Source organism: Falco biarmicus, chromosome 6, assembly GCF_023638135.1.
Source record: "Falco biarmicus isolate bFalBia1 chromosome 6, bFalBia1.pri, whole genome shotgun sequence".
Taxonomy (NCBI): Eukaryota; Metazoa; Chordata; class Aves; order Falconiformes; family Falconidae; genus Falco; species Falco biarmicus.
Window position 1 is genome coordinate 57,229,653 of NC_079293.1, and position 144,179 is coordinate 57,373,831.

Below are 144,179 nucleotides of genomic sequence, written 5' to 3' on the forward strand. Positions count from 1 at the left end.
CTTGGAGCTATCAGTCTGTACAGCAAATAACTCTGCTTCTCCCCTTTTATCCTCAGTTTAATGCCAGATCCCTGCATCAATATGCACTTGAGGTTTTTTAGGTTCATGATGAAAAAGAAACCAGACTTCCTGGAGAGGGGAGGGAATGCTCTTGGGTCATGTCACAGAAATTCCTGTTTGAAGCTCTGGTTTTTACTTCAGCCCCAGCACATCTTTGAGCCCTGTGAGCGGCATTCAGCCTCTCTTGCAGACTTTCTTCTGTCAGTGTGTAGCTGTCAGAGTAACTACCAGGGGTTACAGATGAGTCATAGTGGTAATTTAACAGCAGAAAAACACTCCTCCCATCGAAGTCTTTGCAACACCTTTAACAAAGGCAGAGCTGGGCTTCACTGAATAGCATCTGTACATTTAACTTCTTTCATTCCATACTGCAGGCAAGGCAAGGGGCACGTTTCCACTACAATTTTTCCTCCTTGGAAAATCAGAGCCTAAGTCTGCTTTTGACATGAAAAATGTGTGTTTCAACAGCCTGGTCTGGAGACTCCCTGTAAATTCACGCTGCTGCAACAAACCAGCACTTTTATTTTTCATTTCGAGTCTTGAAATAGTAGCAGTTTCCTCTTTAATTTACCTGCTAACTGTATGGAAGAGAATAGACCATTCCCTGGCATAGATCTGCAGAGCAATAGCCGAACTTCATGATGAGCAATTTCAAAATATCATCAGTGTTTGCCACTGCAGAGTATTTTTTCCTCAATTCTCCCACAAAACTCTGGCTACAGTCAATTGTTTTTACACTATTCCATTTGCTCCCACACAGTTTCACAAGTATTTGATTACTGTGTTGGTCAGATCCATCAGTCTGCTGCAGCTGTTTTGTAGCACCACAGGTACACAGTGGCCATAATCCTGAAATGTGCTTTGTAGCCGCTGTGTGTTAGTGGAAGTCTCTCAGGTCACTAACTGAATACAGCTGCAGACACAGAGGCACTGGGATGTGGTCCTAATGTGGCAGCTTGGAAAATCCAGGCTTAAAATGACAGATATGTGTGTTCTGCATAAAATGTTAGAAAATTGGCTCTTTGGTCAGCCTCTCTGGTCAAATCACTTAGGCACCATGAGGAGCTGGATCACTAAGGAAAAAGCCAAGGCTGGGCTGAGGTAGCTCCATCTAGGATGGTAGAACCAGCTGCTCAAACCACGGTCATTTTGCAAATCCCTAATAAAAGCTAACTTCAGCAGGGTTATGCAGCACCAGCTTCCCTGTGCTATCGGCCAGAGCTGGTCACCTCTTCTATATATATATATGTAGTACCTTGGAAAAGCAGCTTGTGGCCAGCAGGCAGCTGATTCCTTCCCACAACAGGGCTGGGAAACAGTCTCCTGCAAGACAGCTGAAAACACATTTACGGAGTATGTGTTAGATTATATCACAGTGAGACGGACACATATCTGCCTCTCCCTGATGAGTGTGTCCAGGCCGTTTTATAATGACGGTGATGTAATTTCTGCTGCCTGCCTGTGATGGCAGGAGTGGAGGCAGGCCAGCTGCAGGGTGTGATACTAGATTGTTGGATTATAAAGAAACAGCTGGCAGTTCCCACTCTGTCAGCTGCAGCTGTACGTAGGCTTCGTGGGACAGTTACACTTTGTAGTTCGGGATGCCATTGACTGAAGATTAGGTTATGTCATCACATATTCCCCAGCCCACACTGATATTTTTTAAAATGCTTGGGTTTATCCCCAGGGAGCATTTACTCTTCTGTAACACAGTGTACTCAAGATGGCACTTTGTACTGGACACTGATTTATAAACTCCGAGACCAGGACAAACTGGGAACCATCTCACTCGATTGCCTGAACAAAACAGGGTATTGCATTTCATCCATTTATTCCTACACTGAGAGTAGGTATTTGGGTATTTGATGGGAGGCCATTTGAGCCAAATGAACACCCAGAGCTAAAAACCTGCTGGTTCTCTTAGAATTTATTCCCATAGTTAATTCCCCGTTCCATCCCTGCACTTAAAAAATGGGCGTCTATTTTCTCGCTTGAAAGCATGAAAGATTTCTCCCCTGGTATTAACTCGTTCACATCATGACTTCTTCTCCGCTGGTACAAAGGGCCGTGTAGATGCTGGTACCTCCTCCTGGCGCAGGCATAAGGATGACAAAATCGAGCCAAGGCATAGGTGATGCACTCACCTGCCTCCCCTCGTGCAGACAAGTGCTGCAGGCATGAACTGCCTGCCTTGCCTGCTCACCCTCACCCGGCACACACGTGAGGGCCTGCCTGTCTGTACAATTACACTGGCATCTCCACCGCAGGAAGCATGGCCACCCCTCACAGGTAGGTGAGGGCAGCAGTAAACAAGGAGCTGAAGTGCTTTCCTACCAAGAAGCTGCAACCCCTGAAGTCTCCTCTCTGAGGTAAGCCTCAGGTGTAAGGCTTCATGTTAGTTGCTTCTTGAAGTCGAGCCCGTCTTGTGAATACCAGGCCAAACTAAAATGCATATTGATTCCCCAGAGTTGTATCATTAATATCATTGAAGTGCCAGCTATGTTGCCCTATGTTCCTCTGTCCTGCTGTAAACATCGGGTTTCCTCATTTGTCTAATCCTACAGGCAATTTGAATTGGCTTATTATTGTAAGAAAACATCCATTTTGTTTTATTGCAGTATTGCTCAGTTACTTCAGGAATATATATAACTACTAGTAATGTTTAATAGCACTGTTTAATCTGGAAGAGATTCTGAGACAACCAGCAGCTCCTCCATTACTTGTTTTAAAGTAAACCCAGTGGCTGTCCCAGACCCAGGTCCCAGGTTGTCCCAGGTAGCAGCAGAGGCACCACAGCTTGCAGCCTCTGCTTGTGGCCTCCAGGTGCTGCAGGCCACCATGCTGCAAGCTCGCCTCCCATCTGCCATGGCTGCAGCAACTCTTGCTGGGAAAAGAAGGAACAATTCCACCCCTGTGCTGGGACAAATGTAGGCTGAGTCTGGGACCAGTCTGCATGGTGTATGTTGCCATGAATCACACTGTTTCTATGACTTTTGAGTCCCTGGGACTAAATGGAGCCCCTCATTGCATTTTCCTCTAGAAACTGAGTGCAGAACCTGAACCTGAGGCTGAAGGATATCCTTGGACAATAATTCTGTGTCTGGTCTCAGCATCCACCCTTAACTCAAAAGACGTCTCTTCAGAGTAGGGTAGTCTTGCTGCTAAAACTATAATTCTTGTTTTATGCTGAGGCACGTAGTCAAAGATTATCAAAATACACCATTATTTCAAACAGCACGGTGAGGTCAAACTGGACCAGTATCATTTGTATACACACACATCTATCTATCTATCTATCTATCTATCTATCTATCTATCTATCTATCTATCTATCTATCTATTTATCTATCTATCTATCTATCTGTCTGCCTACCTATAACACGGATCGCTTCCTGGTTTCTTCTCCAGCTGGGTCACCATGAAACGTTACAGGCTAGAGAAATTAATTTTGGTTTTCTCACCCAAGCCTCAGTAAATGGTTTATGACCTGTGTGATACAGCCACCCCAGGCAGGATGGCACCTGAGCTTTGATATACAACACAGTCAGTGTCTACCTATCAGCACAAGCCCTGCAGCTGCAAAGCTCAAAAAGCATGGCCACACCAAGGGATCCTTCTGCTTCATGTCAAAAGCATTGACCACCCAATACTGTCTTTGCTAAGAGATTTGGTTGTCTCCTGTCTTGGTGAGGCCAAGTAAGCTCTCTGTGTACAACACCTTACCCGCCTGCCTTCCCTCCTCCTTCTTCTTGTTACTCTTCTGACACTTACCTTCTGCCTTCACTGTATAAACTTGCCATTGTTATTAATGCCTTGCTCCTTCTTCCTTCCTGTCTTGACTTTATATGGCAAGAAGAGAGGAGCAGCCCCCTTGGAAAGAAATAAATGTTATTACAATGAGGGGATGAAAACTCCACTGCTCCTGGTTTGTAGGCTCCCCCATTGCCATTGTGTTCCTGGAAGAGCCAGAAAAGGTAGCTAAACTCCTTAAACTACCCATATCACATGAGCTGTAAATCCTGGGAAAGTGTGCCAGGGAGCCCTGAACATCTTGGGCCGATGATCCTGTTACAACATTAAATTTCATCTCTGAGTTCATCCTGCTTGCAGGTGACAGGTATGTGTGCAGTCCCATGATTTAGTGCAGGCCATATGTGTGTAAGTCTGATGTCAGAGGAAAGCTGTATTTACCAAAAATGGTGTTAGTATCTGGTGTATCTGGTTGCCAGTGTAGGAAAAAGCAGAGGTTTCCTGATGTGAACTGCTGTAAGGTACACGCAGCCTCATGTGTCTGACTGGATCTGGAAAGGGAACTCAGAGCACAGGGCAATACAGATGAAATGTCAAAAAGACATTAACGTACTAGGGAATGGAGAAAACAGGAAATTTTATTTTTCTTCTGTTACGACAGCTCAGATGTATACCCTGGCTATGTTGTGTCATTGTACAGACATTACTGTTGAAACATTTTATTTTTAAAAAGACAGAAAAGCTGCCAAGAAGGGCTAGTGTGTCTATACCTTATTGAAGCAGGAGATAATACTTGGTGTAGGAATGATCACAATTATAGTTTCTGCTAAAGCAGCCTGGGTTATAGCTCCACGGACCTTTACTACCTTGCTGAAGTGGCTTCTTCTTCCTTGTCACCTTGGCATCTTGTTTCTATACTGCACTTCCTTCCTTCATTTGCCTAGCATTGTATGCTCAGTCACACAATGAACTAGATCAGAGAACTTACCTGCCTGAAAGTGAACTTGCATTTCCTTGGCCATGCTACTTTTCAGCCAAATCAAAACATCATTTTGGTTCGTGATCTGGATGCACAAGCCCTTGTGCCAGCATGATGGAAGAGGCTTGGGTTAGGAATGAGCTCCTAGAGGAAGGTAGGGTACTACAGAAACTGCAGCAGCACTGCTATCAAGTGTGGGGAAACTACTATTGTGATGTCTCTAGTTCCTCAGCCACAGTTAGTGGTCACTTCAGGCCAACACATCAAGGACACAAGTCTGTAGCCCAAGCCAACATGTACTGAGAGGTGTTAATGGCCCCCATTCTTTGGCCTTGCTTCTTTCGCTGCGTCGTGATTAGCTCTGAAGTTATTATGCTGTAAACAAGTAATGTATTCAAATCCATGTATGTTCAGAGAGTAGTGTAATCAGGTAGTCTGACAATTTGTGTTTGCTTGCTGAAGCGCTAAGACTAGCAGCAGCCATTTGGACAGGTGGGGTCATACAAAACCTTCTTTATGCTTAAAAATGGAAGCAAAGACAGACAAACCTCCTTTACTGCAGGAGCCAGGAGAAAAACTAATGCCATAATTAGATCAGTTATCAAGAAGAGAAGGGTAGAAGTGGGGCAAAACCACATAAAGAAAATTTCTACTCCATGTGATCTGGCTCACTTCAAGGCTTCCCCTTCTTTTACAGGTTACTGGTCCACCCTTGCAGCTGACCTACTCTCACAGCACCAAATATTGCATCAGGAAGTCCTCGAAGTCATGAACATTTGTCACTCTACCAGACTGCAGGACAGCAGCCTCAGGGACTGCCAGCAAGGTTGTCAGCCCAAAAGAAACATCCTTACCTGTAAAATGGGGTGGTGCTTGGCCACCAGGATTTCCCTGAACCTACAGCATCTGTTAGAGGTAGGCAAACTTTAATGTGCACTTACCCTTACCTACCCAAGGATTTTATTTCAAAGGAATTTTGCCAGTTAAAATTTCCAAACATAAGTAAAATAATTATGTGAGAATATCCATTTTTTAATTTTAAGTTTGTTTTTAGTCCTTCTTCAGCAGTCTCAAAACTGTGATCCAAATTATCATAATGACTCCAAAGAATCCAGATAAGAAATACAATTTATGTGTGAACATCACACTTATTGCTATGATTTTTAGCCTGAAAATTAGTTCTGTGGGATTATGTGATCTGTACATCAGTCATGTCCCTTACAGTTTCTGAATCCTTTGCTCTACGTCAGCCAAGTCTGACCAAGGTCTCCAGGTCTCTAAAGGTGATGAGATTCCTGACAGTTTCATTTAAATCAGGTCAGTGGACTCAAATGAATTTCCCTTCAAGGGAAAGTTAAGCAAAACAACCACTACTCCCTCTTTCTGGCAGTGGTCACCCACTGCACTGGCAGCTTGCCAGCCAGCACACATACTGGGGTGTGCTGCCTCTGCCTTGGGGTGCCCTATGGGAAACACTGGGCTGTTGCAGAGGAGCTAGACGAGCCACCAGGCAGGCACAAATCCATAGGAAAGTACATCTCCTTGTTTTTCTCACTCACAGAAAAAACTTTTCAGTCAGTCCCAGGACTAAGTCTCCTGGGCTTGGAGTGTGGACGGTAATGAATGCTGGTCTTGCTGTGGTCTGCTGTCTTCTCTCACCCTACAGCCTTAGATACACATTAGAATTTAGTAAACTAAGACGGAATTTCAGTGCTGTTTGAAACAGTATTGATTTCACTTCAAACGCAATGTACAGAGTAGAGGCACGGTAGTATATAAGGGACCTGAGAAGTTCCAGGCTGTTATGTGGTGACAGGGCACGGCAGGAAAAGGAATGAGCTCACATGACAGCTAATGCAGAGAAAATTTTGTTGAAACACTTACAGTGTTTTCTACATTTTATTTGTCATATTTGACAAAAAATAATCCTGAAAAAAAGGTCTTTTGAAATAAATGTTCCTAGGCCAATAAACCCTCCCTCCATCTTCCTGTATTGAAGAGCTTATTTGCATCAGTAACTTGTATTGACAAAGGCTTTACAAGTTATAGCAGGACAGATCTTATTATAGCATGGAAAAAGCCTTTATCTCTTCAGAAAAACCTTTGTAAGAAGCAGTGACTCAGCTTCTGGTTCTGAATCAGTCAGGACCCATAGCAGGAGCTGGGCACCACTGCAAGGACCCACCAGTCAGCTGCACTGGAGCCCACCAAGAGATGGGATCAGCCAGCTGCCACTGCATTTTTGGTGTAACACTTTTCCCACCTTCCTCTCAAAGACCTGTATCCCATTCATTTCAGGCAGTACTTTGGTCTCTCTTCTACTTGGTAAGGATGTGTTGTAGCTGTTTGACAAATGCCTGTGATGCACCAGAGAGCAACAGAGGAAGAGACTGAAGTGCTGGGGGAGTGGCACAAGTACATGTGAGTGCTGATGCTACTTAAGGAGGTCTTTGCTGTGTGACCTGGCACATGATAGACAGAGCATGTCTCATGCACTGGATCCTGAAAGAAATTTCTGGGTCTCCTGTCCTCCCTCAGTAACACTTAGAGCACAGCAGCTGCTCTGAGGCTCCCAAACAGTTGCAGACAGGTTGGATACCAGGTTCCCAGGAGGATTTTAACCTAGGGCTTGAGATGAGGTTAATTCCTTATGCGGCATCTCTGTGTCAAGTCTGTAGAAAGATTCATTACTGTTATTTTTGTTTGCAGTTGTTTTGTTTGTTTTGGGTTTTTTTTAAAGATGTGATTATGCTCCCTACCCATGTCTTCCTGTCTGGATGAGGAAACAGCAAATGGAATACTGCACAGCATGCCAGATTAGACGCTGCTAAAATATACATGGCCACAAGCATCTGATCACATTTGATGAATAATATCAATACCTAGTGTTACAAAGCATTCTATAAAGGATGTGTGTCTAGCCATCCATCATTCTGTAGAAGCAGAGGTAAATGGAAAGGTAGGATGCTCCCCTTGCCAGTGTCCATTGTCTTTATCGATGACGAATATTTGCTTCCTCTCAGCAGAGGTGTTCACCCAACCCCATGGGCAGAGCGTCCCCCACCACCAGCTCATGTAGCTCCTCTGCCTTCCTGTGAAAGTGCACCGAGGTCTGCGCTCAACACTGCGCCATTGTGCACACATGCACGCGTGTGGGCCATCTACCCTCTGAGCTGGCCAACCCAGCCTTCCAGTAATGCCTGGCTAACAAGTGCAGAGGGAAAACCAACAGAAATGCTAAACACGTATTCAAATGATGACATGGTACCTCATCACCAGCTTTATAGGAACAGAAAAATAAATTTGTCTGCACTAAATAAATTATTGTGATTTATTCACTTGATTCAGCAGCTAAAAGCTTGTAAAATTGGTTTTCTTGGTATATTACTGGGAAGTACATGTTGTTTAAACACTAGAAAGACAGAAAGGCATTCTGTGAAGATTCAGGTTTTTGTTGATATTTTAGATACTATTTTATTCCCATGTATATGAAAGGTGATCGAGAGAATGATAAAATCGATGAAGTGTTATTTTCATTTCTTTATGTTATTTCTTGTTGAGGTAGGCTGGTGATATTTTCAGATGTATTCCACAGCAGCATCCTGAAATAAATATGTCTGAATGTACAACCAGATTATGCACAACCAATGCAAGCAGGAGCAGCCCTGCCTCAGGGACACAGATCACATAAATTTACTCTCAGGCTGACTCCAGCCTGCCGTCCCCTGGTTACCTTTGATAGTCCAGGGATTTTGCATCCCTGTTACTTTAGGCCATCTGGCAATATGCACCTATCTAGATCAACTTAAATAAAATAAGGTCTGACTGTGTTGCTAGTGAAAACACAGCAAGAATGATAAGCTAACTCACAGATGTTCATGTTCAAGTGTTATCCATTAGGTGTTATTTTAGGCTGAAATTATTTATTTTAAAAAACCATACAGTTAATTGAGATTTTGTACATTGTTTGCCCAGTTGTCATCTGTTGATGGGGGGAAATGGGTCAGCACAGGAAGGATGAGTGACATAACAGGAAGCTTAAGGGTTTTATTTTGCTTCCAAATCTCCCTGCATTTGCTTTTAGCTTTGAATTAAACCACAAAAGCAGTACATTTTGATACTGTAATAAGGGTGATGAGTTAGAACATTAGACCTGCACAGGATTATGCTTTCAATGGAGGAAAAGTGTAGAGTCTGGTTAAACTTTAAAGGCTTTAAGAACAGTAGATATTCAAGAATTTTAATGTGAAAACCAAAAAAATATACAAAATCAGCGTTTTACAATATTAAATAAATAATAACATTTAGGTACAAATGAATTTATTCCTAAATTAACTACTTCAGAGACATGATCACAACCGTTAACGGTTCTTCAGTACTGTTAAAATATCTAGATTTAGTACCATGAAATCTCTGATGGCAGAAGAGTCTTTTTATTAATTATCCCTTTTACCATTACAGTATTTTTATATGCTTGGTATTTCTATTTAATGTGGTCTACAACAAGATAAGCTCTAACCTTGGTCTGCTTTCCCTTGTCAAGCCCAGTAGCCCCAGTGAAACTGGCGCCACAGGATTCAGCCAGCTGCTCTGCCCTGACCCAGCTGAGAACCTCATTATCCATCTTTTGGAATATTTCAGCTGTGGAAGTGATACACTTACGTAATGCGTACTTCAGACAAATAAAACCATCCCTGCTTTTAAAATGGAACACTCTGCAGCTCCTGCTACCACTAAATTCTCACAATTTCCTTTTTCTGTGTGAAGTGTGAACTAGAAAAATATCATAAGCAAAAAGTAGTGATGACCAGAAAAGATGGAAGAGAAACGATGAAAAGACAGATGAAAGCAGGGAATAAAGCTACCTGAAAAAAAGGTACCTGAAAATATTCCCATTCTTCTCATTCAGCAACAACCTTCATGTCGCATCACAGCATTTTCCATCTCACCTGGAACTACTTAATATCTCCTCGCATCTGAAGGGGAACTGGACCCACGTATTGAACAAAACCGACATGGATTCTGTGTTTCTGCAGCCAGTGACCACAGGAGCCGGGGCCGAGGGGCTGGCAGGCAGAGTGCCGGCCCGATGGGTGCCCAAGCCAGCATCTGGGCCCGCTCCCTGCCTGCCCGGCTGGTCCCAGTGGCTGTGCGCACCCACGCACCGCGCAGGCCCCTCTGGCACGGCCGATACTGGGCCTTCTCCTCAATCAACAGCCAGGTTTCCAAAGATCCATCCCGAATCACGCACTTGGCTCCGCTTTAGCTACAGAGCCACGGCTGCTCTGTAGAGGAAGGCCTTGCCCTTGCTGCAGACGCGGTGGTTGGAGCCTGCTGCCTGTGCTCAGCGTCGCTCCACCGAAATGCAGCAACACGGCTGGGAGAGGCTGGCATCTTGAGCCAGACCTCTGCAGAGTTTCTCATAGATGGATCTCCTGCACAGGCACCAGGCATGAAAGTGCCAACACCTACCGTGATTTCACGTTACAGCTACTGACACCAACTGGAACTGTTCTTCCAAAACCTGCAGTACACTGTGAGGCCAGAAGGAATGTGGCTTGGCAGGCAGAGCGAGCCTGATTCAGCCAACTGCTTTATGTGTCACCGAAATCTATGGGACTGTTTAGGGGCTTAATTGCTTTGCTGAATCCAGGCCAAAGAGATGAAAAGCAAGACAGTTGAGTTGCAAGGCTCATATATATATCTCTTTAGTCTGGAACACTTAGATACTTTATCAATACTATGATTCTCCCTAATAATTCATGGTGGTTTAGAAAAGTTTCAAAGGAAACACATGCCTTATTTTCTGGCCCTGATTTAGCAAACACTTTTGTGTCTGTGTAACATTATTCATGCAGACAGTGCCATTTTCTGAAGAACAGAAAGACACAAGTGAAGTACCACAACAGGCTGTTTTCGCAGGTCAGAGCTGTATTTTAATATCTACAGCATTTAAGCATTCCTACCAAGGTTATACAACTGCTAGAGACATCTGGACCTAATATTCAAATGTTCCCTGTTGCAATCTGTGTACGTGTGAATATTCTTGTGCCAGAATATTTATTTTAATCTGTCTTTAAAAGAAAGAACAATAAGTTCAGGGAGTTATAATTTTTTTCAGTTGTTTTTCTTTCAATAGTAAACACACCTCAGAAAATGAAAATTAACAATTCCAGTACTAATGTTGAAATAATGCTTCTACTCACTGGTTAGTTGCCCTAATTAATGGCCCATTTTCAGGAGAGGCTTTAATTAACAGCTGACATTTAAGCAGCACTACAATGTGCTGTGCAATTATCACCTGGCCTACTTCTGTGTGATTCAAATGCTCTTGGAGAAAAAGGCACGATGCCTTTTTTTCCTGAAAGTTTTATAGAACAGGGTGGGGACAGATACTAGGAGGGAGGAGACACAGCTGGATCTTCAAAGGGATTTAGGTTTGGGTTTTCCAGTACAATTTCCTGACCCAGTGACCGCCCCCTCAAAAGAGGGGCACCCACTCACACATCTCTCAACTTTGCCCTGGGATGCATAATTCTCACCCACTCCCTCTCCTCAACTGGCAATGCCCTGAGCGCCATGGGGAGAGTCAGGAAGAATAATAATACAGCTGAGCCCATTTGATAGCTCAATGCTGCTAAAATGGAATGGCCTTCCCTCCTGTGGTTTCCTCCATCTTCTTTCTCCTGTTTTGTATCCCTGAGGCTCACCTGGTAGCAAGGCAGGTTGATTCAGTTCCTTAGCCCTGGAATCAAAACAACCAGCAGCTGCTGTACTAAAGCAGTTTCCTGCCAGTTCGGTGAGCTCAGCCAGCTCACTGTGCCATCACCCAGCTCACTGTGCGATCACCCTTGGTCCTCGCTCCCAGGAAGGAGGAGGTAGAAGTGTGGGACCACCACCCCTCAGTGGAGATGAGCTGGTATTTTAAGCTGTACTGTAAATCGAGCAGTCTTGTGAAATCAGATCTTATCTTGTGTAGGAAAGTAAACCACCCACAAGCGTATTTTTGTACTGTATACATCTCCTGCCAGAAAATTAATGTCTAGCCAAATGTAAAGGTGGGAGCACTTGGCAGGGGCCTGCCAGGCCTTTTGGCTGGACTGAGCCCGTTCTTCCAGTGGCAAGCTGTAACCAAAGGACTTTGCAGAGCAAGAACATGCTTTACCCTATGTGTTCAAACTGCTCTATGTAGCATGCAACAACTCAAGTAGCCACTAACGTTTAAATACATCAGTATTTGCTGGGTCACTGAAAGTATGAGCAAACACCAAGCTGTGGTTATGCCGAACCTCTTTCCTGCTCTCTAGCCTGATGAATATTTCATTATGCTATACCCAGTGAAACAGTTTTTGGTATGGGGGCCAGGGCTCCTTTCCCTCAGCTTCCCCAGAATACAACCACACAGCCTGCTGGTCAGAGCACCTTCCCCAGAGAAATGAGCTGGTCTGCTTGGGCAGAAGAGGGCATTCAGCCCATCTGGGTGACATTTCCCATGCTGTGCTAGAGAGGCGGGTGTTTCTTTGCCTCCTCTTCCAGCCATGTGTTGGTGGAGCCCGGGGTCAGCTGTGTTGGTTCTCACTGGGCCTGCAGGAAGAGACCTCTAAACAACATGGGCAGAGAACATAAAATCAACACATGGTGGTGGGATGGGTATGGAGCTACCTGGGAAGAGCAGACCCCTTTGCAGACATGTCCAGTGACTGAATATTGTGTAGGAAATAACCCCAGTCTTGCATACTGGCAGCTTCAATTCATGGGCTGACGTACGAGTGCCTGATAAGGTTGCAGTCCTGAGGCATGCACAGTGACTGTCTGTCCCCAGCCAGCCCCTGCCTAACAAAATCAAATTTATCTTGACATGCAGGGCTGTGTTTAGAAAGCTGCGGCAGCTCAGGGGTATTTCAGATATCTGCAGTGGGGACAGGAGAGACAGCTGTGGTGGTAGTCTTGTTAGCTAGCCTGATATAAATTGTCTCTTCCCATGAATCACCGCTGCCAGGCAGCAATGGGATTTGGGAACCTCGAGGGTTAGACTGTGAGGAGAAACTGAATATCATGATTTTGGGTCCAGAAATCTAAATTTTAGAAAGACGTCAGAAATTTAGAAATAGAATGCAGGTATCTGTGTTTTGGGGGGCTTTTTTTATAGACCTAGTCTTTGGAGCATGCATTAGGCCATCCTTTAGCCTGTTACACTTCCACACAGAATTGATGATATTTGCCTCCTAAAAATTGCAGTCAAGTGACCCTTTATGAACTGACTGTGGAGTTATGTGTTGGTTAGTATCGAGTAATTTCTGAGATCTAAGCCTGGATCGGTCATCAGTTTGTTCCATGGCTCTGAAAGGAGTTTGTAAAAATAGCACCAGGGAGCTCTATATCTATCGGAATTCAATATTTCAGTCTGGCAGCCTTGGATCTGAGAGTGAAGCATTGCTCTTTTAGCCAGTACACCGTCACCAGCTTCTGGGTCAATGATAGGGAATGGGAACATACTAAATAATTCAGGTGGTGACCTGACTGTCCTAGGGCAGCAGTGCTTTAGCAGTGCAAGGAGGAAGTGTTACTGAAATCAGTGGGATGATTTTAATGAATAAGAAACTTTCAAGGATAGTGCTTTTTTTTTTTTTTTTTTGTTATTATTGTAGTGAAATATGCAGGGACTAGCATTACCATCTTGCTGAAGGTTACTACCCATAAGGGAAATTTAGTGTCTGTTTTTAGAGAGAATCCCATTTGTCTGTTCATTTTCCTGCAGTTCTCATTCTGCAATCTGAGTATATCTTATTCTAATCATCACATCGTATACGATACAATGCAATGAAACCAAAAGTGAGGCAAGCTGCGGTTCATGGAAGTGGTCAGGTTTGTGCTACTCCTGCTAAGTGCTGCTAGGTGGCAATATGTTACCTAGAAAACTACGAGCTTCCAGCCACCACCAATCTCCTCAGCTTCAGACCTAGCTGGGATGTGTCCGGGCATTGCTTGGCTCAAAAAGGCAGGGAGGCCTTGGAGCAGGACCTGGTGGAGAGCTGCTTCACTCACACAGATTTCTAACTCGGTACTGAGGTTTTCCAGAAACAAATGCAGGACTGAATCCTACCGGAAAAAATGTCTCCTCTGTGAACCCGAGAGAAAAAATAAGAGGCAAGCCTGCCTGTTGCAATACTTCTGTTTATACTGGGGGCATTTTGTAAGGGAATGAATCTTTCCGTTGTATAAAGATATTGCCATCTGGACTAGAATATTTCGTATAATCACAGGTTTCTCTTAAGAATACAAAATAGAAAATATCTTTTCAGAGTGCAAAGATATTTTATTTCCAAATGTATGACTAATTGCAATCCTCTACATGTTCAATCAAAATGTTTAATCAGCTCAACCAACATCAGGACATATGTATTGACAGCTGGGTTGAAAACCAGCTTTAATAAAGGTGGAGAAGATGTATTTCCAGTTACGTCTTTCAGCCATGCTACAAACACTTAGAACTGAGTCATCTTATGTATGTGTATTAACAATGACATAGTAATAATGACTGGCGCATATTTGCATATTGCTTTGAATACAGAAAGTGATCTGGATTGAAACAAGCATTTATTTCCCTTGGCCTGACTCCTGGCATGGCAGCGTATGTTCCTTCAAGGAGGAAAACCAAGGGCTGGGGAAGGGCAGAGAGGGCAGGGCTCTGTGTGTTGATGCCATTTTATGCCAGCTGTAAGTTTACAAAAAATTACAGCTTAAGAATTACTCCCTTTTGATGCCGGGGTAGTTTGCAGCTGGCTCAGCACTTTATCTCAGCTGCCAGAGCGTGGGCACAGGTGAGCAGCACCTGGAGCTGGGGAGGCAGTGGCCGGGAGCACGCCTGCGGGAAAGGGCTTGCGCTTGGGCTGGCAGGTAACGTGGATACATGTGAACATGGGGGGCCCGCGTCTGTCCTTGTGGTGGCACGGGTAGGCCATTAATGTCTCTCCTGGCAGCGCAACACCAGGGAGAGCAAGTGGGGCCGGAGCAGCTGCTCTGTTCCAGGCTGGATCCTCCCGGCAGCGGTGCCTACCCCTTCTCAACCTGAGGCGAGACGTTGTTCTGGCATGGCAGATGAATTAGCATCTTTAATTACACTGGCTTGGATAGAAACACAGGGCTTGCTTCGTAGGCTGCCGGTGCAGGAAACAAAATTCATAATGAACTGTTCACGTGGTGTTTAGCAACCTTGGATCTAACAAGCACCTTCTGCGGCAAAACTGCTTCAATTTAGACCGAGTTTCTGGTGCCTGGGGTCACCCGTAAGCAGACGTGGCACGGAGCAACGGGCACGGCTGCCCCACCGCGGCGGAGGCCACCCGGCTGTCGGCCCCACGGCTCCCTCGAGCTCGCAGCGGCTCAATATGCTCTTTACTCGCCGTAGTCTCGCTCCGGGTGCTGCCCCGGCACCCGCTGCCCCGCACGGCCGGCCGGCTGTAGGCCCGGCACCGCGGCCTGCCCCACCCCGGCCCGGCCCGGCGCGGCGGCGGTTCCCGGCGGGGCCGTTTTCCCCGCGGCACCACCCGCCTGCCGTGCCCGATCGGCGACGGGAAGGGGAGCGGCGGAGCCAGGTCAGTGCCCGGCCGCGGGCCTCTGCCGGGCCCTGGGGCGTGCGGTGGCGAAGAGGAGGGGCAGGGTCTGGCCGGGGCTCGGGGCCGAGGAGCGGGCCCGGTGGCGGCAGCTGCCGCGGTGGCAGGTGGGCGGCGCGGTGTGGCCCGGGCCCCGGGGCGGGCGGAGGCGGGGCGGCCTCGCCGCTGCTGGGGCGGCCGGGGGTGTTTCTGCCTGAACGTGTTAGGCGCTATGAGCGCCCATCGCTTGCTCGGCCTCGGCCCGGAGACCTCGGGTCTTACTTTGGGAACAGCCGGTTACCGCCCCCTTCGGCCCTGTTTGGCATAGGGCCCTCCCTTGCCGGTTGATGTAAAATAAATGATTTTTTTAAAAGAATAGGCCATGCCAGAAATGTTTGCCTAGGTCAGACCGAGTGCTGTGGTGCACTTGTTGGGATTTTGGCGTTGCAGAAGGTCAGCAGCAAGGAACCTCTGCTGGGGAAGGAGTTTCTCCTGCCCTCTTGTAATCATGGTCTTCCCAAGGTGATACCATGCAGGATGCCTTTGCTTCCTGAAATTTAGTTTGTAGAGACAAGGAGCCAGGTGAGGTGCTGTCCTGGTGCGCTGCTGCTAGTTCCCAGTGCTGTTACATGGGAACACTAGGTGCACCCCTGAGAACCGTGCTACGGCCAGTTCTGACATTGGGTGAGGTTTTGCTGTGTTGTCAGCAAGAGCATTTGCTGGTGGTGGTAAGGAGAGCAATAGTAAGGAACAGAGTACTAAATGGACTTCTGAGCACTGCTCGACTGCAAAACTTTTTACAGTTTTCAAGGCAAATTGATCTGTGGGAAAGTATCAAGCTCTGCAGTTAACAGCTAGAACAAATTCATCCTTGCACTTTTTATGGCTTAGGATTTGGTGACTAAAAAGCAAACAGTGAGTTGGTCGCACTATTTCACAGGAATGGGAGTGACCACATCTATTTGTTTTGAAGTGGTCTAAAATACACCTAGCAGGCAGTGAGCTTTATGTGAACTTAAAAGTGTTTTCTGTCACTGTTACAGAGGGTCTTTTGTAACAAAGGCAAAAAGAACCTCTTCAGATCAAAGCATTAAAAAATAAAGGGCATGCGTCCATTTGGGGAAGATAACGGATTCTTGCTCTCACCCTCTGCTGTGAAACTCAAGATCTTGTACTCGCCATCTGACCAGAATCAGGTGGTTTTAGGTAGTGTCACGTATTTGTGGCAAGTCTTCTTTTGTCAGCTGTTTTGCATCCTTGAATGCCGTTATTTTTCACTGAACTTGGATATGCTTCTGTGTGATTTGTTTACTAAGTCTTCAAAATAATTAAAATGTGATTAAAAGAGAATATAATTGGTTAGGAACAGAGAGACAGCTCGCATCTAAACCTTAGCCTGCAGGGACCATTAAAAAATGCAAAACTAAACAAAGGACAAATAATTTGGAAAACACATAGCTTGCTATCTCCGGAGCTGAGCTGCTGAGAAACAAGGGAAAAAAGAGAGATAGAAGCAGAATATAGATGTAAAGTGTAAGCCAGCTTAAAACTGGAACCAAAGACAAGAGGGTTTTTACTTAACACTTCCTTCCCGCCCCCCCCCCCCCCCCCCCCCCCCCCGTTTTTATTTCTGTTTCACATGTACATGATTTGAAGCCATTTCTGTTAGTTAATTTGGACATCTTCTCACTTCTTGTTCTCTCAGCTTCTGGACAGGTAACTAGGAGGCCAAAACTTTTTGTTCTTTTCTCAACAGTAACATAGTGGCTAAAGAACGTGTCCTTTATCATACCAGCTACTTCTAAAGCCCATTTTTAGAGGAGACACAAAACTCTTAGGTATCTTTGCACTGAACTGGAGGACTGTTGACCCCACCTACTTTGTCTACCATGCAGGTACCAGAGACAATGTACTAAAAATTTGAACAGTGTTCAGCAAGTTTGAGAGCCATGACATCTTGAGAAAGGCATGAACTTGAGGTGGCTCCTGCTGAACTTGGTAAGTGTTACTGCTGTGTAGAGATGGCATAGAGGAGGTGCATTTTCCTTCTTGGGGAGGTAGAATTTCCCAAGCTTTGTTTAGTTTCTGTATTTTGAAGTTATGTTTTGTTAGTAGGTTTTCTGCTGCCAATCCCTTAGCACCCTTAAGATCTGCTCGCTGCTTTCTTCCAGCTGAAGGAAAGGCAGCTGGAGAGGGGACTGCCCTCAGCTTACTTCAGCTGATAACTATTAGAGTGGGAAGAACCTGTCAGGTAAGGTGTTTAAGTTAACCTAACCCACGCATTGCTGAATGAAAGAGATGCGTAAGTGGATGAGGTAGATGGAGGGCTCAGTAATCTTTAGCTGAATGGTGGTGACAAGCAGCTGGCCACAGTGGCCTATTCAGCCAGTGCTGGGAACCCTGCAGGTGAGACCTCCCTCCTAGACCTTTCATGTATTTGAAGGCAGGGTCCAAATGACTTCTCTGCACTGAGACCCATGCTCTTGTCTTGTTTTGCATCCAGGCGCTGACCCCCTTTGATCTTGCTGTTTCTGAATTCCTTCTGTCTGTCAACACTGGAATTTCTTTTCTCCTCTACCGCCCCACCCCCCTCCCCCCCGCCAGTCACCCACCAGCCCTCTGTTTCAGGTTCCAGTCAGTTGGTGTTAATGATTTGCACTCATTTTCAACCTACTTTTTTTTTTTTTTTTTTAAATAGATGGACTATTTTCATGCTTTGGTTATATTTCTCTTTCACTCTCTGCTTTTTCATGTGTTTTAGTGTTACAGGGTCAGTTGTGCCAATCCTCAGCATTGGGTTACTACTTGCTTTCCATTCATTAGTCAGGTGCTGCAGGAACCCAGTGAAGCATCCAGCAGTCATGGTCACTGCTCTCTAGTACAGATGAATGCCTTCTACAGTGAATGGTAAGACGCCCACACAGAGTTGAATGTGAATCATATCATCAGCATCTTCAGTTCACATCTTCTACCCTTTGTTCCACCCTGTCTTCATACTTTGATGCTTGTCACTGCAATTGCAGTGGCTGGAGGTCTTCATCAGGTTAAGTTCTCCTATGCTTCTTGACCTGTCAGCTGCCCTTGATGCCTTTGTCAGTGTCGCAGAAGTGTCTGTCTTACTGGTTTTTTGTTATGTCATTTGAATATTTTCTCCTTCTTGAGATTTCATTTGTGGATTTTGTATATTGGATCCCTTTATTTCTGCTTCACTTTATCTCAGGATACCTTCATCCAAAAGCAGAAAATCAGCTGATTTTTTTTTGCAGGTGACTCACAAGTCTGTATCTGCACATCACAACTGTCACTTCCTGCCCTACGTGAAAGGGCACACTTATTTCTCTGATTTATTGGAAACACATCCCTGCATCTTTTCTCCCCATTTCATTTTTCCCTGACTTGTGTCAATAATTCAGGCACCATCTTTGAGTCAGAATTTTCTCAGCTCATGTATTTTAACTTGCTGATTATTTCTGTGTAGCTGCTCTGTAGTGCAGTGTTTCTTATTTGTGCATGCAGCTCTAATGCTTGTTTGGGCTCCCAAGATCTAGTTCTCTGGTTTGTCTTAGTTCTTCTACCCATCCAAGAAGTTGCTACCTATATCCCTTACCCATTGCTCTGGCCAGCTGTGTCTGTGCTCTCTGGCAATAGCAACTGTCAATGCTGTTGATGATTGCTGTTTGATACAGCATGTTTTAAGAGAAAAAAACGGGTTGCAGCAGAATAGTGGTGAACGGCAAGGGCAAATATGCTTGTTCAAGAGCTGGGATTTATTAGTTTCCCAAAGAATCTGCTCAGTTAGGGAATGTTGATGCTGGTGTAATCCCAATTACTGATTTTTTTATTAACACCGTGAGAACTGAATTTTAACTAGGCAGTTACTAGAGGCTTTCGGAAGGCCTCTGATACATGTGCAAACACAAAAATACGTAAGTGTGTGAGTGTCTGCATGTAGATGCATATATTGCTCTTGCATAATGTGTGTCATTCCTTTGATACTGAAGTGTTGACATTTGATAAGTGTTCATATTAACCCGCTGTCTGCTAGCCCCACAGGCAAGGCTGTTATAAAATCACTTGAATGCCAAATGGGATTTGAACTGTTGTTTTATGTAAGAGGTATAGTAACTGTGGAATGAACAGCTATTGATGTCCATACTATTGGCTTATCTCTTAGTTGTCACCAGTGGTAAGTAAAGCTGTAGCACTTAAAACATTTGAAAGATGCTGATTGCCCATAGTGTCCGTTATCCCTATACTGTCAGATTTTTTTTTCACTGTAGAAATTGTGCATAAACTGTCTGTGCTACAGATGTTAATGGGTATAGCAGGTCTGACTTTAAAATTAGAATGAGACTTTATTTCTGTAAGTGTATCTAAATAGACGTAATTATGTTAAGCTGTAAATTTTAGTGTAATAAGTATGTCTTGGCTTGTGATACAACTTTGTGCAGGTTACTGCAACATCTCTCTCTTGCACTGCTTTTACTTACAGTACAAAAAAATCAATCTCAGTCGTGCAAGTCTTCTGTACTGATTGAAATTTTGGATGTTGTTTGTCAGAGATCAGCAGAAATCCCTTTAGTCCGAGAGAGCTGTAGCTTAAATATCATGCTTTTCCTGAGTGGTTAGCTTTCTCAGACTGAGCTGTTAAAATAATCTTGTTTTTATTAAAAAAACTACTGGGTACTGACCAGTGCTGTAAGAGATGGTTTTAAAGATAATAATTCAAAGATAATACCTTGCATGAGTCATTAATCATGAGTCATGATCAGCAGGCAGTGATATCCAATTTGTTTTCTAATCCCACACTTGCTGATGCTCTTTATTACCATAGTGATAATATTAAAGAGCTGTTAATGCATATAACCACGCAGCTGAAAATGGCAGACTTTTTTTTTTTTTTAGAATAAAATTTCCATATCTTAAATCTGTTTTGCTCTGTACATTTTTTGACATGAAAAATCTCTGTACTATCGAAGTGATCAAACAAGTATAATTTGGCAGTGAGTTAGGTTAACAGAACAGACTTCCCCCTTCCTCCTTTACTTTCAGGCCAATCACTGTTGCTTCCTAGAGAACTAAATCCAGTCTGTCTTCTTACAAGGACTGGGGGGGGCTTTGTAGCCATTAAAAATTGGGAGCTAACTGTTCAAGCTATGCTTTGCAACAAGAGCCTGCACTATCCGCTTTTAATGTTGGCTCTCTTCTGAGCGAAAACTAGGAGCTGGGTGGGAAGTTTTGTTGCATGAATGTATGTTAGGGAATGACTGCTGAGGTTTAAGAGAAAATGGAAGGCCATTTCTCTTCTGAGAGCCTGAATATAAAAAGAATAATTTAGCTGAGAAATGAGCTTTGGAAACCTGTTTTCACTCTTAAATGAAATTTCACAAAGAAAAGTGATTTTAAAAACTCTGGAAGGTGATGGCTGAACTGTTACAGATGATATTAGAATGTGCATAGATGGGAGAGTGTTGGGGTGCACTTTATGAAGTAATAAAATCCAATTGGAAACAAGATTTAACTTGATTAAATTTTAATTAGTTTTATCGGTTTGTGCTTTAGTGTAGAAAAGTTGATCGTGACAGATTAGAACCTTAAATTTAGTTAGGAGCTCAGAAGACCCTTCAAAGTGTCTCGCCAGATGTTAAAAAATGATCCCTTTACCTATTCCAGTGAATATGTCCTTATAATGCATAATTTGTTACTTCGTTACTACTTACTAGTTTCTTTGTATTGAACTTGTGAGATAGTGCTGTATTGATGGATGCAATGTGGCAGGACAGGTGTGAATCTACTGGCATAGGTGGCTCTTCAAAATTGCCTGGTACGATGCATACTCCTCCACATCCCATAATGTCATTGCTGTGCAGGCGACTTCTCCATTTCGATGGGGATTACACCTGCCCCAAGAGAAGCATTTTCCACTTCAGTGTAGGATGGTACAGCCAGAGACATGATAAGTAAGAGTTCACCTGACAGGATAGTTCACTTCTTTCGTTATAAACTAATTCAGTGTGGGTTTTTTTAATGTGTGTTTGCTTGTTTGTGTGTGTATAATAAAAGTTTTAAAAATTTTGAGTCTGTAAACTGTAAGATGCCCTGAACACAGCATAAAATATGGCTGTTACCAAATTCTATCTTCGTGAATATGTTTCTGTTCTGGGTTCACCTTAGAAAAACTTCCCAGGACTTTCATGCCAATTTTGAAAGAATCTTGGTTTTGCCAAATACGATTAAGAAACAAAGATGGTCTTTTCCCAGTTCTCAAAAAAAAAAAAAAAGCATCTACTGTGTCTTCTGAACAGCTGTATCCATTAAAAAGTGGGTTGGAACAAAGCTTGGAGTACTCTAGCAAACTGCAAGATTTAAATACAGCAAACCTTTTCCTGTGTCCTGTGGGGGTTCTTTTGATTCCCACTCTGAGTGGCTTCTAAGATAACTTCTTTTTCAGTTCAGCTGTCTCCAGTTCAGGCTGTACCCTGTTTCTTTCAAATCACATGTAAACCACTTTCTCCAGGAGACCCTTTTCCAAAGTAAATAAAATAAGGCAGAACCACAGATTAAGAATAGTATTTGATAATTACTTTCTTGTCATTTCCTGATATATAGCATGCAGTGTAGAGTGGAAATAGCAGAGGAATAAGCCATGGGTATGCTGGTACATAGAAATAGTTTACCAATATTATGTACCTGTATAAAAGGCAAGTGTGATGCTCAATATATAATACTGTTGTACACTTTTCATCCTTTGGAGTACTGCACAGGTCCTGGTGCTTTGTGTCCAAGTGAGATGAATTCAAAGGGCTACTGGAATGACTGACAAAAGCGTATAGCTACCAGGGGCTAGGCAGACTAACTAGTTTTAAGATGGGTTGTGATAAACGTGTGGTAATGTGAGGAAACAGACCTCAATACAGGAATGGTCTTCAGTTTTTAATTTTTGAGTTCCTCAGGTATTTATCTCAGGGAGGTCTTGCTGTAATAGTTGCTTACAGAAAAGCAGGAGATCCAGATCCTGAAAACTGTGGAGTTTCCTCCAACATACGTGTGGGGTTTGGGAGTTTCGGTATTTTATTTTAGGGGGGAGGATGAGGGAGTGTTTGGAAGACTAGTACAGAGTAAGGTGGCTCAATGGAACATGCAGGAGTCTTACTGTAGTTCTTGAGCCTTTTTCATGTTCTGCGTGCAAATGCTTTTGGGTAATTTTTACAAGAAAAGATTTTAAAAGATGCTGATTTCTGGCTTAACTACTAAAATAACTTCATAAAACTCCTGATAACTTTGTGTGGGAGTAGGTTCAAACTAAGAATTTTGCAAATCCAGTCTGCAATGATTTCTGTAGACTTTTATGATTGCATCACCTTTATTTTAGTTTCTGCTGTTACGCTTCCCTCTCGGTCAGAGGACTGAGGTAGATTTTAGTGGAAATTTCCTGATTACTATACCCCCACCCCATTTGTTTCCAGAAATGGCCATTTCTCTGTGGAAGAACTTACTTCAGACTACAAGGGAAAGGATACTTCAGCGGAGAAGGGTGTCACTGTATAATGGTGCTCATGGCTATGAGGAAGAATTGATAAAGAAGAAACTCCAGCAGTTTGCTGGTGGATCCATCAACCTTTCCAAAGAAGACAATGGCATTGGAATACTTACTTTGAACAACCCAAAGCTAATGAATGCCTTTACAGGTATTTGTTGATGGGATTGCTGGGGGTTTTTTTCTTCTTTTTTCCTTCAGTTACCCATTTTAGTGTTTTGCTTAAACAAAATTGCCTTACCATTCCTTAGTTAAAAGAAGAAATGTTTAAGTTTTATTCAGATGTGCAGCAAATGCCCAGTATTCTACATAGTAACTTTGCCATAAACATTGTAAGAATGTAAGAAATTCTCCGTGATACAGGGACTGTCTGGTAGAACATACTTCTCCCCCTCTTTTTTTTCAGTCAGCACAGTTCTGCTACTGTGCTCTTGTATCTCCTTTCATTTTGTCACTATTGCTCTAGAAACATATAGAGTGTTTTTATGGGGGTGGGAAGACTCCATCTTTGTTTTGTAAGTGGTGTAGGAAGGGTGATTTTACTTCTTTGTTCTTTACCTAAAGCCCTTCCTGTAACTTAAGCTTCTGTAATTTGGTCTTTTCCAGTCACCCAGACTGGCTTCCATTTTTTCTTCATTTGCCTTGTGTCTGAAATACCATTGACTGGTTAATTAAAGGTCAGATTAGCTGGGTGTTCTCAGCTGTTGCAGATCAGGGATCAATTTGATATGCTTTCACACTGGACAATGCTTTGCTATCAAAACCAAGTACCCTATTTTATTAATCTTGTATTATGAGAGCTTTTCATCTCCAAGATGGGTATATTTGCTGTCTGTTCTTAACTGTTTAGAATATTTCAGTTTATGCTGTTCTCTTCAGACAGAAGTGGCACGGGTTCAGGGTGTGCATCTGCCTGAGCTGGAGTTGTGCATAAGCCTTTAAGAAAGCCTTTATCTCCTAATATTTTGAAATGGATACATTTGTGTCACCTTCTTAATTTCTTTTTTGCTGTTCTATTTTCCTGCCCAGTTCTCACTGTTCCTTTGCTGTCAGCAAGCATGTTTGCAACACGCTAGCAAAATGTAGAGTTGTTTGTGTGAAGAATCTAAGTCTACTCCTTCCGCTAACGATTATTACCTGAAAGGAAGAGAACCTAACAGAACAACAGAATTAGTGGTAATGCACATAGGTGTGTCTGTGGTTACTCTTTTGCTTCTCTTTAAAAACTGACGTATAAAATCATTACCTAACTTGAGAAGTTGTGGCTAAAACATGTTGGCATAGGCATTGTCCATCTGAACGCCTCACTGTCAGCATACCTGCTATTATGCAATCGTAATTACATTGTTTCCTCTTTTTGTACATATTGATTTTTATTTTTGGCTCAAAACAGAGCTGTGCAATGTACAGCTTGTAGACTGTGTGCTTTTAGCTTATTTGTTGTGGAAGTTGAAAGGAGCATGAGAAATGAGATATAATGGCAAAAGGAGGACGGACAGATAAGCCCAGTCTGCTATGGAGATCAGATGTAATACAAATCAAATTGCTTGAACGAAACTTTTATAAAAACTTGCAATTATGTTCTCTGTTTTCTAGGTGCTTGACAGAAGAGGCTCGGAACTGATTTGTTGAAGTACTGAGCTGTTGCAGCTGCTATTTAGGCCACTGGTAGCTGTGCTTTGACTATATGAAGCACTATATAATGTTAGTGTCATGAAATCATACCACTATCTCAAGTTGAGCACCCAAAAGTAGCAAATATTTTTTCTCTGGCTCAGTTAGTGGTCTGTAAAATAATCTCTCCTCTCCTTATAGGACTACTGTGAAAATAACTTACTGGTGTATGTGGATTAGATACTGTAGTAGCAAAGAGGAGCTACAAAAACCTGTGAGGAAATTAGTAGTTCTGTCTTTGTTGCAGACCCTGATTAGCATATAGCAAATGAGCCGTGGGATCAGGCAGTTCTGTTTTATGGTAGTGTGTAGAGCCCTGTAGAGAGCAGTACTCCATTTTGCTAGGTAATAGCCACAAAAACTTGTTCTGGAAAATCTTACTATGGCAGTTCAAGAGATTACTGCTTCTTTCTACTGTGCACCTCTGCTAGAGACTTTTGTTGTTAGAGGAGGGAGAGCAGAAGTGGTTGTGCTGGCTGGTGCGGTAGATGATATGGCATATTAATTTACACTGCTCTTCCTTTCACTTTAACATCACTGTCTGTAAACTGCAGTTGCTGAGGAACTAGCAAGCCTTTGATCCTTTTCCTTTTGTCGTGTATCAAAAAGTATCCTTCAGGAGCAGTATTAAAAGGCATGGGATATGCAACCCTTATATTGCCCCAGCAGGACCTGGTTGACTTCATCAGCCAGAGCTTGTAGATACACCCCCTTGCCCCAAATAAATTCTATTGATTCTGTGTCTCAGAGCTTCTGGATAGTGGCAGATGTGAATTTATATATTCATGTACACTGCCTTTAGAAAGCTGCAAAACATCATTAAACTGTTAAGAGAGATCCTATTTGCCAGGCATTTACTTTACACAGCAGCTTTTTCTCTCAAAGGAATTATGTTTATTCTGAGCTTGAGCAACTTGTGGAACTAAAAGCAGAAAAAAATTGTTGGCAAATTGCTAATAGGCAATGTGGAGATTGTTATGCCTTTTTTCTCTTCTTAACTGGAATCTGATAGCCACCTGTTTAAAATGGTCTCTTTGGAAACAAATGCTAATAATGTCCATTTAAGCCTGGTGGAACCAATTTCAGCAGCCCAACCTCTCACTGAACTGAAGTTGAACTTAATTTGAAAGAAGGAAGCCAGCCTGCAGAAATTAGATAATAATGGTGATAATTTTATTTTCTAGAATTGACTTTGAAGCATTTATTCTCAGATTATAATTAAGATTAAAGCAAATTAGTATTCCAAGTAGATTTAGTTCTGTGAAGAGCACAAACTTACTGGTATCAAATACTGAAGGACCAAGACCGATGGAGTGAGGATTTGCTTTAGTATTGTGTGCTTATAATTATATCAAACATCATGGACAATCTTGGTTGGTAAAATAATAGTTCAGTGTTGTTATTAATGGAAGGGATTCTCTCTAGGAGGATGGGACAGGATCTGGCTAGTGTCTCTTGTCCCCTGATATTGCATGTAACTGGCTCATATGGTTGGTTTTTTTTTTTGTAAACTCATTTGTAAACTCAAATTGTCTAGATTTTTGGCTCATAATATACTCTGTGGAAAGACTCTTCAATACCTCACTGCTTTGACTGTTAAAAGTACCACAAACAGTGGTTGTGCTCTTGACTCTGGCATAGATTGGATGCCAGCTGAAATACCTTTCTTGTAAGAAAACTTGACAAACATGCAAAAAGTGAAATCCACAGGGTTGATGTACATCTGTTTAAACAGCATCATTTGCAGAGAAGTCGTTGTTGAGTGTGCAGTCAGGCTGGGAAAGCATTTCAAGTGAAGACCACAAAAATCTTACCTAGTCCTCGTTCTGCTCAATATTTTCATTCATGGCTTGGATGATGAAATAGAAGGTGAACTGCTGAAATTTTCAGATGACCTAAAATTGGAGAGCTGTCAAGAAGATCATTATTTGGAGCAGAGGAGTGGGATTCAAAGTGATCTTGATTAACAAAGAGCTCAAGATCAACAAGGTGTTGTTATTCCTTATTCTATTAGTGATGTGTGATGCCCAGAAAGTATGACCAAATTATAAATACAGAAGGAAAAGGAACCAGTAAAAGTGCTAGGATTTGTTAGAGGATTATAGTCTGGACCTGACAGTGGGAAAAATCAACCCAATGTCATTCTTAGATATATAATATGAAATGTCCATTTGATTATTGGCCTCCTCAGGAACATTGTCAAAATGTGCTATTTCACTGGCTGAGACCAAGCTGAAGGATGAAGTGCTTGAGTGAGCATTCACTTTTGGCCTGGTGCTGGGAAGCTTATGTCATAAGAAACTTCAAGGAAAAAAAGCAGGAAGGGTAAAAAAAAATCACCCATGTGAGCACGGCTGCTAACAGGCAGTTTCTCTACAGGATGCATTCTGTGCATGCAGGCATAGGGTCAAAAGAACAACACTCTTGGCAGAAGAGGAAAGAGCCCATGAGGGTTTTGGGGGATATTTTTGAATGTAACATAAATATTCTTCACAGAGAATATCCTTCAGAATTTTGGGAAGTGCGTCCTTCAGGAAAAAATGTATTGTCAGTGCTTGTGTGCAGCATCTAAAGTGATGCTTTTCCTTGTGTTTTTAAGCTCATCACTTGTTAATGATAACTTCGTTTTGGTGGTGAAAAATGTAATGTAAAACATGATGGTGGTGATAATTTCCTGTTAAAAATTTTGCTTCTCCCCTCTTGTGACAGGGACTATGATGCTAGAACTCCAGGAGAGGGTAACTGAACTGGAAAACTGGAAGGATGGGAAAGGCCTTATCATCTATGGTGCAGGAAACACCTTCTGCTCAGGATCTGATTTGAATGCCGTCAAAGCAATATCTAACTCCCAGGCAAGTAGTGATACAAATCAAGGCGTTGGAGAATAACGGGCTTACTGATAGTCTGAGTTTTGAGCTTTTCAGACAGAGGTGTTGCACTATGCTTCTGCTACAATTTTACGTGCAAGTCACAGAATGGAGCTTTTAATGGTTGAAAAAATGCTGGCAGCCCCTTTAAACCGTGGCTCAGGTGTTACTGTAATTGATTCGTAACTCTGAATTCTACATTACATATTCTTTCAGCCTTTTCTTTTAAAAACGTCATTTCAGTTTCTCAGCAGTATATGGTGAATTTATACATCAAATAAGCTGTGCTTCAGTAGTTTGACCTTTAGAAACAGATACAAGTAATAATTTCTCATATATTCTAAAGTCAGAAACAAATTTAAGTAGCATGACTGCTATTCCAGAAAGGTTTCGGTTTTGTCAAAGCTGTGTTTGGAGCTACATAAAATGGAAGGACAGGTGCAGTTTTTGTGCTGTGGTCCAGTCAGGTGCGTATTGTGTAACTATGGGCAAGAAGTCAGGGTTTGATGGCAATTTCTCACTCATGCCACACTTCTTGACAACTTTCACATGTGCTGCAATTCTATTTATGGATTAACATGTGTTCCTTGGCCATGTGTGAAATAGGGCTTTGTTAACTGCAGAGGAAGAGGGTCTTCCTATGCTGCTCCTGCATCCTGGGTTGCAGTTGTGGTAACTGGCATCCTTTTTTGTTGTCAGTTCAAGTTTCAGGATTTAACCACACAAATTAAACATTTCATTGAGCTTTCCAGTAAGAATGCCAACTCAAAAACTGGTGAATCTGTTACTAGTGGTAATTTCTTTCTGTTGATGAAACTGAATTTCATTAAAAACATAATCTTAAGTATTTCTGGGCTGATAAACAAATACGATGGTCCAGTTTTCAAAAGGTATGAGAGGCTTTGTTTCCTATGTGGAACGCCATGAGAGGTATGCTTTCCTTAACGTGCAGACAGCATGCTTTATGGATATAAGTTTTTGGGGGGAGTTTTCATTTGGACGCTTTATAAGCACTGGTTACTTAAAAAATATAGATGTATCTGATTTTGGGGGCGTGGGTATTTGATTGTTGTTATTTTTAAATCTGAAATTTTAAGCGTATTTTAGCATGGTAGGAACAGAAGAGGAGCTGAAACCAAGCATGGGCCAGTTCTTATCTGCAGTCTAAGCTTTCCTTCAGAGTTCTGCATTCAATAATTCTCAGTGATTCTGCTTCCATACTTTGTTTGACATTTAGTATTCTGTATGTTTATGCAAATTACTTGGAGCCACTGCAGTGGCAGAGAGGGCTCTTGTAAACATTAGGGTCCATAACAGATATACTGAGCAGAATTAAATTTGTAGGTATTAATTATAATTTTGCCAAAAATTCTCTGCAAAGAATCTAGATCTTATGCTAGTACTGAAATGTAAGTCTAAAAGTCACCAGAAATGCTCCAAGAATAGTTAAATATGGTTGCTTTCTATTTCCTTGGGAGACTTCAAACTATTTATCCTGAACTGAGAGTTTCTTTACAATAGCCACTCCTAAACCATCTGTTTGGTGGGATTTAATAGTCTTTATTAAATAAAACTTTAATAGAATAAGGAATAACATTTGTTGTTCTTTAGTCTTGCAGAACTCTGTGCTCTAACACACTGCAGATGAGAGAGTTTTGTTTGGTTTCAGGTTAAAAGAGCGTTAGGTTAAGTTTTCTGTCCACAGGCATGCCTAAGGCAAAAAAAAGTGAATAGCCTCATGCCTGAACTGATGTGGTTTTCCTTTATTTTTTGCAAGGCTGCTTTAGCCCATAGCTTTTAGTAATTACAGTAAACACTTTTATCTTATTCAACCAGTTGGTTGAGGGAAGATTGTTTTTTTCATAATCTAGCATACACTTTGGCTTTCCCTGTGGTGTAGGAAAAGCAGAATAATGGCCAAGGTGCTGAAGGTTTTTCATGCCCTCTAGTGGCTCCTCTTCCTCCTCCTCCTCTTCCTCTCTCATGTTCAGTTGTTCCTAATGCTGAAACAAACCCAGGTCCCTTGCCTGTTCTCCTTTGGCAAGTGCTAACATTACATGACCAAATCACAGAAGGCAAATAGTGAAACTAGAAAAAAAAAAAAAAAAGTGTTTTTCTTTCTGTCGTTGTAAGCCTGGTTCCCAAAAGCAATAACCCCAGTCTGGAGCGAGACTTGAGAAGCTGACTAGCTGAAAAGCAGGAGAGGCTGTTGAAAGGGCAGCTGAGAGGAAGGAGAGACACAGAAGAATTTCACTTTCTTTGGTTCCTTTCTAGAAGCCCTAGGACAGAGGTTTCAGAAGCCCTAGGACAGACTGCAGCAGTAAGCTGCAGAGGGAGGACTTCTGAGCAGTTGGAGGTGGTCTGGAAATACTGTTCTGTCTGTAGTGAATGTGGAGTCTAAGCTCTTGCAGCCAAAAGAGCCAGTGGTGCAGTTTTCCACTTTATGAAGGTGACTTTCTTCTTCCCTGCACCCCTAGCCTCATGGCAAACTATTAATCCTTTCCTTCCATACGTAATGCATACTGTATTTTACCTTACTTTCTGTTTGTTAGACTTCTTCTTACTCCAAGGACAGTATTAGAGCTGAAAATGTGATTATTCCACTAGACTCCGGTGAACACCTCTTTTATTCAGATAAAATACTCTGACTAGTAGCCTTATTTTGCTTGTTGGGAAGGTTTGAATGGTATGTTGGCCAAGACACACGTAATTGTGATTTTATTTTTTTTTTCAGAATGTTTTCTGTGCAGCCATTTTTTCCATGTGAAACACAGTAATGTCTCTACCACCTGAGAATATATACACCTTTTTTTTTTTTTTTTTTTTTGGTCTGCTTAGTCATAACTGTATTTGTCAAGCTGGTCTGTTCTGGCATTAATCTTTAATTACCATTTTGGATTTTGTTGTGAATTGAGAGACAGTCTGTTTGAATGCAAGGACTCTGCTGTGATGAAGTGAAAAATTACTTTCTCTGAAGAGCTTTTTTGCAGCTTCATCCTGATGATCATAGTGTGGGAATTGTGCAAGTCCAGGTCTGAGAACTGATACCTTGTATGTTTGTGTGGGTTTTGAACTTAGCTGCTAAGACAGCTATCATGGAGGATCTGAATGTTCTTTAATTTGGGATGGAAATATTGCTGTTGGTCTAAACAGATGTCGGAAGGGGCTACAGTGATTACTAAAAGCCTCATTGTAAATCAAGATGTACTGAAATTTTCAAGCAGGCCTTTAATGTAATGAAACTGAGTTCACTGGTTCCTGTGTAGTGATTGTCATGGCAGTTTATATCTGCCTGGGCAGAGCAGGTCTTAGGAATGCATGAGTAAATAGACAATAAATTAGCTGAAGTTGACCTACCATTATTTCAAGGTCCTATTCCAAGCTTCTAATTAAGGCAGATTCTTTATCTTGCCAACCCCTGCAAAACTGTGCTTTAGAAATCAGTAAATGCTAATAAAGAGGTATTTGTTCTTTTTCTTCCTACCATTTGTTTGGGAGGGTTTTTTTGTTTGTTCGGTTTGGTTTGGTTTTTGGTGTGGTTTTGTTTTGGGTTTTTTTTTTGAACTTGCTCAAATTGTTACCTATTGGGTTTTTATTTCTGTGGTGTCCAAACATTTAATTTGTTTTTTGATCAGGATTAAACATCACATGTAGTTCAGTGTATGCAGTTCAGTATGCATATGAACATGGTCGTGCTGGGTCATTTAGACCAAGAACTCGACAAATAACTGGGCAATACTAGATGTCTGAGAAAGAGAATGATTTTGCTTTAAAATATTCTCTTAGTCCTCGTGTCGATTTTTCTCATGTCATGAGTTTATCTAGTTGTTCTTGAATTTGTGTAGGGGTTGCAATGCCCTGCTGCAAAGCATTCCAGAGCTTAACGACATGTAGGAAGAAATACTTGTTTTGAACCTAGCAGCAACAGATGTTATTTGGAGCCCCTTAGTTCTTGTACTGGAAGAGAAGGGAACAATTGTACCCTATTCACTATTGTTTGCAAGCTGATGTAAAACATGGAGGAGAGAAATAAAAATATTCTTTCTTTTTTTTATGGAGGGGAGGAGGTTTTGGTCGTTTGTTGTTGTTGCTCTTGCTGTGGTTTTTGGCTGAAATGCTTTTGGCCCAAACAATAAAATATGCAGTTGATAAATTGTATCTTGTCTAAGACTTTATGGATTTGGAACAGCAAAAGTTCCAGCAGCACTCTATGGTCCTGCACAGACTCTTAAAACTCAGCTTTATGGGTGTTTTAACTGGGAGTGAGAAGAGGAAATTAGGAGGAATCTATGTAAATTCACATCATAGAAATTCAATATGGCGATTACTTTAACAGTGGCTTAATTATAACTGAAATGAATATAAATTGATTGAGTTCTGTGTTTTGGTTTGTTTGTTGTTTTTTATTTTAATCTGATTTATACTAGGTTTTCTGTTTGTGCATAGTGGGGTTGGGCTGGAAGTCAGGCAAGATTAACCAAAGAGAAAAACCCCAGCTAGAGTAAATACAATGAATACTTCTGTGTACTCCATCTGTGTGTTTAATTGCTTCTCATTAGGATCAATTAACATTTTTTAATTTCCTATTCTTTGTAGGATGGGATGAATATGTGCATGTTTATGCAAAACACCCTAACCAGACTTATGAGGTAATATATTTTATTTATCCTTCTTTATGAAGTAATTATAAGTATTGGAATATGTTTTGGCTAACTCTTTAACAAGATGTTTAAAGTTAAATGCATAGTTTTAAGTATGTAATTTTAAATCCCAGACCTTGTGTTTGCACATGTTAATTAGGTATTTATGGATTTAAGTTAGGTAGGCCTTGACATTTTGCAACTATTAGACTTTCCAGAAACTAGAACAGAAAAAAAATGTAAAGGCTTATATGTGGAGGTCCAGGAGGTACCTATACAGTTAAGGAAATCTAGGCCTTTGAAATGTCTGAAGCTGGCTTCTGTTACTCAGTGGAAATCGGTAGCTCTTAAAAAACAAGCAGGGCCAGCTTTTGCAGCCTACGCAGGTAACATTGATTTAATATATTTATTTAATCTTCCCACTTCATAAGAGGAATGTATTCAGTTTTACCATCTGGTACTTCTGAAAAACATTTTTTCTGTTCCTTTAGATTTAGCTTCCCTTAAGAAATCACATTTCTATTAAATCCATGTGTGGTAGAGTCTGTCTTTGTTTTTTTTCCTGCTCATAGCTCTTTGAAGATAAATAGCCTTTGTTTTCATATAATCTATATGAGAAAGTATTATGAATTAATATTATTCTGTAAAACTGCTCATGAGATTGGAGACCGAAATAGTAGTAATACTGTAAGGAATCCTTAGGATGGGTATCCATTTGTAGGAGTTGGTTTCCATATGATCAAAATTGATGGGGCAAAGCAAAGACAAGGAGGATGTATGAAAATTAAGCCATCACCTCAGCTGTCTTAAGAGTATGTTGAAGCTATGGTTCAGGGGGAGCACTGAACTTCTGTCAGGGAACGTCTACTGCAGATGGGATCAGCCTCCCTCAGAGGGAAGGTGACTGTGATTCTGAAGGAGATGCCTCAAATGGATCAGAGCGTGGGTGTGTGGGTCTTGTACCCTTATCTTTTAGATCCCCGTGGACCACAGGAAAAATAAGGTTACCTTCTTCCAGCGGGTTCAGTTGTGCTATGTGTTGTGTGTAGTGTGCTGCAGCTGGTAAGTGAAGTTGGGCCATAAGCAATTGTTGGTGCTTCTGTTGAAGTTAAACCAAGCATGTGGTCCTGATTGGGAAGCTGACTTCTGAATGCGGTTTCAAAACTGCTCAATGAGTTAAATGTCTCTTTGTAGTAAAAGACAAAACAGCTGTTATCAGCCTGCAGATTCTGGGACAAACCAATTGTCTTAATTTCTTAGGGAACTTGGTTTATCCTGAGTCAGTCACTATTCGTGAGTATTTATTTCACAGTGGCTGTGGTGAAAGAGATTCTCCCTACATACTCTTCCTTCCCTCTGTCCTTTGAATTACCTTGAACATGATTAAATACCTTGAGCATGATTAAATACAACACCATCAAAGGTAATGGATTGTTGCTATCCTCAAAGGATGTTTTTGTCCTGAAAAAGAAAAGAAGTTCTGTTGATGACTGACATGGTAGCAAAGCTGCTGAAGGTGTCTTGCTAAATCTCATTATTTTTAGATAACCCAGCCCTTCAGTTCTTTGTGTCCCTTTCCACTGCTTTCTGTAGTGTACTGGCTTAAGGTAGAGTCTTGTGTTGCTGTCCTGTCACTCCTTGCAGATAGTCTTTTTTAAGGTATAATCTATAGCAGGTATTTTTCATAACACAGTACATGACCTTCTTTACTTTGATTCTGTTTGACATATCTGTCTTGCTGTTTCATTTTGGCATTCCATTTCAATTATGGAATAATCATTTTGGCATAAGTAAAATTGGTTTTGTGCTGGTTACCCACAAAGATGTGGTTATTTGAATGAATTGGAACAGTATATTTTTCTGAACTTTTACTGTAGAGGTGGTTTACTTGAATTCTTTTGTCATTTCTAAAAGACTAAAAGCATGAATTTTGCTTACAAAACTCACTTGTGTAGGTTGCCTCTGATCAGTGTTGCACTAGTACAAGGAAAAGCTATTGGAGGAGGAGCAGAGCTTACCACAGCATGTGATTTCAGGTAAGATCAATGATTTGAGTAGCTGTCATGCTGGGTTGGTGATTTAATGACTTTACCTATGAAATGTGGGAAGCTAGAGGAACCACTTCTACCAGGAGTCATGTCCCTGAATTCCAAGGCATTTAGAAGTGAGTTTTGTCAGCAGACTTCACAGGAAAATAAGTTTGGGTTTCCTGAAAGTACAGAGGAAAGATTATTTACTGCCAGTTATACAGTTTGAATCACTGTGTAAAACAAGAGCAGTAAGGAGCTTTAGCAACCTTGTTATATACTAGGTGGGTCCAATTTCTCACCCCTAAGTGAGAAGTAGGAGGACTGCAAAATTGTGTATTCCCTTATGTCTATTTATGTGGCCATCGTAAGTAAAAACAAATAAATAAAACTCTCTATTAGTCTCGTATTTCATGTTCTGGGTTTATTATTTGTGATATAACTTCATGCTGTACAGTTTTTGAAACAAAAGTTTGAGATGCAGAGGAAAGCAAATGGGGTTCTTCCCTGTTTTTTTCCATGCAGGTGCAGGGATTTGCCAGCATGAAACAACTAGCAAAAACCAGAGGGCTTTAATTAAGGAGGCTGAATGCAGAACAGGAACTGGAAGAAACTAAAATAATAAAATATCACTTTATTTAAACAGTTGCTAATGTGCCAACAGCTTACAGATGTTAACAGGATAAGCACTGTGCGCAGCCTCTCTGGAAATGTGGAGTTTTCAGTGAAGTTTTTCTCTAAGAGAAGAAAATGGGCTCTTTAAGAGGGCCTTAACATCTGAAGTGAGAAGGGAATTGTCCAGAGCAGGCTGGAAGTACTTGCATTGAAAAGTAATACTAAGCAAAGTAAACTAGGCTATTACAGTGCTGTTCCAGGTATCAGGAACAGGGTTTGGATAGAGGAGAGGGTATCTGCATTGTCTGAGCCACTCAGAAGCAGTCCTCCTTTGCTTCAAAACTAGATGTGGCCAGATCTTTCTTCGTATCTACACAGCACCTGGTGAGCTGAAACCTCAGCCCTGACTATGGCCTCCGAATACAGGCTGTACTATTAAGTGCCTAGTAAACATGCGGAGAGGTGCCCTGTTTGACAGCTGCAGTGCTGACAGGGGAATGCACCTGGGAGACATAGCAGACCTTTCTGTATCTGCAGGTCCGTTGACAGAAAGTGAATCTTGTTATCCCTAAACAGGAGTGTAGGGAATGTGAACAAAATGAAACGGAAATCTTTCGGCTTCCTAAAATATGTAGTCTCTACTTTTACTTCAGCTATGCTGTTTGACATACTGTGTAATTATAGTCATTGTCAAGTAGCTCTTATTTGCATGAATTGAGCAGCTGCAATTCCTCTGATGTACTGCCATAATTTTCATAATAACTACAGCTGTTGATCCATCTTCCATTACTTTCGAACACACCCATCCAGTGCAACTAAATAATTGCAATTCAGGAGCAGCAAATGGGACTTAATTAATAACAACAACAAGATACAGAAACATACTCTGTGCTGCTATTGCTCTTGAATTTGATGATTTTAATACTGGGGGACAAAATCTGGGCTTTTTTGAAGTCTGCGAGTCGATATTAGTGGAACAGGTATTCTGTCCGGAGTCATTAGATGCTAAAAAAGGAATGTGAGAACAGAAATCAAAGAGGTTTGTTTTCTTCCTTGAATAAACTGTTTGTTTATTGAAAAATTTTATTTTATTTTATTTTTTAAGAACAAAATGAGTGAGTTGTGGCTGCTTTCAATTCTAGATTTTCAAATCCACTTCTGTTTTTCACAGTTACTGTGTAAACTACCAAACTGCTTGGTATTGCCACAAAAGATTCTCTTATTTTTCTCTCTGCCTGTTTGTACTGCATTAACTATATTGATATTCTTGAAGTGATTCACTTAAACCAAAATGGCTTACGTACTTTTTTTGAAATGTGCTCTGGCAGCATGATGCATCTTTACTAAAGCAGAGGTGTGGAGAAATCCGATTTTAAAATAGCACAGGTGATTTAAGACAATACTGATGTATTTATTCTTCCAATAGCAGTTCTTGTGGCTAATTGTCCCTTACTTTGTTTTAAGCCAGTTTATTTAAAATTGGATTAGGGAGGGCTTGCATGAACTCTTGCACATTTATTGCTGACGTAAGGGCAGTGGTGAAAAGTGAAAGCATCTTAGGTCACTCGACCTTGGATCTGGAGGAGGAGGTCTTAAAACATCTTCAATCTTAGCTGCTTTATGGATTGTTGGATTGTTGCAGTATTAGTCTCTATAGGAGCAACATCCTTATAATGATCATAAACATCTGAGTGGAAACAGAATAAATCATTGTCCAGACAAGTGCAAGGTGATTAAAATCCTTTCAGACTTTTTCTGACATGAAAATTGGGAAGATAAGGCTTCTGACACTGTAATTATTTATCTCAGTTATTTCTGTAAAACTGAGTAATGTAAAACCATGTGGGTATGAAACTTGTTTGGACAACTGCACTTTTTAGTACAGTTTCAGGAAAACTAGATTTTTTTTTCAGTGTGCTGCAGATGAATATTCTCTCTGTGCCTGTGAAGATGGCTCGTGGGTTCTGCTGCCAAATGTTAGTGCATGTTGTGGTTTTGCATGACACTGCAGCCATTTCAATGAAGTGCACAAATGAGTGTGATGTTGGATTCAGTGATGCAATTTTACAAATAATTGAGGTACCTGTTCTCAGTTTCCTGTATGCAGAATCTTGAAGTGTATCTTGTACTTGCACAATGCATAAAGTTAAGTAGAATTGAGTTGGCAGGGTTGGTTAAGGATTTTGGATAAGAATTGTAGTGGGTTGTTGGGCAGTAAGCTAACAGTTAGATATGGGGCAGAGATGGTTTGGTAATTAATCTGTTTGTGCAATTAGTAGATCACAGTAACCTCTGAGTGCAGTATCTGCAGTGTGCCACCAGCCAATAGCCAGAATAACTAACTTTGAATTCTGAGCTGTCTTTTCTTCTATTTCATGTTGATACCTTTGAGAAATCTCACTGGAGCAGCGTCTATGTAGGTCCTTTAGACACATCTACAACTTTGCTGCTGCAGTCAAAAAACAGGTGTGTGTTGCTGCGATGTGAATCCAGTTTAAAAGGTGGTGTTTCCAGGCAAAGGATGAGACTGCAAAGATGGAAAGCTACCTGTTTCTCTTACCACTGACCTCAAAATGGGCTTATAGGTAAAGGCAGCAGCTCCTTTTCTTTTTCAGAAAATGAATTAACTATAATTTCTTCAGCTGTAGTTGATGTCGCAGAGTTAAAATGCAAAGGGCCAGTTTCATTACTCTTGTTGCTGCTGAGCAGTATCCTACCTCATAAAAAGCACCATTGATTTAGAGGTACTTGCTTTCTGAGGAGACTTCTACCCTGTATCTGTAGGAATGGCAGAATCAAGCTTTTAACAAGGGAAAAAGCTTGTACTGCTAATACTGCATTCATCAGATTGGCCTTGCTGCATTTTATTTGGATGTTTTCTATATTTTTGTGAAATATGTAGGCATGCTTAGTGTTCCATTTTAAGGTGTTAGGCATGTTCCATAAAATGCCTAATAAGAGATACAATGAAATACACTGCTATTCAAGAGCTTATTGTGTGTGTTCTTGTAATGACTTGTCTTTATTTACTTTTACAAGTATGTGTCTAGTGCATTAAATGTAATTTATATAAAATGAAATGAGCAGAAGATAATATAACCACTACATAGGTGTAGGCCCACTGTGACCAACTTTTTGGTTGCTCCTTTCAAAAAGAAAGGGGGGGGGGGGGGGGCGAAGCTGTAAAGATATTAGTATTCTACAGTAAGCTTTCCAAGAATAGGTTTCAGAACATAGAGCACAACATGCTAGCTTCTTTAGAAATATTTCACTGTACGCAAGGATTTGGGCTTTTAGTTTTATCAGGAGGAGCTTTTTGGTACATGAGCTGCTGCTGTTTGAAGTAAGGGTGCCTCAGTACATAGTAGCTCCTTTCACTGGGCAAAGCATGATATGAATGTAACAGGATGGGATTCACATATTTGTGAGTTCGTGTAATGTCCAGGCTGACAAAGCACTTTTCATTAGATGCAACTCCGTAACGTTGCTACACATCATCAGGAGAAGTATCAGCAGCCAGATCTGAGAGTGGGTTCTCACAGCTTCAGGTGCTTGCTATATGCCACAGATCACTTTTTTTTTAAGTATATAAAATTTTCCTCTCTAAAATATGTATGTGTGTGTGTGTCTGTATGTATATACCTGTATATAAAACCTTCAAATCAGCTGGCAATTTTAGAATTTCATTGCAGTCATGCATCACTTCACATTTTTAGAGCCTGGGAGGTTTGTTAGTACAATTTTCTGACAGCTTTTCAGGGAGATGGATTATGGTTTTTAAAGTTTCCCATTGCCTGCCTTTGAGAAGGCTGTTCTCATTTTTGACCTAGCACACTTGACATCTGGTTAAGTAATTGCAGCACTACTAGAAATGGACTTGAGAGCTTGTATTTTGGGGCTTGTATTTATGGACTAGTATTGTTTCCTTTCTGAATTACCAGTTTTCATTTGGGTTTGAATTTCATGTGTTTACAGCCTTCCAAGCAGAGGATTTTTTATATGGTTCAAATTTATTACTGTTTGATTTTACTGGAAATATAAATAACAGCAGCAAAGCATGAATTTAAGTTGATGTTTTCCTTCTGAGGTTGTCTTTTTGTAGGAATTTACTTAATTCCAAATTTTTTTTTTTTCTTTGAGAGGCCAAACCATCTTATCTTGGATGAATGAGATTTTTGTTATCAGCATTTGTCTACATTTCGGACAACTTCTACCATGTAGTCTTACATCCTTTCTGTTGAACAATCCTGTCTGCAGCTGATTCTGTACCACACAGTAACAATAAACAGAGATAGCCCAGATAATGGAAAACTTAGATAAGACAGATTTTAGGGAACGCAAAGCTGGACCCACATCGATTCTTGCAGAGACAGTGGGCTGTTGATACACTGTAGGGAAACATTCAAGGTTCCAGGAGAATTTGTTTACGAAGAGTACAAATGTACTGAAAATATCCCTTATGCTTGCATCTGTAAAGTGACTAATCCCCAGTTTAGGTAACCTGCCTGCAGGTATTTGAGTTTGACATGCCATTGCTGATCTTTGCTACCAAAATAATATTTTTTAAAATGTATGTCTGTATAGTCAGCTAGCTCCACAAGCTGGTGTGTGTATTCCAGTCTGCTGATTCTGAGGTGGGATTATGTTGTGCTGTGGCTTCATGAGAAGGACAGACTGGCTGGCTGTCCTGCGTACAGCTCACCTTTATGTGGGAGAAGGGTGTCTCTGCTGCCCATTCCCATCTCACTGCTTACCCCTGGTTTGCCAAGCACCAGTGAAGGTGCCTGTATGAGTTAATTACCTCACTAAAAAGCAACAGCAAGCCCAGATACTTCTTGTTCGTACAGCGGGTTAGAGTGTTTTGTAAAGGGATATAGTATTGGCTAGAGCTAGAGTAAAGGAGGAAGATGATAACAGGAGGGGATGGGAATACAGTCTTCTCGTTTTGGCTCTAGGGAGCTGTTTGATAGCATCAGTTTCCCCTGAAGCCACAGCTTTCAACTGCCTGACTTTGCATTGGCTCAGCTTCTGGAGAACGTCTTCCAGAGTCCCTGTTAACCATCTCCTTTTTCAGTCCTGTCACGTGCTATTGAAGACTACGAAAAGAACTTTTCCTCTCTTTATCACTCCAGGTAGCAATGTAGTTAACATTGTAGATACCTGAAGGGTAGGTAATCTTCCATGTCGGTTACTGTTCACTGAAGTGACTGAATGTTGCCCAAAGAACTTAATTCTCCTGCATTTTTGCAAGTGTGAGCAGACATTGCTCTGTGGATCTCAACCTACTTTCATTGTAAGCATTGCCTTCACAATTGCAACTTCCAGTCTTCTCCTTCACCCACTGTATCATTTTTGCCGTCTAATCCAAAGCAACTCAATGTCTTAGTGAGTATTTGGAGCCCTGCAGGCTGGATCTTTGTGTTCCTTTTCCTTCCAGACTTGGCCATAATTGTGTGAAACAAGACTGCAGACTTTGAACCTGTAAACCCTGGTGGCTTCAACTTCCTACTTCCTCCTGGATTCTGTAGTTAGTAAGAAATGAATTGCTACTGCTGTAACTCTGCAGTCACAGTAAGAATAAATCAAATTATGAATTCTTGCATTAAATTCCTACTGTGCTTAAACTGTTGTATGTGTAAGAACTTCCACTGTATCTATGGTCTGTTACTAGGTGTTATTCTCCAGTTCTGTTTTGTGTGCTGATGCATTCATATTCATAAACAAAAAGCAAATGTATAGACTGAGGAAAAAACAATAACTTCAAATAGTGTGGAATTGTGTCTGTGTGTGAAAGAGAAAGATTGTAAATAAAAAGATACCAGGGAAAATTATATTTTTGGTGATAACTGGTCACACTCTTAGGCATATTTATGGAGAATCTGTTACAGTTTGATGAAAATGTTCCTATTTCTTGTCCAGCTTGTCTGAACATACTATCAGTTAGTGATTTGAAGCTGGCTTTAGTTCCCTGTCAACATAATGTGCTGTATTAAAAAGTAAAGCGGTGAAGAAGCTAACTTACGATTTAAATGTTGAATTTCAATGTTAAATTCTCTATCCTATTTATGTCTTTTTTTGAGATATTTCATTGTGCTCCCCCCTCCCCCCCAAAACCAACAACAAACCCCCCCCAAAACACCAAATCAACAAAAAGCTCTGAGTTCTGAAATCTTGTATCGTATCTGGAAAACTTAAACCTTAGGTCACAGCCACTGTGATAATTTACAAAAAAACCCCCACAACCCTCAGCATGTTTTGTTTGAAACTATTAACCTGGTATCCTGACAAAATGGCAACATTTCATTATAATTTAATCACCAGTGATTTCAAATAAGTGTATGATCTCACTTTGCTTTAGTCAGAAGTTATGTAGGATGTGCAAATGCAGCATCAGTAGCACTGCGTGCGGAGACAGCTGAATTTCAAAGTGTGTCTTGTTACCCTAGGTCTTGTGAAGGGTTGTTAGGTAGTGTGATGTTATGATGTATTTAAAATCCTTTAATGCTGTGGGTTGCAGAAATATGATATATCAAATCCATCATAAAGTATTAGAGCAACTCGAACCTTCCATCTCTTAGGGTTGATGTTGGGAAAGGCAGTTCCTTTCCAGTTGGCTGAGTTCAGATGATTGAGGCAATCTTTGCCTTTTTGACATTTTAGATGCCAAGCTCTGAGACAGTGTTGGGAAGCTTCCCTTCCCTTTTCGGTATCAGCAGCAGAGATGAGCAGAGAACATGACTGAAATGTTGCTGCTTTAAGAGACTCTTGAATTTGGTCCAGAATTTTGTTGTTTTCTTTGGTCTTGATAAGCATATGTGATGGAAATAAAGATATGGGAAATTGAAGTTATAAACATGGGTGTATATGCGGCATGCAAGTGTGCACATAATTTAAAAAACACATTATTTTCCATTTGAAAGAAGCTCCAGTGTACTTTTTGATTTCCAGATAAATACTGGCATTCAGATTTGACTGAAGATTTCAATTATCAAACAGCTTTACCTCCAAGGTAAAAAACCTCTACCTTTTTTCATTGAATAATCTGGTAAAATATCACTGATCTTTTCTAATGGAAATTTTTGCTTTAGTCTAAAAGTGATATCTGTTGTTGAAACTGTTTGCTTGAATGAAATCCAAATAGCTGTAGTTCCTTTTTTGGAAGGAAGGACTCATGTAACATTTTAGATTTCCAGCATGAGTAATTTTTATGTGAGCATTATTTTGGCGTTCACTCACTCGTGTATGGAGAATCTGGCAGTCTGTAAAGAATAGCTAAAACCTGCTTTATGGGTAAGACCCAAGTGCTATGTCAAGAGGAGAACTACTCTGAAAATAAGTGTATGGTAATGGAGGTTGCAGTGTGCGTGGGACCCATTGGTGCTAGGGTAATACAAAATAAAGTCATGGCTGGGAGTCAGAAGAGGAGGAGGATGTAAGAAAGACACCGGTCATTGGCAGGGGAAGAGAAATGGAGTGGTACCCTGTGGGTTGCTGTCGTACAACTGCGGGGAGAAAGGAGGATCCAAGCACTATATTTTGAACAATGGGGCTTTAGTCCCGCTTTATGGCTCTGGTGATTCATGCCGTTTTCAGAGTTTATACTACACACTTCAGGGGAATTACAGCTCCCTGGTGTAGCTGTCTGCTTTATTCTCTTGGTTCTGTACTCTTAAATTGTGATATGAGCCCTGTGTGCATTCATTAGCCTTTGTAAAGCCATACTGTTCCTTCCTTGTGTGTGCACAGTGGGTGTTGTCAGATGGATCCAAGGCAGCATCCATAGACTGGGGACTGTTGCAAACTGTGTAATTGTAAAAAGTCCATGTCTCTCCCACTTGGGAAAGGCCTTTAATTTACTTTTTCTGCTGTTCTCTGGGTCTTCTCAGCTCACTGGAATGCTTAGGCACAGGAATGGGGACAAGGGAACGTGTGTGGCTCACATAGCTTTTATGTTGCTTGGCAGCTTGCAAAGGGGCTGTGCAGTGTGTGCATGCCTTATGTGCCAGCAGTGGGGGTCTGCATGAGCCCCCCGGCCAATCCTGTCCCCATCTCTGCAGTCCCCCTGTGCTGTGCTGCCCACCCCCACGCACCCCCAGCCCACTGTGGGGCAGATAGTACCCCTGGCTGCGGGAACTCCTGTGAGCATCACATGTGGACCTCGGGATGCATCATCCTGGGAACGGACAGATTTGCTTTGCGGTTTGGCCAAATAATTTTCTTTCCTGTCAGTCTGTTGAAAAATAACCAGGAAAAAAAAACCAGGCTCATCTTACTTCCATTTAATACTGCTTGTGGAGTTTTAAGCAGTCATGCGTTTTTGGGCCCCTGTTTCTTTCCCTGTGTTCTGTTGTCTAATTCAATTTTTCATTCCTGCTACAGAAAAAGTCTTTTTGTAATTTCCAATATTCAGCTTTGTTTATCCCTTTTAGAAGAAATGTAGCTTTTTATAGCATGCTTTTCTCTCTCCAGCTTCTGTGAAGCCACCAGTGGGAAAGTGTCGAGCCTGAGGTAAAAAATTAGATTTAAAACCCTTAATCCAGGTCTGCTGGGTGCACCTCCATCTGTAGCTGACTTCTGGGAGATTCTGGTCCAGAATGAGATTGGAAGAGCCATCTGCATGGATGGCAGTCAGTATGACAGCGAGCATCACCTGCAGGAGCCTTTTGGGGGGCCTTACCTACCTTGTCTTGTCTGAGACTGCCCTGCTCCCCTTGCAGGGTACTAGCAACAGCTTCTTTCCCTGTGTTTCTTTCCTTCCATAATCCCTCTCTCAAACTAACAGTCTTTCTGGCCCTCTTTTAGCTCCTATCCTTTGATCAGGGAAGTGCTTAAGAAAGAAACCTTTTTTCACTTCTCTGGTTATTCTTACACAGTCATGCCTGGACCAGTTTTAGTCTGGGCCTGGCCAGATCACAGAGGGTGTGCTCTGCTGCTTTACCGTGCTCCTGCTTGCTGCTGACAGGCCTTTTCTTAATTTTTCTCAGTGCAGACTTTGCTGATGGTGAGGTGCTGTTTCTTGGGGCATGCAGATTTCTGTACCTATTATAATTCAATTCCTGTTATCCAAAGGATCTTCTAGTAACAGTATTGTTTCTGTTCTTCTTCCCTGGAGTGGCTTCTTTTGAAACTGATAATCTTGCAGCTTGTTTGAACTGACACTGTCGCTTTTGGAGGCTCATCTTCCACTGAATGTCCTGGTGTTTGGGCAACACACGGTGAAGTTATCCACACTTGAAGCTCCTGTTTATTTTTGGAGACCATATTTCTCCTTAAACGGCTCATGTCTGTTCAGCGGTTTCTGCTCCAATGTCCCTGCATTCCATCTCTGCCTCCAACTCTTCTCTTTTTACTACATCTTCCCTTTTTGATTCAGGGCTCCACTTCTCAGAATTTTAGCATCAGCCAAATGTTTTGTGTCTTTAGATGAAAATAAGAGTTTGTCGTTCTTTCTTCTGCATTTCATTTGACTCTGGGTGATATGAGAAAGCATGATGGAGTTGTGTTATAAGTGATTATTTTAAGGTTTCCTTTGAAGAGATCATCTCTCACTGTTTAGGTCCATCTGTTCCCCTCTGGAAGGGGCCCTGGAGCTTCCCAGCCAACCCAGAAGAACATTTAACTCCAGCTAAAGAAAATACATCTGTACTTAGGAGTCTATTTCTTGGATCTGCTTTTGACCCTGATCTTTAGGGTTCCACAAAATGCGTTGGTAAATCGGGCTGGAGGGCAGCGAACACAGGTGGTAAAGGCAAGACGTGCAAGGGAGACTTGAGATATTTGTCCATGCTATTTTATGTAGAGTTTGATTCTTAGCTTTTTGGGGGAATGGGGGGGGGGATGGATTCACTAAGAGTATTATAAAATAATTAAGTAACTGTGAATAAAAATCCATATGATCTGTAAGGCAGTTTGAAAAGAGCTGTGAGAAAAGTGAGCTCTTGGTGGGATTTTTTAAGGCTGGCATCAAGCCTACTCCTTTGACACAGAGTTATAGAGTGTGCCTAGAACACTCTGTACTTGGGAGGCTTGGTAGGATGATTTTATTATTATTTTTAGTTCTTGAGTATAATTTTGATTAATTTAAACCTCAAGTAAAGAAGGTATGTTGTTTTGGCTTGTTTGGTATTTTTTTAATCGCTGAAAAGATTTGAAAGGAGTGAATTTCTGATGGGCTTATTAAGATAGTAACTGGACTTTCTTTGCATTACGTTCCTGTCACAAAGGTTACAAATTAAAGATCATGAATAGGAAAGAACATTAATGTGCAGAGTCTTCTCTTACCCTATTGGAATTTGGGATTGCAGAGCAGCTTTGTGCAATGCGTCTAGGATATTTTAAGACAAGGGACGTAGTTTCCCCAGGAAACTTAAACCATTTTGTCTTCATTTTTATATTCTTTAGTGGTTACCATTTAAGCATCTGTCAAGTGAATATCTTTGACTAAAAGGTTTTCAGGAAGAGAAAAGATTTGGGGGTTTGTTTTTATGATGCCAGTCTGCACAGACTATCACCAAAAGTATGTAGGACAAATCCTTAGTGTTACTGGTTTTACAGTATTTTCTATTTGGAGGTCTCATTTCATGGTGCCACAGCTCTGAAGCAGCAATTGCTGTGATGTCTAAAGGTCTTACTCTTTCTCTGCATAGATCAGAAACATGAGCAGCTCTCCATGAGAGAGAAGATACGGGAGAGGATCAGGGGGAATCAACACTAGCAAGATGTGCTGGGAAAGCGCAGAACAGTTGTGGCTGGCCAATATTCGCTGCATTGCTACAGTTCAAAAATCTGCTAAATATAATTAGCAAGGAGTTATTAATTAAATGTTTAATTCGGGTTTTTTGATCCTTTAAGGCCTATACAATTAATCTGAGATTGAAAGATAAGTGAAATGATGACTAACTCTTCTCTGGATGAAGCTACTTGTTAATATTTTCAGAGAATTGGGGGAGGGGGAGAGAGTTCAGCAACAGAGGATATAGTAACATAGCTGAACTTCAGAAAAATCTTTAGCTGTTTTGTCTAGATAATCCCTTTATGGATTACAGAGTTAATTATTTGATGGTATAGCAATAAAAAGAGACTGATGAGACACTGCACTGGATAGCCAGAGATGGATTAATTAATCCCAACTTGCTTTTTGGAGGATGCTGTCTTATTTTTGAGGGTCTAATTCCAACAGTGTCTGTCACGAAAATTGAAGTAAGGACTGGGAACTGCTCATCAGCAGCTTTGTTGACTAGCTAAATTGTTTTTGTGTAGTACCGCATATTTCTTCTGCAGAACGTTCTTCCCACAGTACCTTGCTGCTTCAAAATTCATTTTTATTGCAAAAATGACTGGTTAATGCAGTTGTTTCAAGATGAATTTCTGTAATAACCATGGAAGGCTTGTGTACTGGAATATTGAACAAGGCTAGAACTGGGGTTTTTTTTAATTAAAATAAACCCCTGTACACTTTGCAGTTAAAGACTAATGAAAGTATTCCTAGCCTTTCCAATAAGATTTATGGTCCTAAGAATATTTTGAGAGACTAAATACTTGCACAAGACAAGTTGTCACTATTAGAACACAATTTTGTCATGTAATTAAATATCAGTATTTAGGTTTCCAGGTTAGGTCTCTGCAGGGATGAACTGCAGCCTTTATTTTAGTCGGTACTCTTAATTTCAGGCTTTCTGTGGCTTTGTGACAGTGTCAGGGCAGTGGTTCATATTCAGGTCTTGTTTTCAAGGCTATACTCAGGAGTTACTTTTGTTGTTAAAAGATTTTTGAAAAGGTAAGGATGAGTTTTGCAGCAAATGGCCAAGGAGCATTCATATAAAGGGCCTCACAAATTTGTATCTTAATGCTAAGGAAGTTCTGCAGTTTCTCAAACATACATTAACATCTGTCTGTGCATAGTGGAGAGGATACGTTTTAGATATATTAAATGGGAAGGTACATGATATCTGGTATATCTTTCTGGCTCTTAAGATTCAGAATGCAGCTATCAGAGCTGGATTGAGCATTAAGTACATTTCAAAACTTGCAGGGCCACCTGCCATGCTAAAGAAAATGGGGAGAAGGCAGTGAGCCTGGAGACTTCCAAACAGCAGCGAGTGCCACAAGAACCTTTGAAGACAGCACGCATGTGCAGCAGTGCTTGACTACTTGTGCAATGGTCCTTGCCCAAGCTGCAGGCTAACAGCGCCTGGAGTCCCAGTTAATGCTCTTATGGCCCAGCTTGTAGGGCTCCCACTTGCCTGAGGCATGATCCCTCAGCACCCCTGCCCGAGCCGAGGAACTGAAGGTCCTAGAATTAATTGGCTGGCTGCATTTGCAGCACAGGTGCTGGAAGCATCAGAGGACACCACCAGGACTTGGGTTCTTGGGCAGGGTAGGCGCTCCCAGCATGTGCTGCAGCCACTGATCATAGGTTTGCTTAGGCTTTTTGTGGCCGTAGGAAGAGCTTTATCCTGCTGTTGGCTGAAGATGCTTTCAGAGGTTTGCATCTCCTCAGGCACAGATGGACTTTGATTTTCATGTGCCATGATGGACAATACAGGGGATCCCAGCTACTCAGATCCTATAATTGTACTGAACTCTAGATGCCTATGGCAATACTTTTGCCTCCAGTGAAAGATTCAAGGTGACTTCTCACTTCTGTGGAAATGCTTTCACATCCAGCTACCCACTTCTGCCTCATCTGAACGGTTAACAATTACTGTGTTTCAGCCATACACTGTCACGCTTGTTTTTTGTGGTTTGTTTTTTTTTGCTCCAAAGCCAGAGATGTAGTATGCTGTCTAGAAAATATTACTTCATTTTTGTGGTACACTGAACCAACCTGAAATAATAGACTTCTGTTTAATCACAAATCAGGGCTTTTGTTGTGCAGATAAAGGAATGGGTAGCTCTTACTCTGATGCAATAAATTCAGTAATCACAACTCTCCCTTGCTTGATTTTAACTTTTTGTAACACTTTAGTTGACTGAAAACATCCCATCTACTACATGTGCTCAGCAGCACTTTGTGTATAAGAGCAGCACATTTGGTTTTTCAGTTGGGTTTTGCATGCATCTGCAAGAGGAGAAGGGAGATCAGATTCTAGCTATTACCTGTGTAACTCTCTCTCAGCTGCCCGAGTCACAGTCACTTGCTGCAAGAGCCCACCACCAACACTGGGATCTCCTGTGCCCCTTTGGATGCTGGGGAAGTGTAAGGAAGATGGAGTGAGACAATGAGGTGCAACGTGCAGGTAAAGTGATGGGACAGGGATTATATTTGGAGTGTTGAGAAGGTAAAGTAGGAAGACAGGGAAGAAGTGGACAACAGACTGGCTTTCTTGCTCACTTAAGATCCAGCATGCATTTGGGAGCTGCTGCCACTGTGGATTGTCCTGGCAGAACTTACCAAGCAAAGTTTTAAAATCCTAAACTAGTTACACCTGAGCTTTTGCTACTTGCAAGCAAGATCATCAAATTTTCATGCCCAGCTGACAGTTTCATGTGTGTGATAAAAACAGGTATCCACAGGCAGTGTCATACCTGACCTCTAACAAATTCTTGAACTTGCACTCCCCAGCAGTGATTGTTTTAAAAAGCTGGTTTGGCCACATGTCAGCATAGCATGGCTGTTTCTTAATTTAACAAGTTAATTAACCTGATGCCATATTGATGAGTATATTAGAAAAACATATGTTTGGGAAAGTATATGATGGGATTGTACGTCAACTTTGTTCTTCTTTTCTTTGCTGGTTAAAACAAAGGTTTGGCCCTTGACAACCTTTTTTCTGTTACCATTTTACTGGTGGTTTTCTTTTTTCTTTAACGTCTCTTCTTTCCTGTGCCTAAAATAATTGCATGTTTGGTCTGGATGGTTGGTTGAAAGCCTTTAATATCGATACTGTATTCTTGCTGTCTTCACTAAGTAATGACATGGCAGTCGGCCAAAATACACATGAGGCTGACCATGGCCATTGCTTCTCATGTGTCTGAATGTCTTGCATCTATGTTTTGCAAGAATGTCTAGTTCTATTTGAAGATTTCTTATTATTTCTATAACTTTTCTCTACAGCGTGGTAAAATTATGGATGTCTTCTAATTGTATCCCAAGGCCTTTGGCTCTTGTTTTTGGAGAATTTTCTATTTTGCTTTGATTCAATCCCCTCATATTTACCAAAATTTATAGAAGAAGGTAGCAGATTTGGTGTGGGAACTTATATGACCCAAAGGCAGAAGGTTTGCTTATTATTTATGTTGATTGGTGGCTTGAGAACAGGAGGCCAAAGTATTTGTTGGGGAGGTAAGTCATCTGCAGTTCTGGCTGCCCTTTCTCAGTATAACTATAGCTGAGAACCAGGTTCTGCACCACTGTGTGATGCCGGCTGCCTCCCTCCGTGGTGTGCCAGTCTCACGCCAGCCAAAAGAAGATTGGAAGTCAGGAGCTGTGTCCTTATGTGACACTGGGAGTCAAACAGGGATGGGAATAAACTCCAGGTTGCTGACAGCATGTTTAATGTTTTAGGCATCCTTTTTTTTCCATCATGGGTTTCAGAAGCATAGTGGTAGGAGCTTTTAAAATGCATAAAATAGAGGATGGTATTTGTTCCTCCCTAGTAAACTTCACCAGTGCCTTTGCCTTGTCAGAATGCTGAATATAATTGAAACCCCAAAGTCCAGGAAATGATGAGGTAAGGGCCAGCACAGTTCTTAATTCTGCCCAGGGAACTGATTATACCTGTTGAAACAGTTCAGTAACATGAGTACTATAAAACCAGGTATGAAAAACTGAGAAATTACATTTTTGTTTGCATTTTCCGCTTTCACTGTATCTGCTCCAGCTTCAAGTAGCTGTGAGATACGCTAGCAAAGGAAAGCGTAACTGTTAGCTCACAGCAAGTGTTGCCTTTGAGGAAGCAAGCATACATGTTTAACGGGTGGGATTTGTTAGGTTGCATTGTTCATGGCAAACAAGGTTTTCTTCTCATGTGCGTTGCTGCTGGTGATGTGATGCGATGTGACAGTTGGTAGTTTGTGGGCGCAGTGAGATGTCACAGAGCGAAGGAATCCTCTGATCAAAGGTGGAGGGTTTGTAACATGTAGTGCATCTGAGAACATTTTAAAATGTACAGCAAGAACATTTGCTGTAGCTCTTGTTTGCTTTGGATGACTAACACAAAATTGGATGTGGCCCATGGTGGCTGTGATTTCTTACTAGGGGTGGTGTTGTGGTTGTAACATGGAAATAAAGTGTTCTTAAGGTTTCAGCTACACTTTGGTGCTTATATTACCTACCTTAACCTCTTATTTCCAATTTAAGTTGTGAGGATTTTGCTGCCCTTCAAACTTCTAAATTTTTTCTGCTTGTTAAGTCTTCAGTTACTTTGTACATTAATTACATTTAATACATATTTTTTCAGTATTGCCATGCAACAGATTTTTTTTTTAAGGGCAGGGATGGCATGTGTCTAGGAGCCTAGGAGTATGACCTTCCTCTGGAATACAGGAGACCCAGATTTTAATTCTCTTGACCTGGAAGACAAAAACAGGCATACTGAGTCAAATCGGGGTTCATTTTGTATTCATCTACTATTCTGTCTCAGGCAGGGCCAGTACAAGGTGAAAAAGGTATAAACAGCTCAGGAATAGAATAGTAGTTCGGTCTTTTCAGCTTTTTGATGTGTGCCTCTTTATGTTTAGTAATGCTTTATGTACTTTTCTTACATAAATTCATCTAATGGGAGATCGGATCTGTTATGTCTCAGAAGGTAGACTCAATTAATTTCATAAAACGAAAAGGGAAACGTTTATGCAAGGCTGCAGCTGATGTTCAGAGGCTGATCCCGGGCTAGCTTGGCAGCAGTGTATGCCTCTTCAGATCTGAGCTCAGGTCTCCACTGCTTCCTTGGGCATGGGGACTGGAAGTGAGTGGTATACCTAAGACAGTGATGGATGGTTTCTGTGTGTGGTGTGACTTCAGGAGAGGATTCATAGTTGAGAAGTCTGAAAAAACACAGATACCTTTCTTAAGCCTGAAGGCAGTCCAAGACTACTTTTATACCTTCTACTGATCACCACTTACCTCGGTATTTTCTGTGGAGCTTTTTCAAAGGAGCATTGTAGGGAGGGGTGAATCGTGATGAGATCCTATTCTAGAAGTTACAGTCTCATGGCCTCTCTGGGTTTAGCTGTCAGTCGTTTGTTCTCCTTTCATCATGTTTGGTTCCATTTTTCTCAGAGGGAGGTGAAGACATTCTAGGGTAACAGAGCCTTTCCTACATACTGCGCGTTTTCAACTTTTTTCATGTTGGTGCTGAGGGATGGGCTGTGTTTCTAACGTAAAATTGGACTTCCCATGCAAACTTCAGACTGTGTTGACCCAGCTTCCCCGATAAGTCCATGGACTGCCCTCAGGATGTTCCCTGAAATGCCCGTCCTTAAGGCCTGAACCCAGGTGCCTGGGACAGTCTCAGATTCAATGTATAAACACAACATTGTCTTACCAACCTCTGGCGTCTGCCTTAGGAGACTGCCTACAGACTGTCTAGCATCGGATACCTGGCTGTGTATGACCGCTCCTTTGTTAATGCTTCACAGTGCTCAGCACAGTTAGAATTAAACCCTTAATAATGTTTTCATTACTGCTTTCCCAGTGGGACACTGAGTATTAGCAAATTGCAAAGTGAGCTGAGCCAGTAAAGGAGTTCTGGAATACTTGCAGAGCCCTTTTGGAGAGGAGAGGCCTGAGCTCCCTGGGATTTGCTGGGTTTGGGAAGCACTTGCTAATAATGTTAGCTAAAAGCCTTTCCTCCCCTGCAGTACTCTGCTCTCCTCCTTTTGTCACACAACCTTCCTCCACTATCTCTACAAAAAGGCTTTCATGCAATCTGGCATGTCAGCTGTTGCCTTTGTGCATTGTGTTGGGTCTGGGATACAGCCTAATCTCTTCAGCCCTGGTGATTTGTAGTACGGCATGAATGCTGATGGTGCTCTGGTTAAGTAAAAAGCAACCAAGCAAACTTACAATTAACAATAACTAAGCAGATTTGAGAAGTGAGTTCCTAGAAGTAGTTGCATTTTTAAAGGTTTTCCTTTTCTTTCCCCTTTTAAAGTTGTTCACCTTGGTATTTTCATTATGGAAACCTGCATTATTAGGAAACACACTTGTGTGTAGATCTCAGTATTACAAGATATATCTTCAGAAAGCCAATTAGTGCTTGAAGTAGAAGCTGATCTACTTCACAAGTGTAATTTACATCCCTTGCCTTATAAACAGCAGCATGAAACCACACCACAGAACATCATCTTCAGAAAGAGCAAGTATTGCTCTATTTCTGTACATCTTTTCTATATGTTTCTATTTGTAGGGGCTTTTTCTACTATCCTAATGCGTGTCTGTGTGAACACTATGTGAAGACAGTACAATCTGCTGCAGCAGAGCTCCTCTGGGGAGATAGCTTAATCAGCCCTAGGGTGTGTTCTTAAATAAGGGAGGTGACAGGCTGTAGAGAAGAAGCAAAGATGTGAAATGTTTGAAAAGAGAAACGTGATTTTACCTTCTGGAGGGGGGCAATTCTATTACGCACTGTAAGCATGAATAGAAAGCAATTCTATTGTACATTGTGAGCCATAAGTCGAGCATTCCTCCTGACTTGCATTGCTGTAGTGAGCAGTTAGAAATCAAACTCTCAAGGACCTTCTAAAGCACGGAACAAAAAACAACAAAAAAATCCGATTGTGCTAATCAAGCACCAGGGTGCTGACAGAACCTTCCTGGTGCAGATTGGTACTAAGATCATGATCCACCCCTTTGAGAACTAAGTTTTGTGCGTTAGTTTGCTTGGTGTTTACCAAAACCCTTTTTGGTTTAGACAGGAATTAACAAGGCAGTGTTGACACTGTGAATAAGTGTAATGTACCCTCCGCTTGCAATTCTCTTTTCAAATGCTGTTTAGAACTGACTGCAGGTATCAGTGTGGGCACTAAGCATCTTCACTTGTGGCAGCCTATGTATCTGATTTTGAGAAGTGCCAAAAAGCTGCGGCTAAGGTGCTGGGTGACGTAAAAATTGAGGCACTCCAGCTCTGGCTGTAGTCGAAGTGCTGTCAAGTTGTATCAGCCTTTGGAAGCAGAGGGGAAGAGAAAATAGAAAATTGGGTGCCGGTGAGCAGAAAGCGGAAGCCGTGCATGGGTTGAGCTCTGCGTGTTTGTTCTTCATTGACAGGTTGATGACACCTGGGAGTGAAATTCGATTCGTCCACAAGCACATGGGTCTGGTGCCCGGCTGGGGAGGAGCTGCCCGGCTGGTGCGGATCGTGGGCAGCGGGGCTGCCCTCCGGCTGCTGAGCGGGGCTGCCCGGGTGGATCCCGAGGGAGCTTTGCGCCTTGGGCTCTCGGAGGAGACGCTGTCATCTTCAGACGGAACCGCAGCGTTAGAAGAAGCCCAAGCCTGGCTGAGTCAGTACACAGAGGGTCCAGCCAGCGTGATTCGGGCTGTGAAAAAGGTGGTGTCAGCGGGAAGAGAGCTACCAGTGGAAGCTGCCCTAAGGACAGAGAAGGACATTTTTGGAACTGTATGGGGTGGGCCTGCTAATTTGCAGGCATTGCTTAAAAGACCAAAACATAAATGATGGTCAGATGCGTAAGAAATGTTCTTGATGTTTTTGCAGACAAAGCTTTCACTAAGCAGGCATTAAACGGAATCATCTAAGGACCTGCTCATTTAAATGGGCATTAACATTCTTGCTCATGTCAGGCAGACATATTTGGTGTGTAACCACAGAGAAATCCCTGGCACATTCTTTACTTCCTAATTACCCACTGAATGGAGATTAGTGAAATTACTATGTGAAGGTAAATACTGTGCTGAGAATAGAACAATAATTCTTTTGGAATGAGGCTGAAGATTATTTTCTTCGGAGTTAATTTTGTTTTTCTAACTGGTAAGGAAATGAATTGCTTGAAATATATGAGATTTATTTGCGAAACAGGTGCATCTAAAGCTGCAAAATCCGAGTTCCCCCACATAAGACCAGTGTCTTTAAGCAGCTTGGAAGGGATGATAAATGGTGAGATGACTGGTTTTATTTCTTCATCTTGTCAGTTCTTTGTGTAATTGCTGAGTGTATCCAATGATACTTCAATTTTAATGGTGATTTTTACAGGACAATTTCTACTTTACTGAGAAGCTTGCAGCCCTCGTTCACTGACACTGATTAAGGTCCTCAAATGTATTTAGGTATCTTCTCACTGCTCAAGGAACCAACAACCTACATATGCATCCACACATTCCCATAGCCTGGACCTATGCTGCTGAGCATGTGCAAAGCTGCTGACCTGATTCTTTACATAGAGTCTTGGATTACGTGAAATCTTGGAAGGCTGTGATGTATCGTGCCCCAAAATGGGATGTCCTTGACCAACTGGGTGCTCTGAGTGCTTCAGCATTCTGGAAGGATTTGTGTGTGGATCTGTCTTACTTCAGAGTATTTTTACTGGTAGGGCATATTTGGGCAAACCAGAAGATTTGGAACTCGGTCTGCACTTCATGCTGGTGACTGTGCAAGTAATTAGACAACTCGGTGGGAAGGGCTTTCCCTTTAGAAATGAGGAACTGACACTGCGTCCCTGCTTCGGCAGATTATTCTTAAAATGAAATATCTGTGAGAGCAAGAACATGCAGACATATCCGTGACTGGGAGTTTCCTATACTGGTAGTTAGGATGCACTTGTCTCTACATGCAGCAAGGGGCTGAGATCTGAGCCCAGGACCGAATAACTCTAGGGGAGCATATTAAGGAGGAAGCTTTGGGCTATGTGCCACTGACATGCATTCTCACTCTGACCAAGCGTAAGATATGTGGAACAAAATCCCTTAGGAAAAGGAGGCAGTTCTTGGATGGAAATACATGTTATGGTTTCTACAGTGTGGCAAGATTCCAGAGTTTTAGACAGTGAGGTAACTGTACACACCTGTGAGGATCTTGGGACAGATCAATGATGGGAATTAGACCTGAATTGCCTGTTAAAATTCTGCAGCTTTCAAGCAGATGCTGTGCTCTGCTGGAGATGTTTTACTATATGGCTTTCGCAGCAGGGAGCATGTATAGCCTGAAGCAACCAAAAGAAATGCTGAAGAAAGAGATGTGTTCTGAGCTGGCACCTCAGGCAGGAATAGGGGGTTACTCTGCCCTGTTGGTCCTGCGTGTTTGCCTACACAGCTGAAGCTGCTGCTGGAGGAAGATTTCAAATCTCTGTTCCCCAAAAATATAACTCAAGTTTTTACTTCCAGGTTAGAGAAGAGTCAGGAACAGGAACACGAGGAGAGAGTAGCGCTCTGGTTTGTGCCTCTTTCCTCCTGCCCAGCCCCTTTTTTTCCAGTAGCTCAGTTAGTCCCCTGTGCAGCTGAATTCTGTCCCATGCTCTAAAGGACTTCAAAACCCACTACTTCTGAAGTACAGATGTTTTAATATAGCCAGGCAGAATTTGACCATTTCCTAATGAAGTTGTTCTGCTTTTCATGAAGTTCCCCAAGACTTACGAGGGATTCCAGACTGCCAGCATCACTGAACCTACAAAGCACACTCCAGTCCACATTCATCAAACTTTTTGAAGCAACAGCACATCATGTTGTTGTGAGTCAAAAAAGTTGTGCTTTAAAGGGCAACTGGTTATGTCTTTGCTAGTAACGAGAATAAACTTGCCATTACTAACACTGTGGTTATGTTTTTAAAATGGGTGTGAAAATTGCTTAGAACCTGAGCAAGACCCATAAATGATTTTATTTATTTTTCAGGTGACAGGCTGTAAGACTCAGTGTATTCTGTGCGCTGGGTGGTATATATTTAAAAGGGAGGAGCTTGTAGCAGGGAAGCAGAATCTGTTTTACTTGCATGTTTTGAACTAGACCTGTGCTGCCAGTAAGTGAAACTCTGCATGTACACATATTGGGGACCTCTTTCCATTTTCACTTGTAGACAATGAGCTTGCTTCTCCTTTCAGCAAGTGCATTCCCCAGGCATCCTCATCAGTTTGTATCAAAGGCCAACATTTGCTTCTAAGAATAGGACAAATTAACTCCCACTGAGTAAGGCACTTTTGGAAAAGTTTCAGAAAAGGTTACAGAAACTAATTTTGTTGGAATCACAAATATACCACACATAGCTACAGGAGATTCTGAAGATAATTATAGGTGTTTGTTTTGATCAAGGATTTTGTGAGCAGCCTAACACCATATTCTCTGGTTTCTTTTCTGTTCAAAAAGTACAGCCCTTTGTATGAAAACAAGCCTAACTAAATTACCATTAGCGCTAGGACAAGAGATCCAGACTGAGTGAGATGAAATGGAATCCCATTTTACCAATTTAAAACCTGAATGCTTTATTTCATAGAATACTTGCTTATCATCTTAAAGCAACAAACACCTGTAACCAGCAGCTGATAAGCATTTATATATTTTCTTTGCAATTGTTAAAAACTGTAAGCTTTATCTCAGCTTTTGTGCCCTTTCAGAAATGACCTAAAAACAAGCAAGCACTAAATGCACAAAATAAATTAGAAACCTCAAAACTGATATACTCCCAGTCTCCTAATTAAACGGCGTGCTAGCTTTTGTATTTCCTAGGGGCTCATTTGCCAGCTCCCCCCTCAGCGAGCTAGATTTCCTATGACATTGTGCAATGCCTGGCTTACTCCCTTTCCTGTGACCCAGGACAGCATGAGTGCTCGATGGGGGCATGGATTCTGCACCCAGTATCTGAAGGCTGGATACTGGTGATCACTGGTGATTAGCCATATAGATATTTTATCGTATTTGCTGCTGACAGAAGTACACTTACCCAACGGGCAATCTAGGTAAGCTGGATGTTCTTGCTCAATGCTTGGTTCATCATGGGTTTTTGGGGTTTTTTTACCATGACATAGGATTCCTGTATCTGTGGTTATCTGTTCCGGAAATGAAGATGTGCTGTATATTTTATAGCATTTTAATTTCCTTTTTTCTTTCCATTCTGCTCCACGGTGCATTTCTCTTAGCTATGCTGTACAAGTTGAAAATTACTTAATGCATGGCGTTACAGAAAACCACATAATGCCATGTGGCTGTGGCTTAGCTAAAATTGACGGAGAAGATGTCTCCTACTGAAGGTAATGGTTTAAATATGAGAATTGCCCATTACTACTTTTTGCTAGCTTGATTTGGGGAGTGCATTTGCCGCTCTGCTGATTGGCTATTAAGCTCTCACCAGCCTTACTTTTAACTAATTTTAGTACTTTAATAATTTTAGTACTTCACAGCTGCAGTCAGCCAGCAGGAGCCAAAAGCAGCACCACGGGTGTTTAGCTAAAGAGGTCTGCCTACTTTGGTCAAGAACCTCCAAGAATAATCACTGAAAAGTAGTTGTAGACTATTTGGGCAGAAAATAACGAAATGATGTATCTAACAAGTCAAATTCTTGTATTTTGCTTCTTGCTTTCTTCAACAGCAGATACCCTCACATGAAGTAAAATGTGTGCACACAGCAGAAGTGTTCTTACTGAAAGCTTTTGCAGCACGAAGTCAGACTTTGATGAGAGTCACTGTGTGTGCTAACTCGAAACAGAGAAATAAGACAGCTGGCAAATAACAAAAAAAAACCCCATTCCATCCTGTTTCCTTTAAGTCCATGCTCCTTATGGAACTGGAAGATGACAGTAAAAATCTGTGAGCAAGAGCATCCATTCCTAGCTGAGAAAGAAGGAAATCTTCTTTATTCCATCCTAATCTCCTCTGCATTTTTCTGTGTTGACTGATCTCATCTGTGGGCAGAGGAAACAAACTGGAGGGCTGGCACAGCTTTGCCCAAGAGTAGAGCTATCAGCCATCATTACAGTTTAAATCTTACCATTTTTATAAATCGGCCCTTTTAATTCCCTTCAAATGATTGTTTGCTACAGCAACTTTTGTCTGAAGATGTGTACTACCTATGTATCAGCTACTGTCCCTTTCTATTCAGGAATACATATACTAAGAATTGGAGTATAAGCTTTATTTTAAAGATTGAGTCCATAAATCAACTAATGCTGTTTTTCAAATTGAGAAATTATACAACTGCTATACACAGAAAAGACAAGCTGTGCTTTTCAAGATCTGGCTTCTAACCTTCTTTAATACACAGAAGTCAGTTTATGGAAGATTGCTAATACAAGCACAAAACTACCTTTTCTAGGCTGCGACTAGTTTTCCTGTGAAGAACAGAGGAACAGCAATGCAGTCCTTAACATCAGCGTTCTTTGTTATAGGGTCAAGTTTGATAACTTCCTTACACTCTTTTATTTCAGCATTTCTGAAAATAAGGCTGTGTGTGGTACTTCTGCCTGCTGTAACACTGAAGTGCGTTGATCAGCTCTTCAGATGAGAAGTGACCGTTAAAGCTTGTGCGAGTGTGACGCCTGAAACTCATGATTTTTCAGTAGAAAGACATATTTCTACAGTGTTGGTTTTGAGAGACAGCCAGTCAGGGATGCAAGAACATCAAGATACCACCCAGAGCCAGTCCTCCCTTTTGGCAAACACGGGAAGCTGCTTCATGATAGTTTTCTTTAAAGTTCCTCCAGTGAAGGTCAATTAAACTGGAGACTTATCTGAGATGATTACTGATAAAATGTAGTTTTATTAAATTATAAATTCCGTAACAAAAACGAGACAGATCAAGAAAGACCTCAAAAACAAAACTACAAGGACTAGATGGCAAAGCCAGTGAAAATGCCATGAAGAGTGTATATAGGTAAGGATTTGCAACAAAAGTTAACAGCATTTTTACATTTCCATTGAAGGAAGGTAAATGATTGCTCTTGTCTAGTAAAAACACATTTTAATTCCAAACTCACATCTATTTCCTCACATTAAATGAAGCATCCTGCTCACACCCAACATCTTGCCTGCTCCCACATTGCTTTAGTGTTCTTTTCATACATCAATCCATGCAGAAAGTAGTAAGACACTTAATGCAACAGTCAGATAATGAAGACAATTCAAGTTGTACAGTAGATATACATTGGCCAAAAAGGGATTGAGTATCTCCAAGGGGAAAATGCTACAAAATAAACACAAGACGTTTCCAAGAAAACTGGGCATTGCTAAGCAGCTTTCAAACCACTAACAGGACAACCCAGTTTCCTACAGTTAGAGTCTTCCAGCTGAGACATGTTAAGAGACTTAAGTTAAACAGGCCAAATCTGTTTCTCCCCTTCACCCCACCCTCCCACCAAACACACTGCTAGGTTTAAGTGCAATGCCAATGTGGACAGAAAATTTACAGATACAGGACTGAGTTTTTAATCACATGGCTCTAGATTTACACTTCAGTGACTGTGCACTGTCCATCTGGCCTTCTAGATCTTACACTTGTGTTTACCACCCCACCACCTCCCACTGGTCTATCTGCTCCTGACTGGCTTGCATTTGCGTTCAAGTGTCTCTGCTGGACAGAGGTTGGGCGTTGCTGAATGTGGGCAGACACATCCTCGCTATCGCTGCTGGCATCTGATTCGGTCTCCTCAACAGAGGTGTCGGGGGCTGGCACCCTACCAGAAGATGATGATTCATGGTCTTCTTCTCCCTCTCCCCTATGACTCCTTTCAGCCATACTGTCTCCATTTATTTGCAAGTGGGCAAAAGAGTTCTCTAGAGAATTACTTGCATCAGGCGATGGCGTTGAAGGACTCACCAGCTGACCATCTAGTGACGGCAGGGGCCTAGCAGAAATGGATGCTAGAGGCTGCAGAGCTGCAGCCCCCAGAGTCGGTGTGCTGTCTGCACCATCAGCAGAGCTCTCTCTTGCCAGGTTGACAGTGTTAGCATCACAATCCAACCTCAGCCCAGCCACTCCCTTCTTTGGTATATCTATTATGTCCCGTTTTATTTTTCTGCGGCGTCCATGCTCGTTTCTCCTATACTGAACCATATTTTCAAGATCTGCTACGTATAAAAACCCAGCAATTAGCATTTCAGTGCTCTTTTTACCCTTGGAAAAGGCATCTTCCAGCTCTCTGCTGGTACGTTCATCATACTGCCACCAACCATTTCTACCTTCATAGTACCAAGCATATTCTCCATTGCCTCTGCTTGCCGCTTTGAGTTCTTCTGGTGACAATAAGGTTGGCTTGTCAAGAAAATCCTCTGGAATCTCCTGCCGGCAGAGTGCACATCGTTTCCCAAGCCAAGAAGCTCCCTTCACGCAGAGATAGCAGAAAACATGTTTACAAGGCAGACTTACTGGATGGACACATGTTTGCAGGCAGATAGCACATTCGGGGACTGTCAGGGAAGGTGCTGCATTAGCACACGACTCATTTGTCTTCCGATTTGTGGGAAGCATGTTGATCGAATGATCTATTTCACCACAGCCAGCCATCCTGCAAAGGATCAAAGACAGATTTAAATCAGCTTATTGTGTAATCTAAACTGGCACCTTGCATCACTTTTGACCTCCACATCCACAGAATGAGACTCTTACCTTAAGGTAAGTTATCATTTATGAAGCTCAACTCAAAGAAACTGACAGGTTAACATTCCGTTTCCTGAGCTGACAGACTAAATAGGGTACTGGGAGAATTTATTTTGCTAATGACCAATCTTCATCTGTTTAATTTTCAGCCCATTATCATGCCAAGTCAGAAAGCAAATTTTGGAATTTCCTCTATTCTTTGTCTAAAGTAGTGTTGATTAATGAACCTCCAGCCAGCCAGTTACTTCAGAGCCTCCTCAGGAAATTTAAAGAAGCTATAGTTCTTTCCTCAAGAGGTGATACAGCTGCAAACACTGAACTTAAAACACTCTCTCTTCACACTACTGGTGGTAACTCGTTTGATTAAGGGACTGCCTAAACAGTACCTCAGTCTAGGCTTCCACAGAAGAAATATGCCTGGCAGCAGCACCTGGGTGAAGTATTTTTCCACTGTTTCTTAGTCCCCATACACCATGGTATACCATCCCTCCAACTGGGCTCAGAACAACCACAGGAATGCAGAAAGAACCAGATTTGAGAACTGAGGCAAAAGCATCAAGTGAACTGCCTGATGTAGCCGTGTGCATCTCAAAAGGAATCGCTGCAGCACAGCATAAGGAGCAGTGTATCACAGAAGACACACAACTGATTTGCTTAGTTTGTGAAGTCATTGCCTTTACCTTTTCTGGCCATATCTTATTTCTGTCATTAAAGATGGTTTTGTAACCAACTGTAAGAGAACAGGGAATGTAAAACTGTGTCACTTTGGTGTTGTGTAGGATTTCAGTAGCTGAAAATTCTAGTCTAAATTTGCAAATGCCTTCTCAACTACATTTTTGCCATGGCAATCTTTTCACAGTCTGTTTCATGGTAGTTTTCTTTTCATGTTTTTATTTATTAGAAATCAAAACCAAACACCAGATACCAAATGAGGGTGAAGAATGGGATTTGGGGTATGGGGCTTAAAGAGGTGCCTTTTTTCATTTAAATCCCCAAGGAACTTGGAGGCTTCGGCAAAATACCCTTTCAGTGAAAGTAGTTTTTGTTGTACAAGCACCTAGGAACAGTTTGTGCAGAACTGTAACACGTGCATGTGGGCCAAAAGGGACCGTTAGAGGTCATGTAGTCCAGTCTCCTCCACATGACAGTGCCACCAATACTATCAGCTGTGGCTCTGTCTAGCTGAGGTTTGTTTTGAAGCGTGCAAGGATGGAGATACCACAGCCTCCTTGGATGGCCTGTTCTAGTGTTGCACACATTTCTAGCAGAATGTGTTACCTTAAGAGAAAACGCCAAGGGTTACTGTGAAAGCCTCCACTGCTTTAAACATCTTATGAATACATTGCTGGGATTGACAAAAAAAAATATTTATGCTTCAGTATCTGTATTTATCTTTAGAATAATGTATTAAGTGCTGTTTACTTAAAAATTTATTTCTGTATGCTGTCTGTTCCCTTCTATCACTACAATTTCCTCCTGAAAGACCAATGCCTCTAATCCTTTTTTATCAAATCATTCTTGTAAAAGCTCTACTGCTCAAATATTTTTTCCTGAAGTAGCACATTAATTGTATCCACCTATGTTTCAGTTTCATATCTGAATTTCTTTCTCTGAGATTAAAGACAAATCTGCATACTAGCTCTTAAATCAGCATGCCAGATACAGACAGAGCATTACCTACCACTTGGTAAAAGTCTTTTCACTGTACAAACATCTATCTACAAGATCCATGCTAATAATGCTGGAATACGTTTCTTTCCTCGCATCTTTGAGGCTGTATTTTGCAACAGAATTTTACACCAAAACTAGGGGTTTATAATAAGAAACTTGCTAGAAAAAGAGGAGAAGAAAAGCTACTGAGATTTCAGAATACCTATGAATACAACCCAACCAGTATCTCACGACAGAAGAATTAGAAGAGAAATCCATGTATTGATTAATTTGCACTAACCACAGCTGAGGTAAAGGATCTGAATTTTCAAGTGCTCCTATAATGAGATACTACTGTGCAAAAAGGCACAGCAGCGGAGATGTTTACTTCCATGCTACAATTTTACAAAAAGCTGCTTCTCCCTGAATATACTTTTTTAAGGTTATCCTTTTCAGTGAAAAAAAAAAGGATTAAAACAACCTGTAGATAAGTAACTTCTATACAGTTAGTTGCGTATTGTAATTAAGATTTTGGAGGGGATTAAAATGCAACGCTGGGGTTAAGAACGCAATGCATTTTGACAAACCAAATTCTGATACCATAAACTAACTTATTCATAAGCTAAAAGCAGAGTGAACCTCCTCACCTGTTCACTGAAAGCACAAAAACGTTAACATTTGAACTATGCTCAATAGGTCACCCATTAATTTGGGGGTTCTTTGATTCCTTACTACAGTGAGACAATAAATGAAAGAAAGGAGTAAATGCCTTATCTTGAAATTCCTATGTGATTTTTAATGACTCGGATGAAAATGTTATGTGTAAAATGAATACAGCTGGAGGAGTAAACCCTTATCTCTAAGCTAGTGCTACACAGCAACATAAAACTCTTAAAAGATAAGCACAACTGCAGTTGCATGTGCTCAGAATGCAGGACAGTTATGCACTTGAAGATTCATATCAACTAAGGCAATGCTGTCTCACTTTTTGTTTCTAAAGGAAGATCCTAATTAATCCCTTTCTGTTTACCTTTTTAAGTATCGAATGTAGGTCATAGAGTTTGTTTATAAGCTGGTATGAGGATGTGTATGTAGACTTTTATTGAAGAGGTAATCCTTCAGAAAGGAGGAAAAACATCTAGGCCTATGTTCACTGTAACTTCATGGTATTAAGAACTAAAAACCAATCACAGAATATTTTTCCTCCAATTAGGAGTAATATTTTAGAACAAGGTTTAATCAAAATAAGCTGCATATTAGAACTGATATCAAAGAGTAAAGCTCTGGTTTCTTGGAGGGTTGGTTTCCCTTAAGTCAATTCTGGTAACAGGGAAAATTACATTATTGATTAGTGAGGCTAACAATTTATCAAACTCAAGGACAAGTTCTAAAAATAAATTTATTTGAAGTATTTAGATCTTCAATTCAGGTATAAATAAGGGAAAAATAAGCATCTGAATACTGCATTTTAACATAAATAAAGCCTAAAGCCAACTGAAAAGGTGCTAGTCCACAACCCTGCCAGATCCACGCTCTCTATTATCCTTTTGTGGATTTTCTTAATCTTTTAATATTAAAACATCTATTTAATTTGTAAGCTTAGGGTGCGCAGCCTAGAGCGCCTTCATCAACACATAAAATATGGAAGAGGTAAAGTATAAATCTATATGAAAAGACCCCAGGCATTCTATGACTCTACTGGAACAAAAAGTAATTCCCCACAAAACCATCTCAATCTCAAAGTGGAGTAATTTTTCAAACTCCAGGTCAAATTCTAACTGCAACTAAGCAGTCTTGTCAAGGGGTTGACAAGTATAAGCCCAGTAACAAAAAAGCAGCTTACTTTTTCTGAGTAATTTCTACTGAAGCATGCCACAAGACTAAAATGTCCTCTCTTCAGATGTCTCCAGCTAGGACGGCAGGTCCTCTTCCCCAAGGCTGGCTCATTCCTTACTTGTCCTGCCCAATGGTACACTACAGTGTTTCAGCTTCTCTGCAAGCTAATTGAAAGCAAATAATATCACCATTACAATTGCATACAGAGGTATGAGGAAGCAAAACACAATGCCATGGTCCCGTTACAGAAAACAAATTATTATTTCATTTACCTGATTGCAGGCTATCTTCAACAAAAATAGCATCAGAATTATTTTTTTCCAATTATCAATTTTGGCCCACAGTTTTGATGTCAATTATTTTGATGTCTTACTTAAGCAAATTATCTTTTTCTGAAGTATTGTAAAAGGCAATTTTCTTTAAGTGAATAGCTTATTTCCATAAAATGACCACGTACACAAAAAGAGAAACAAGACCAAACTTAAAAGCATGTTACGTTTATGCAAATCTAATCTCTAATAAATTACTCCTTATATTCAGAGAGTTTAAAAAGTCACAATGGCTTCCTAAAGCTGTTCATAAAATCATCAATATCATATAATTCCAAAGGACTATCTAGGCTTGTCATCTTGTCTCTTAACAGGGACTAGTATCAAATGCTTGAAGAGAAAACGGCATGCAAACAGGTGATTTCCCCTAGGTCCTTCATATTTCAAGCAGCCTGTAGCTCCGAGCCTTGCATCCTTGTCCTCTTTTTTAGAGATTACGTGCATTCATTTAATGAACGAACCTCAGAAGCGTTCAGCACTTTTATTTATAAATCTACGTATGTATGTCCTCATACTGGCTTATAACCAAACTCTATGACCTAGACTTGATATTTTACAAGGTAAACAAAAAAAGGAATAATTAGGATCTTCCTTTATTTCTTTATAAAGTGCTGAAAGGCTCTGAGGTTCATTCATGGAATGAATGCATGCGATCTTTGAAAAAGTGGACAAGGATGCAACCCAGCTTCCACACCTCTGAGGTAATATACCCCTCTTCAGGCCAACAGGTAACATCAGTCACAATACATTTTGCATATGTCATCAAGCAGAATCTAAGCTGTTTCACAAATACATCGCAATCACTAGAAACCAATTAAGTGTCTAACAAATACTTAAATAACTCTACCGTAGCGAAGTATGAATCTGCAATCTCAATGAGAAGGGGAACATCAAGATTTCACTGTCCCATTTTCACACCCTAAACATGAAGGTCTTGGCCTCAAAGGGCCACCCTTAGTTACAGGAAGTATTTGGGAATCCTCTGTAAAAAGACTTGATAAGCTACGGAGTTTATATCTTCCTTCTGGGCCGTAGGTTTCAAGATTCTTAAGCATTTTTAACTACAATTTCCAGCTGCTGCAAAACATTACATACAGGAATGATCTGAAGCCGACCCAAGAATGTAAGGTCTTGGATTTCAATTTGCTCAAGGAAAGAATCATTTCTGTATAAATACAGTGCAGAGCAGACGCGTAAGAGTAAAGTCAAGGAGCGGTATGTCCCTGAAAGAGCATGGAGCATTTCGTATCATAGTATTCTGTGCTATAGTCCTTCATCGAACGATTGAATATTTTTCATTACTAACATCAGAGTGAAATGTTCAGATGACTTCAGTATAAGACACATCACTCAAATGTGTTATTTTCTTTATAGCTGAGCTCCATGTAACGTTCCACGCAGCTATTTTTAGAAAGAGTTCCTAAGGAAAAATGCAAAAATTAACAAGCCTATCCACACCTTTTCTCCCCTCATCGTTCTAGCAGCTTCCCCTTTCTTCACACATCAATCTGAAACCAAGAGCTGCAATCACCATTAAAATTTTGGCTCTTCTAATCTACTCAGAAAAGATACTACGTTTGCTATGATCAAAGAGAAGGTTGCAACAAACTGGATGCTGTGGGTGTGGTGGTCAGTCCTTCATTTTAGGAGCTGGCTTTTCTGTTACTTCTGTAGGTATTACTTGAAGCCTTTTATCTACTACCTCTTGCAGTCTACTACTTCTCCCAATACACTATTAGAGGTAGCACATCATAAAATCAAAAGTTAGGTGGTGATGGGAGAAAAAAGTTGGGTCACTTCTGGCAGATTTCTTAGGAAATAAAAATGCATGCACATGTCCAAGGTATGTAATTATACCTAGAAGAATCCAATTAGGGCGTAATTATAGGATTATGGTAAGGCAACTTTCTAATTGCTGCACTGCTCTTAAGAAGAGCTAGTTCACAAACTGACTTCAGGTAACTTCTACATTTCATGACATTGTTATTTATTTAATAAGCCAGTTCTGAAAATTTTAGTAAATGGGCTAAAAGACACTTGTGGTTACACACACCCCCTTTCCTGGCCAATGACGCCTCCTTTAAAGCCAAGTGGGCAAGAGCTGTGTCCTATAGTTGGCAATTAATTGTCTATGCTAGAAAAGCATGTAGTATGAGGAGTTACGCTATCTACAACAACTTGCAAGTATCCCTTCATTGTGTACACTCACAATCCATGTATCCTATCATCACACACTGATTTTAAATCTTTCATTCAAGATGCAACAGATGAAAGACAATCCCACTGATTGGAAGAAAGCGTTGAAACTGGGCAACATCCCCTCCCAAATGGAGGCTCTGCCAGTATTTAACTGTTCTTTTTGTCCTTTTGAAAATCTCTCAGAATGCTTGCTGGGAGAAGTCACATCCGCTTCTTCCACGCAACCTGAAACTTTTGAAGTTGTGGACTTCCTACCAGACCTATCTCCCACAATGATTTCAGGTTCTTCTTAAGAAGAATGTCAAGCTTTTACTAGACCAAGATGGAATGAAACCATTTCTTGTCAGTTCCATCAAATGTGCCCACTGGATCCCAAGTAAACTATCTGACCCAACACAGCTTTTCCCACTTTCCTATTTCCTTACAAAAACAGCAACAGTAACAAAAATAATCCCAACAACGTAAATATGTAAGAAGCCAGCTCCTAAATGTTGATGAAGTGCTACCTACAGTCTTAAGAAATCTTCCAAGTAAAAGCTTAGCTTTTTAAAAACAAAAAAGAACAAACCACTGCTATATTCAGCTAACACCAGCTTCTAACCAAACCAGCCCAGTGTCTATTATTTGAGTCTTATCGCAAATGACAGATGTTCTCACAAATTCTGCAACTCTGTACAGACTACTCTAAAATAGCTATCACAAATTCATCATCATCACCCCCCCCCCCATAGAAAACTCAGAAGCTACAGTATTACTTCAAAAAGAGTAAATGCTCTTCTGCAATTAAATACTTGGATTTTTCCATCAAGCTCCCTAACTCGTAACTCAATTATTGGGGGGGCAGGAGGGGAAAAAGGACCCCAGAATTCTGCCCTTCCCTACAAGTCACTATGAGCCAAACACTGTGGGAAGAAGGAAGGTGGCTGTTTGTTTTTTTTTAAACAGGAGGGGGGAATAAATCACTCTCCCGTCTGAAGATCTGCTACTGTCAATACACTATCAGCTCAAGGTACTGAGCCTATCAGTTATTTTTTACCCTGTCCCTGGGCACTGGAGAGCACTACAGATAAATAACCTCATTGTTTCCTGTTCTCATCTACTTTTCTGTATGCTTCTTAAACTCAGAATATCTTCAGGAAATACTGATTATGATGAGGCCTGTCATACCTTATCCTTTGCTATTACACATCAATAAAAAAACCCCAACCCTTATATGTACAATATGAACTGAATCACAGGGGAATAGTCAAGTGCAGAACAGAACAGTCAACCATTTCAGTACTGAACTGCTACATATTTATTCAAAATGAGGTGGTTTTCCTATGCTACAATTGAAGCACTGAATTTGCATTTCAAGCATATAGCCTATTTCAATTTATTTAACAGCGCAAAATACTAGTTTCTCACTGAAATATAATGCTATTGTGTGGAAAATTAATTAGAAACCAGTTCATCTTAAAGTGATCAATGCTTTAGAAACAAAGGAAGTACAGGAACATTTCTTCAGATATATATAGACTTGATTAATATGTGGTGCGGGGGTGGGCATCAACTTCAACAAAACGATTCTCCCCCACTAATTCCAGGAATCTACTATTCAACAGCCTTTAAAAATACTGCAGTTCCAGCTCTCTAAATAAATGGCAATTCAATTACATCTACTTGATGCAATATTTTTTGAAGGAAACAAGAACAACAGAACTTTTTCTTTCACTCATACATATTCTGTATTATAGCAATTTAAACAACTGGTATGTTGATTCACTTGGAAAGAAACTACAGTGGTAACCACACAAGACTATCAAGTAAGTTATTGCAAACATTCAATATTTAAGATTTACTCAGAATGACCAAATCGATGTTCAGATTTCACTGTGTCTTCAACACTACTACAAACTGTAATTTTTGGTAATGCATTTTTAGAGATGCTTTAGGAACTATTTTTAAGTACCCTGCTGTCCAGAGACAGCAGATACCAAAGCAGGAGGGCTGTATTTTTAGTGTTACAAATCTGATGAAAGCAGAACATCTCAGAACTCCACTCCCTACTTCTCCTTGTACTTCTTCAATGTACACTTGCACACTTCACCAGCATTATCAAAATCTACGGTATTTCAATTCGTATCACAGAAAAGTCATGCTAAGATTTAAATCCCCACGCTTTTATTTGGCTTTCACTATTTTACCACATTGATTCTCCCATCTGTATAAGAAAACGCGTATTTACTAAGTATTTTGTAATAATTTCTCAGTGGTGGCAACATGTATTGCACCACAAGCTGGACCTATTTTCATGTCCCATTTTAACATTCTGAAGGGATGCAACCCCAACACTTGAGCCGAGGCCATCAACCACAAAGAAAACAAAAGCCCTTCCATTGAAAAACACCAGTTACTTGGTTTTCCAGGCTTTGCGCTGGGCTCCGGCGCCTGTTCGTGCGACTCCCACCCCAGCCTCACGCAGCTCCTCACAGCGAGCGGGGCACGCCAGCCGCGGCAATGACATTTTGAAAGGCGAGTGACAACGGCCAGCGCACCATCATTTAAAGCGCTGCACATCGGTCTAAGAATTAAAGCGCTGAGCTCGGTCGGTCAGGGGATTCTGCCACGCGTGACGCCGCCGCAGCTAATGCTCCTGACCTATTTTAGTAACGAACAAAACGAAACCGGGGCCCCGGGGCCCCGGCCCGCAGCACGCACCGGCCGAGCGCGGGGAGCCGCCGAACCGCCCCCGGGCCGAACCGCCGGCCGCAGGCGGGCCCCGGCCCGGCGCAGGGGACCCGCGAGGCTCTACGGGCGGACCAGCAGGCTGGCCGCGGGGCCGGGGCCTGCTGGGTGCCCTGCCGCGCCGCGGGGCGGGGGCGGGGGCAGGGGCAGGCCCGCCGGCGGGGCACCGGGGGCGGCCGGCAGCGCCCTGCGCCGCCGCGGCCCCAGCGCCCGTCACGTGACCCCGCGGGCGGGGCGGGTGCTCCCCCCACCCCCCGCCAAAACAATACCGGGCCCGACTGCCCGCCGGGACGGCCGTCCCTCAGCGCCGCCGGGGAGCCGCGCCAGGCCCGCACCGCTCCGCCCCGCTCGCCGGCCTTTTGTTCAGGGCGCCCGCCCGCGCGGCGAGGCCTCGGCACCCGCCCCGGCTCGCCCGCCCGCTCCCCGCCGCGGGCAGCGCCGCCCCGGGCGGCCGCGGCGGAGGGGCGCTGCTGGAGCCGCCGTCGGTGGCGGCGGAGCCGCCGCCTCTCCCCATCCCCGCGGCGGCGCCAGGGCCGGGGCCGGGGCCGCGGCCTCCCGCCCGGTCGGTCGGTCAGGCACTTACCCGCCGGGCCGGCCGGCTCGCGCTGCTCAACTCGCCGCCGTCACCTGCCGCCTCCTCCGGCCCCGCCGCCGGGACAGCGGGACGCGCCGACGTCACGCGCGGGACTTGGGGGGGGCGGGGGGGCGGGCAACGCGCCACTGTGACGCGCCGGCCGGGGAGGGGCAGCGGGAGAGGGTGGGGCGACCTCACCGGCGCGGGGAGGGCCGCGCCCGCGCGTGTGTGACGCCACGGCGTGACGTCGCCTCGCCCGGTGCCGGCGGGGCGCGCCATGGCGGCGGGGTCTGCAGCGCCTGCGCCGCCCGGCTGCCGCTGGGCTAACGGCGGGCGGGGGGGCGCCGGGGGGCCTCGGCGGGCCTCGGCGCACGGCTGAGCGCGGCGGGAGGTGGGGGCGTCCGGCCCGGCCTTCCCGGGGCCCCTGCTCTGATAGAAGCCGCCGTGTGGCGCGTTGGCCCCGGCCGGACGCCCGGTGCCCGCCGAGGCCGCCCTGTCACCGCCCTCCCCGGCCGGAGAAAACGGCGAGAGGTCGAGATAAGGGCGGGGAGGGCTCCCCTCCCTCACCGGTTACCGGCAGGAGCAAAACAGGCTAGACCTGGAGAAATTACCTCGTTACCAATCCAGTCAGAGCAGGATAATGCGAAATAAAAAGTAAATCGTGACGCGGTAGGGGTATCCCCTCTGCTACCAAAAGCTTGCCAGCAAGCCCTGAAACACCCCTCCAGGCAGCAGAGGTCTGGAAGTGGTGAAGCCTCCCTATGCGTGTTTCTGGACCTTTCTGCCCAGACAGTAGACGGGCACGCTTCCTTGGGGTTTGTCGTTCAAGTGGCACGGCATCAGTGACCTGGGCTGGTGACAGCACTGGGGAAAAATGAGCTAGCGCAGCTCTATCATGCTTGATTATCTTGAAGGCTGATTGCAGTTGCACCTGTCCCCACTGCTGAGGCCAGGGAGTAGATCCAGCAGGAGGTGAGAAGGGTTGCTGGCCTTTCCAAGAGCACATTCTGCAGCTCATTTGCCTGGAAATTTCTATGGCTTGGCAGCCAGGCAGAGTCACAGAACGGTCAGGGTTGGAAGGCACCTCTGGAGATCATCTAGTCCAACCCGCTGACAAAGCAGGTTCACCTACAGCAGGTTACACAGAATCGTGTCCAGGCAGGTTCTGAATATCTCCAGAGCAGGAGACTCCACAACCTCTCCGAGCAGCCTATTCCAGGGCTCTGTCACCCTCAGAGTAAAGGAGCTTTTATTTCTGTTTAGATGGAACTTCCTCTGTTGCTGTTTATGCCCGTTGCCCCTTGTCCTGTCGCTGGGCTCCACTGGAAAGAGCCTGGACCCGTCCTCTTGACGTTTGCCCTTAAGATATTTGTATACACTGATAAGCCACTGCTCCAACTACAGGCCAATGATTTGTGCTGTGTGTTGCCCAGCTGTGTTTGGGTGGCTGGTGGAGGTCTGGCCGCTTGGTGGTCTCCCACAGGTGGAGATGGACCTGGGCATGACCCAAGCGTAACTGCAGGGAGCTGGACAGTCCAGAAGCTGAGTTAGTCCCGTTGAGATGGGGTGCACGGGGGAGGCTTATGTTGCCCGCTGTTGTCAAACAATTGAAAAGTCTGCTGTATTAATTCTTGAGTAAACCAGAGTGGGAAACAATAATCCACACATCATTTAAGATGGAATGATATTTAGATGAGAGAAGAAAGACCAGGTACTTGTTACACAGGAATGGAAAACTAAGCATTTCAACATGACTAGAGGTGTAAACTGTCTAGCCAAGGGCTTGATGGATCTAGAAGTACTGTTGGCTGCTCTTTTTGGTATTTTAACACTTAATCATCAGCATCACAACACAGAAATCACAAGCATCAGAGAATATAAAAGATCAAAAATCTACAGAACACTAAATTCTAAATGCAATCAGGAATAATAAAACAAATACATTTGGTAAAACTGCTAAGTTTTTCTACAAGTCTGGAAGAACCTACCCATAATTAGCACTGGTTTTAACAAACGTGACATGATTGCATCCAAGGAAAAACATTTACATGACCACGTATACTGCTATCTGAAAAGGTCTGTGAGGCTGGGTCAAAGAGTGGGGATTAGAGAAAAGGAAAGCTCCCTTACTGGCAGTATGTGTAAGCAACAATAGGTTTAATCCTTTACTGAACCAGACCTTGATCCTGTGGAAACTATTGAGGCCAAATTCCTGTCAGGTTTGGTTAGAATCTGACCTAAAACAGGAATGCAGGCCTGGACTCTTAAGGGATCCAAAGAGTTCAAGCGAAGTTACTCTCAATGCATGCAGCTTCATAAGAGAAGCAGCATCTTGGAAAACTGTACTTAGCAAAAAAGAAATCCGTGCCTGTGTTTGGATAGGTTTGTGACTGTTGACTGCAGCTGCAGGTCAACTGAGAAAATGAACTAGTGAATGCAAGATTTTATTTTATGCTCCATGAGTTATGGAGCAAGTGTGGCAGTTAAAGGGAATATCAGATAGTGCCAAAGCTAGTAACCAAAAAATTAAATGCATTGCACCTTACTGGACTAAAGAAATAAGAAGCACAAAGATATCTAGTTGAATAGATTGGAATAAGGGGATCAGAAATTGTCTGCTTAAGTTCTAGTAAGATTATACCTTCTAAAATGTTGCCTACACTATCATCAATCCTTATTAACAGCTCTTATTTCAGTCAGAATGGGTATTATTTGCATATCTTTTTTTGTGTTTCTGTTTTTGGCATGAACACAACCCATCTTGTTCAACGATGACTTCCTTTATGCATATTAGTTTATACCTGTCTGTTAAAGTTGACACCACCTCATTTGTATCTTTTCTACCTCTGCTTGCTTCACAGTTCTGTTGTGTTCTATTGTTTCTCCTTGCTTATTTTTACTGTTGTCTACAATGTCAACAGTCTGGAATATGTCTGATGCTTGCTACTAAATTATTAATTAATACAGTGGATCCAAAAGTAAAGATTAACCAGACTAATCCTTAAAAAAAACCACTTCCCCTGTTAAGTGTTCCAGTCCCACCATTAATATTTTGCTGATGCTTTGACAATGGAGAACTATTAATCCATATTTCCGTATTTCTATTTATGAAGCATTTTTCCTGCTTCTTCAAACGTATGTGATACTATATAAATCTTTGAAGATATGACAATGTCTTATATTCATCAGGAGCTCAATCTTTGCTGCACTTGGCATGCTTAAGGAGAAAGGGGAGAAAAACAGTCTCCTTCTGCTGTGGTTTTGAGTCAGTTTATATCAAAGCCATTTGGGGAGTTAGTGTGGAGACCCTCAGAACTGCTGCCAAGTTACACTAGCAGTAAAGGAGTGGAGGATGTGTGGCATCATGCTGTTTCCACACTCCTGCACCTTCAACAAACTCTATACTGAGCAGAGAAGGTGTAAAGTTGGAATAAGCCAAGCATATCTTTGGCTCTTCCATGCTAGCAGTCAGAGAGGGGCTGGGGATCAAGTTCCAAATAAATATACTAAACACAAATCCTGATTTTGTTTCAGTGGCACGTCTTTTCCGTGAACCCCTGTTGCTTATCACTTACTGCATTCCTTTCCTGTAAGCTGTCATAGAGCTTAAGATCCCCATGTTACACTACCGTTAATGTAACCATTAAAGCGTTACATTTTTTACTGCCATTAAAGACTAACATACACAAATTTTCTAGAATTATTTCTGTTTTAAAATGATACTTATGGTTTTTACAGTCCATGACACAACCTTGTTCCTTGTGCTACAAGTGTTTTAAGCATGCTAACAGTGCAGAGCGGCCTGAGCCACGTGGGCTAGCCAGGGACGACTGGCAGCTTACAGCCAGCATCAGGCTGCCTCCCTCATTCTCTGGCCCTGGCACGTGGTAGTCATGGCTCTCTACAGCCAGGCAGAGTGTAAGAGCAGTGCCCAAGACTGTAGCAGTGAGACAAAATGACATTTGCTTCAACGCCCTTGAAATGCAATTGCAGTTGTTCCAGTGACGTACAAAAGGTAAGTTGATCAATGCGAGTCCAAAGCCTCATCTTGGGTTTGCAAGAGGTTTTCCATTTTGACTTGCTGGAAACTGTTGAGGTTCATGACTATCTCAGCAATCTACGCTTGTAGTCCTGCTGCACTGTAGCTAAATCGATTTCCAGTCACTATTTGTAGATTCAGAGCAAAGTGTTAGTTAAGGCCTGAATTGGCATATGAAAATGCAACTACTGTATTATTATAGTATCTGTGTTTTGCTTACATAATCTAGATACATAGCAATCTCTGCCAAAAATGCTGTTATTTAACAGTTTGGAAGGATTGTGCTAGTTAGTCATGAGAACAATCACATTTTGCTTTAAAAACAAAGTTAAATGATGCTGAGGGGGAGAAGTGGGAGAAGTGGAGCTGAGGGCAAGTTCTCTTTCTCAGTTCTCTCAATCTGTTCCTTTCACTGGATCTGTACCCATTCTGTCTGTGAACTCCCAGGGAGAGATCCTGATTGTTTTGCTTTCATTTAGTGGCAGTAAAAAATTCCATGCAGCATACAAAACAAATTTATTTTATTGCCCCAGTTGGCAGGCAAGGTAAAGTTTTCTTCTGCCAATAAGTAAACATTGACTTTTTCCATTATCCCAGCTGTCAGAATCATATCACAGTGTATGTTGCTGTTGAATTGAAGTCATCCATATGGTAATGCAGACAAGCAGAAAAAAACTGCCACAAAACAGTCACTGCCTTACAACACAGTATGTTTAAATCTTTTAGTTTCCCAGGCAGAGAATTTCCAGGATTAAAGCCTTCCTTTCCCCAGAGTGAATCTTGTGCCTTAGTCTCACAACCACTAGAATCTCTTTCTCTTTTACTTCCTCCCCATCAACAGGGAACATTAACCTTATATTTTTTTTAAAAAAAAAAAAGTATTTGGGGTCTTCAAAATCATGAGATTTACAAAAAATTACAAGGTTTTGGGTTTCTTTTACATTTAGCCTTGAGTTTTACATCTGTAAGGCTTATAGTAACTTATAGCTACATATATAATGTAGGTCTATAGCTATAAGGCAGGCTTTATTTTAGCTTTATTGAAGCTGAAATTTTTGTATAACCATACATCTTCAGAAATTAAATCTTGAAAACTAGCTCGAGTCACAAGATTCTTGATAGATGGAAAAACTGTTAATCACAGAGAGGAGGTAGCGCACTCATGACTGCATTTTGTTTTAGTGGAAAGCAAGCAAAATATCAAAAATACGTTATTGCCATCTTTGTCTTTAAAGAATAATGAATTAGAAATTGCAATTTCCTTTCGTATCACTAGATGGTATATGGTAACTGTACGGAAGCTGAGCTGAGCTGTTCAAAAAAATTTTGATAGAGTAATTTTGAGAGTATAGGTACTGCTGTCTTTCCTGATCCAGCTATTGCACTGACCAGACTCCTGACTTGCAGAGGAAATGCATGTTCCTGTTCCTGACAACTAAAACTGCTTGTTGTTGTACCAAAACCCTGGTCCTATTGCAGTCAGTGGCAAAACTTGCAGAGTGTTTCTGTGCTCATGTTTTCTGGGAAACCACACACTAGTTAGGCCTCTAACTCTGGGTTGTATTTATAAAAGAGACACCCTGAAACGCTTGGGAACACCCACACTTTCTCCCCAGATTTGGCTGGGTAGTGCTGTCAGATGGCATGTCCTTTCTACCCCAACAGCAGAGAGAAAGAGTGAGATGAAGCAGGTCTCAGGAGGGAAGGGAGTGAGGAACAGAGCTGTGCCATGTGCTGCGTACTTCCCCAGCATTGCACCAAGGCGGCGAACGAGAAGAGTCTCGGACACACAGCACCATCCTCCATTACATTCTCCATGGCAGAAGGGGACCCCCCCCAAAAGCAGGTCCCACTTTCCAGCTTCGGGGACCAGATCTATTTTTGTAGTACTTAAGACCAGCAAGAAGAAATGTTTTGTGAAGTATAGAGCTCCGGTACTGAAAAGTGAGAGTGAGTAGCAATGCCACCCAAAAGAAGCATTCATCTTGGCTGCAACAGGTAGCTGTGTTGTGTGGCAGCATCTCTTTCTTTCTTGAGTGAGGAATAACAACGCAATGTAAAGAAAACAACTGGGTTAAATGTTCCCATTTGAAGTCTAGTTTCTTTCTCTGTACGCTCACATCTCCCAGTGAGATGCCTATCATGGCTGATACTACAAAGAATACAGGATTAGGTCAGACTTGTAATGCACTTTTCAACTACACATTTAAAGTAGTACTGCCATGGATAAATGCTTCTTAATATTATTTGAAATTTTTAATGCCAATAATTTAGACTAAATAAGTGTCTGTGAGAGCGGGTTTCTTTCTATGGCTTTACCAGACTTTTGAAAAGAAGATGGAGTCATTATCATGGCAAAATCTTAGAAGGAAATTAATGTCAATCAATGCTTAAATAATTATTATAATTCCAATTTTAATGTCTGTCTTCTCCAAGAGCCATGCAGGGTGGAACAGTTAACACAAGGGTGATGTTGCAGACGGAAGCAACACAGTATCACTTGCTTTTGCAACTATTTTATAAAGTGTTCTCAGACAGTGTGACAGCATGGCACAGAAAAGTGCATTTCTTAGTGACATGAACTCTGAGCTGACAGGAGTTCATTGAGGATTTGAGGCATGAATTAATCAGTAATGCCACACTGCCTGTTATATCTTAGAGTTTAATTAACAAAATCAGTGAAGGGAAATAGCATCCATAAGCATTGATAAAGGGATATTCAACATAGCTTGCAACATAAACGTTTGAATGTTAAAAAGAACAAAGTCAAAAGTTATTAATTCTCACTGCCCACATAGCCCCCAAACCAGTACTTACACACAGCCTTCCATTTTGCAAGTAGTTTCACTAGATTCAGCAGGATAGACTGCCCACCTTGCAATCTGCTTGGATTGGCCCAGGCACATATGAAGGGTTTTATGCCTTCTCCTACAGAAAGGGACAATGAGGGGTTTGAAACCATGAGAGTGCAATTAACCCTTGTGTAGATCTTCTCCAAGGGGAAGAGAGGGACAAAACTACATCCTGGTTGAGTTTGCTGACATACTGGTTGCACCATTTGTCAGGAAGAGGTGCTCCAGAAGATAAATGACGTCATCTTGAGGGAGAACAGTTGCATTTTCTGCAGCCTAGAGTGCAATACCCTTTCCTTCTGTATGCTTAATGCCTTAACTTCAGCCATTTCCTGCTCATCCTGTTAGCTTTAGTAGTCCCAATTGTTCTGATTCTGTGCATTTCACAGGAGGACAAAAATTAGCTGCAGCAACACTATATTCCCTCTCTGGGCCCAAAGGAAGAGAGCAGGCAAATGGAAGTAGAAGGCAGGGAAGAGGAGTTCACAGAAGGATTTGAAACGTCAAATTCAGAAAGTTGAACATCAAATCTCTTCTCTGGCATAAGCTTTACCAAAGCAGTAGTGAACTTCTCTACCTGTGAGATGGATTATAATACTTGCCTGTTTCACAGGGGCCTTGTGAGGACTCATTAGTTAGAATCCTCTGAAGATGGAAAGTACAAAGTGGTAGTATTCTGCTGATACCATAAGCATCTCCAGGTTCTTATGTGTCATCAGGGGACCCTCTGAGGAAAGCAGTTGTTTCCAAACTCCAGTTACAATTTATTGTGTATTATGTATGCTTGAGTTTATATTCTGCTTGGATTTTCTTTACTGCGGTTTTTTTTTTCTCTTTAGTTTGATTGATAGGATATCAAGATGAAAGTAATTTATTCAGTTTGTGGTGATGTACCCTGGGGATGGCTACACCTGAGCCTTAGCCTTTGTGTGCACCAGTTCATAATTACTGGTCTTGCTGGAATTTAAGTGAGATAAAAAGTGCTGTTCTGGGGCTTCTTGTGTGAATTATTTCTCTTGGTACATCTGTAATGTTAGGTTGGAGTTTGTTGTGGCTCAGGTCTGTTTTAATAATTCTGAAAAGCTTCTGATGTATTAATGCATCATTAATTTGCAAGAATGTGTATTCTTTTAAAGGGCTAAGATAAATAAATCAGGCTTTTTGTTGTTTTATTCAAAGTTCTCGCATAAGCTGCATTTTTAAATGTGTTCTGATTATGTAGAGGTTTGAAAGCTGGAGGATAAAGCAATGGAATAAAGTGTTCTTGCTTCTTGACTTCCAACAGTGCTGATAAAAGCTATGAGAGATTCCTATTAGAAACAGATGAGGAGTCTCAGTTCACCACCCTCCCTAGTTTTAAGATGTTAGTTTGGGCTCAGTTCTGGCCCTTGTTCTTGCTGGATAGCATTTTACTGTAGAATTAGTTTCACTGATTTCAGTTAATTCATTCAGATGTACTATGATCACTTCTTCCACTGTTGTCCTCTCCCCAAGGGAGCTGTGATAGGCTTCTTTAAATTCAGGTAAAGGAAATGGCTACACAATTTCCATTAACTTTGAAATGAGGTCTGAAAAAACCTCATTTTGCATGTCACCATTTGAGACTGCTGACTTCAGCTGAGTATTGGGTAATGTGACAGGGACACACTCAGCCAGCATAGCTCAGTGCCATTCCGTGGAGTTTAGTAGACTTTCAGCTACACACATCAGGAATGAATAGTGTGTAAACTCTGAACTACAGAGCATCTGAACAGCAAGATGACTAGGCTGCATCAATACCCAGTATAAATTCTTGGATTTATACAAAGACTGAATTTATGGCATCTATTTACCTGGGGCTCAAAGCTGCCCCCATTATTCACTTTGAGCAGGATGCTGCAACTATGTTATTCCACTGCTCATGGATTAAATTGCTGTTGTAAGAACATCTAACTCCTTGAGTTCCAGTGAAGTGATGCTGGGTTACACTGATCACAAATTCATTCATATGATTTCATTCAAAACTCCAACTAAATTATATAGTGTAACAAAGTTGAATGAGACTGTAATGTCTTAAAGAGTGAGCAATAAGAGGTGATCATATATGGATGAATGAACTAACTTCTGATTTATATTACAGACTCTGCAAGGCTATAGTTCTCAAAGATTAAGCAGTACATTTTATAGGAGGCATAGCGTACTTGGTTTGAGAGATGAATGGACCTGCACTTTCATTTACATTTCCATAGCATGGAAGGTATCAATGGTTTTTTAAGGAATGAGTGTAGTTGTATACATCCTCACGTATACAGTTGTGGATGCTTCATGCTTTGTGTCTGTGGCAGATTTCTGTGATGCTCAGGCCCAGCAAAGTAGATATGCTGTGTATGTTCAGGTAAATTAGCACTGGTGGTTTTGGTTCAGCTTGATGTCATGTTGAGTAATTGTGTTGATGGAGCAGTTATTTGCATTATCTCACTTGTTATACCTCCATTAATCCCACTTCAGTTTCTACTTTGCTGTAAAATCAGGAGGAATAAATTACAGAACTCTGCTGGAGGAGTGGAAAGCTTTGCCAGCTCTGCAGAGGAGTATGGGGAATTCACTGTATCTGGACAGATGTGGTGGACAGTTTGTGATTGCTAGGTAAGTGCAGAAGCCGGATATTTTTGCTGAAAAGTTTAGCAGTAGTATGATTACTCATTCTATAGTTTTACTTGATATCATCAGACTTCATTCTTCAGTGAGGTGCATGGCATCTATCATCATTCCTCTTTAATTAGCTGAAGAGCTGCTGAATCTTTTTTAGAAGCCCAGATTCTGTGGAGTTGTTTTTTTCATTAAGATTATCTCCAGCAATGGGGTAGAAAGCTCTTGTAGCTAAAATAAGGGTGTGAGAGAGCCTGCAGCTTTACACTATAAGGAACTTTCTTTAACCGGTCACCCAGCTAAAATGCAGTAGCAGTCAAGATCTCCCAGGAAAACATGAAAGCTCATATTGGAGAGGTACCTGGGATGGTTAGTAGACTGAGAAAGGTAGGGAAGGGGCAGCTCAAATCTTAAAACTCATTTAAAATTGTTAACTTGGTTTAGACTAGACACAGTTTAAGAGCTGATGCTCTTAGTTGAGTGCCCACAACTATCTTTGTATAAACTTTTAAACCAGAGGAAATAGGTCATAGCTAGGCCATGCTGCACAAGATTCAATACAAGTCTTAAACACACCTCAGCCTCTGTGTGTAGGTGTCTATACATATGCTACCCATTGAAATCTATGAAGGTAGGATTCAGGGACACACATACAAGTGTCTCCTTGTTGTAATCAGAGCCCAACTCAGCCTCACACAAGGCACCAATTGTTGCAGCACAAACAAACTAGTAGGCTGCAACAAGGCTTTTACCATCAGTCAGATTCTACTGTCCATGCTGTTTCTCCTTCCTCCAGAAGTCACACCACACTGCTCCTCCTCCATCCAACTCCCTCTCCCCCAATCCTCAGGGCTATTTAACCACTTAGCGGGAGCGAGCTACACCTGCACATCATCCATGTGAATCAACCTACTGCCTCTGAGGCAAGGCCACAGCTGCATGTTATCAATGCTGATCAACCCACTGCCTTCATTCCTCTACATCTTGTGCCTCTTCAGATGCTGTAGGGCAGGGGTCCTCAAACTATGGCCCACGGGCCAGATATGGCCCCCCAGTGTCCTCAGTCCGGCCCCCGGTATTTACAGAAACCCCCTGCTCCCTCCCGCTGGGGGCTGGGGGGGGAAACCAAGCAGCCGCAGATGGCTGCCTGCCACTGCATCCATGCGCCAGCCCCTGTTTAAAAAGTTTGAGGACCCCTGCTGTAGGGTTTCTGAGACACCCACCTGGGGCTGGTATGTCTGACACAGCACTTTTGGGACACCCATGTCCTTCTGCAGTGTAGCTGGGCTCCAGGCAGGCTGTCCCAGGGCATCTCAGATGGCACTCCACGCAGTGCTCAGGCAGCTGCGCCGAGCTCTTGGGCAGTACAGTCAGAAGAGTCTCTGGATCAAATCAGTTTACCCTAAAGTAGGCACCAAAGGTGGGAAACAGTTGCTGTGACTTCTAGTACCATTTCAGAGGTGTCCTGGTTTCAGCTGGGATAATTTTCTTCTTAGTAGTTACAAGAAGCCTTACAAGAAGCAGTGCTAGTGGAACAGTGACCCGACCTGAGCTGGCTTTGATGCCCGATAACCCCACTTAAAACACAACCTCTCTTCTTCTGAGTGACTACTGTAAGAGATCACGTTCATGGACTAAATGAACTCAATGGCCATTCTGTGGACATTTTATAGACATTTTTACAGTGGTGGTGCACAGACTAGGGGAATGATGTCTGTGTATTATGTCAAAGGGTGTGAAGGGTGATGGTGGTTAATGAGGTTGTATCGGAGAGTGTGGCATGATGTAAATGGTATGGAATAAGGGGTGAATACTGTCCTGGTTTAGGCTGGGATAGAGTTCATTTTCTTCTTAGTAGCTAGTACAGTGCTGTGCTTTGGCTGTGATGTAAGAACAATGTTGATAGGACACTGATGTTTTTAGCTGTTGCTGGGTAACGTTTATACTAAATCAAGGACTTTTCAGTTCCTTGGGCCCTGCCAGCCAGAGGGCTGGAGGGGCATGGGAAACTGGGAGGGGACACAGCCAGGACAGGTGACCCAAGCTAGCCAAAGAGGTATTCCATACCATATGACATCATGCTGAGTATATAAGCTGGGGGAAGAAGAAGGAAGGGGGGGGACATCTGGCATTATGGTGTTTGTCTTCCTGAGTAATCATTACACGTGATGGAGCCTGGCTGCCCTGGGGATGGCTGAACACCTGCCTGCCCATGGGAAGTGGTGAATGAATCCTTTGCTTTGCTTTCTTTGCATGCGAGGCTTTTGCTTTACCTATTAAATTGTTCTTATCTCAACCCTTGAGTTTTACATTCCGATCCTCCTTCCCACCCCTCTGGGTGGGGGGGGGAGTGAGCAAGCGACTGTGTGGTGCTTGGTTGCCAACCAGGGTTCAACCACAACAAGAGGGTAGGTGAGAACCATGTATCATTGCAGGTATGACACAGGCCTTACAGGAGGCCTATGCCCTTTTTGAAGTACTGTTTGGAAGTCAGAAGGGATATGATAGGGAATGTAAAATGGCCATGGGCACTTGCCTTTGGACAGCTGAATCACCTTCCAGGCTCTACTGGCTGTATTCATCAATTCTCCATCGACAGAAACACTTTAGACACCTAAGCTGTGCAGACATCTCCATGGAGGCAGTGAAAATTAGGCATGTTCATCTCAGGCTGAACCTCACCCTTTACCTCAGAGCTGAAACACACAGGTCTGGTGCAGAGGCTGACTCAACCAACAGGCTGTGTCCCAGTAAGTCACCAGCTCCTGTGCCTGCGACTGTCCTTTCTTGCGGGGAATTAACGCTTGGTATGCCCAAGCATGCATCTGCTAGTAGAAGCCAAAGGTCTTGAGGGCAGCTGTGAGCAAAAGGAGGCTGTTGCTAACAGGGCTGATTGATAGCTGCACTGGTCAAGGCTGCCAAGGCTTTTTTGCCCTGATGGCAGGTGCTGAAGAATTGCATCACATGGGCTTACACTTGTGATCTTTTTCATGTATGATGAGCTATACAGAAAAATTCCTGTGTTATGATGGCAGCAAAGAGACTGTACAACATAAAAAAGAGACACCAAAGTTTCTACCATTCCACTGTCTGTCTGTGGGTAGTAAGGTGGAATAACACCATAATAGAATAATTACCATAATATTCTTTAACAATGGAAGTCTTGCTGACAGTTGCACACATTTAAATTAGGAGGTGCCGTTTCTCATGATGCAGTGAAAGACAGTATTGTTGACTGCCAGTACCCGTAACTTTATAGGTAATTGCAGCTATGTATGAGCCATACTTTTGTTTGATTAAATTGGTTTACCCAATAATTGAGGCTTATTGTAATATAATTGTAATTGTAATATACTGTGTTATTTCTGAGCAGTGGAGAAGTAAAGGCTAAAGTGTATCCAGTGGAACAAACTACCTCCTGCATGCAAATAAATTGCCCAGTTGCTGTTATAAACAAGAAGCATTGTGTTCTGCCAGACTTGCAACAAAGAAATCATTATCTGTCTGGCCTGTGCGTTGAAGAACAATAGTCTGTATTTCCAAAATGAAAACCATAATTAACCTATTATTATGAGTCCACCACACAAGAATGAAGAAAATGATAGTGTTAGGCCCCTCTGAGTCTCAGATCCCCAATTAGCAACCCCTGAATCAGTGGTTCAGATTTTTCCCACATAAAGATTGCTTCACCTGACTCTCTGTTGGTTATGGAGGCAACACCCCATGGGCCAGCTGAGTCACTATAACACTTCTCTCATCACCCACCTGCCAGGCAGGACATTGCCAGGAAAGACAAAATCTCATTGGGATGTACTTCGAATACCCTGGGAGGTGACAGGCTCTGTTAGTTACTGGAAACCAGAAAACTATACAGAAGCCCTCTGACTGGTAAACAGTGGTCACAGATATTTTTTTAGCTAATAAAAATAGGCCGAAATCAATTCTCATGCCCTTCTTCAGGGTTGCATTTCACTTTCCTTTGGGTGCAGCTGGGAGTCTTGGTCTTGGTCATTATGTCTAAACAGAGTAATGCGAAATAGAGTAAAAAAAGACAAAGATGATCTTTCAAGGTTTCTACCACGAAGCAGGCCCTCTAAATTACAATTAAGAATATACAAGTGTCTGTGTATGTATGTGTTTGTCCACATCCTTATTATCATCAGATGTTAAGGCCAAGATCTTAAAAAAATCTTACATTTCGTATGTGTTATTAATGTGCCATTGAATTTAAAAGGAGACATTATTCAGATCATCTGGGCGTGATGACAAATACAAAGATTAAGAAGTCCCTTGGTAGATCTTCAGTATGGCCTAAGCTTCTACAGAAAGTAAATGAGCGAGGACACTGTAGCTAAGGAATTTGCTACGTTAACTGAGATGGCTGATGGTGCAAAAACTACTTCAAATTTTGAAATGCAAAACTTCAATGAGCCGGAAAATACAGAGAACAACGTTAACATGGCGCACTCACATCCTATCTTCAGGTTTGAGGCTAAAACTGATTGAGCAGAGTCTGGAATCCCCTGCATGGGTAGGGTCAAAACAAGTGCAAGACGACTAGTTTTCTTTTCTTTTTGTAGTAGAAACTTTGAGAGGAAAATATGATCCAGAGCAAGTGGTGAAGAAGTTCCAGGTGCAATAGGTTCTACTGGCATATTATCATTAAATTTTCTATCCCATCTGTTATTCATGTAGCTTCATTCTTCCTTGATACTTCCTCTTTTTTTGCCTTTGAAATGGCTCCTTTAACCACTGCCTTCCTCAAAACTGCTCCTTCCTCATGCCCAGATCAGTTCTCCAGCTGCATCGCTTTCTGCCCTGCACACCCATGTTTTGCCAGTGAGCATGTATAATGCTGCTCAGGCGCTGAGGCCACCCACATGTCCAAGAGGTCCTGAAACAGGTGTTTTTTAAGTAGATGTACCTTTACCTGAATATTCCTGCTCATGTCATCCTAATTGCTTTAGCATGGCATGGCCTAAACTGGGACAGCTGCATGATAGGAATGCTGCTGGGCTCCAGTGTCTGCTGCAGATGGGGACATCCAGCTGTGAACCCAGCTCTCTGCTAGTCCAGTGAAATGTTGCTGTCCTGGATCTTGGTATTTGGAGAAGTCTGTCCCTGTCCCTTTGCGTGTGTTTCTTTGACTTCCAGATCGCAACATACACATGAACTGGCACACCTGCTTAGGTGGATGTAGGCATTGATACACACAGCTGGGGACTCAGTCCCAAAATTCACTGTTTAATCTTGACTCCATTAGGTTGCTTTTTGCTCTGTTTTCTGAAGATCCCCATATGGACCTTGTTTTCAGGGTACCCTTGGGGCCGAGCAGGAGAGTACGATCTTGATATTGGGAAGTGCTGTGTGTGACAGGGAAGGAAGGAATTGGATTTCTAATCTAGCTCCAAGGCTCTGAAGAAATCCAGGATAGTCCTTCATTTTCATTAATTTTAGATATAAATGTAGATAGGCATATCTCAAGTTGGCAGAATCAACTGTTCTCAAAATCTCATCTGTCCACCTTAAGAGGGACGACTGGGGTGGCCCTGCATTACCATACCCCATTGGCTCCTCCGCCAAGCAGCACCGGGGGGATGGCACACAGAGGTGGGTGCCCAGGAGAGCTGGTGGAGTGGTGATGTGAGTGTGCTCCCTGCCTTGTCTCTTCCCTCACACTCACGCTGGCTGGAGTGACCTGCAGTACTCGGCTGCCTTCTGTGCACAAGCCCACGCTGGAGAAACCTTCCCTGAGCTAGACAGGGCTGCAGCATGTGTGGCACAAGGTGTGTACAGTTCAGCTGCTTTGGTCATTAGCAGGATCCTCTAGAGACCGCTCGCCTGTTGCTGAACATGGGGGCAGGCACGTGTATAATGTTAGCGGGGGCTCTGCCCTTCCAAGCAGCATCCTTCAGATGCAATGTCAAGCAGCAATCCTGGCTGCTAACAGGTACCACTGACCTGGTGGTACATTTTCTGTATGGACATAGTACTGTCCTGCCAAGGATTTAAGAAATCCTAAGTTTCTTGTCTGCTCCCTTCCTCCCCCTAAAATCCTGAAGATAAACTAAAAATGTTAAGTTTAGGAAGTAAAACAAGTCATTTGAGCAGCAAACAAGGAAGCCAGTTTTCCTTTGAATTTGTGTCATTGGACCCCCCAGCCCTTCCCTTTTCCCCCCAGTGACCCTGACCCTGCTGCACTCCCCACAGCTCCCTCGCAGACAGATCTAGAAGCCTGTACCTGCTGACAGGCAGCCCAGAAAATGTTTATCAAATGCCTACCTTGTACATGATTAATTTTGTTGGATTTTTGTTTGTTTTTTGTTTTTCCAAAACAGGGTGAAACTGGCCAGCAAGCTGAAAAGTTGCTGGGACAGCTAGCTGCCAGATGGCCACCATGACAGCACAAGTTTTCTTCCTCTAAGAAAGGAGATGATAAAATTTTTGTCAGAGACTCTAGTGCCTGAGACACTGGAAAACAAGGAGGGTAAATTTTGTTTCAAAAATAATAGGAAAGGTGTTACTCTTTTTAGTCTAAATGTATGAAAACAGTAGCTAAGAAGCACTGTGAATCCTGAGAAACAGTGAAATTATGAACTGGCTACAGATGGGATGGAAGAGATATTTTAGTTTTACCTACCTAGATTTCTCAGTCAGCCATGTGCTGCCTTTTCTTTTTTTTCTCTCTTTTTTTTTTTCTTTCTGTGCTACCTGCCATCAATGAGTATTATTGTTTATTATATCCGGAAAGGAGGATATTTATATCTATAAATAATTCCTTAGTTCTGTTTCCTTCAGCTGATTCCCATTTGTGGCCATATCCCTCTCATCTTTGGCAGTGTTGCTGTACGTCTGTTACCTGCTTCATAGACACCATTAGGTATGGGAACGTTCTTCTGGAGCTTTGACCATTCTCAGTGCTTTTGCCTGAACTGTTTCTGGTTAGACCACCTCTTTCTTGAACTGTGGTACCTTAATGGGACACTACTTGAGCTGAGACTTCTAGCAGCACTGAGTAGAACAGGATTGCTTCATATACATTACAGGCTATATTCCTGCATGTGTCCCCCAGTATGTTTGTTTTCTTTGTGATATCATGGCACTGTCTGCATTCAGCTGTGAATTATCACTGCTGTCCAAGGGGTCGTTTCTTATTACTCTGTGAATTTTTATATTCGTGCCTTCGTGTAGCGCTCTGCGTTCTCCCCTTGGAATTTCATCTTGCTGCTTCACAGAAGCCCGTGGGAACCATCTCAGCCTTTGGCTGCAGCCTTCTGAGAGACTTGTTCTTGTGCTTAGCTAAGCAAAGAGACTGCGTGAGCTTCAGACTGGCTTCAGCAGAGCTCACGCCAGGGAACGTGTGTTTGTGCCAACAGTTTCATATGGAATTATAAGTCACTGTTATTGCTTACACAAAAAATTATATGCAAAGATACCTTGACTACAGATCTGTGTCACTGTATTTAAAAAATCAAGCTAAAAGCTGTTTAAGAAAATACACAGTGGTGTTAATGCATCATCTCAATAATCCTCTAAGTTCTTTGCACTGCCTGTTGCCTTACAGCAAGCCAAGAATGTCCACTTTTGAAATTAATATTGAAATTCCTTGTGATACTGTCAACTATTTTTCAAAACACGGCAGTTACTGCTCTCCCCCAGGGGGAGATAGATAGCTGAAGGATGATGAGGATACCTCTGCAGCTCCCACTTATAGTAATAAATAATACAATGCATGGTGCTGCTAGCATGATTTTTTTATAAAGTAACATTTCAGTAAAAGCTGGTTACAAAACACACTAAGTATGATTTATAGGCCTGAAATTATAACTATCCAGCATTCCTGAGCAATGACTTATTTATTCTTGTAGACAGAAGACAAAGCTTTCTATATTGAAAAATACTTGATGCCTCTTTAATTACAGCTTAGGTACAATGTCAACATTGTGCTTTTTAACCACCCACTGACAGTCACTAAAGTGCAGTGGACCTGCATTTCCTAATTTATGAAATTGCTCCTAGGATTCTGCAGGATCCATGAGAAAATTGCAAAGAATTCTTACTTATCCCTGAGCAAGTGTGTCTCGGCTGAATAAAACTTCTTTCTAAAAGCTTCATTCTTAAAGATCTCATGTTGAGATGGCCCCCTAATGGTGTACCAGAATCTCAGCTTAAGATACCCAGCTGACTTTCAAATACTCACTTTTAATTATCATTCTTTTCTTTCCCCTGGGATTAATGTTGAAAATGTAAGTCTCAGGGTGCATGTGCTTAAGAAATTGTCTTAAGAAAAAGGACATTTCTCACTTATCTAAAAAGGCAAACCAAACTGCAACAAGACATTGATCTCTCAAGCAAGATTTCCACTACCATGAAAATACTTGGTTCTCTTTTCCTCTTCCCTCTAAGCAGCAAGCACAATATGCTTAGACTTCAGTAATGCGTTAGACACAGCAAATATAAGGTCATGGGAAACAGTATGTAAAAAGAAACCACAGATGAGAAATGCTAATTGCATCATTTGACGTGCTACTGGAGCTTAAGTAATGCCAGTAAGGTAAAAGGACTCATAAAGAGTAGAATATGTACTTGTACTTAAGATGATCTGGAGAGCTATCACTAAAAGATGCTCCAAAGAGAGGATTTGTTAGGATTGAAAAACAGAGGGTGACTCAGCCTTCACTATTAATTAACAATAATGTAAACAATTAACATTTAGGAAGACTGTTCATTTATTACAAATCCCATTAAGAAATGAGCTGAGCATCTGTGGTGAGGAGAATGATACAGAAATAACACAATATATTGCAAACGTAGAAATGGGCCAAACCTGTAGCCCAAGAGGTCAGGCTGTGCTCTCAGGATTCGTTTCAGGGATGACTACAAGAGACTAAGCTGTGTGAATGCTCCCTCCCAGGCTTTCAAGGTGTTTAAAACTATCATGGTGGCTCATCTACTTACTTCTCTCTTTTAGAGGGTTTTGATCCAAAATCCAGCCTCCTCCAGCCTTCTATCCCTGACCCCAATGCACATACACATGCACATAGGATGTCCAAATCACATGATCTTGTTCTCAGCAGAACTGTGTTAGTTATCCTACATGTGGCCCACTTACTGAACAGAAGGCAGGGGCTGGTGGGTAGAAATGTGTTTCAGAAAGAATTAACTAGAATCTGGAAAAAATAGAAGCTTATTATATCTGGGAGTAGTCAAAAGACACTGCAATGGAAGGGAGACACTGGAAGAGCAGTAATATCTCAGATACTGTAAGCAGATAGGTTGACAGCAAGACATAAGTATCTGACATGGAGGCACCATCACCAAAAGTGACAGAATTGTGCATGTGAGCCGCTGTTCAAGAACTCTCCTTGTTTAAAAACAGAGTGAGTGACAGCTCCTTGCCCAGCTATTCAGTCTCTGGCTTACAGAACCAGATGCTTTTCTATCAACTCGTTAAGGATTAACAGTGGGGAGAAAGGGGTGGTAAAAGGATAACCTTGGGTTTGTTTATTATTTTGGACATTACTTTTCCAATAACTAGTGCACTGGTATCTGTCAGTGTCATGTGGAAATAATTTTCCCATTTTTAGTCCCCTCCTGCTGTCTGAAACTGTAAATCCTGTTTCCAGAGAGCAGAATTATTAGTGTAGCTATATGACAGATTTTGTTGTCATTTACTTGCTGAAGGATTTTATTATGAACAAAGCATCACTGTGAAAAACAACTTCCTTTATAATTTTGAATTACGCTTTTGCTGTAAGATGTTTTTCAAAGTTTCTACCATGTTCAACTTTGACAGGGGAAGAAAACAGTATGGGGTTTTTTTTCTAAAAAAGAAACATACCCTTGAGCACATTGTGTTGATTTGCCTAAGAAATTTTATCCACATTTTCCTTTTTCATAGCAGCTTATTTTATGGACTGATGTATATTTATACGGGGCATGATAATATAGCAAGTATCAAACCATTTGTGAAACTAGGTGTTTTGTGCTATAGCATGAAGTAGAAAGGGGAACTTCCCTCCCGTCTTTCAGCCACAAGCAAAACCCCAAAATCACAAAAGCAGTTCCTTAATCCAGTGCTCTGGGAAAATACCTGTTGCACTAGTGCAAGGTATTGGTTGTTGCACTGGCTCCCCCTGGATAATGGCTGTACAAACATCTGTAGGGCTTTATTAACCTGTTTAGCTATAGATGCACTGGAGTAGACTATGAATGACTAGAGATTATTTCATGCATAGGTTAAATAATAGTGTCAGTGTGTTTTTCAGCTTCTTACTTATCTGCAGCCATCCACCCCTCTGTTCCCATCTGTGCATTAATTTATCTCATCTCTGGTTTCCTCCTATAGGCACATCAAGAACTAACTAAATTGAAACCTAATGGCTTAATTCTGGGGTCATTTGTCCTGGTTCTTCATTCTCTTTATACAAGAAAAAGCGGTTGCTGTTGCTAGTTTAATTTTATTCACATCACCCTTTATAAGGCCGCGAACTACCTGACAACTATTTTCCCTCCTGTCCTTGTTATATTGCATCCTATTTTTGTGGTACTTGCAGAATTTCTTGTGTCTCCACAGTACCGATTACAGAAAAAGTAGTGCTGACAATTTTATCCAAGAGAGGCTGCTTACCTTATCCCCCTTTCCCCAGGCTGAGGTTCCATGACTGCAAGTGAATCTGGTGGTAAGGCAGTTGGGTTTCACTTTACTTCATAGCCTTCATAAGAAGAAACAACTGCATTAATATAAGCAAGGGAGAGGTGTGAAGAGAAGGAAAAAGAGGAGACGAAAGTCAAATGCACTCAGCGTGACACTCGGATTTGTCAGTTAGATTTGTCAGTGAGGAAACCCAAAGCACATCAGAAGAAGGAAAGAAATGGTGGCCGTGCAGAAGAAAGGGGGAGTAAAGGACCCTTAGGCAGAAAGGGGAGAGGATGGGAGGAAGAAGGAAGAGTAGAGGTGAGTGTGAGACCACTCTTCCCTTCTATGTGTGACCACAATGACCAGAGCTTCCAAAATACAGCTGGAGACAGGCAATTCAGAAAAAAATGTGTGCCTAACTGAAGAAAAGCCAGTCAGAAAGGATAATGGTTAGTGACCCAAACCCAAATCCACCTACAGCATCTATGTGAGCCAAGCAGGACAGAGTAATTTAGATGTATGGAGTGTAAGAGCAGACGTGTGTGTGCACTGAGAAAGTGGAGAGTACCGTACCTGTCATTAACCTTTCCAGCAACAGCCCAGATTGGATGACATAAGGTTGAGATGGAAACAGAGCCACAAGATGCTGAAATACATTTTAAGACTATTCCTAGGAACTACTTAGTAAATTCTAAAAAACAGCACCAGATGGCCAATTTCAAAGATCCTTAAAGGCCCATTTTCTTGCTGACATATGCATGATCATTCTCAGACAGCTTTATATCTAAAAAAATGTTTAACAAATGTTCCTCAGGCAAGATGCCCTTCCAGTCAGCCTTCTGCAGGAGTGCAGAGGTTGATTTTTAAGAAACGGAATGATTGTCTTGTGTATGAGGGATTGATATGGCCATTAAATGCTCTAGAGAACAGTGTCAACAAAAATTTCATCTACCCATGAAAATTCAGAAGTTTCTGTGCCAAACCAATCAATGGGTAATCTTGTTTCTCAAGGGCAAATGCAATTAGCATTCCAGATCTGGAAAAGCAGGCCTAAATCCACTAGGAATATCACAGCTAAGTTAGGAGAGGAAGATGTAAGGGAAAGACAGGTTGTTGTAATGGTGAACAAACATCCTGATTTGTCTTTAAATTATGCCAATTAATTACAAAATAGTATGAAAAATGTAATCCTCCATTAACAAGAGGCCATATGGGAGAAGTATTTGAGGATGTGTAACTGCAGAGTACACTTGCCGCATAAGAGTACAGGGTCTTTACTGTGTAAGCTTTGTGCTAAGTGATGGCAGTGAAGTAGCAGATCTGAACCTGGAAATGTGACAATACCACCCAAGCCCTAGCTGTTGGACTTAGGAAAGCCTGAAACTGCACCTTCACTGACACTTGCAGAATGTCACTGTGAAGAATGGCTCCCGTGATCAGCTGTTATGTCATGCTGTGCAGATTTTTTTGTTTGAACGCTTGCAACTTCATGTGAAACATGCAAATGAAACCCAGTGCTGTCTCTGAAAATAACAGTGCATAGCAATTAAGTGCAAGAGTCATGGTACATTCATGCTGCGTCATAAAATTAAGCCTTCAGTAAGTTTCAGAGCCTAAAACCACAGAAACAAAAAATACAGTGACTCACGAGGTCCATAGAGAAATACTTCTGAATTAATAGCAATATTCATGTGCTGCTTTCCCATCAGTATATCAACCACAAGTATCCAGCGGCAGCTCTTAGAGGGTATGACACAAGGCCTTCATTGTGGGGGATAACTGGTGATGGTGATGGTCTCATTCTGCCAGTGTGTCCTCCTGCTGCCACTTTGCTACAGGGTACAGCAAAACCTGTCGTTCATTTAGTGCATTGATCAGCCTGGCAACTCTGCTCTGGTGGCTCAGAATAAAGCTACTGGGACAATTTCAATGAAGGGTTCAGCAGTTCAGAGCTTAAACTGTTTCTGACACCTTAACACTGGATTCCCTCATTCAAGTCTTCGCTAACATGGAGCCACATGAGAGAACAAGCTACAGCTTGATCTGACAGATCTGAAGCCTGAACCATAACACTTGCTTTTTTGCATTTTTCTGTGTCTTTGTTGCTGATTATAATTCCCTGAGCAGCTTAACTGTCAGAAATAGCACCTCATTTGTGTTTATCTACTGACCATAACTTATTTAGCATTTTATTCCAGTTCTGCTGGTTAATAATTAACACACTATGCATTTGGCTGAAAATTAGCACCCTTTCAACTTAGTTACCATTTTAAGAAAAGTTGTTCATAATCCTACTCTGTTCATCATCCTCTGGAAATTACTTAAAATTTACTCTTAAGGTTTTGAGGTGTTTTGTAACTGGGAAGCAATTGTCAGGGAAGAAGTTTCACACAAATTTAGTCAGAGCTACTTGCAGTACTGAATCAGATCTTTTCCAGTAAGGTCATATGAGTCGCCATTCGCTCTTAGCATGTGAGATCATCAGCTCCCGATTTTACATATTTATTACTGGGTGGGCAAGAAGTGTCATTGCAATACATATTTGGCCTGCAAAGGCCCATATTCTTCTTCAGTTTCTTGGGAGTCCCAATAGAGTAGTTCACCTACAATCAGGGTAGTCTATATTCAGTGCCAGAACTGGAGAAAATATTAGTTGCCCAGACGAATTGGATGTACTTTTTAGTGCTTCACCATGGCTACAGGAATATATTATCAAACATTATTCTGTGTGGGAGGGAACAACATGACGGCATCTTTCTTGATCATTTCCAGGAAAAGTTATATCATAGTTTGTCAGGTGCTATTGCTATGAATTATTGCTGTCACAATCCAGATTCCTTTTACATTTTTATCCCTGGCTGAAAGGTGATAGTATTTCAAGTCTTGCTCTTGGTAAGACAAACCATCTCTCTTGTCACTGCCACTTGCGTAAGCAGGGAGAGGCATGTTGGAGTTTGTAATAAAGGTTTATGTGGCAGTGTATAACAAAGCTTACATTTGTACCTTATATTCTCTTTTTTTCCTTTCACCCCCTTTTTTTTTCTTCAGTCTGTAGCTCTCGAACTACTTGATACTGCTTTTCCAGTCTTCTATGCCAGATAAATGGCATTCCTTTGACACCTCCCAGTGTTGTAGTAAAGAATAACAGATTAAGGACATTCTGGGTTTAGCTCCTTGTTTTGCTTTTTCCTCTTTTTAATTTCCCTCTGAACACTCTTTTTCATTTTTATAGTTTTACTTGTGCTTTTATCAAAAGCCATTCTTCCATTTGAAAACCCCTTGCCATTTACTCCTATATTTAATTAAGGCAGGGAAAAGACACAATCCTACTAGTTAGTTTTAAGAGTTGCAGACAAAGCTTCTCTGGGTTCTTTTATCCATGTGGTCCAGCCAGTGGTCTAGTTTGGTGAATCCAACTAGGGATACTTTGTCTGGCCAACAGCCTGTCCCTGGAGGAAGTAAAGTGAGCAGTAAATTCTTCCTGAGCAGCTGAAAATCCCTGTCTACCCACCAGCACCCCAGACAGATGGATGACTGCGGCTGCAGGAAAGGGTTTGAAGCACCAAAGCGCTGCTTTCTGTTGTAACGCCAGACCCTCTCAACCCAGAACTGCGGCTCGCACCTCATCTTTTGGCGCCAGTCACTGAGTCTGGCAGCAGGAGGATTTCTCCTTTCCTCTCTGTGCATTCAGCATCACCCAAAGCCTCAGTGCTGAGCACAGGTCCTGCATCCTCCATTTCTTTCAGACAAGCTTCTCCTCAGTTGCTGCTGCCAAAAAGGCGGGAAGATGTTGGTGGAGGAAGATGGCTGCTGCTGCCAGGGTCAGCAGTGGGAGATTGAGACCAGCTCACTCTGGAGAAGGGTGTAGACAAGTTATGTGGTGGAGCTGGAAGCCCATGGGTAGCCACCCCCACTCCAGTTTCCCACTGTCAAGTGCCTCTCACAGGCAGTCAGCACAGCCTGCTTTTTTCTCTCACCCATTCAAACTTTGTTGTATGTGATGAGCACTACATGCATATGAAGCTTATCTCTGTAAAAATTCTCCTTTAGCATTTAGGTCTTCTTACCAGCAAAAATATCATATATGCATATAATCAGTTACCGATTACAGAAAGTTTTTCACTAGTGCTCATCAAAGTTGGAGGCAAGCTGTGGGAGACTTAAACACCCATGTTATTAGACCACTGCATCAATAGTTATATCGTTAAGAGACAAAGCTCTCACAAAGCAAAATGTAGGAAACCATCATTTATTGCTATCCGGATGATGAGGATGTTCCTCCAAAAGTCACTGAAGCCTGTTGCTCACACTTCTTCAACCTGAGAGACAGGCTGCAGTGTGGGGCAAAGTCTTTTTTAAGGTCAAACTCACTGTAAGAAACAGTAATAGTGAACAGGGATGAGAACTGCCTGGGAAGGCTTGCCTGCCACATTTTCTAGTCCATGAGCTGCAGTGGGCAGGCTGTTACCCCTGTGACAACTGCCCTGGGGGAAAGCGTGGCAGCAAAACACATGCTGTGAAGCAGGCTGGTTCCTCAGCGTATTACTGTAAAGGGTAAATCCATTTCTGAGCAGAGTCAGTGTATAGCATAGCCTGTGCTTCATTCATGGGTCACTCTAACCACTAATACAGCCAGGATAGTACCAAGGGGGTTGGTTTGTCCTCTGATCAGTGGAGATTTTCACCTCTGCTGTGTCAGAGAGAACTAAACCAAGAATTTAACTAAAATTGTACAGAAGTTTGTAGTTTCTGTCCTTCAATAGACTTAGTTGTGGATACTCTTTCACTTGATGCGCATTGTGGATGTAAGTTGTGTCCTCTTCTGTCTGTGAAGCTATGAAATTATTCCCTTCCCCAGTAGAAAAGGCGACACCATCACTGTGAAAAACACATGATTTACATGATCTATTTTTCTGGTTTTTATTAACTCAACATTGTTTCCTACAAATACGATTTGTCATTCACCAGAAAATTTGAAATGTAGACTTAAGTTACACATAGGTATAAAAAGCATAAAACAGCACACACGGTACCACTGTTTAGAACAGAAAACATTATGTTGTCCCACAGATAAGAGTGCTACTCAAGCTCAGCTCCATCACCTTCTGCCTCAGGGATTTAGTCTTCAAAGCTGCAGATGCTTCTGCTTCTTTTCCCTCAGCTTGCGAAGCCCTGCTGGCTTTCCCCTGGTGTTTCTCACCCATGTCTGGAGCATGGACCAGGGAACCACAAGGCAATCCCATCCTGCTCCACCAGAGGTTATAAAACCTTGGGTTCCTACTGGTTCTTCAGAAATGTTTTCCTCTTTTCTTAATATTTACGTACAATATATGAAGGGATACGATTTGCATCTTTGATTTAGACATATCTCTTGCCTCATACTTAAACAATAACTTGAAAAATATTTTACAAAGGAAAAGAACATTGTTCATCTGAATGTCATTCATTATTATATTGCTATATTTTATACCCTATTATTAATATATACAAAATTTCTTAATTGCCTTTTACAGATGCATGGAAGCATATAATATAACAGTTTTAAAGTATCCCATTTTTAGATTATTTTTTTTTCTTGGCTCATGTCAATCTCTTTAATAAACTATGGTTGCTTGGAGAATATAGGAAGTACTTGGAATGTTGTTTAAAGTTTAATAATAACTGGTAGCATTGTCCATTTGCGGCCTGAAGGCTTGGAGCACCTGTCAGGGCGATCTGGTAGAGATAGCAGCATCATAAGACTTAAACAATCATGGAGGGCTGTTAATGTGCAGTGTCGACGGGTGCCAGGTTCTGTTCTTTATTTGGGGCTTTTCTTTTCTTCGGCTGCGTTTTGTTGTTGTTTTCTCTCTGTTCTCGGTTTTGTCTCCGGGCTGCTCGCCCTTTGCTTTCCTGTCTTGTCTCCTTGCTTTCATCTTTGTTGGACTTTTTTCTTTTCTCCTCCCTATTTTTTTTCCCTGAAATAAAAATGATGGCACGTTAGAAGATTTGCTCAGGCTGATGCAATTTCTGACTCCCTCACTTTGTTGCAGCCAGTAAAACCAGCCCTGGATTAGCACCTCCTGTTAGAAGCTGGGCACTAGCACTAGTGTTTAGAAATGTCCAGCTCTTCATCGAACTACTAAATTGGGCCACTGGACTAGCACCTCCCATCAGTCTGACTGAGCAGAAAACTGAGAACTCCCTGAAGAATCCTGGTGCTTTAGAACTGGTATAAATATCTCACACAGTCATAGCCTGTCTCCCACAGCCAGGGGCACAGCTCCATGTGGTCCACCGAAACACAGCTGGTTTGGGGACATCTATGGCTGAAGCCAGGTAGCATTAACTATTGACTGGTCTAAATTTACCTTGGGCTGGGACCCCGAGCTTACGGTGGAAGGAAATTAGCCATCATGTTACTCCCCTTCAGTGCCAATGCTCAGCATCTACATCTTTTAAAAATCCCTCTCCCCTCCCCTAATATCCACCAAACCATCCTGGGGGGTTCTTAATATTGCAGCGTGAATCCCATGACAAAGTGTGAGCTCCAGCATGGGTACGTGACCCTCTTCAGACTAAAACGTAGTGTTTCAAGTCTCAAGTCAAGCTTTAGACCATCATTACAAAATTAGGTATTCAAGTACTTTATTGTTTTATATGCGTATAAAGGTGAGGCGTTGAGGATTTTGTTACTGCTACAGACCTCTCCAATAAAGCTTCCTGCCCCCTTAGAAACATTAAAACTTTGTGTACTGGCTGTGGGGAGATAATATTGCATAGTGCATTTCTGCTTGGGTGTAAGGAAGAAATTCTTAATGTTTCATCATTGCAAGTGTTCAAGGCCAGGCTGGGTGGGTTTTTGAGCAACCTGATCTAGTGAAAGATGTCCCTGCTCATGGCAGGGGGGGGTCAGACTAGATGAATTTAGAAGGAAATATTCTCCCAAAATTTGTTTCCCTTGTGAAGAATGTTAGAAAATCCTTGTGTGTTTGAACATGTAACATTTGATCTCTCCGTCTGTCTATCTATCTATCTATCTATCTATCTATCTATCTATCTATCTATCTATCTATCTATCTATCTATCTATCTATCTATCTACCTACCTACCCATCCGTCCGTCCGTCTGTCTGTCTATCTATCTATCTATCTAACTACCTACCTACCCATCCGTCCGTCCGTCTATCTATCTATCTATCTATCTATCTACCTACCTACCTACCTACCTACCTACCTACCTACCGTCCGTCTGTCTATCTATCTATCTATCTATCTATCTATCTATCTATCTATCTATCTATCTATCTATCTATCTATCTATCTACCTACCTACCTACCTACCTACCCGTCCGTCCGTCCGTCCGTCCGTCCGTCTGTCTGTCTGTCTGTCTGTCTATCTCCCTCCCTCCCTCCCTCCCTTCCCCTCTCCTTCAGCGCCTTTTCCCGTGGCTACACCGCATTTAACCCAAGGTCTCCCCGGGCCATGGCCGGTGCCGGTTTCGGCCGCGCGGGGGCGCCGCAGTGCCGCGCCAGGCCGGTGCGGACGCGGAGGCCGGCGGGGCAGCCCGGGGCGGGGGCGCGGGCGGGCGGGGCCGGCCCCTGGGAGCCGGGGGGAGCCAAGGGCTCCGCATGCGTAGAGGTTTCCTACTCCCTGCCTTGCAGTTATTTTTCCAGGAGTTAGCAACGGGTGTTTCCTGCCCAGTTCCCTTCCTCTGCGTTTTGTCTGCTGCTACGTCTTCGGTCTTTGCTCTGTATTGCAAACACGATGAACTGTTTCCAGTGTGCCGGGAAGAGGGTGTAGAAAAAGGCAGCGTGATGTGCCACAGCGTGCAAATATCGCTATTGCCGGGCAGGTTACTCTCTTATGGTGATGCACTAACGCTACTAATGTATATGTCTTCTCATGGATTCAGTAAAACCTTTCAATAGCAAAAAAAAAAAACAAACCCAAAAAACCAACAACAAAACAAAACCCCAAAAAACCCAAAACCCAAGGAAAAAGAGGATAAGTCTTTTTACATAGGAGATAGTAAAACGTTTTCCAAGAGATTATTTTGCTCATGAAGATGTCGATTCATGAGATTCTAATAATTCTGTGAAGTAATTATTTGTCACTAAGAAAGCTTTTATTCCAGAACCAAAACTTTGTACAGCCAACTGTACTGGAAGAATTAGTCTGTAGGCACCGTCCAGTGAATTTTCTTGCAGATAGGGGATACTTTACTACTTCTAATTATAGCAACTTTGTATATTGAAGAAAATCTAACGACATGCTATAATTTTGAGAAGTGCAGTAGTTGAAATTAAACTTAGATGTGAAATTAATTCAGACAGTAATGTAATTACATGTCAAATCAGCTTAAAGATGCTGAGTTCTTGTTAATCTAATTTATAGCCCCTGGTTGAAGAAATCCCTGTGTCTGTATTTATGCAATCCATGTCTGAATACATCTTTAAGTATGCAAGTATTTCAGAGAAATCTTTGCATTATCACATCAGATGTGGTGTTTCTACTAGACCAGGTGTTTTATGGAGTAAAGGGAGGAAGGGTTGGTCACAACTTGGGAGAACTTGGTACTTAAAAACACCATGTAGGAGAGAGTTACTGAAAAAAATCACAGTTGACATGGATTAACTCCTGCATGGTCCAGATTTGATCTACTTTAGGCATTGTCACTTAGTCCCACCCTTATACTCAGCTGTAATTACTACAGGGAACTCAGAGCAGCGTATTTGTTCACTTCTCCTTCCGTGGGCACTGAAACCCCAAACCACTACAGGAAGGCATAAAATCTGATTGTGCAATCTTCTTCGCTTTGATGGGGGCAGTTTCACGAGGTAGGTCTCAAGGAAATCCCAGAGGGATGAGACTGGTGTCAGGCATTTGGGATTATTATATTTATTTTGGAGAGGTCACTCCCATGATTTGCCCTCAGAGAGCAGAAAGGGCAAGAGGAGTCACTGAGTGGCGCCTGTTGGGGTTGCAAGCACCGACGTAATAGGCTTCTATCTGAAAGGGTCCTGACGCTTCTATTGTGCATGTCACCACGGACCGCAAAATCCTCCCCACTACACTGTAATAAGCTGAATAGCTATAATAAAAGACCACAAGCCACAGCTGTAATGTGCCACAGTGTTCTTTCACACCCCTCACAGCCTCAGCTGACCTCTCAGCACTTTCCCAGCCACTGGAGCAATGTCAGCACTGGTGCACTGGTGTCATTGCCCCAATACCTCCATACCCCATGAGGTATGGGGACAAAACTTGGGGGCTGACTGCCACCACCCTACATCACCCTTCTTCCCACCTATCCACAACCTTCTCAGAGACTTTTTAGTTCTCTGAGACTGTCCATCACCCTTTCCTCATGATGTGACCTGGACAACAATAGCATGACATGTGCTGAGCAAAAATACCAGTAGAAGGAGGATGCCCCAGGCTCTAAATCCACTTACTACAGCTCCATCTACAATACAGTTGTGTCATATCACGCAAATGAGTAGATCACTCTCATTTTCAAGAAGAGTGACACTTTTTTTTCTGGAACACGGGCTGTAGCACGTACTCACACTACTTGCCAAGATAACAACCCCCTAAACCCGCAACTGCCCAGTGATGCAAAGGGCATTCTCCTTTCATTCACAAGCCACAAGCAGCTGATTCATCTGGTACGTCTTTGAAATTTAAACAGCATAATTTTCTTAGCAGCAATTATTATTTTCTTAGTTGTAGTGGCCCTATTTCATAATCACTAGATTTCCAGGTGACCAAAGTGGTGAGGGCCAACAACTTCAGAATTACCTACGTGCTACACAGCTCAGTGTATCTCCTGGCCTCACTTACTCTTGAAGATGCACCAATGGAAGTAAATATGGTTAAAAATTTTAAAGGAGCTAAGGTCCAAAGGCATCCAAGGAGCAATTAATTTGGTATAATGTAGGTTCAAGTTCTCCTGCTGTTGAGATGCGTGAGGACAGCCTACCTGGCTTCCACATACCGGTCCAGACAGATTCAGGTCTTAAGGCATGTGTCATATCCACAGTCCTATGTGGTGATCATAGACAATCCAAGATATCTCAAATTATATCGACACTTTTAGCTGAGCAACTGCATGACTGAGTAACTACCCTATACTTATGTGCTCTGTCTTCTCTTGGGAATGTAGACTTCTCTTCTCTACATGTAGACTCTAGGTGATGTTGGAGCTTGAGATCCACAGAAATCTTTCTCTGAGATTTAGGATCCTTGAGCTTCATTTTCCTCTGAAAATAGGATCTAGGCTACTAGATTGCATTCATTTGAAGAATGTTTTTATTTATGATGTGTGTGGTAGCCTGTCCATGCAAGGAGAGGACGATGCTGAGGTGGGTATATTAGGTGGAATGAGAATGTTGTGCCTAAATACAGGAATAAATCTGATCTGTGCAACAGCCTTTTGCATAAAGCAGGCAAAGAGGAAAGAGAGGAGGCTGAGCAGATCAGCTGTGCCAGGACAGGAGATACAGGCTTTGCTGCTGTAGCAGATAAAGAGTAAGTTGTATCCCATTAGGTGTATGGGAAGTAAGAAGGGATGATTTCTTGTGTGGGCTGCTTGGAAAAAGATACTGCTACACTCATGATCTCCTAAGCAAGGCTTATGGAAATACTTAACTGTATTGTGATGATCTCTTTGCAATAGAAATTAGTTGGGTCTGCCTTTCCTGTGCCATAGAAAAGACACTGCCAGTGCCTGAAAATACCAGAATATCCTCCAGTCAAAGCAGCAGACCGAGGAGGATGGTTTCGATAATGAGTTCTGTTTGCTGTTTGTGGAGACATTTACTGCTGTCTTTTCAAGTCAGAGCTTGTGGGGATTTTTTTCCTTTGCACTTGTCTGTTGGGACTAAGGGAATTTGTTAGCAGCCTTGATTTAATCAGGACTAATGTGCTAACAACAATTTTATAATTACATAACAGGTTTCATCTTATAAGAACCCGCAGCTTATAAACTCCAAACACAGCTTCCAAAGACAGGAAAGTAATGGCTGTTTAGCAGAGCAGAAAACCACTCTACAGTGCTTAGGGTGAGAAGTGACATACACCACGCCAGCATCTAGGAAAGTGGTGTTTCCTCACCGAGCTTGCTTTGAGATTTTTAACAGTGGCTTCTGAATAGGTTTTGATTTTTACAGCTCTCCTAAAAGTGGCAAAAGGTAGATCAGTGTCCAAATCCACCTTACACACCTCTTTTAAGACTAACGGAATCAGATGCCAATACAAAGATTGGCAATAGTAGTGATTGGTACCAATAAGCCTTACCCTGTTGTTAGAACATCAGAATATTGGCAGAAATCTATAATAGCTTGTTTTCCTTTTAGGCACCAATAATCCAAGACTTCCCATTAGCCCAGATTGAGGTAATAAATACAGTCCTTTTTTGAGACTTGGTTCAGCTGGTGCAGGCTTTTGAGCAAACCAGAAATAAAAATGTGATGCTGCATTATGTCAGAGCTGCATGTTTAGTCTGCCTCTCTAGAAATAATCAAGAAAAGTTATACATGATAAGAGACAGATGCTGGTGCCTCAGCAGACATTTGAACTCTTTCTAGTAAAATAGTAAAAAAGAGAAAACACCCAAAGAATCTTGTTTCTTTAGTTCTCAAATTTGTACTTGGAGTGCTCTGGAGAGATAAACCAGAAAAGATGTTTTCCTTGGCTTTATTTAAACTGATTGTATTAATGTAACCTGATAATTCAGAAGATACTTATACGATCCCAATGTTGGGATGCATCCGTAAGAATGCCTTTTCCCCTAAGCATCCACGGCTTGGAGCTGGGTTAATCTGATGATTGAGTACAGATCCTGGAGGGTATTTGCAAGTGCCAACTCTAACACTTTGGCCAGGCCAGCAGTTCCTACCCCGATATTAGGTGCCAGGGCCAGGGAACCCAGGCATCTTCCACTGTTTCATTTGCTGGTGTAGCTGAAGCTATACACTCCCCCTGGAGCCCCTCCTTACATCTTCTTAAGTTTCCTGATGTGCCAGGAAGGTAAAGGAAGGCAAGGAATCATCAACAGGATGCACCTCTGGCCCTGCTCTGCATGGTTCACTTGTCCCCTTCGCTCTAAGCGCAGTTTGTTTACATTCCCACCTGGGGTGCCACCTGTGCTGACAGGTAGATGGGAGCCCCTGCACGTCCCACAGCTAACCCAGGCCAGCCCGACAGATGGATCAGCAGTAGCTAACACGAAGGGGAATGGCAGCCCCTGACGGATCCACTCAGCAAAACCATCAGCCCAAAGCCAGGATGCTACTACTCAAATTCACTGAAGGCCCAATTCTGCCCTCTGTTGTACTTGCCTAAACATGTGGAGGTCACCAAGGTTAGTCTCTGGTATAAATGGAGAATTTACTTCAAGGATACTTCTCAAAACAAGGTATTGAAAAATTATCGTTTGTTTCTGTTTCGTGTCTCCAATGAGTGTGCTCTTTCAGCTGGCCAAAGCATTGATTCTCCTCTCTCTAGGTAGTGCTAATATTTCCAAATACATTTTCATGCTGATTAAAATGACAGGTCAGGTTTCTAAATTTCATACAGATCAGAGACTGAAAAGGTCTCCTTTCAAAAATGTGACATGACATTTCACTTTGGCCATCTCCATGTTTCTGAAGACTTTTTCTCACCTACCAAGAGGACACCTGGCAGTTCACCAGGCAGGGAGCAGCTTGTGGAGAATGGGACTAGGATCACCAAGACTCTTAGGCTGCTTCTGAAAAAGGCTGAGGAAGGTTTTATGACAAAGTGATTCACAGCTTAGCTCTAGGAAGCTCGGGGAGGTTGGGTGGCCCAGATCAAGATACTGTCAAGGGGAGTTCAGGTTTTCAGGCTCTCAGGTCCTTGTCAGCCTGCCAGGTAGCTTGCCAAAGGCCAACCCAATGGACAATCTGGCAGGATACTAGGCAGAAACCTAACACAAAGGCAAAGTAGTCTCAAAACCTGCCTACTTTCCACTGGTGCTTCACTGAAATCAACAAGTTTCTGGGAAATGTGATGACTTTGATAATCTGGTATTTTCCATTCCTTTGCAAAATTCTACCCCATAAAATATATATTAAAAAAAAAAAAAAAAAAGGATTTCTAAGTTGGGGTCATGGAGGACATGCATGAAAAAAAGCTTGAACGCAAATATTTTAACATTACCAGTAAGTCTTTAGTTTAGAATGAATCACAGATAGAAATTGTCCATGTAAATTTTATCCAGGCTGTCTTGTCTTTCTTTTTTTTCCCCCAAGAATGTGATAAGTTTATTCTTTTTAAATCCCTCTGGGAATGAACTGTGCATTTAGAGCTGTTTGTAGTAACACAGGCTTTGCACACTGAAATGAGCAGCCAGCTTTATGAGTAGCTTGAACTGGAATGTGAAGAATGAGTATGCCATGTGACAGTGCATCACTGGTGTCCACTTCACTTAGTATACTTTATAAAGTGACCACCATGCCATTTAGATGGGATATGAAAGAGGTCACGTGGCCTGAAGGTTAGAGGAGATGCAGCCCCACTCAGATAAGAAAGCAGGCTTTCGTGACAGAGGGCACCACCAAATGCTAAGGAAAGTCTGTATCCCCTCAGCCACTCCACCAGGAGATCTGCCCTGCATCCTGTCTAGCACAGTTCCTACCAATAACATACAATGGAAGTTCAGCAGAACTTGCTGTAGGCATGTTTTATTTTCCTGCTTCTTGCTTGGCTGGTGTCTTAAGAGTGCCACAGCAAGTGCTGTTAAATTGGTAACAGTCCCAGGCTTTGCACTTCCTGGTGTGCCTGCGGGGTGTGCGCAGCCCATACGGCAGGGCTGGTGAAAGGAACCAAGTTGTAGGGATGAAAAAAGGTTCTAAGGAACCCAAAGCAAAAGTTCAGTGAGTGACATCTGCTGTATTATGATGTACTGCAAGACATCAGGATCTTCTCCAGCCTCCGAAAACTGAGGACTGTGGGGACCAGCAGTCTCTCTTTCCAACTGCCTTCTGCCTCCGGTTGAAGCAGCCCATTCTACACTAGTCAACTAGTATGTTTATGCTTCTCTTTAAAACCGTAGCTAATCACCTTTCTGCCTGCTCCAAGAACATTTACATTAGTCAAATGGAGAAACTTCTCACAATTTCTACAGATCTGAGTGCCACCTGCTTTTGCTAGCCAACTCCTTAGATACTCTTATAACATCTGAGGCCAACCCTGTAGCCACTAAAACCAATAATATTTTGCAAGGGTCTGGTATGTCGTGCTTAGAAACATTTTACAGACTGTCATGCAGAAGTGTAGAAATTTCAGGGGCATGAAAACAGCAAAGCTGGTGCACACATACTACAGTAAGATACTAAAAGCAGTGGGATGCTTTGTCCAAAGATTCCAGAGCAAATAGACCCTTATTCCAATCTCAACCAGAAACTATAAGAAGTTACTTAAAATTATTCATGAACTTTTGAAAATGTTACCCAAGATGTCTCTATGTCCAAGAAGTGCTCTGAAAGAGTGAGTTGCTTTCAGTTAGAAAACAGAGGTTCCATCAACCTTAAGCCTGTAGCATTCAGAAGGATTCACAGAGACTCCTCCACCTCCATATTGCATCTTTCACTGTGTCACATTTAAAGTTAAGAGATTTATCCATTGTAGCTATAGACCACTAGGGAAAAAAAAACCAAAAATCCAGCAACATAAAATGTACTGTGCCTGGGAATGTGATCCTCCATCTCAGTGACAAACCTTTTTTTCCTTTATAATACAGTCTTTTTGTATGACTTCCTCAGGTTCCACAACTGTAAAATGGTGATAAGAGTTCCCTACGTTTGGTAAGTGCTTTGGGATCTATGGATAAATCCATTGCTGCTTCAAATCAAAGTCACAGAAGTGGACAGAGTCCTCCTTACTTCAATGATTTTTTTTGGAGAACCAAACATGATTCTTCAATCAAATAGAGAGCTCAGGATCCTTCTTTACAGAGTATTGTTTTCTCGCTCATGCTTAAAGGTAGCAGGGGCTGGATCACCCACAGGCATGCCCTCCCACCACCCACATCCGTACAAGAAATAAAGTCAGTTCCTCTGGATTTAAATAAATTCTTCTGGTTTAGCAATGCACATTTCTCCTTAAGTAATAAACATCTGTCGTCTGCTATTCATTAATATTAATTATAAATGGTCACTAACTCATGGGATCCAAGTCCACCAGCTGAGATTTTTCCAACCTTGACCTTGTTAGGGTTTGTATAAAAAGTGTTCGGAAGGATCCTTCAAAGCTCAAAGCCAACAATATGTGTAATTTGCAGAGTACAGTGTTTAGATCATGCACTTAGAACAAGGGCAGTCAGGAGGGGTGATGGGGAGCAGGGGAGGGAGGGAAGGAGGGAACACCGAGCCTGAAACAGCGTTCCTTTAAATGCTTAAGAGTTTTAGGCCTTTCTGCAGGCTAATGACAGGGAGAAACAATGTCCATGATGAAACTGTCCCATTCATTAAACATTACTGTAAATGAAAGGTTGCATGAATTAAAGGTTGTTCATCTCAAGTTTCAGGAATGTAGCTGTGTTTCATGTCTGAAGCCTGTTTTCCTTTTAAATGGAGTTCTTCAGATGACAAATGAGAGAATTTCAGAAAGCAAATGCATGCTAAAGAACAAAGCAGAGACATAACTGTAGCTGTAAATCTTTATCCTGGGGCTACTGTTTGCCATATTGGAGAGGACTGGATTAGAATTGAGAAATTTCCTTACTGGGTCATTTTGCTTGTAAACCAAACAACAACAGAAAAATCCCCACAGTTAATTGTTACATTCTAACCTTTATATCACCTGTACATATTTTACTCATGTGTTTTGCTACCATTTGGGATTTCAAGGAACTAAAAATAGAAAATTTACGAAATGCTTCTTCTCAATTTTGCATGGTCACCACATCTTTAAATGATAAGGGTTGTTTTTCTCCCCTTTAATTTCTTGCCACTGCAAAACTGCTTCAACAAAAATTACTGAAAAATTACTGAAATTAATTTCAGAATTACTGAAAAATAGTATTTGTTTGCATCAGTCCTGAAAATGAGCTCTTTGTTTTCAGGCCTACGCATACAGGAATATGCCTCTCACGGACCACATCTTCATCTGCTCTTAAAATATACATAGCTTCATTGGCAGAGGGGTACTAGCTTCTCTCTCTGATGAATCAGTGTAACAAGTTCACTTAAATTTTCTGTAAGAAAATCAAGCCTTATACTCCTTCTATCACAATGATTCAAAGCTGATGAATGCAAAGAGGAGCGTGAACCAATATCTCAGCAATGCAAATGACTAAACCGGACGGAATGAAAGGAAAGTTGTTTTCAGTTCTTTGACTCAGGCCCAAATAAAAGTCTGAGCTTAGTAAAGACAGCAGGAGGCCTTATATTGATGTAAATGGACAGAGATACTTGGATTTGTGCTCTGTGAATGTGCAGTATGCTGTCTCTCTGGAAGTCTTACAGAAGGCAACAGGCAAGAAAGAATTTTGTGGAAAATCTTTAGCAATTTTAGAAAGTGTTATGTAGTCCCTTACTGGGCTGTGAAGCTGAAGTACTATACTTAGACTGTCTCTGATGGATGTTTGTCTAACCTCCTTAAAAATCTTCCATGATGGAGATTCCCACAACCTCTTTCCTGATCTTTACAATCTCTGATAATAACATTGGACATTCTCATCTCATTGGGAATGCTCTGAAGCTCCTTTGGACCTTTATAAAGGAAAGCTATGGCAGTGAGTGTTTTCTTTTTCAAAGTTAGAGAGCTGGGAGGTGGCAGCCGAAGCGGCCTAAGGCTGCATCAGGTGTCAGAGCTGGCAGGAAGAGTGAGCTGAGAAGAGATGATGAGACTGGAGATGCAGAGACCTGGGTGGGGAAAAGCAAACAGAGCTGCCTGGGTGGGGAAGAACAGGCAAATATGCAGAAAGATGAGGAGAAACAGCAGCCAAAAAGTGCTCCTTTGTTTTCACCTTGTTACAAAGGAATGCTGAAATCCCTTCTTTACAGCTAGATCCAAAGTACTCTGAAGTCAATGGGATTTTAGTGGGTCTTGGATCAGGCTCTTAAAAAGAAGGGCAGCTGAAACACAGTCATGAATGGGTGCCATTGCTGTCCACGGCTGGCAGTGTTGTAACAGCATTGCTATACATGGAAGTGTTCCACAGACTGGGATTTAGCTGATTAAACAGCGCTGCATGTGTCACCATTAGACTTGAAACAACCACTGCCAGATTTACTCTGTAGCTCACATACCCCAAATGTTTTGCATTCTTGGGCTAAATTAGATAGACGTGTTAGCAAACTTCTCTCTTGCATTTGTTCTTCTTTTGAGGACACAGAGGCCAAACTAGTGAGAGGTTTAGATGTCCAGGTGGCAAAGGCTGGGTCAGCCCTGCTGTCAGCAGTCACTTCACTTTTACTTTATGGTAATATTGCCCAAAGGTGAGAAAACAGCTCAATGTGGTCTTCTGGAGAGTCACGAGAAAGAAGCTATGGATACATTTTCCTGTGGCACGCAGCCTGGAAGGGGCTCATTTCCTCTTCTGGCTGTGACTAACATGTCTGTCCCTCAGAAAGAGCTCCTTCAGGCACTAGGGGTTAGGGCAAGGGCTTTGGAAGCATTAGCTGTGAGAAGTGATAGGAAGACCGTGTGGAGAGAAAGATGGGTACGTGAAGATTGCAGGCAGAGCAAGGAAGTGATGTGGTGTCAGAGGGAACAATGCTCTGCTCTTTCACACGCGGTCTCTGCCCTGGGCTGGGAAGGGAGAACAGCCACAGTTCCCTGTTTGCCTCTCCCTGAAACTCAACAACACGAAGTTACCAAAAGTGAAGGTGCCATGGATGAGTAAAGTGCAGCTGTACCAGGGAAGAAGGCCAGACACCAGGCAGACCCCCGCGTGTTTGCACAGCACAACTGGTAGTTTGTTTCAGGACTCTCTTTGACCTGCAAGAGCCACCCCTCATCCCCAGTCCTATCTGCTATGCAGGGAATAGCCCCAGCTAGTCTGGCTGCAAGCCAGAAGGTGGCCCATGGCCTTGTGGCCAAGGAGTGGATCTTTGCCTGCTTTCCTTTAGTAGTATAGACATAGCTGTGGATTTCACTTTCTAAAGCTGGAGCTGCTCCTCCCTATCCCAAATACTTTTATTCAAGAGGGAAGATTTTAGGCAGGTGCTGGAAATTTGGTGCTGAATGAATGCCTGGTGGGCACTTTGAAAGGGGAAGGAAGAGGAGTTCATGAGGGGTTTGTATTCCCTCCTGTTTTTCCAACAGAACTCAGGCATCTAAAAGATAGTCAGCCAGCCAATTCTGGAGCACAAGGAGAGACCAGAAGGGAAGAGCATAAAGAGAAAAAGAACTAATTTTTATCCCTTATTTGGTTTAGTGATCTGAGGAGAACAGCTCTCACATCGTTCGCATTTCAATAGAAGATTGCAATCAGCTTTTTTCTGATTCACTTCACTTAAGGGAACAATGGACCACCCATTTCTTTCTCATCTTTGACATCATTCCTGTTAATATAAGGTTGATGTTTACCAACAGCATGTCCAGCACATCATTTATAGCAAGCTCCAGGGAACCTCAGGGCAGCTGAGCAACCTCCCCTCTGCTACCAGGCCCCCCAGGACAAGGAGGAGACAGAAGGTGGGAAGAGAAGATCTGGCAGTAGGAGAGAACATCTCCTGAGGAGCACAGAGACGGTGTCAACCCAGCACCTTGTGAGGCTAAAACTGATTTTGACACCTGAGGGCCTGGCAGGCTCAGCCTGACTGTTCATCGAGATGCATGGTATTCAGAGAATACAACCTTGTCACGTTACACATATACACACTGCGTGCAAATGTGTGTAATATCAGCACACCGTGTGTATGTGTTACTTGCTTGCATGGCTGATACTCGTCTGTCAGAACTGGGAGGTATGGTAAGAATTTAATGTTCACACTAACACAAACAAAATAAACATACTTGTAGCAAACCACAATATTACTATTAATTAGTTCAGATTTTAAGGTCTTAGATTGCAGGGAGGAACCTAATAAGACTTTCAAAACTTCCCGTGGTTAAATTTTGAAAATGCTATGATTAAAATTTAAAAATGGCTTTTCCCAACCTTTTCAGCCCTTGAACTGTAGAGCCAGTGCATTCCTCTACTATTAGCTATTTGGGATTCACAAATTGCTCCGATTCATATTCACCCTAATTTTTCCCACTTAATCCTTCCCACCCAGGTCTCTTTTCTGGACTGTGCCCATGTCTGCCAGCCTGTGGCGGTGGGCAGCCCCGTGCTGTCCGTGCCCGGCCTGGCTCAGGGTATCCCCAGGACGCCATTTCACTTCATGTTGCAGCTGGAGATTCCCAGTCTCAACAGCCCCACTCTTGGAGGCTGGAAATGTGTTAAAGTTAAAGAGTCAAAACCCCTGCAAGGAAAGGAAATGAGAGGTCCTCTTGGCAGCAACAAACAGAAAATAAACAGCCAAACTCTTCACAAGACAGATTCCTCAATTATAGTAACTCAGGCTTACAAAGGCCAGAGTTACGACCCATTGGCGTATGCAGTATATAAACACAGGGATGCAGTAATTAGCTTTGTGTTCATTTTGAGGCTTCAGAAGTCCTGTGACCTGCCATGGAGTAAGGTCGTTAACCATAACCACACTGGTGACCTTCACACAGGACACCCCGTGTCTCACAGTTATACGAGCGAACTGTGCACTGTGATGTCTCCGCAGCTCACATGCTCCAGCCCTCTTGTTTTAAATGCCACTGAGCTATACACATAGAGGAGAGGATGTGACTTGGGATGAGATGTGCGTAGAGTATCTTACTTTCCCACATAGTAACACTTAGGACTAAATGTGATTAAGTAAAAAGACTCAGTATCAAAAATATCCAGAATTTCCCCCATTTATTTTTTTTTTTAATCAGAAGATATTGTTTCAAAACAGTAAACTGAGGAACTACTGGACTGGTCTGGGCCTCCATTGCTCTGGGAAGAGACTTTTGTCTTTGATGTGGGGACTGTATAGGGACATACTATTCAAAGCTTGTTCTGTAAAGGGCAGTTCACCTTTGAATAAGCAGGTGTACAACCATTACTAGATGTTTATCAAGAAACACAACACTGCTTTAACACTGATTTTGCCAACACTAAATGTAATTAGTATTGGGAATGAGTATTTTTCAACTCTGCTTTTTGTGTTACTGTGGCTGACCTATGGATCCCCTGAAACACCCTTGTCTTGCTTACAGAGTCAGCCTGGGTGAACCTTGGTTTAGATTTTGCTGTGTTGCGAAGTCATTACTGTGCAGATGGAGAAAATGTGCCCTTTAATTTAAAAGTTAGCAGGTAAAAGTCCAGATCATTCATACTAGGCTGTCCTTAACAGTCGTTGGAAAAAAACAGGCACTTTAGGAAGGAAATTAATTTGCCCTTCTTAGAATCCATCTTACAGTGTCATGGATCCCCCTTCCCCAGGTGCAGTATTAATCCCACCATTAAAATGACCCTTGCTTTGACAAAAACAACTAATTTTTAGCTGTCCAGCTTAAGTGCAGTGAATCCCATCATGCTCTTGCAAAGCCTATGGAGGCTTGCCATTCCTTGTCTGAATACTTGGATAGCAAAACCCTCTCAGAAAATCATGTCCATGTCAAATTCATATCATCCAGTGCGACAACAGAGCCCCACAAAATGCACAAGCAACTCTTCCAGATGCCTGGAGGTCCAGAATTTTTGTGGAAAGATGGGTATTATCCCATGAATAAGCACATTGATGTGGCATATATTTATGCAAGTCTAAAGTGGCTACATAGGAGCTTCTATGGGTTGTGAAGATCATGAAACACTGATTTTGTGTGCCATGATTCAAAGCCTATACAAAAATGTGGTGAAAAAACTCCCACTGATTTCAAATGGCTTCCTTCAGTATTGTACTTCCATGTACATTTTAAAATGTAATGCAACTTACACATCTTTTATTTTAGTAGGGGCTTTCTCTTCCTCTGTTTTGCCTGGGACATTTTAACTGACTGTTAATGAAATTGTGCACCTCAACCAGAGACCAACTGCAGAAACTTTTCTTTGTGAAAAATACTAAAGGGGCAACTTCACTTTAGATTCCAGAGCCCTCTGTTCTCCATTGTTACATGGATCCATATGGCATCAGAGTGTGTACATTAGGGTGGGTAATTTAATGAGTTTAAGTGAGTGAGTGAAATTAGTTTGTTGCCTAATGGTTTAAGTTTGTTAGTATTAAGTTACATTGTTTTTAGCTAAAGACAATTCTTGATGAATGGCTTGGGATTTTTAGCTGAGTGGTAGTTTTGGAAATCTGATGCATGCCTGATAGAATTCCTTCCTTACACCATAGACAACTGACAATATTTTCAGACATGATCTGATTAATACGCTTGAAGCATTATGTGGACATGTAGCAATAAAGGGTAGAGGAATTAGCTCAAAGGAACAACAGAGAGTACCTGAGACTCAGTTCTCTAAGCTATTCAAATCAAATCCGGATTTTTATATTCACACATATGCAGTGCAGGATAGAAGCATCTATTTTACTTTATTTCCAAAAAATATATCCATTCACTGATTAGAACTGCTCAACACCAAATCCTGTTCCCTTGGTTCCTTTCTGTTCACCAGTTTGCATCTAGAACTCATCTCAAAAATACTGCTTTCTCTCTTGTTCTTGCTGTACACTACAAAAAATACCACAGCATAATGTCTGTATTCTCCTTACAGCACAATTAACTGACAAGCTACCTTGCCTCCAGAGGGTTGTAAACTTGTGAATTTTGACAAAAATTGCCCCTCTTCCTTTCATAACACTATCCTGCTTTTAGACTCTACAAGGTGGCAATTCCTAACTCCACCGTGAAAAAGAAATACACTGTTCTACATTCATCCCACTATGTCTTCATGTCTAATGCTTGAATTTTTGCCAGTCAGGAACAGGAACTTTCTTTGGCCGGTGTTTGCATTTAACATTGATTCTCTTCATTGAACATCCAAATGCCATCCACATTCAAATGAATCAATATATGAACAAGCAACAATTGAAATGTATTGTTTATTCGTTTACAACAATACAAGTGTGTAACCAATGTAGCCTATCTATTGCCTTGCATAATACCCAGCTTTCTAAGTTGTCTTCCTTGTTCATAACCACACAGTCTTTTGGTGAGTGGTTTTAATCTCTTCAAAGTGATCAGAACATGTTCTCTGAAAGCACTTAAAACTGTCTGCTGTCCGTGGGGTTTAGTTGGGACTCAACAGAAAGTCATATGGTGAATGTTCTCTTCCTGGCAGAATTACTCATGCATGAAAACATGCAATTCCTTCCCCACAAATACTTTTGTATGCAATTCTGATATTTGTCTGTTGGCTAGTAAAGGTCAGTCTCACACATTTGCAGACGGCCGTCCAAAGGGACTTGTGTTTGGCCAGAGCACATTTGAGGCAAAGAAATAATATTGATGGATGATTTGCAGTGTTTCAAGAGCTCTGTAAGTTATGCTTTTCCAGTACATCTATTGGCCATTAATGGACATGGCTACAGGAAACATGTGACTCTCGAGGTATGTCTAGCAGTGAAAGGAAGGAACCAAAAAGATGTTAAGTGTGGGAAGGTAAAGGTAACAGTGCATTGCACTGGGAGAACAAAACAAAAAGTGTGAGGGAAAGAAAGAAAGAGGAAGAAACTGGAACTTGAAATCATACAGTCATGCAGACTAAGAAGAACTCACTATCATAGGATTAAAAAAGGAAAATCATGAAATATATTGCACTGAGGTTTGGACGAGGCTGAACTATAAAAGGAGCCTGTATGTCAAACACATAGGAATTGTCAGAACATACTGGAATCAACTGATTTAGTGCTAATATGAGTAAAAAGAACCTTTTAGGCTAGTCAAGCTATTTGTAGCCTCATTATTCCCATTTGTTTGTATCAATACTGAAAATACTAGCACCTTCTTCCAGTAAAACTTAACTTTATAGCTAGTGAAGGAAAAAAATAAGAGTTGTAATAGGTCTCGCCAGCTTTAATGACACACCAGCAGATGGAAACAAACAAAAAAAACCCTCTTCATCTGTTTTATCTTGTTTTGCATAGCAGTTCCAGAAACATTTCCTTGCTTCTGTGCGATAGCAGAGACTTAACTGACTAACATCCTGTCTCTGACCTCAACTCCTTGAGCAAAGTCATTGAGGTATCTGTGATGAGCATACCCCATCATCATGTGGTCTTAGCCCTAACTCCCTCGGCCACAGACATCTATTCAACATGGAAATGGCAGAGGCTAACCAAGCTAACTCTGTCTTCATGGCTGTAGAGAAAAGATTAGCAGCACTGTTAGTAACTGCTGGGTGTGCTGCTAGACTGCAAAAGCTGATGCTGTGAAAGCTAAACTCCAAAGTAATGCCTGAGCAGCAATGGGGAGTTGTACAATACAAAAGACCATTTTCAATACAAGCATATTTACTTTCCCTTCCCTTTCCCAAAGTGGTTTTTTTTTATTACCTCCTTCTGCACTCACTGACTGGACGCAGCTAGAAATAAGAACAGAGCCTGGCTTGGTTTTTCGTTGAATTATTCTGTTGTTCAAAGAGCACAGCAGTTTCTGTCTGTGTAATAAGGGACAGTGGCAGTAGAGAAGACGTTGCCTGAGGGTTAAGCTGGGAAGCTTCATTTCCCTATTCCAGTAGGAACAGAAGGAAAACTTTTAGCTTAATTTTCGGTTTTGTGGTTTGTCACCATAATCTATACCTTAAAGCTGTTTTAACCTAATGTTTTATGTATTAATTTCCTCAGGTTTATTAATTTTTTTTCTACTTTTTAATTTATCTCCCTGTGAAGGTGTATGAAAATGAATAGGACAGACTTTTGTGGATATTGAGGAGTATATAGCAGTGGATTCCAGAATATTTTTTTTTAAAAAAAAAAAGGCTCTCAGACATAGACATACAAATCCCAAGGCCATGGGTAGACTTGAAAAATAGGTTCCATCTGCCTGCATTGGTTTCAAAGGAACTGTCTACTGAATGTAAAACAGGCTAGAATACAGTCTGTGACTTGCTCAAAAGGAAGGGAAAAAACCTCCACCTTTAGGCACACTGCAGAAAAAGAAAGCAGAAGATTCATGATTGTGAAGAAATTCTTGCGGTGCACAGTATTTTTCAGCTATGGTTTGGCTCAGATCCCATAAAACAAGAACTGACAGTAAAATACGTGAGTAGTTTCTTCTAAAGTACTTACTACGCAGGAACAGCAGGCATTTCTAGAGAGAAATGTCCAATCTGAAGAGATTACCTTTTTTGCCATAAGCAAATATACAACATTGTTGTCACCTCAAAAAAAATTTCACAGTTCCAAAATTACAGTTCAGTCCTATATTTTTAGCTCTGGCAAAATTAGTTTTGGTAGAAAAAAAAGACTCTTCTCCCAGTTACAGTGGGCTAATAAGAGGCTCTGTTTCAAGTTGTGCCACTGCGCAGGAGCAGAAGCATGCATGGACATTTTGGACATAAGGGGACCTGTAAATAGCTTGCCATGGCTGCTCCTCTGAGGCAGATACACCTCTGTAGCTCTTCAAAGCACTGCCTTACAGAAGGCGGAGGAGGTGACATCTACCCTATATATTCCCATAAATTGGTAATCTACCCAGTTCTTGGGTGAGGGGGAGACACCTGTAGCTATCTCATTCTAATGTTATTTCCCTTCTCATGAGTTATATCCCTAAGGAATAAGCCAACTTTCAAAAGGGCTACAAGCTCCAAACACCTTTAACATTTTGATAAGTAGTCTGCAGCAACCCTAGTGATCATTTAACAATGAAACAGTAAGTTACTACTTGGTACCAGCACCTCGTGCTGGCTCACAGATGTTCACACCGTGGGCAGCTGCTCCACTTGTTCCAGTCACCTGCAAAAGGAGTGAAGCCTTGCTTTTGGGTTGGGAGAAAAGTGGGGAATAGAAAGGATGGGGAAATGGGAGGGATGGGGAAAAGGAAATATTCCATCAACACTCCTGTGCCCACCACAGTAACTGTGCTGCTGACAGAGCAAGAAACTTCCATGCTGCAACAGGGGGAGAAAAGGGAACAACAGAACAACTATCTCTGGTGGAATTTTTATAAATTATTATTTCATAGACTTCTTAAGCATCTCCCATTCTTAACATGTGGGATGCCATTCACTAGGTGCTGTGATCGTGAATAAGTCCAACAAGCTGGCTTGCATGGAGGGGCAGTTCTGCTGGCACCCTTGCTTATTGGGTGAAACCAAGTGGAGTTTCCCTTGGCTGCCATGCAGTGTTGTGGTCTTTCTCCCATGTAGGGATTCCATGAGCCAGATTCAGGTGGCAGGACCAGGCCACATTTTTCAGCCAGAGCTAGCAGAAAGAGTTCAAGGTGGGAGAGAGGCCACAGTGCTGCAATTGCAAGAGTTATGGGTCTTACCTGTAGGGAAGCATAAAATAGGAATCAGTTTGGAGTAATCCCATGGCTGAAGCATGAAACCTGGTTGCCTGATACCCAACAAACAACTCCCACCATGACATGTTTTACAAGGATCTTTTGGTTCTGACCTCCACATGCAACCCCTCATCTTGGTAGCTCTTTCAGCAGAATCAAGAGAGAATGTGCCTTCCCATCCAGCCCACCCTGTCCTCTCTAGATCACACAATGCGCATTTTTTGAGCAGCATTAGGACTTTATTTACTCCAGGCAAGGGCACAGTTTTCTCCAGCCCAAAGAACGCCACATCACTGGGAGTTTTAGTGATGCCTTCGATCGAGGCCTGGGGATTCAGAGTTATTAAACAAGCACAATACCAATCTCATATTATGATGATGATAACGTGGTACCTTTTCCTTCCTTCTGACATCTCTTTCTTTGTACAATACATTTTCTGCTCTCGCTTGTAGCTGGGCAAGGATTGCCCCTTGCTGACGGATGCTGTACGATCTCTCTGACCCTTACTTCATTTCCTCTTTTGAAACCACATGTTTTTCCTTTCTTTGTGCAAGGGCTCCATGGACTCCACTCACTAGCTTCACAGTGCACTGCAATAAACATAGGACAAGCTGAGCCTGGCCAATATCTTTTTTGTATACACAATGCATACGGTACATTAATTTAATTCTTCATCAGCCGAAAGGTGGCAAAAATTAATGGAATTAATCAGGATTTGCAGCATTGAATTGACAGAAATTGGACTGCTGAGGATATACTGTACAAAATAATGTCAAATAATTATGTCAGTTACTATTTTGTACATGCTGTTTCATATTTCCATTCCTAAAATGGGGCAACAACACAATTGGTCTCAATGAAATCAGTTACTGGGGCTTGTTCTGAGGTTGCTTTGGTTTTGTGGAATTAAACATTATTCATGCCTATGTGAGAGTGCAGTCACTGGGTCAAGCTGCTGCAGCTGGTCTCAACATTATTGAATTTGGAAATCAATAGAGTTATAAAGGACCAACTGATAGCAAAAGGCATTACATTAAGAATCAAGTATCTTTGGTGATTTGCTGCTTGGTACTCAGCTTAAATAGTGAAAGAGCCATCATCTGTAGCATATACAAGCTGTAAGTAGGCAAAGCAGAGGAGAATTTGGGTCAGGGGGGTGCAAGCTTTTCAGAAGAGTGTGGGTTACAGTTTCTAAACCACAGTGGTCTGAATGCACATCCCATACTATTGGGAATTCAAAAGATGTGCAGCTGGACATTTGTCCAAACAGTGTAGACAAAAATGGGAGTAACCTTGGAAGCTTGAAAACGTGCTCTTAATAACTATCCTTCCTTTGTGCCATCTCCTCAGTATCCTTCTCTTGATAAAAGACAGGGAGCATTTATATTTACTTTATGTTCACATGCGTGCTTAAGACTATAACCACCACTGCAGAAGGAAAGGCTTCCAGACCCTCTATAAGGAGGAATATGTAAGTTAACAGTTTTCTGGCTCCAGAATTTACTTCCAAATTTTTCAAAACCTGAAAATATAACTGACCTTGGGCAATCTCTGAGCCTTTCTCCAGTGAATTGTCATGTGGGTAGTTTTGTTTTTCATATTACACTGGAGCTCTCCTGTTAAAATAATTGGCCTTCACGTGTACAAAAAAGTTCTGTTATTCCTCCATAGCTTTAAATGGCTTTTCCTATTTGAGACTGACTCATTGTTAAAGCAGCTAAGTCTACAGCACTTGGAAAAAGCCATCAAGAAACAAAAATGATCCCTTGAATTCCTTTCAAAGATGAAAGTCTTTGCTTGAAAATAAAACCGTAAAAAACATCACTACCACCTGAACTAATATATATTTGAGAAGGAAAATGCCAAACCACTTTGGCATTATTTTTATTCCTGCATTGCTTCCCCTCTAAAACACGCGATACCAGGGAGAGCTATATGCATGATACTGTGGGGGAGGAGATTTCCATCATGGCCAGACTGTGCCTAAGTGCTCCCTGGTTGCTGGTGGCTGAAGAGGTTACCGCTTCCACCGCAGTTCACAGCCCTCAGCCACCACAATTCACAGCTGGCATACTAAAATAAGCTGAACCTTGCCGCAGCTGCAGCATGCCCATGGCGGGGATGCCAACTGCACCAGCCCAGAGGCAAATATATCACTAGTTCTGCTTTCAGCCAGAGGGATGGCAGAGGGATGGAGCAGACAGTTAGGTGTGGTGACCTCCAAAATTGCCCCGGAGTGAATAATTGGAGCTTGTGAGTCAGAGACTGAAGAGATACAAAAGCAGGTCTCTTCTCTGCAGCCAGTGAGTCATAGGACCAGTGTTGCCAATCTCGTTCCTGCAGTGACAGTGCCACACTATTTGGTGTTTTATTTTAATCCTCAGTTTCTGGAGTCAGGTGATTATGCACATATACCATTTTGGGTTTTTTGTGGGTGTTTGGTTGGGTTTTTTTTCTTAAAGTTTTAGTTTCTAGCCTTCGCCTTTGTGAAGGTAAGCTTCAAAATGTTGATGCACGCATGCTTTGAAAGCTCAGGTAGTACAAGGGAGCTAAAGCAAAGCAGTTAGTGTTTTAATCTTTTGACTACATGTGGAGTCTGGCTCAGGATTTCTGAACCTTTGATGTTAGCGGTACTGCGTAACACTGCAACAGAGCAAGTAAGACATGGATGTCGTTCTACCTCAGGGAAGACCAAACAGGCCATATTTCCTGAGGCAGAATTGCCCTTAGTGTCAAGGCTGCGTTTGTGGGGCACAGCCAAGCTTGTGCCTCTTGTGAAATGTTTGGAAAGACTTGGAAAATACCGTGAGTTTGTTGTGCTGGGGAATACATCTTCTGATACAGAACATTTTCATTTTAAGTTAAGGATTCCTTGGTTGTGTAACTGATCTTTGGACTCCTGCTCTCCCTAGATCCCCCATCCCCTGTCAGAAAACCAGGCAGGACATGAGGGGACAGGACTTACCGATGCTAGTGCACTCCATTGTGTGATTGTTGGCTTCCAGCCCATCAGGGCATTTTTCAAGGCACTTTCCACTGTATAAGTAAAACCCACTTTTACACTTTGTGCAGAAGTTTCTGGTGAAGCAGGTATCACAGTCAGCTTTACATTCTGAAATGCAAACAGTAAACGACAATGCTGTTACTCTTTGCCATGAAACACCATGGGCTCTCTCACATATACCAGAACCACACAATTCTAGCAATGTTAAAGAATCTTCAAAGGAAGCAAATTATATTTAGATCTTCTTCATGGCCTTTGCACACAGTGATGCCAGCCACAAGTGACCTTGGCACGAGTGAGGGTTTTATAAGGGTGGCCTGATGCTGAACGGCCTCACACTGCTTGTCTTCTTGAAGACCTATGCAAATGGAAGACAGAGCACAGCATGTCAGAATAACAGCATACTGCTGCTGCCCTACACTGACACAGCACAGGTACTAATTAACCCCACAGGGTACGGTACTGGGCCAGTTCCATGCTATCTGTCTCCATTCATCCGGGAGGAATAAAAATATGCCAGAATTTAGGATCTGCTTAAGACTGTTTTGCATCAACATCTTTTTCTTTTTTTAAATGAATCCCTGATGTTCAATCAGATGTCCTGTAGTTTTCATGTATTCTCCATATAACTACCCCAAATTGGCATTAGTGGTGTATTTCCCAGTTCTTAGATATTTTTAAAAGAAATACATAAAAACTTGTGTATGGCACAGCTCATGTCTGAAATGCAAGGCCACACACTGCTAAAAAGTGAGCAAATACTTTACAGTGTCAAGTTACTCTGTAAGACTTTACTCTGGGGTCCATTCATTAAATAATTTTTATTACCAGGTAAAAACTGGGAGAGTTGCTTGGCCATCATTCTTATGTTTTTATATCACCTGTGGGATTAAAAATAGTTAATTCAACAACAAAAAGAGGAGTGGGGAGGACATTACAATATTTTCCAAGTCATTTATGGTTCAAAATACATAGTAAGGTCAAAATGTTGCCCAAGCAGTAAAGAACAGAGCTGGGTTCTCTGTCTCCCAGCCCAGAGGCAACATGAATCAGTAACTTCCCCAAATCAGGGTGACACCTGGTCAGCTGCTACAGGCATTCAGAGGACTACACTGAGTGTGAGACACGCTATAAAGAAACCAGGGCAAACTGCATCCTCAAAGAATGACACCTGCTGTCTTGTCCCCTTGTCGCAAGGGTCAGGAGGCTAAGGGCTGTAGGTTAAATGGCTCCAGCCACCGAGATTCATCATCTCTCCGCCCTCACTCTTCAGAGCTGCCACCACTCCCTCTTGCTGCTGGAGGGCAGCGCCTGGTGCCCGCTGGCGCATCCCTTTCACATGGGATACAGAGGAGGAGACCATCACCTGGGTCTTAGGCAGGTCATTCCTGCAGAGTCAGGATGCCTGAGCTTTAGGCTGTTTTGTGATCTTTCACCTTAACTTCTTGCTCAGGTTAATATTTACTATACTATTATAAAAGAACTGAACAAATAAAGACACAGCCTGTCCATCTGCTTCTCTGTTGACTTGACTTCTAAGGGAATGCAGTATTCAAGAGAGAACAAACAAATCCATGAATCCATTTCCCCTTTCCCCAGCACTTACTTGCACACTTATTAATGTCGGGATACCGTGTCCCGTAGTATCCGCTTGGACACGAGGAAAGACATACTCCAATCTGTTTCATGCCAATCCTTTCCAGAACAAAAAAGAGCCTGGGCTTACATGACAGGCATCCGTTGTAGTCAGAACACGTAGCACACCCTCCTTGGCAACCCTGGCTCACATTAGGATGCACTGAGAAGGCAAAGATTAAAAAGGAAAAAATAATGGTGAGAGAACAAGATATTAGACAAGACCGTGAAATAATGATTTCTCTGTACTTGGAAGGGTGGACCATCTACCCCTCTGACAGCTCTTAAAGATTGCTTCATTTTTTTCTTGGGTCTCTTATGACCTGACATTTCATTTCAGCGATTATTTCACCTGCATAAAAATGAGAAACTCAGCTGATGTGCTCACATCTTGCAGAAATAGTTAACAGTAAATTACATTTGAAATAGATTTTATGGAATGGCAGCATCCTCGAGAACAGTTATTTTTCTTTTAGTTATTTTCAGTGGCTTTTCTGACTTGTATGCACTTGGTTCAGCAGGAAATACATGTTAACTTATCTTTGCTTTTCCTAGATGGATGATTAAAAATCAACCTAGTGTGTAATTTCTTTCATTGGCTAAATGCCATTTGATTGAGTTCTGCTGTGCAGGAATATGCCCTTGTAAGATCTGATGCTAATTTGCCTTAACAAAAAGACACAGGAGAGCCATCCTTCTCACCCTCCTTCTTTCCCTGGAATGTTCTCTCTGGCATGTTTTTAATCTCTAACAATTAAAACCTGATGTTCAGACTTAACTGTGGCATTTACCCTGCTGCAGTCCCAGCATGGAGCATAGGTAGGATTATATTTGCCTTTCAGTTGAATTGTTCTAATTCTTCAGACAAGGAAAGGAAAACTTATTACACTCACTGCTTAAGACTATTCAGCTCTTTAGGGGCTTGGGGGTAGCAGAAAAGAGGATGCTATTGCAGACTATCTTTTCAGTAGCAAACATTAATCAGTGTATTCCTTCTCAGAGGTAGAGCCTAATGTTGTGCATCCTCAGGTACTTTAGAAGCCGTTACCTACTTTTAATTCCTTCTTGGTTGCATTCTTAAATAAGTGTTGGATCTGAAAAATACTTCAGCATCAAATAACTCCAGACCCCGTGCCCCCTTTTTTTTGGCCTCGTGTTATATGAAAAACCCAGGCATTTTTCTAAGTGTAAGCTTTCATCTCTCAGCCTGAGACACCTGGTTATATTTCATATGTAAGAGAAACCAGTCTTCATTTACATTTGTAAATACTATTCGTAAAAACTGTTAGGTTCCTGTTCTGCCTTCTGCTCAGTCCAGTGATAATTTTATAAATACATACATGCCATACAGTTTGATTGCCTATTTTAGTGTTTTGATCTTATTTTTATCTGCAGATATTGCTAAATGGCTTGCATATGCAATGAGCCTGCTTTTGTCAGGTCCCTTCTGTGGATCCCTTGGAGGCAGAGCAGAAGCCCATATGAATTCATGGCCTGAAGGCTGGTTGAAAGCCACCACTCTCTGCTACCTCAGGGGCATTTACCTGGTGGCAGGGAAGTTCAGGAATACCTCTGTACTTTGTTCCTTTACAGTTTTGGCAGAAAAGACATGGCCCATGAACAGGAAAAGCACTCCTCTATGCTCTGAGGTTTTGATGACCAGTTCCTCAACCTGAGAATCCTCACAGGGAGGTCAAGTTCACTTTTCCTCTTTCATTAACAGAATGAGGAATGAGGGCTATTTCTCTCAGTAGGGCTGAACATGTAGGAGAAGAGCAAACTTTGGCCTTGCTGCAGACAAACAATTTAAATGAGAATATAAGAACCCAATTCTCTGTGCTGCCCAAGGCACTCACTTTATGCAAAACCTGGAGGAACGTGTTTTTACCACCAAGACACCACTACTATGAGAATAAACAGCATTCTGCATAGTCAGAAACTGCAATCTCAATTCAGTTATCAGACTTGCTTTCAAGACTCTCAAAAGACTGAGTTCTCAGTAAGTATGGCATATTTTTTTCTGAGAAGATTCCAAAGATACAGAGTATATTGATTTTGAAATTAAGATCCTGAAGAATTGGCTTTCTTTTAAAATTTAAGTAAATGAAAATGTCCGTGTCTCTCTCTCCCCTGTCTTTTGGCTCTTGTATGAAGCTACTTTCAAAGGCAGGCACAGTAATGTGATCTAAGAAGCTGACATTATTTAAAAACTACCTGTGACTTTCCTTCATTAAGTCTGACAGAGGGAAGAAAAAGCAGCTGAAGTACAAAATATTTGTCGTCAAAGCTGCTGTATAAAATATGGATGATAACTTTTGATGGGAAACATATTATGTGTGAGCACCTGTGACACATCGTTATGAGTAGATTCTTTTGACAGAGAAAACATTATGTGCAACTTCTCTGAGGTCAAGCTGTGTGTATTGAGCCCTTGAGACAGGCAATACTTAATTATTGAAAGATGATAATTCTCTGTAGCTAAGATCTATTACATGGCCAACTTCCATCTCCTTTTCAACTCCAGAAGTATTAAGTATAAAATAAAATGTACTCCCAGCCATTTTCATAATTTCTGCCTCCTTTCATGCATCCCAGATACATCCCATACAAATAACATGGCAAAAAAGGAAGCCTGTAGATCTAAATGGAGAATCACATTGTCAGTATTACAGAGCAAGAAGTTAAAATATGTAAGTCAAGCTCCATTTAGAAGTTGATTTCATGCCATGTTACAACTCAATGTGTGAAGCAAAACAAGCTTATGTTCTTGAAAATGTATAAAACAAAAGCCTCGTTGAAGAGTCAGAATTGACATTTTAAATGAAGAAAGAATTTTTTTCTCTTGAAAGCTAATAAAGGGATCCTTTTTTGATAGTCCCCTATTGTGCCTGGCATTTCTTTGACCCCTATACCTGTGTAATAAAACTGTCTCTCATTGTGCTTGCTCTGAACGCTAGGAAGACCCTTATTCTGGCTCAGGCAAGGAGCAAAGCAGAGACAGCTGAGTCCAGAAACTGGTACTGTTTGACAGCACAGCACTGGGCTTTGTCATTGAACCTGGGAGAAAATAAATGGTGGAGGAGAAATATTCAGACAATGAGATAGCATGTTTGAAATAAGGCATCTCCAAGCTCCAGCTGAAACTCTCGTTCTCATTACCTCTCAGTCTCCTCCCTCTCTGGCTGAGATCCAGGCATTTTCCTGATCCCTGCAATGTAGGGGCCAGTCCCTCTCCTCCTGCAGAGGCCAAGTGGGGTCAGAGGGATTCCAGAAGGAAACGGGGCAAACTCAGGCTCTGAAACATCTTCCTGCCACAGGGAGGGAATTTATCACTGCTGGCTACAGAACTGGCCCTTACTATTCGTCCCTCATTGCAGCGAGGTGTTAGTTGCCTGCAGATCTCAAGCACTCCAGCAATTGCACACCATAACCATAAGGAAGCAACCAGAAGTTTTGCCTCTTGTTTCCCCCCATATCAGACAGTGTGAGCTCAGAGTTTAAGTGATGTGCCGCAACAAGCTGGGAACACAAACCCCATCTGGTGAAATCCAGCCACGGTACACCTGGTATAAGCATGCATTACTTCAAATTTCTACACTTAAGTCAACAGTAGAAATGGGTAAGTAATGTATATCCACTTTAAGAAACACTTTGAAGTCCACAGGTGAAAAAGCACTAGGGAAGGGCAGACTGCTCCTGTTAGCCAAAAGTTTAGATGTGGTAAGAGGGACAGAGAGGTCCCGTCTCTTGGCAGAGGGGCAGGTGCTGTGGCCTCGTGGGTTAGGCTCTGGCTGCAGAACCAGATCTGGGCTTTAGCATTGCGAATAGGTCCAAGAAATGCTCTTCCTTGTAACCACTTGGTCTTTGATGCAACCTGCTCCACTATAAAGACAAAAAAAATGAAATAGAAAAAATTCTCCACAACCCTCAAAACTGACTTCGATGAGGATGAAATATTTTATGCATGGGCTGCTAGAAGCAGTGTCTTCCATTAGACATAACCCTACCAGCCACCAAGCAGTCTGCCCTCTTGTATTCGAACACTTTTTGAGCACGGTGAAAACCTAGGCTCTCAAGGATGAAAAATACAGCACAGCAATAGGCAAAGCAAGTGGTGGGAGCACAGAGACCCACAGACAAGCTCTTCCCCGTTGCTTACAAGTGGGTCAGCCAGGCCTGCTGACTCATCAGGTACAAAGGATGTATGTGCAGGCTCGTGGCTGGCTTTAGGTCTGGAATCCATCCCTCCATTTTTCTTCTTATAAAGTCTAAATACTGGGGATCAGAGAAGACACTAAGGTAATCTTGAACTATTCTCTTCCCCTTGCTGGCATTAAGCCTTTTTTGGCTTGGAGGCCTTTTTTTGTGCAAGCTGTTTGTCCAGATATTAGTTTTAAGCCTAATTAGCAAATGCAATCACTGGGGATTTTCCTTTCTCAGAATATTTTCCAAAGCCCTGCTCTGGAAACAATGAGCTGTGGTCTCTCTGTTAAAAATAGAAAGTTAGGGACAAGGAGCTGAAGTTGAATCTGAATTTATAATGATGAGACAACAGAAGATTTTGATGGCATGCAGCAAATAAATTCTACAACATTTGCAATGACATTTTTCTAGCAGCTACACTTTATATATAGATTTAAATTTATGGGATCAAACATGAAACTAAGGAAACGCAGGAGGAACCTGGCTGGGTGTATGTTCTGACAGCCAGGGGAAAAGCTTGGGGCAGAAGAATATTCTTTGCCCATTTGCTGCAGCTGAGATGCACTGTCTCATCACCAGTCTTCAATGACCAAGACGTCCATTTAGAGCTTTGTTCTTGAAATGGATGTGATAGACAAGCGAGATCCATCCCTGCTCAAAAGCTGCCACTACTCCTGGTTTCTTGGGCTTGTGCATTCTCACAGGAAATATTTTCACAGCAGAGCTGCTCTGGAATTCAGCCTCACTGGTTGGGCTGCCCCTTGCTGCAGGACCCAGGCCCTGCCTTGGCTTTACCCACCATGCGGCACCCATGTAGGCACTAGCCCTTGTGGTGGAGGAGATTTGGGACAGGATATCCCACGGGTTCTCATGTCACTTGATCACTCCATGCATTCACTGGCATTCGGTTCGCTCTCTTTCACCTAGTGTGAAGCAGCTGCCTGTGGCAGTGGCTTGAAAACAATACTTCATCTAAAGCAGAGCTACTCTTAATCATGCAGACCATCCTCTAGGCAAAGGCAAACAGCATTTGGCAGTGAGCTGTTCTAATGAGGAAGTCATTAAGGAATTCAGATTGCAAACCACAGTGTATTTCCTCAGACTCTTTCTTGGACAGCATTTCTCTGTGTGGAAATGCATTAGAAGCAGAATGGACAATGGTGGGGCAAAACCACTGAACCAACGTGTAGGCAACGTGCGGCACAGAGCAAGGAGAAAGCCCAGGAGTGGTGGGACAGCACTGGGAGAGCACATACACATGGGTTTGATAAGTTTGTGTTATCACTGCTAAACAGATTGGCAGCCTGGGCCAAGATGAAACCTGAGCTCAGTCTTGCAGACTAAGCTCTGCTTGATTGCTTGGCCTTAAATCATCCACAGGGAAGCAAGGGACTTCATGTGTTGTGATGGGGCAGCAGCTGGGCTCTGCGGGGAAGACAGACCCATACATGGCAATTGCTGCATTGGATTTGCCATTTGTTTTCTGGGATGCAACAGAACTAGTGGTGATAGCTGAGGGATGTAGACTCCCCGTCCAGCCTCACCTGGATCTACAGGAGTCTGAGGTGGCCTTGAAAGCAAAAGAGGGAGCAAAAGCGGAAAAGAGGAAAAATCAGTCTAAAAGTCTGCTGTTAAAGGCTTAACATATTCTGTTTCTCTTTGTGATCTGTGCTTCACAAATACTTTGAGATTTCTTTCTATGAGGATGGTAACTCCTCTAGAGATTTGTCTGACTTTAATTTTACTTCAGAACATTGCTGCCTTCTGTGGTACAAAACACATTAACAAAGAAGATCCTCAAGTGTCCTCCGGTGTTTGGAAGGAAAAAGATCCCATAAGGACTGAAAAAAAAAAATTTCTTCAAGCATCTGCCTAGATTGACAGAGTATTTTCTTCCTCAAGAGGCACTTCCCATCTGAGGGAAAAGAAACCAACCTATTTTGTTCACCAAGTGTCAACAGTTCTAAAAAGCAACAGCAACATGAGTATGGGACAGTCCCACAGTCTCAGGGAGTATCCATAACCGTTTTGTAGTGGTGTCTGTGAGCAAGAAGGCCATCAGCCCAAGTGGCCAAGATCTCACTGGGGAATGCCTCATCATTATTAAACACATCTGGCAAAGTCATCCTGAAAATTAAGTATACTGGCTGCCAGAACACACTTCCCTTGAATTTGGTTAGAAAGACCATCAACAGGCTGAAAAACCTCACCAGGGGTGCAGAGTTTTATGCAGTCTCTTAGCATCTTCAGCACAACAAAAATCAGCCACAGCAACCACAAATAGCTCCTTCTCATTCCAGAGAGTTTTGTAAATACACTGAAAAATTCTTTTCATGGAGAGAGAAGGGAAATTGACTTTTTTTTCCCATGTACTATGGAGCACCACCAGAATTCAGGCATCCAGGAAGTTTAACCAGTATAGGAACCAAAGAGGAACCCTGAGGCAAGTTGCCTTTGATAGCAAAGGTAGGACCAGGTCATTCAATACCTTCACGCATCAAGTTCTAAATCCTATAAGCAACTACAGGTCTTACTTTTAAAGTCAACTGTAGCTGTTTCCAAATACCCAGCCTTCAAGACTATACTTTATAAATCTCCTTTAAAAATAGAAAAGTGAATTACATATCTCGTCCTCATTGCCTAGATAGGAAGACCTGTTATAGAAGGGAAAGTTTGGGATCTATAAAGAGTAGTAACCTAGCAGTTGTATAAACTAATACTTGCATAACCAATGTGTCATGACATTTGTCAGACTCAGCTACTTGCAAATAAAGCACCTGTGCCAAGATGAAAAAAGGAGGTGTGAGTTTGGAAAGAGATTATATTTGATGCACATATATTTAGACAGTATTTTAATAATCAAATCCTGCAACACGCCATCATGAAGATCCTCAGCTGATTTTACACTTTGCATGCACACAGAATTCGAAAAACAAAGGTGTCAACGTCACTGTGACTCCCCTGACCCCCCAGTCTCTTCCCTACAAGATATACATACTTCTATCCAGTAAAAAAGCACAGCTGTATATTGCACATGCTCATTCTTTGAAATATGCAGTCTTTCTGCTTGATTTTCTGCTTGATGCTAGCATTCCATCTATTGTTTATGCTTTTCTAACAAAGTTCACTGGTGCTCAGGTTGTGCTGGTGGCACCAGAGCCTTCCTCCCCCCCACACTCACACCCCCCAGCTTGCTTCTCCTGCTTCGTTCCTTTAACATACTAGAGGCTTTTATTGTTGCGTATTACAGAGATGCTCGTGTACTTCCAAGCTGTATAAGGATCACTCAGCTTGTACTGTCAACATTACACAACTACAGTAGCATTTGCAAGTTTCTCGTTTCCCACAGGGTCTTTTGAGACCGGAGTTTTTCTCTCAAAGTTTTGTTTCAGAAACCACAGAAAGAACAGCAGGATGTAACAGATTTTACTTTCCATGCTGGGGACTAGGGAGAAGGGTTTAGACAGCGAAAGCCTGTAATCCCGTGTCAAAGCTATGATTTTCTACTACCATGTTTACAGCGTTAAAAAATTAATAAACCAGACAGCAAGCCAGCCCACTGCCTTGGCATTGCTCAGATGTGCCTTTGGTCAATTACTTAATATCCTCTCAATTTTGTGTATTTTCCTGAGTGGAACTGATCAAAAGTTTGTACTGAATGAAATATTTTTTTTCTGTGTAATGATTAAATTCATACCATACTGAAGCTAACTAACTAAAAGCCCTGAAGTATGTTGTTTGCAGTGGAACTGGTCTGGACTGATGCCTGCAGACATTAAAGCAGAACCTATCTCTTTAAATTCAAGTTTCACGTGAAGATTTGAACCCAGATTATAGACACTAAGGCGTATCACAGTGCTTGAAGGTCTTTAAAAGTTGTTTTCTACAATTTGTAACAAGCCGAAACTCTGATACCAATTTTTCAAAAACTAAATACGGTAAATTCTTCAGGCTGACCAGACCATCTATCTGTCAGTGACAAAAAATACTGTCCAAAATTCCAAGTTTAAATTAATGATGAAAATCCTAGATCTAGTGACTGTTTGTCTGCTGTAGTGCTGTGTAGCTGTGTAGCAATGTATTTGCTCTCAACACTCCACAACTGATGACCCAACTATTTTCACCTTTCCCTCATGCCACTGGGACCCATCACAGTGTGGAAAAAAATAAAAAAAAAAGATAAGTCAAAGGTTTTTGAGTGCAAAGCATGAACAGTATGACATGAAATCAAATTCAGGTCTGATGGAAAACAGACTAAAGACATCATCACCAGCCACCTCGGACTCACTAAGTCCTGGCCCACCAAAATCAATGGCAAAACTGTGAGGAGATGGGGGTGAGGATTTCACTGGTTTGTTAATTGGTGTTAGGGTAGTCCATGGTTCAGAGTACAGTTATCTGATTTTTAGAGGGCAGTGTGATCAGTTGGCCTGTTTTGACTGGGATTAAGTAGTAGGATGGGCAAGATTTAAGTAGGCGTCTGATTCCTGAGAAACACTGTTCAACAGCTCGGTGTGCCTGGCTCTTCTTGTGAAGTAACTATGAATGGCACGTAGTTAGGGCTTGTTTCATCACCCCTTCTGCGCACTACCCTCTCTTTGAAGTCTGAGCCTTCCCCTCCCAACCAGCTTCACTGCCTCACATGCTGACCCACATGAAAGAAATTTAGCACTCACACCAAGCACCATTCACTTCCCCCAAACCGTAATACATCTAACATCACTGCAGTGATGCACAGCAGGCAGTTTGAGCTAAAGCCGCACTAGGAAGTATTTGAGCTGATTTCTTGGGGTACTGGTGATGAAGTCAAGGTTATCATCCATTTTGTGTTTAAGCAGGGAGACGGTTCTTTTTTATGTGTGGATGTACCATCACTCCATCACTTCTCCGAGGATTTGCGTGCCAATCAGTTCAGTTGATTGCAAGAGAAAATGTATTAAGATGAATTAAAAATGCTTGGGTGTTGGGTTTTTTTTTTAATGTAATATCTGTAAAAGTATGTTCTTTATCCCCAAACCAATTAACAGTATAGCACTGACACATCAAACTTTCCAGATAGTCAAATTAATTGAAAGCTGGTGCACAGACTGTATTTGAAAATAGAAATTGCGTACCGCGTGGGGCTGTTAGTGACTGTGGTAGCCAGAGGCTGCACAGCCCTGGCGAGCTCTGTGCAGCTGCGCAGGTACATGGCAGGCAGCACCGCTATGGCATCAACAGTCAGTAGCCGTTCGGTCACAGCTTTCCCTCTAAAGCTAGTTTGCCTGCAGCAATCCTATCATGCGTGTTAGTGGCCTGAAGAGGTTTGGGCAGAGACCAAAATGCTCTGTTCTCCCCTTGTTGCCACCTCCAGTGTAGAGGACACCCCTCACGGCTGCTGGGTCAATGCAGGAGGAAGCCAGGTCCCCCGCACGCACCTTCACCGGCACTCGTCCTGCTAAGAGGAGCCCCATGGCCACCACCTCCCTTGTATCCTAAGGCTGAAAGCTGCCAGGCTGCTCCAGCCTCTTGAGGATGCCCTGAAGAGGATGTGCAGCAACTGGGAAATCAGTTTAATTGATTAAAGGTCTCTATGAATGTTCTGCTCAGCTCCAATGCCTGCCCGTAAGGATCACACCTATAGGGGATAATGGGAATGCTATTTCACAAAGAGGAGATTTAAAAAGTCTGATTTGTGTAAAATTGCCATAAAATGCAAAAATTTATGAAATATTCCACAAAAGATTAGAAGATAATCTGTTTCACTTCATTGGGAATAATTGCTTTCCATTATTTAAAGAATAAAAAAAAAAGAAAAGACAAAATTATGACAAGGCTTTTTTACAAAATACTTCTATTTTTAAAAAGTGGGCAGGTTCTAATGGAATTATGTTCTGTCGATGATCCTCTGAGTGACTTTGATTTGAAATAACAATAGTAACAACATAAAGGTGGTAAGGAATGGTAAAATTTAGAATTTCAATTTGAAAGAAAAAGGAAATTCTAAAGTAAAAAAATAAACTGAGGCCACGTATTGACCACGTATAGCCAATACTAGGTGCAGAAAGACAAACAAAGTTATATAAACCCAAGAATTAAATATCTAGGATATTTAGGGTTAGTGTTACGAGTGTTATTGAACATTGTATAGTAAGGACTGTAAAGTCAAAAGTTTTGAAGGGACTTTAATTTTTTTTTCTCAATTGCAGAAAAGTATGAAAAAGAGCCTTTTGTGTCTTTAAAACCAGTTTAGCCTAAACTTAAAAATATTTGGAAAGATTAATGGTTAATCTATGAAGTACAACTTTTAGGGATGACTGGGTTTTATTTCTCTGATATGTTATTTAATATTGCTGATGCAGACCCAAAGTGATATCTGACACTTTTGATGCACAGTTGAACAAGTCATCTTAAAAATATACTTTTGCTAAAGTATTTCACCAATAACAATGTTCGGAGTCACATCATTTAGGCTGGATCACAGCAGCATCCCAAAGGCACATGTTTAACCTTATGCTGCACATGCAAGTACAAATTTGTGAGACACCTCTTCCTACCCAACCTGCTGCACAACTAAATGATCCGTTTGCTGTTTCATGACATGAGAGAGCTGTTTTTTCAGGTGGCAGATGCCTTAGCTAGCTTGCAAAATATCCTTGGCACTTTGCAGCAGTGCTCTGTTGAACTTTTTTCTACTAACTACAGTAATGAGGAAGAGAAAGGACTGTTCAGTTCTATTTTGTCATGCTGTAAAATAATTAAGTTAATTTGATGCAGAATAAATGATAGAAATAGAATCTGTTACTCCAAATAGAACTGTCTAATAGAAGTTATACCAACAATTAGTTAGGCTTCAGTGAAAACCAAACATCCCCCAGATATTAGAAAAACATGAGATCACAGCAGTTATTTTTAAAGCATCCAATATGATGAATATTTGGCAGCTGGACTGGTGGCTAGTGGCTTGCGGCACCACGTTGGGCTGCCATGAGACAGGGCTCGGATACGGGATGACCGCAACAACACCACTCCAAATGCCGGGCTGCTGCAGCAAAAATTGTGATAAAAAATGACACAAGCAGATGCCAAAATGCAATATGCAAAAGGAAAGGTTGAACTGTGCCCTAGTATGAAAAATCCTTCTTAACTGACTCCTTGACCCCATGGAGTTGCATGGAGCGAGTCAAGCAACTTGCTCTCACAGAGAGGTAGCCGTTCCCTGCAAGTACTTGCCCCCAGTGATGGCAAGCAAAATTGTATGTGTAGGGGATTCTGTCCTGGGGTAGAGTGACAGACTCGATTACCAACCTGTAATCTGTAGACCACCAGAGGTCTGTATAATGTTAGAAATAAGGAAAAATGATTGTGATGGTGTCAGTTCCCTACCCCCAAAGCAAACATACACACAGTCCAGTACAGATAAAAAAGAAATAAACAGTGTGGAATGAGAGCAATAGGTGAACATTCAACATCTAGTTAGCTTATCTTTCCCTATATTTGAATCTGTCCTAACAGCACCACCAAGTTATGGGCTTTTGGAGAAAGGTAGGGGTTCTTGGATTTGAAGGTTGGTGAAGTTGCCAGCTTATGGTCCCCTTCTAGCATCGGAAAGTTAAAAGTATTAGCTAATTTTCAAATCCAGGGCCTCCAGTGAGACAACTAACCTTCTGCTTCATTCCTATGTACATAACCTGATTTTCAGAGTGCCTGTGGAAGATGCAGATGGTCAGAGGTCTGAAAATGCAGCTATTTATTTAGGAGTCCAATCAAAGGATTTCTGCTTCACTTCTAGTGCCAAACTTAAAAGTTTTGGCCTTGTCACCTTTGGGCTTCAGTTTCTTCATCTGCAAAGGAGAAATGATACCTATCTCTTAGGAGTGTTGAGGTGTTTAATTCATGGATGTTTACAATATGTCCTCAGCTTTGGCCGAAATTCCTGGCTTTGCACACGCAAGCCTTCATGTGCGATTCTGTTCCTGGCACTGCATTAAACCTTGCTTTATACGGGAGTCTCTCATATACATCACATTGTTACGAACACAACTACTGAGTCATGGGTGCAAATGTGGTAACAATTTACTGTAGTCACTCACACAACCTTTCCATGCACACATTTCAAAGGTGGACCGAGACAAGTTGAGAAGCCAGTTCTTTTAACTTTCTGATTTCTGCTCTGTGGCTGAAGAGATTAGATTATTGGAAAACATGCTATTAACACTGGCTTGAGGCCAAAGGATCTGCTATGCATTCGGCAAGGGGTGCTGTACTTGCTGTAAATTAAGGAAAAGAGCTGGGTAAGTTGCTCCAGCGAGGAATGTTCCCTTTGGGAATTGTCCACAGCAAACGAGAGCTGTGGTTGGTGAGCAAAGAGCAACAGGGAGAAGAAAAATAACAAAAAAGGTCAGAAATTTCAGGGAAATAAAAGGCCCTTTTCCTCCTCTATACTGAGCACCAAGTTAACAAGCTTTAATGTTTGTTGATCCCTTTTATGCTACTTTCTGCATGCCCAGACCCAGCTGATAAAAACCCCGAACAATTACCATGTAAGCCCACGCTTAAATTCTTCTCCATTTGAAAAAGCACATCAGCATATGGTTACCTTCACACATGTGTTACAGACCCCTTGACTTCAATTAGACTTAAATACCTGATTAAAATTAAGGACACATTCTTGAATACAGGCTCTTGTGCTTGGAGCAGACACCTATCTTCCTGAAGTAGGCAAAAGTGTAACTCTAACATGCTAACTTTGAAACCAATGCCTTGAACTTCTCAGGTGTTAACTAATTTGAAGTTTAAACTATTTTTCATTTTTTAACTTCTCAATATTTTTAGGTAATTTTGTAGTAGAGAAAATAAAATATCAAATATTTTCAATAGAATGACTATGTTTTCACGGTGTTCCAGAGAGAAAAACCATTATTCTTTTCTCCTTTTTTAAAAGATTTAAAAAATAAATTATCTTCCCCAATTCTGCAGAGAAAAGCACAGCTATGTGAATTCAAAAGGCTTATGAAAGGTTTCTGGAACTACTTTAATTTATCAACTTTCTTAAATTAATGTTCATATATTTTAAATCACTGCCATTATATCTGGGACTAAGATTCCTACAGTGCTTGGAGTTAGCAGTCCTGTTTCTTTGTGTCTCAGAAAGAGATCCAACACAGATGATAATTCCATTGCTTTTTTAATATAAAGATTAGATTTTCAACTTTGAGATTATTAAATGATAGTGTAAGGGGCTACCAAACTATGTTCTGATAGGAAGGAAAACTGATTGCTTTGATTTCGTTAAGAATCAAACTGGTGTCTTATAAAAGGAGAGACTCAAAGTCTGTTCATTAATCTCTAAAATATCTTTTTCAGCTTAAATCTGCTGTTTACTGTGTAATACTTTCCATACCAACATCATATGTAACACTCCATATGGAAAAAAGCCAGTACAACAAAGGTGTTCACACAGAAAATTAGAAAGAGGTGTTCAAAGGGAAGCGAAGTGAAAAGGAGGCCAAATGATCAGAGAAAAATTATTATGATTGCAAAGTTTTTCACAGGCATGTGAAAAAGAGAATAAATATAATTATTCCAAACTGCATTGTGATTTCAGCCATCCTTAAAAAAAAACCAAGAACACAATATAATCAAATAGCAACAGCAGCAGTAACAGTAAGACTGCAAATACATGTTGTCCAGTTCTGTAGGACCTTTCACCCTGTGGTCCTCCAGGCACTTTACAGCCATGAAGCAAGATGAAGCTCCATGATGTAAGTAAATGCATTAGGCGTTACATTATCTTTCTCTTAGGTGAATGTAGCAGCTCTTTAACAACAGGTTTTGAGAAGACAGGGAATGCACCACATGTTTGACACTGTTTGATTGCTATTGGCCTTTTTCTGCTTTATATTGCAAGGGGGAGGTGCAGCCATCCCAGTGCCCATGCTGAAGCAATAGTTCAGTACTAAGGATTCAGAAGGGCCAGTGCGTCACCTCACTGCTGTTTTCTTCCTCTGAAGATCTCTAAGCTTTGAAGTGTCTTATACTACATCATGCCTGAGAACTACTAGTGGCAGGTGGGGCACAGCCATGAGGGAATATGGCAGCTGGATGTCTTCATGGCCTTCACTTCCATCAGGAACACAGTTGCTTGGTCACAACATAGGAACAACACTGTCATAGACCCTGCTCCAATTCTTTTGTTATGATTTTATGAGCAAAGAACAGCTCCATGGAAATTCAGCACCAAAAGAGTTACACCTGCATAGAATGGGGCTGAGATCAGATACATTAAAGCCTCAGTCATGCCTGTTCTTATTGATAAAAAAGCATACTAAAATCTGCATCTACCCCAGTGGAGTGTTTTGTCCAAAACCAGTCTTGCCTGAGGCACACTTTACAGCAACACCTCTTTCTTTAGGTGGAAAAAGAAATCAGTCTGTAATTAAGCATTGTCCCTAAAGTATCTGATGCTATAAAGCTATCTGCTACTGGAAGTAAAGGTATGACAGATCAGTGGTTGGACATGGGAATCACTGATTCTCAACTGCATTATGCAAGACAAATTTCAGAAAGCCTTGGTAGTTAAATCATTGGAATAGTCTTAGGGAGGCAGTATAATCTCAGTTGCGTGCATGCTTCAAATGAGAGGTCAAACATCTTTCTAAAAGTGTGCTATAGGTTATTGTGCCTGAGAAAGGAACCATTGAGTAGGTCCTACAGTTTCTGCTAGGCACCTTCAGACATCCCTCACAGCTGTACCCCTGACTAGGGGCTGCACATGCTGGTGAGCCAGACATTTGTTAACATTTTGCCTTAAGATAGCATCAGCAACATCATAATTTTCTTACTCACAGTGAGTTGTATTATGCTCATCAATCTGATTCTGATGTCATAAAAAAAGTGAATGAAGTAATTGTGGATAAAACAAATAAAATTGCCATATTTTTAATATAGGGTGATGATCCAATATTTTCTTTGTGATTTGAGAACTACTTGCTTCACAGGAGTTTTCAGAAATAAAATAAACTTCAGTTTCCTTAAAACAAACTCCACATTGTTGCCTTATGAACAAAATTGGATTTTTATGTCTCATAAGGTTTCAATGTAGCATATCTGCTGGATGAGGCATCAGTGTAAGCAAACAGATGGTAGGAGACTTGTTGATTTTGCCATGATAAATTTGTGCAGGATAGAGAAGGGGAGAATCTCAAGAAAGTATCCTTTTGATTTCACATAATTTTGTCTTGCTGTGTCTTAGCCACTTGTCTAATGCAGTGTAACATTCATATGAAATTACTGGCAAAACAAAAGAAAATTAACAGTACTGTTTCATTTTTTAAAGCCTAAACATGTATATAATGTTCTTCAGCAGTCAGTTTGTTTATTTTTTATATCAAAGAAAATTAAGAATGCACTAATAAATTAGTATTTTAAAGAGGATGTAAAGATGGAAGGTTGTCTCATGTAAAAAATGGAGTGAAATGACGGAATACTCCTCTTTCAAAAAGCAGAAGGAATAACAAGCCAAGTTATACACTGCTCCTGGTTTTTCTGAACTACAGCATGTATTCCACTTAGTTTCTTCAAACTAGCATCTCAGAGCAGTGTCTAAGGTGCTGTCCTATACAGACATTAAACAGCATTTCCCCTTATTACCTTAAACAGCATATTCCCTCAGCCAGTATAGCTGTAAGCAAAAGAAGAAAAATTACCTTTATTATTATAGCCTCTCTTTTTACACTTTTCTTTCATTCCCATTGCCTGTGGCTCCTGCTCTGAAAGTGTGAAGCTGGATCCCCCCTCCCACTGAAGACACTGACCTCCCACTGGGGTATGCATTCACATCTGGGCTAGGTGGCTGTAAAGTGCTTCTACTCTCAATCAGCACTTTCACACTCAAATTCTATGTGCTTACACTGTACCGATGGCAATGGAATAGCAAATTTTGAGAAACAATTGTTTTCATCATGATCATTACTGTTGTGAGATAAGTGGAAATGGCCCACAGCATCCCAGACTTGAGGGGAAATGATATCCCAGCAATCCCCTTGAAACGATGTACAATTAAAATATCTGCTGCCCTGAAAATTCAAGCATGGCTCCAGAGTGTGAGCTGAGAGCTCTGGAAGTTCATTTCCCTTTCAACTACATTTTAGCACCTCTGAAAGATTTTTATCCTATTTTAAACATTAAGGTGCCTGCACATAAGGACCCATGCTGGGATTCATCTCCCCTTGTTGTAGGCACTGAGGATTTGGATACCTATGATCGACCCATCTGTCCAGGCTCCTCCCACCAACATGGGGCTTGTCAGGTTTAACTCTTCTATGGATGGAGTGGGGAAAATCCTCTGGCTTGAAGACACCAGACTTTGTAGTCATTGGAAGCAAATAGACACTTCTAGGGCTCAGCCCATCAGAACTATCTTAAACCCCTGCCTAGGGATGAGGTGGCCTGGGAGTTGCTGGTTTACGTACAATGACTGGTTCAGTTGTTGGTGTTTATGCTTTCAATGCCTGCAGTCAAGGGAGATAGTAAAATTATTTATTTGGGTCAAATGTCTCTGTCCTGTAAAAATCAACAGGTCCCTGCCAAATCATCCAGTGGTTTTTCCTCCTTGAGATAAAGAGGTCTGACTACCTGGACTTCAGCAACATTTGCAAGTAAGTGGTCTGTGCGTCTTAAAATGAGATCACTGCTGTTGGCTAGTCTTAGAAAAGAACCCATTTGCCTCCTTTTCACTTTTTGAAAATTATGACAATGCCCTCCTGCAAACCTCTCAAGGGGATTAATATAAAAAATGAACTGACATTGGTACAGGTTTTGAAAGGTGCATTCTTGCTGCTGCTTCTTACTGTTGTTATTTTAAGGTGAATACAGTCACTTAGGGGAGTTTTGTGCAGAACAAGTCTAGTTCCTTTCAACTATCCAAGCCCACTAGCTCAGAAACACCGCTTACTAATGTTCCTCTTCCTGGAAGAGACCATCTAGTCTGCCCCTCTGTAACTTTTCTAGAGCATGAGCATCTCTTCTGCCTGACTTCCTGAAGCTCTCATATATGCACACATGGACACAGAAGATAAATCGCCTTACATTCTACCTGGCATTCATCAGCCTTGCCACTGTCAAGAAGCTCAAGATAGTTCCCTCACCCTCCCCCCCCGCTGGCTACTGACTCTAGAGGTGAAAGACTGCCAGCACCTGGAAGCCTATAAACAAGTTCAGAAAGACTAAGGCCTAAAGAAGACTTCATGTCTTTCTGTCTCCTGCTTTTGGATGTGAACATTGTGTGCAAGGCCAGATCCAGCCAGTAGCCATCATTCTCTGGCAGATGGCTACTAACTTCAGCAAAATGTCAGAGCTGGCCCTGCCTTAGCAGCACTGTGAAATATGCACTGCACCCACTGGAGTCAGACACACCACTGCCTGTGCTTTGAGTCCATCTCATGCTTGGGAACTGGTACTATCAACACACTGTTTCATTTGAGCTGGGTACTAGTTGACCATGCAGAGGGGAAGCTGGAGCAGACATTACCCTTTCGCTCTTGACACCAGCTCAACATCTGAACTACTGAGGAGACCGTTAGTAACTTCTTTTGCCACCTCCCTTTCTGCTTAACTTGCTGAGGGCTGCTTCAGGTGATCACAAGCACTGTATCTTCCCCTTTTCTTTCTCTGGGGAACCTGCAGCACCAAACTTTACCTTAACAAGTTTCATCCTCCTTCCCTGCTGCTGAAGCCAGCAACTCCATAAGGCACCACAGTCAGTGATGGGAGTACTCAAGTCAGCATGTTCCTGCTTAGCACTCATACAACTCTCCCAGTTGCCTAGCTTGCTTTTATTTCTTCAGTAAAGATCTAAACTCACATACAGAAAATGGCCACTCTAAATTTGAAAAGTCAGATGTGGCTATGAAACTAAAATGAAAGTATGAACATAGATAAAACCTAGAGACTATCCAGACATTTTCTTTAAGGTAGGGGGAAAGGAAAGGAGAAGGAGACTGACAGCTTCAAAAATTAGGTAAGGTGCTAAGAAGTCTGCCTTACATGCATTATTTCTGAGAACCAGACATTACCACCCTAGGAGAGCATCACAAGTGGCTTGGAGAAGCCCCAGGCCTCTTTGTTTGTAGGACTTCACCAGTGCAAGGTGGATACTGGAGTCTTTCGATGCATTTTTTACCCCTTCTGTATTGGAACCAACACACTCACTGCAAACTCACAATAAATAATGTAATTAACATGAAAAAGAACAGTATCACAAATCTTCGTTAGGATAGAAAACTCTGCTGTGGTATGCAATGCATAGATGTATACCTGCTGTTCACTGTGTTCCTAGAATATCGTATTTTTTCAGGAAAAAAATTGGCTAGCATGTAGATGCATTTATACATCTTCATTCAATTTATTTTAAATGTGGCCTTTTTTATCCTCAGAATTGTGCCCACTGGAAAGTGACTTCTGTCAGCATTACTTAAATATCTCACTGTCAGCCCCAGACCACTGTTAGTGTTCATCCCTTCTCTGCTACAGATACCACACTGCACAATGGACACTTAAGACATGTAAGACACTGTATAGTCAGGATAATTTTTGAATACAGTAAAAGTTACAAATTCCACCAGAGCAGTGCTTGTCTTTTCGCCTGTAACACATGATTGCTCTTCATACATTTTGTGGTGGGAGGGGCTGGGGGGGGTTGGTTTGTTTTTTGGTTTTATTTTTTTATATATATTTTTGGGACAGACCAGAGAAATGCAAAGACATCTAAACTGGGGCTCTGAGTACTTTTGTGGGCTTAGACATAATTTAGACATAAACTTAGAGTGGCCATACACATAATTTAAAATACATTGGTCAGGATAGCACATGCTACCTGTTGCTGTCTAGATTTGCAAGCATGGTGCACACATTACAGAATGCTGTCTCTGCACTGATTATTTATAATGATAACACAGTGACACTCAAATTACACGGTATTCTGGCTCTTGCCTTCTATTCTGCCCTTTCCTACAAGCAGCCTAGAAGTAGGACGTTCATAAGCATTTGTAAACCACCTATTGGTGCAAACATTAATAAGAGGATCACTTAGGAGCAGTTACTTACACTTTGTTTAATCTCCAATGGTTTTTTCTAAATATTTATGGTAAAACAGTTGCCAGACCAAATGTTGGAAATTACTGGCAACCTACCAGCAGCCAAGAAGGAAAGGGAAGAGAACAGAAGGGAAGAGAAAAGAAAAGAGAAAAGAGGAAAGAGAGAAAAGAGGAAAGAGAAAAGAGGAAGGGAGGGGAAGGGAAGGGAAGGGAAGGGAAGGGAAGGGAAGGGAAGGGAAGGGAAGGGAAGGGAAGGGAAGGGAAGGGAAGGGAAGGGAAGGGAAGGGAAGGGAAGGGAAGGGAAGGGAAGGGAAGGGAAGGGAAGGGAAGGGAAGGGAAGGGAAGGGAAGGGAAGGGAAGGGAAGGGAAGGGAAGGGAAGGGAAGGGAAGGGAAGGGAAGGGGAGAAGAGGAACTCGTTGCATTATTCTGTAGGGTTTTAGTAAGTCAGGGTCTACATTCTGTAACTTGGTGGCACTGAGCAAGGATGGTCCAGAGAAGTGTGCATGCACTGGCCTTGAGTTGTGCTTCAGCCATGTAAATCTGCCTCTATTCTTGCTTATCTTGAGGGAACTGACTGTTTGCTTTGCAGGCCTTGAAGTAAATAAACTGTCTGAAAGGCCAGTGGCTGCTGCAAGAGGTGGTAGAGCTCCAGACTATTTGGGGGTGTCAGTGCAGGGCCCGGTGCTGTTTGCTGTTGGTTGCATTGTGCCCTGCACTTGTCCAATGTCTTGGCTGTTAGATCTGGAGCCTGAGTATTCCACTGTTGTTGTGGCTCCCAGGCACAGCCTGATTGCAGGCATACAGTCTATAAAAAGAAAAAAGAAAAAATCTAAGCCTGTGAGGCTGGAAGAAAGCCTTTGGTGGCCTTCATCTCCACATTCTCTGAAGTTGCCTTGGCTCTGATGTGCAAGATGTGTGTGAAGGAGGTGTGGAGGAGGAACAAGAGGACGGGCAGCAGTGGGAGCCTGTGACTCCTGGAAGGAACCCGTGTGCCAGCAGCAGCTGTCTGGCAGATCACCCACCAGGCTGTCCAGCTGTGCCCAACAAGTGGGGCCCCAGGCAGGCAGGAGGAGGGGATGGCAGTTGCATCGCTGCTTTACAGCTGGCAGAAGTGCCGGCACATGGGAGGGGGACCTGAGACAGGAGGCACTTGTGTGGCTCGCTATCTCCCACTGTGACACAGCAGGTCTGTACTGACACAAAGAGGCTTCAAGGATTGTTGTCTCGCTTTGGAAAAATTTCCATTGATTTGAAAATGAGAGCTTTGCCTGAATAAGGATCTGTGGATTTATCCAGATATAGAAGTTTTCTGCAGTATTTGCTATTGTAAGGGCCTGTCCTAATTTTGAGACGTGTGTGTGTGTGCATGTGTGTCTGTGAATGTGTATGTGTATGAATGTGTGTGAGAGGGAGAGAAATCTCACTGCCTGAAACTGTTCTGCCAAGATAAACTTTGGAGCATTTTACAAATTAAGTCTGCTCTATGTGTTTATTTTTCTTTTGGAGATTCTAAAAGGAGACTGTTCAACTCATCTTATTAGGGGCAGCATATTTTTTTAAAGAGAAAAATAAGTTCCTACTCTGCACTGGAAAGTATTTGCTATTTTCAGCTAAAAGTATTCTTTCCTTCTGACCTGGTATATTAGATAAGATTTATATTTCTGACCTGACATTAGGTAGTTAAGATTTATTCTTCTATATTAACTTTAGTGAGCTTGCAAGCTATTCATTTACAGCATAGGGAATATATTTATGGCAGAAGCAAAGAAAGTTCACTACAAAGTAGTAAAATATGTTATTAGGAGTGTCCCGTAGACTGATGAAAATTGTGAGTACCCTTGCAGCTGGCTCCCTTCTGGCTCTTTTTTCCTTCTTTGTTATTTCAACTTTAAAACTTGAATTTGAAGTCAGTTTCGATGGTGAATAACTTATAAGAGTCCAGCTGATTCCAATATATTCTCATATATATACGTACATATATGCTGTGATTGAGAGGTGCAGGGAAGGGGATAACAAGTGACTTGAATTCTCTCCGTGTTCTGCTGGCAATGACCCAGGCATAAGTAACATTGGACCTTACTCTCCTGCCAGTATAAATCAGGAGGAACTCCACAGAGGTATAAAGCTGGTGTGTGAGTGAGAGCTGAATCAGATCTAGAGCTTTCCTATATCCAAAGGTGTGGGTCCAGGCAATCCATTAATGTCCAATTGACTTAAAGAGAGGAACCACAGACTATGATGGAAACCTGGAAGCACTTCAAGACTCTATAGACAGAAAGTTGGAAGGTTAAAGGCCTTCTATTGAAATCAGTGACAAAACCTCCCATTAACTTCAATAGGAACAGAATCAGGCCCTAGAAATGGCTGAAAGCCAAAGAACTGGATGGCTTAAGAAATAGGTAATAGGAGCTGATGATTTTTACCAATAAATCAACAATGCAAACCTGGCCATGCTCAGTTTAGACTCAAAATTGCTTTCATCTGATGTTTATTTGAAACTGTATGCATTGTAAAACCTTCAAGAAGAACTGGCAGTCATGATCGCTGTCTCAGCAAGAGGCCAACGGCTGGATGGGGTGTGGTATCCCCTCTGTCCCCACGTCATCGGAGGGAGTCCATCTTAAAGAGGGGCAAGAAGCACTGGCCTGACTATAGACAGAGCAGTCCTTGGGCTCCATTGCTAACTAGAGGTTTTCTATTTCAGAAACTGTCAGACTAACCCTATGAATCCACTTACACTGAATATATTGGGGGAGGGGGTTATAGCTCCACAGCCAGCCAAGAGGAGTAGATATTTCCATTTGTAGACATTATTCAACTGCTGTCACAAGAAAGAACAGAGATATGCAGAGCTTTCAGGAATTAAATGTGTCAGAGAAAGGGCTTGGCATAAGGAAACTTAGGGCTATCAGGCATTACAGAAGCTGGGAATTGCTTAGAGTGCAGCAAGCAGTGCTGTGTGTTACAGTTTGGCTGATGAACTCCGCTGCCCATCTCTTCTGCAATGCTGCGTCACTCTGCAGCTGAGGAGGATGATTGTGTAAGTTGTACTAAATTGAGGCCAGTTGCCCTGCCACCCATCGTGGCACTCCCTGACAAAGTTGTGGTGCAATGCAAAGCATTATGCAGGGGACAAACTGAACTTTTCCTGCTGGTCCCTGAAGGGTCCTGAGCTGCTGCTTGCAAAGCAGTAGACAAACTTGGTGAATATTTTGGTATCTGTGCTTGGTCAAACAGCCATAGCCATGTTTCATGGCAACAGAACCATTCAAAATAGTTCACCTCCCTTCATATTCTTGTAATTGATAGACCTCAGGACTATGTACTCTATTACAGTATGCAAACCTTTCCAGCTCCTTCCTTACTTCTACCAGACCATGTCTGATAAAGGCTCCAAGGGTTCACATCTTTTTGTATATGCAAAGATCCTTAGCTTATTTTTACAATGTATCTTTGTAAATCAAAGAATCTGTTCAGTGCTTCTTTTCTCTCACTAAGAAATCTACTGCTATCATCAAGTCATCACACCACAGCACAAGGGCATCCATACAGTTTCCACCATTTCTCCTCAAAACCCTGGGCTCAGAACCATAAGTTGCAATAACTTCTGGCTTGGCAACAAAAGGGAAAAGTATGCTGAGAAGAAAACTTGCTTATAGGTACAAATAGAGGACTGAGGGAGAGAGAACACTAAGGGAGTGTTTCTTTGGGACGAGACTAAGGAAGAATAGGAATTGATAGGATGATGAGGAAAAAAATGAAAAAAAAAAATCATTCGGCAAAGGGTACATTATCATATACCATATGTAACCCTGTCACGTGTGAATTCTGGTCTGTCGTCTCTGGTTCATCACATTACCTGATAGTTCTTGTTTCCAGTGGGCTTGGGTTGGATCCAGGCATGTTATGGATAGTGAGGAGGACATGGACCATGCCTGTATTAAATCAGGCAGGCTAACAGAGCTGATCTAGAGTTCCTCTATCACTTGCCACTTCAGAAAATGCAGTATTTTGGTTCTATCCCTGTGCTTACTTATTTAGCTAGTCTGTTTTGATGTATGTTCTCACTCTGCAAATTACTTCAGTCGCTACTTTGAGAAAGTGCCTGAGTTCAATACCTGTAGGAAGAGCGGGGAAGAGGGAAGCATAACTGAGCAGATGGCAAAGTAGTGGAAAGCTCATGAATATGCAGTGCTGGGCAGGGTGAGTAAGTACAGGATGGGGAAAGCAGTAAAAGTATCCCTCCCACACTTTAAAGTGGAAAACTGCAGCTGTTCTCTGACAAAGATGGTAGAATACCCCCACGCCCTTTACCAGCATCTTGCAAAGAGAAGCGAAGATTGCATTGCTGCTTCTTTTCTTGGTGAGTGAGAACAAAAATCCCCCACCAACTATCGTGTTTTTTTAATAGCCTGTGTAAACATTTAGGCTGGATTCTGAGCACATGCAAATTTTATGCTGGCAGAGCTCCGTGAGTTACTTGCTTCCTGACACGAGTTGTAACTAGAAGCAGAATCAATCCCTTAACCTTTATGAGATGTTTATTCTGCCTAAACCAAGTCCCATTAAAAACAACGCACAGGCTCTAATTGAAAACCTCGTGTTAGTCTGCCATGTTCCTTATGACCATGACATGTCTGCTGATAGAAGAGAGGAGTATTCATTCTCCTTGCTGTTCCTTCATGTGCAGATGCAGGTACACCCCCCCCCCACCCCATATGCATGGACATTCCCCAGGGAATGTCGGCAGTGCTGCTGGGCTGTCACAAGCGCAAGGAAAGTAGACTCTTCTTTGCTAGCACCACCAATTTCCCCTGTCCAGAGCTCAGCCTAAGGAACATTATACTCTTCCTCAGTGGCTGAATAAAATTTCCAGCCTACTGATACACATCATGTGAAAAGCCAGAAAGGTTTCACCCGTACACAACCAAAAAGGGAAGGGTCCATATAACTTTCTGGTGTAGTTTTAAGCATGCTAAGCTCAACAGAAAGAGCAGAGGGGCCCCTACCAAGCTTTCCATGCAAATTTTTATTTTTAATTTATGTTTAACCTGTATAAAACTAATAAATCTTTTTTTTCTGTGACCAAACAGACCA

At 42.0% G+C, this 144,179-nt stretch overlaps 3 protein-coding genes across 14 annotated transcripts in view; 1 reads left to right on the forward strand and 2 right to left on the reverse strand.

Annotated features, from left to right (window-relative positions):
• The first annotated feature begins 14,559 nt into the window (after positions 1-14,559).
• On the forward strand, positions 14,560-56,294 carry ECHDC1 (ethylmalonyl-CoA decarboxylase 1). 8 transcript variants are annotated; one of them, XM_056342945.1, is made up of 7 exons: positions 15,140-15,384; positions 18,143-18,288; positions 22,848-23,069; positions 27,302-27,444; positions 32,056-32,108; positions 34,055-34,135; positions 52,947-56,294. In XM_056342945.1, exons 2-7 carry the CDS (start codon positions 18,270-18,272, stop codon positions 53,350-53,352), a joined length of 924 nt encoding a protein of 307 aa, XP_056198920.1. In that variant the 5' UTR covers positions 15,140-15,384; positions 18,143-18,269; the 3' UTR covers positions 53,353-56,294. The 8 variants fall into 8 exon arrangements, with proteins under 8 accessions (XP_056198925.1, XP_056198927.1, XP_056198920.1 ...); XM_056342948.1 differs by lacking the exon at positions 18,143-18,288 and adding an exon at positions 17,277-17,379 and having other exon boundaries at positions 15,304-15,384; XM_056342946.1 differs by having other exon boundaries at positions 15,304-15,384; positions 18,205-18,288.
• Positions 56,295-58,343: 2,049 nt separating this feature from the next.
• Positions 58,344-69,692, reverse strand: RNF146 (ring finger protein 146). Of its 3 annotated transcripts, none has more exons than XM_056342941.1 (3): positions 69,532-69,690; positions 63,701-63,857; positions 58,344-60,115 (listed from the first exon to the last, which is right to left on the reverse strand). In XM_056342941.1, the coding sequence occupies exon 3, from the start codon at positions 60,112-60,114 to the stop codon at positions 59,056-59,058; it is 1,059 nt and encodes a 352-aa protein (XP_056198916.1). In that variant the 5' UTR covers position 60,115; positions 63,701-63,857; positions 69,532-69,690; the 3' UTR covers positions 58,344-59,055. The 3 variants fall into 3 exon arrangements, with proteins under 3 accessions (XP_056198916.1, XP_056198917.1, XP_056198919.1); XM_056342942.1 differs by lacking the exon at positions 69,532-69,690 and adding an exon at positions 68,618-69,018; XM_056342944.1 differs by lacking the exon at positions 63,701-63,857 and having other exon boundaries at positions 69,532-69,692.
• A 24,892-nt stretch (positions 69,693-94,584) lies between these two features.
• Positions 94,585-144,179, reverse strand: part of RSPO3 (R-spondin 3) — a 61,010-nt gene continuing 11,415 nt past the window's right edge. For 2 of the 3 annotated variants that reach the window (XM_056344400.1, XM_056344402.1), the window contains 4 exons: positions 119,776-119,967; positions 118,131-118,277; positions 115,558-115,755; positions 94,585-95,637 (listed from right to left, as the gene is read on the reverse strand). In XM_056344400.1, coding sequence (XP_056200375.1) covers positions 95,444-95,637; positions 115,558-115,755; positions 118,131-118,277; positions 119,776-119,967 — 731 coding nt within the window. In that variant the 3' untranslated portion in view covers positions 94,585-95,443. The remainder of the gene's footprint in view (positions 95,638-115,557; positions 115,756-118,130; positions 118,278-119,775; positions 119,968-144,179) is intronic. The other variant, XM_056344401.1, reaches the window with a different exon arrangement.

Coding starts and splice junctions, on each gene's coding strand:
- ECHDC1 (XM_056342945.1), top strand. Junction 32,109..34,054: donor ACCCTAACCAGACTTATGAG/GTAATATATTTT, acceptor TCACTTGTGTAG/GTTGCCTCTGATCAGTGTTG. Junction 34,136..52,946: donor ACCACAGCATGTGATTTCAG/GTAAGATCAATG, acceptor CTTCATTGACAG/GTTGATGACACCTGGGAGTG.
- RNF146 (XM_056342944.1), bottom strand. CDS start 60,114: ATGGCTGGCTGTGGTGAAATAGATCATTCGATCAACATGCTTCCCACA.